Source organism: Meles meles, chromosome 4, assembly GCF_922984935.1.
Source record: "Meles meles chromosome 4, mMelMel3.1 paternal haplotype, whole genome shotgun sequence".
Lineage (NCBI taxonomy): Eukaryota > Metazoa > Chordata > Mammalia > Carnivora > Mustelidae > Meles > Meles meles.
This window is the reverse complement of record NC_060069.1, coordinates 58,345,220-58,489,398: the sequence shown is the minus strand read 5'-3', so window position 1 is coordinate 58,489,398 and position 144,179 is coordinate 58,345,220. Positions and strand designations below refer to the sequence as shown.

At 36.6% G+C, this 144,179-nt stretch overlaps 2 protein-coding genes and 1 long non-coding RNA gene across 4 annotated transcripts; 1 reads left to right on the top strand and 2 right to left on the bottom strand.

Moving 5' to 3' along the window:
- Nucleotides 1-49,591: 49,591 nt before the first annotated feature.
- Nucleotides 49,592-68,539, bottom strand: LOC123940411. The gene is made up of 3 exons (XR_006818073.1): nucleotides 68,489-68,539; nucleotides 66,026-66,117; nucleotides 49,592-49,724 (listed from the first exon to the last, which is right to left on the bottom strand). It is a non-coding gene; the product is annotated as an uncharacterized LOC123940411 (long non-coding RNA).
- A 72-nt stretch (nucleotides 68,540-68,611) lies between these two features.
- Nucleotides 68,612-79,058, top strand: TTC14 (tetratricopeptide repeat domain 14). Of its 2 annotated transcripts, XM_046003342.1 has the most exons (12): nucleotides 68,612-68,945; nucleotides 69,422-69,546; nucleotides 69,656-69,855; nucleotides 70,948-71,032; nucleotides 71,197-71,326; nucleotides 71,585-71,740; nucleotides 72,369-72,440; nucleotides 72,826-72,945; nucleotides 73,044-73,166; nucleotides 75,793-75,910; nucleotides 76,848-76,957; nucleotides 77,801-79,058. In XM_046003342.1, the coding sequence occupies exons 1-12, from the start codon at nucleotides 68,785-68,787 to the stop codon at nucleotides 78,708-78,710; spliced, it is 2,310 nt and encodes a 769-aa protein (XP_045859298.1). In that variant the 5' UTR covers nucleotides 68,612-68,784; the 3' UTR covers nucleotides 78,711-79,058. The 2 variants fall into 2 exon arrangements, 1 of the variants encoding a protein (XP_045859298.1); XR_006818078.1 differs by lacking the exon at nucleotides 77,801-79,058 and having other exon boundaries at nucleotides 75,793-76,416; nucleotides 76,848-76,962.
- A 3,131-nt stretch (nucleotides 79,059-82,189) lies between these two features.
- Nucleotides 82,190-141,081, bottom strand: CCDC39 (coiled-coil domain containing 39). The gene is made up of 20 exons (XM_046003234.1): nucleotides 140,931-141,081; nucleotides 133,963-134,082; nucleotides 132,255-132,401; nucleotides 130,623-130,781; nucleotides 129,776-129,868; nucleotides 129,526-129,654; nucleotides 126,282-126,473; nucleotides 110,245-110,348; nucleotides 109,576-109,708; nucleotides 106,990-107,184; nucleotides 105,882-106,046; nucleotides 103,132-103,269; nucleotides 100,610-100,818; nucleotides 90,844-90,967; nucleotides 85,717-85,876; nucleotides 85,190-85,296; nucleotides 84,334-84,474; nucleotides 84,024-84,203; nucleotides 83,791-83,876; nucleotides 82,190-82,412 (listed from the first exon to the last, which is right to left on the bottom strand). Exons 1-20 carry the CDS (start codon nucleotides 141,018-141,020, stop codon nucleotides 82,256-82,258), a joined length of 2,829 nt encoding a protein of 942 aa, XP_045859190.1. The 5' UTR covers nucleotides 141,021-141,081; the 3' UTR covers nucleotides 82,190-82,255.
- Between the last annotated feature and the right edge of the window lie 3,098 nt (nucleotides 141,082-144,179).

Here is a 144,179-nt window from a genome sequence, read left to right as displayed (position 1 = left end):
AAATTATTTCATAGATTTCTTCCTAATCCTCTAAATTTCCTTAAACATGGACAAACTATGCTTTGTGCAGGACAAAACAGGTTTCTTAAGTAACTCGTCAGGGTACATTTGGTACTTAAGAATTTACTTACACGTGCCTAGGTGGCTCAGTTGGGTAAGCATCTACTTTCAGCTCAGGTCGTGATCCCAGCATCCTGGATCAAGCCCCACATTGGGCTCTATGCTCAACATGGAGTCTGCTTCTCCCTCTCACTAAGCACCTCCCCCACCCTGCCTGTCCACACGTGCACTCTTTCTCTAATAAATAAAATTTTTTTAAAAAGAATGTACTTGCAAAAGAAATTACTCTGCTAAAATTATTTTTGCTTCCTTAGAAAAATGGACAAAACTAAAATGCTGAATGGATTAGGTGATAAAAAGGACAACTGTTAGCTTGCTGCCCAGAAATTTCACTCTGATAATTAAACTACAACAACAAAAACACATAATGAAATATATCAGAAATATGCAGAATCTTAAAGAAACAGATTGTTAGCTCTATTAAGAAACATAAACAATGTGTCCACTTAGAACTGAAGCAGAAATAAGTTAATGCCGTAGATATAAACATAGGTAGAAGTAAAACAAGCATTTCTCAAGGAGAAGGATGAACATCTGGTCTTCCTGGATGTATATTCCTACTGCTGAGATGCATGAATAAAGCTATTAAAATCTGATGCAATTAACAATTCAAATTCAAACTCCTTTTCCTTTTATTACAGATGCGTTACCAGGTCACAGGCTTAAAATTTGGCTTCTGAAGTAAATATCTATTTTCAGTCTGTCCCATACCCAAATCTTCTGCATAGAACACTCCACATTCCTTAATCCCTTTCTCTTTTTCAGGGAACCGCTCCTTCTCTTCTTCCAGCAATATAATTCAGTACCCACCATGCTCTTAAAAACTCAGCCCTTCGTTATAGTAGAAAACAATAGAAAACTGAGCCAATGAATGCAGAAAAACAGTCCTGATGACATCATTTGAGCCTTGGGTTCAAACTGTATTTGAAAGCCAGCCATACTTCCTAGACCTTTTAGTCACATTAGGTATTAAATTTTGTATTTTGCTTATGCCACTTGGAGTTTCATTTTTTGGAACTTGCAACCTAGAGTCCTTATACTATACACCATTATATTATGAATAGGGGATATACCCTATCTCTAACCTATCTGTGAACTTGAAGCTCTATACATGATGAGTTTCTGGCCTTATAAAAAATTAGCTGAAACATCAAAAACACAATATGAACATAAGACTTCAGTTAATAAAACAATCAAGTCTGACCCTCAATGCCATAAAAATCTATAAATAGTGACCTGAAAAGAACACACTCTTCTCAAATTATGGTCTTTTTTTTTAATTGCAAGGTAGAAGAAGTAGAGAAAATTTTTATCTTTATCATTTTCCAACTTAGAAAAAATGGAGGTTTTCTTAATTCATATAGTTTTATCTTTTATCATATAGTTTTTTATCTTAATTCATATAGTGATTACTGGAGTTTAGCTTCCATAGAAAGTCAAGAACACTGCAGCTTCCTCCCCTATGGGAGATTCCCCCTCTCTTTTTTAATTTAAGAAAATTACTCCAATGTCTCATTATTGCATTACTAAAGCATTCATAAATTCAAGTCAGAGACAGGGTAGATGATTTTCAAAAGTAGAATAAAATAAACTAAATAAAATTTAGCTTAATTATGCATTAAATGTGCTTATGAAGGCATAGTTCAAAAACAAAATGAATTATATATGAAATTGAGTTATGTTGCTGCTTTGATATCAAAGCCAAAATGTCTTACAGAGTCCACATGTACGGAGTTATTAGTAAATACAGTAAGACAAGTTTGATTATTTTTAACAATGATTGTATTTTAAAATTTATCATAATTTTATGAAAAGTTTTATCCAATGGCTAGCCACATGCAGAAAAATGAAATTGGACCACTTCCTTACACCACACACGAAAATAGACTCAAAATGGATGAAGGAACTCAATGTGAGAAAGGAATCCATCAAAATCCTTGAGGAGAACACAGGCAGCAACCTTTTTGACCTCAGCCGCAGCAACTTCTTCCTAGGAACATCGCCAAAGGCAAGGGAAGCAAGGGCAAAAATGAACTATTGGGATTTCATCAAGATCAAAAGCTTTTGCACAGCAAAGGAAACAGTTAACAAAACCAAAAGACAACTGACAGAATGGGAGAAGATATTTGCAAACGACATATCAGATAAAGGGCTAGTATCTAAAATCTATAAGGAACTTAGCAAACTCAACACCCAAAGAACAAACAATCCAATCAAGAAACGGGCAGAGGACATGAACAGACATTTCGGCAAAGAAGACATCCAGATGGCCAACAGACACATGAAAAAGTGCTCCACGTCACTCGGCATCAGGGAAATACAAATCAAAACCACAATGAGATATCACCTCACACCAGTCAGAATGGCTAAAATCAACAAGTCAGGAAATGGCAGATGCTGGCGAGGATGCAGAGAAAGGGGAACCCTCCTACACTGTTGGTGGGAATGCAAGCTGGTGCAACCACTCTGGAAAACAGCATGGAGGTTCCTCAAAATGTTGAAAATAGAACTACCCTATGACCCAGCAATTGCACTACTGGGTATTTACCCTAAAGATACAAACGTAGTGATCCAAAGGGGCACGTGCACCCACATGTTTATAGCAGCAATGTCTACAATAGCCAAACTATGGAAAGAATCTAGATGTCCATCAACAGATGAATGGATAAAGAAGATGTGGTATATATACACAATGGAATAATGTGCAGCCATCAAAAGAAATGAAATCTTGCCATTTGCGACGACGTGGATGGAACTAGAGGGTATCATGCTTAGTGAAATAAGTCAATCGGAGAAAGACAACTATCATATGATCTCCCTGATATGACGAAGTGGAGATGCAACATGGGGGGTTAGGGGGGTAGGAGAAGAATAAATGAAACAAGATGGGATTGGGAGGGAGACAAACCATAAGTGACTCTTAATCTCACAAAACTGAGGGTTGCTGGGGGGAGGGGGTTTGGGAGAAGGGGAGTGGGGCTGTGAAGTGTGTAAACCTAGCGATTCACAGACCTGTACCCCTGGGGATAAAAATACATTATATGTTTATAAAAAAATAAGAAATAAATAAAAAATTAAAAAGAAAGTTTTATCCAATGGCAAATACTTGTTTTCCCCTTTCTTACTAGGTTTGACAACTTAAATCAATGTCTATATAAATCTGATTATTTGAGATCATATATCATAATTTCAAATCAATATTCTATAAACCTTGAGTAACAGAAAGTATTTATAATCCAACACAATCTTTCACATAATAAAAAAAATAATAAATAATGACATCCTCCTCAAATATTATACCATGGAATTTGGAGAGGAGTATCCAGTAAAAATAATGTGTCTATCTAAACTTCCTTGGCCAAGGTCAGGACACATAGTATTTGAACTGTGTTATAACATATCATCAAGCAACAATAATGGGTAAATATGTTCTAAACAGAGAGAACAATGGTTCTCAATATGGAGAAGGGGGTATTCCATAAGATGATATTGGACAATGTCTGGAGACATTTTTGTTTCTCAGATTGGAGGGTGCTACTGGCATATAGTGGATAGAGGACAGTGGACCTGCTGAACATCCTATAATACATAGGATGCCCTACAAAAAGGAATTTTCTGGGCCAAAATGTCAATAGTGTCAAAGTTGACAAACCCTGAGCTAGGGAAATGGGAAAAAGAAATACATTAATGTGTTTATAATTATCTATTAATTACCTATTAGTTATCTACAAATGACTACAAATTTAGCAGTTTAAACAACATACATTTATTATCTCTATGGATTTATGTGGGTCAGAAATTTGGGGACAGATTAATTATCTGATTATTCGGGTCTCTCAGGAGGCTACAATCAAAGTGTTGGCCAGGGTTGAGGTCTCATCTGAAGGTTTGACTGGGAGGGATTTGATGCCAAGCTAAGTTATCTTATGATAACTATAAGAATTCAGTTTCTCAGATTGAGTTCTTCAGTTTCTGGTTGGCTATAAGCCGAAGGCTGCACTCAGTTCCTTGCCATATGGGTCTCTCCACAAGGAAGCTCCTAATATGGCAGCTTCTTTCATCACAGCCAGCAAGGGAAACAGTCTGTTAGCAAGACTATCTCTAACACAATGATAAAAAAAATAGGCACTCAATAATTTGTTGAATCTAGATGAAATAAACATCAGATACCTAATTGATTAAGCATCTTCTTTGTCTGAGAAACTACTAAGTACTCTGAAGTCTCTATAGATATAACTATATATAGATAGAGATTATACAGATATAGGTATAGGTATAGATATATGTATATGGCATAGGTATATGGCTAAAGGCTCTTGACAAAATAAACTATAGTTAACAAAATATTAAATACATAATCATCAATGAACTTTAGAAAAAGGCACATTAAAACCAAATCAAGGGGTGCCTGGGGGGCTCAGTGGGTTAAGACTCTGTCTTTGGCTCAGATCATGATCTCAGAGTCCTGGGATCGAATCCTGCATCAGGCTCTCTGCTTAGTGGGGAGCCTGCTCCCCCCTCTCCCTCTGCCTGCCTCTCTGCCTACCTGTGATCAATCTCTCTGTGTCAAATAAATAAATAAAATCTTAAAAAAAAATCAAAAGAACTATGAGAAAAGAGATCAAATATCCATTCAAGGACTTCTGTGTACTAAATAATTTTCAGACATTATTTTTAGCAAATGCTCATAAGACTTAAAAGAAATCTTATAACTCAACAATAAGACAAATTAACCCAATTATTAAAATGACTAAAGGATTTAAATAGAGTTTTCTCCACAGTAAATATACAAATAGAAAATAAACACATGAAAATATATTGAACATCATTAGTCATTAAATAAATACACATTAAGGCACAATGAGATATCATTTTATACTCAGTAGCTATACTAATAAAAAAATAAAGTGGAAAATAACAAGTTTTGACAAGTACTAGAGAAATTAGAACTCTCATACATTGCTGATGTGAAGGTAAAATTAAGACTCTCATATATTGTTGGTGCAGCCACTATGGAAAACAGTTTGGTACTTGCTCTAAAACTTAAATATTAAACTAGCATTTGAGCCAAGAACTTTAGTCCTAGACCCAAGAGTAATGAAAACATATGTTCACACTTGTACACATATGTTCATAGCAACGGTATTCACAATACCTATAAAGTAAAACAACCCAAATGCCTATTGAGTGTAAATAAACAAAATGTGACATATTGTATATGTGTATATGTATATATGTGGCAATCTATAATTTTATAAGGCTTATTATAAGGACAGTGAAAAGAAATAAATGGAATATTATTCAGCAATTAAATAAAATGAAGCTCTGATATGCTATAAGAATGAATCTTGAAATATAATGCTAAATGCAAGAAGCCATTTATATGAAATGACCAGAATAGGCAAATCTATGGAAAAGACAGATTAATGATGGCTGTCTAGTGTTGAGGGTTTGGGAAAAATGGGGAATGACTGCTGATGGGTACAGGGTTTCTTTCTTTCTTTTTTTTTTCTTTAAGATTTATTTATTTATTTTGGAGGGAGAGAGAGATCATATGCACACTCACAAGCCAGGGCATGGGCAGTGAGGGGGCAGAAGGGGCCGAGGAAGAGGGAGATAGAAACCTCAGCAGATGCCACACTAAATGCAGAGTCCAACTCAATGCTGGGTGTAGATCCCACTATCCCGAGATCATGACCTGAGCCAAAACCCAGAGTCGGAAGTTCAACCCACCATGCCACTCACACACCCCTAGGTACAGGGTTTCTTTTAACAGGGGTAACAAAATGTTCTAAAAGTAGATTATTGGTATGATGGAGTAACCCTGTAAAGTTGCTTAAAAAAAAAAAAAACCACTGAGTTGTACACTTTAAATTGATGAATTGTATGTAATTTTAATTATAACTTAATAAAGGCGATTTTTCAAAATAGATGGAAAGCCTCCAAAGTTTGGCTCCAAATCCCTTGCTACTATACCAGTTTGTAATCCACAAAGAATATTTTTTTTAAAGATTTATTTATTTGACAGATAGAGATTACAAGTAGGCAAGTAGGCAGAGAGGCAGGCAGAGAGGCAGGCAGAGAGAGAGAGAGAGGAGGAAGCAGGCTCCCAGCCAAGCAGAGAGCCCGATGCGGGGCTCGATCCCAGGACCCTGGGATCATGACCTGAGCCGAAGGCAGAGGCTTTAACCCGCTGAGCCACCTAGGCGCCCCAATCCACAAAGAATATTAATGTATAGTTATGTTAAAGAAAAAAAACACTTCATTAAGTAAATTCTATTCCTGAAAAATGCAAAAGGTAAATAGCTAAACAGAAAAGGATAAATTCTCAACATAATTTTGTATAAGCATTTTTTCATTTAATTTTTTAAACTGTATCCTCAGAGGAAAAAGATCAGGTCTTATCTTTATATACCCTTTACTAATTTTTTTTTAAAGATTTTATTTATTTATTTGACAGAGAGAGATCATAAGTAGGCAGAGAGGCAGACAGAGAGAGTGAGAGGGAAGCAGGCTCCCTGCTGAGCAGGGAGCCCGATGTGGGACTCGATCCCAGGACCCTGAGATCATGACCTGAGCCGAAGGCAGCAGCTTAAACCACTGAGCCACCCAGGCGCCCCCCCTTTACTAATTTTTACTTAATTATAAAAAGCTATAGTCTAATAAGCACTAAGATGTTCACTTCTTTATGCTCCCTATTAGAATTAAATTAAATTAAATTCTAGTCCATACTTTGGACTGTTCAGAACCAATATAAATTTTTCTTATTCTACATTCATTAGACCAAAATGTAAGCATGACTTTTATATTAGCATTAACCCAAAGTTAAATCCAATGAAAATAAGTTTTTGTGGAAAAAATCAATAGCAAATTAGTACTTATATTATCATTGGTCAGACATAATCCTTAAAATCTACAGATGATCATGAAAAGGAAGAACTTTTCATTATCTAAAATGGAAGGACTTTTCATTATCTAAAATGATAATGATAATGAAAAGTCCTTTCATTTTGAGCGAAAATCATTTAGCCAAAAAGCATGAGTCTCAAAGGACTCACAAAGCTTCTAGTCACCCTCAAACTGCTGTGTTGAAGCAGCCTTGAGCTCTGAGCCTTTTTCCTCTGGGCTGGCATCTGGTTGTTGCCCTCCAGAGAGACTGGAATTCATTTCCATCATCCCCATCCTCAAAATAGGCTGAGATATTTAACTTCAACTTCTTCAACTTAAATCCTACCTCTCAAAAATAAGAACCGAATTACACCCAAGTTGGTCTGTTTATATACTGGGCTGACATTGTCAACTCTCCTTGAGATCCCAGAGACAAACAGAATAAACCCTTGACATCTACGAGGTATAGGTCTTGGTATCTTGGACAATCCCCAATTTGGAATACTATGCCAGAAAATAATTCTCCCTATAACTTGCACTAATGTATAATTTTATAAGACTCACTATAAGGACAGTAATAAAAAGAAAACATAAAAAGCACATAAAGAAATAATTAATAATACCAGCTACCATTGATTAAACATTTTCTCTATGACAGGTACACTTTATCTATATTGAATTTTTTAATCTTTGCAAATACTGAATGGTATTCTAAGCTCACATACCACAGCAGTGTCCTTCTTCTCCATAGAAACCACTGACTGTGGAATTAAAATTTGTGTCTTGGAAAAACAACTATACATTATGATATTGACCTTTCAGGAGGTTCACAAATAATTAAGACCATGAATGAATACCAAAGTTGATCATACTGATAACCTCCCTCATCTTATTTATACCCTCACTTCCATCTTATACCCCTCACTTCCATCTCACAGCAGTATTCCAATAGTTCATCATTTCTTTATGACTGGCCTTAGTTCTCTTTCCACATCATGAGGAAAGGTAAGGAAAAAAGTAATAATTCTCTAATTAGAGTGTCCTCTCTCTCTTATACATATACATACATATATGTATATACATATATTTCAGAGGCATATTCAACAATAACCAGTACCAAAATTAGCTGATTATTATGCTTTGTTATTGGGAAAACCTGACCAATGCCCATTCAGGATAGCTCCCTCTTGAAGCATGAATTCCTCCCTTATTTTGCAATTTCACTTTTCCTCACTGGTCTTATAAATTAAAATGCTTTTTCTTCAAGGACAGTGGGAAGGATATTGTTTTTGTTCATCATTATTTGGAGCCTTTCTTTCCAAATGATCTTCATTTGATCAGTAAGTTGAAACCTTACTGACAGGGAATTGGAAGGAGCAGAACTCCAACCACCTGACCTCTCCACTAAGGAAACTTCATTCCAATTTTAGTATATGCGCTGCCGAAGCGAGCACTCCACTAAGGAAACTTCAGAGAGCTTTTAGCAATCATGGGTAGAGATACACTAAATTGGGAGAACAAAAGCTTGGATCAGAGATTGTAAAAGTGCAGCCCCGTGGCCAAATCTGCCTTGTAAATGTGTTTTGTCTGATTCACAGTTTTGGTTTTTGTTGTCAACATTTCAAAATTAAGATATTTTCCATTAAGTATGTGGATTACTAGCTTTTATTTAAAAATCAAATGATCAGGGGGCACCCAGGTAGCTTAGTCAGTTAAGCAGACAACTCGATTTTAGCTCACGATATTGAGCTCCACATCCAGTTCCCCACTGAGCATGGAACCTGCTTGGGATTCTCTCTCCCCCTCTCTCTCTGCCCCTCCCTAACCCCACCCCTGGTCAGAGGTACTCTCTTAAAAAAAAAAAAAAAATCAGATGATCTGGCTATACTGAGTCCCTGTTTTCACATGTAAATAATCAGCTAGATCTGTGTTTCAGTGACTCTTTCATGTAAGCTGCATGCAACACTCCCTAACACCCTCTTTCATGTTAAAATACATAACCCTAAATTGTTTCTTACCTGGCCCTGGCAGCAGTTGACTTTGTGATCACTGACCAAGCTTCTAATAAAAACTATGCTACCAATAAGCTGACTGACCTTCAGCAAGTCATTAAATCTCTTTTGGATTCAATATGTGTGCTTGACACTGGGAAGGGAAGCTTAGGGCACATGACATCCTCATCTCTAAGAGTACTTCTAACTCTAATATGTATTCTAAAATTTAGAATACACTTGACAGAAAATGGACTTCCTGTTATAACTTCTACTATCAGTGAAATCCTGTCTTGATTATCATTAAACTAAATTTAAAGTAGTCAGTTTATTAGTGTATTTAATCACAAGAAAATAATTCACTAATCAAGGATTACTGAAAAGAAATATACTTCAATATTAAAGCCGTTAGGCAAGAAAGGCTCGATCTGGAAAATTTTGACTAAATGAGCAGCCTTTCTGAACACCTGGGGACTCTGACTTCAATTAGATTACAGCTGGTATTGTTCATTGTCTATTTAAAGCCTAACAAAGAAAAGAGAAAGGAGTATAGTCAGTCTCTTCAATTAAATCTTCCACGCAACTGATTTAGAAAGTGATTTTACCCATGATTTACCCAAACTTTCTGTGTCATAATTACTTCACATTATTTAATTTGGATTTGTTTTCAATCTATTATTTCAAAAAATTAGGTCACTTAAAAAGTACTAATTTTCTTGCTAGCATCTGCCACTTTAGATACACTCAAAAGTGTATTTGCTGGATCAGACTACACACCAAGTGTATACAAAACCACTATCTTCAAGGATCATCAAAAAATCAATGTAAGATTTTCTAGGAAATATACTTAATAAGCACACTGATAAGCTGGTAAGTGTATTAATTGTTCTGTCTTCACTTCTCATTACAGAAGGTCATTTTTATTTCTCCAAGTGAGAAGAGTTTAAGGCCTTGCCACTCAAAGTGTAGTTTGTAAATAAGCAGCATCAGCATGCCCTGGGAGCCTGTTATAAAAGCAAAATCTCAAGCTCTGCCCCAGACCTGCTGCATTAGAACCCACAGTTTAGCACAATCCTCAGATGACTCATGTGCAGATTAGTTTGGAAAGTACTGGTCTGGACACAGAGGAAGAGTACTCTTGTTAGAATGGGGAGCCCTGAGTTCTAAGCCTAATACTGTCTCTCTTATTAGCTGCACTTAATTTCACCTCAGTTTTGTCATCTGTAAAGTAGGAGTAAATATTAATTATGTCAATGGATGCCCCTGATTTTATCTACTTATTACATCTGACAACCATGATACAAAGTCTATAATAAACACTTCCCAAGTCTAGCTACCATAAAAAAAATGTGTGTGCATATATATATATATATATATATATATATATATATATTATATATATATAGTCACTCCTATAAAAATTCTGACTCTACCTTGAAGTTAAAACTCAAATGTATTTTTACAAATTAACTTTTTACCATCGGGGCTCTCTGCTTGGCAGGGAGCCTGCTTCCTCCCCTCTCTGGCTGCTGCTCTGCCTACTTGTAATCTCTCTCTCTCTCTCTCTCTCAATCTGTGGGAAAAAAAAAAAAATTAAAAAAATAAAAATAAATAAAACAAATTAACTTTTTACCATGAGCTGAATCAGTTCATTTTGATTAAGATATGCAATTATTTCCTTTGATGTTTCATCTTAAAGCCTTAAATGAAGATTAAAAGAGATATGGTTTCCTTCCTCTTCCCTCTCACTTCTCCGCCAACTCATCCTTCCTCCAAATACAAATGAAGGGGAGAGGCCTAAAGAGAAAAAGACTGACTGAGCACTGCAGTGATTTTTCAGTATGTCCAAATGAACGAAATTAAATTAAACTTCAAAGCCCTACATGTAGCCCCAAAGGATCATGCTGTTAAATAGTTAAGTGATAAGATAGCAACAAAAAGCAAACTATCGGGCCACCTGGGTGGCTCAGTGGGCTAAAGCCTCTGCCTTTCGGCTCTGGTAGTGATCCCAGGGTGCTGGGATCAAGGCCCGCATCACATCATAACATCAGGCTCTCTGCTCAGCAGGGCACCTGCTTCCTCCTCTCTCTCTCTGCTGCCTCTCTGCCTACTTGTTGAACTCTGTCTGTCAAATAAACAAAATCTTAAAAAAAAAAAAAAAAAAGCAAACTTATCCACAGCACAGATGCAATGTTTGGGTAAAAGCCTTGATCTGTTCAGAGAGAAGGCAGCAAAATAATACCAGAGATTCACTAATCTAAATGAGGAAAATCAAAATAGACAAGAGTACTAAATGTAACAAAGACTAGGGTGACTGGGTGACTCATTCGGGTCAGCGTCTGCTTTCAGCTCAGGTCATGAGGATCTCACGGTCCTAGGATCGAGCCCTGTGTAGGGCTCCTTGCTCAGTGGGGGTCTGCTTCTCCTTCTCCCACATCCCTGCTTATGTTCCCCCTCTCCTTCTCTCTCTCGTCAAATAAATAAATATTTTTATAAATAAATATACAAATGTAACTAAGACACCATAACAGATACCTCTGAGTTATATGGATAACATATGGGATATAGGGGATGAACAGTCCCAGGAAGCTCCTGATAAGGACCCTTTGACCAACATGGGACCCCAACTTTTGAACTATGGGCCACACCTACAAACTGTAATATTCTATCATATTTGTAATACAAAAGAAACTTTTCTTCCAATTTTGGTTAATAATGGGTTTCTATATAGATAATGATCTTGGATTTCAAAATTTATTTTATAAAATTCATTTTAACTTGAATGACTCCCTAGTTAACATTTGCTCATGGAGCTTACACATTATTACTTTAATGTTTTTTCCCCATGCCACTAGAGTAATAGACCCCACTTGCCAAATAGCAGCCTTTCCATCCTCTGGCGTCTACAAAATTGACAAAGGTTTTTGAAATGATATGTCTAAGGTTGGCAAGGGTGGGTAAGGTAAAATAAGCATTCTCATATATTATTCATAGAATGGACTTTTTAGAGACCCATTTGGCCATTTATGGTGAGAATTTTGACACTGCTCATATCGTGTGACTCAATATTATCACTCCTAGAAATGTTTAACTCTAAATAAATAATCAAAGATAAGGACAAGTATTTATCTTCAAGAATTTCAGCATTATTTACAAAGCTAGAAAATTGACAATACCCTAATTAACCAAAAGTAGACAAATGGCTCAATCAATTATGGCTCATGCATGTGATATTACACTGACAATAAAAATCAAAGAATATTTACCACATAAATAAGTGCTACTCACATAACATTTAAAGAATGAGACATTAAAGATTACCACGATTTTATACAGGAAAACAATGTACCTTAAAATGCAAAAGGAAAGATACTAAAAATTTAAGAGTGGAACACGTCCTTGAAGAGTTTACACTTGAGTTGGTAGATATATTGAATTGGTAGATGTGTTACTTACATCTATTTAGCAATATACAAGTAATATACAATAAACAAGTAATATATCAAAGCACAGAAGCTTGACCAACTAATTATTATCTGTGTACAGGGAATATTCTTTTAGCTGAATCTGGAAGAATGAGTAGTTTTCCAGATGGAGAACTAGTAGAAAGGCATTCTTAGAGGAAGAAATAACGTATGCAAAGCCACTGAGTTGTCCATTCCTGGTATCTAGGTCAAGGACCTCAATTAATGTTTATTACATGCACGAATGAATGAGTTAAAAAGAAACATAATTTCATGTTCTCTGACTTTTTTGTCTCCTATGTTTCAGTCACTAAAAGCTTACAATAACAACATAAGGATACAAACATCCAAATTAACTAATTTTATATCAATTACATCTTAGATTACTTTTTAAAATCTTGCAATTTCTTAATTTCATCAGTAATTTATCAGTAATTTATTGAATAATTAATGTAAGAGGAGTACCCCTCAGAAATTATTTAAAGGTATTAACTCTTTACCTTATGCCTTATGGAACAGGTAACACTTAGACCAAGAGCCCTTTGTCTAGTCACCAACTATAAATCAAAAGAAGAATGTAATTGAGTTTGGACACTTTTTCTTAAAAAAAAAAAAAAAAAAAACCTACTACAAGATCTTTGATACAATTTAGGCTTCTTTTAAAAAGATTTGTTTGCTGTTGCTTATTCTTCCTAAAATAATAAAGTGATATGTTGGCAATGTAGATGGCAAAATTGATATTAAAATCCCTGTACAGTTACTAAATTTCTGAGTCATTACTTAACTTTTTCACATCCATAAAGACTGAATTCCATCATCCTTCGTCAGCAATTAGGAGATGGAAGATTTGGAGGGAAACTTGGTAATGTTTTTCTAATCTAATGACAGTTGACAGAAAAAAATGTCTATAGAAAGGAAAAGCAGAGGGATACAATCTCAACCAAGATTTAATGCATAGATGGAACTTATATCCAATTAGATATTTATTATTAAAATAATAGTAACTAAAAACCCTTTACTAGCCATTTTACTTACTAAATATCTATATTAGAGTATTATAGTATTAATATATACTATATATTATATATATTATAGTATTAGTACTAGTATTAATTAGTATTAGTACTAGCAAAATGTTATAGATAAGGCATAGTGCTCCCACAAGGTATGAAAACTAACAGAAGATCCCCACATAGGGGTGCCTGGATGACTCAGTTAATCAACCAACTCTTGATTTCAGCTCAGGTCATGATCTCAGGATTGTGAGATCAATCCCTAAGTTAAGTGTTTGCCTTCAGCTCAGGTCATGATCTCAGCATGGAGTATGCTCGGGATTCTCTCTCTCTGCCCCCCTTCAATCCCCCTCAAATAAATAAATAAAATCTTTAAAAAAAATAAGAAGATCACCACATATCACCAAGAGCTACCTTCTGAACCTCAATAAGGGTTTATAGAAACAAAGAGCCCTGGCACCAAAGAGTACCTTTTAACTGTGAAATGTACTTTTAATTGTAAAATGTCAAACTTCTATCCAAAAGAGCAATGTTGGCCACATCCACACTAAGGTATAAACCAAATGGATCACTCTTTGCTGCACAAATGGAGGTTTTGCAGTAGAGATGAATGTTGAGAAAACCAAGTGATCACATGCATATGGATAGTTATTCATGCAGACTCATGAGACTCTTCACTGTTGAAATTAGCACCATATCAATATTGCAATTCATGATTTAGAGGGGAAAAAATGTCATAGTAAATCAATGTGGTTCATTTAAATTGGTTTTATACTTTTGTTTGTATTTGATTTGCAGGTTTTTGTTTCATTGTTACATAAGTCTTGGACATTGTTACATAAGTCTTGGACATATTTTAAGGGTATTTTTTTAAAAACCTTTTTTTTTCCTTCAAAAGAGATATAGAGGGGCACCTGGTGGCTAAGTCAGTTAAGCATCTACCTTTGGCTTAGGTCATGATCCTGGTGTCCCAGGCTCAAGCCCCATGCTGAGCTCCCTGCTCGGTGGGGAGTCTGCTTCTCCCTCTCCCTTTGCCCCTCCTCCCGCTTGTGTGCTCTCTCTCTCCCATTCCTCTCTCAAATAAATAAATAAAATCTTTAAAAAAGAGAAAGAGAGAGATACACACTTTGATGGAATATAGGGTGCAGCTTTGCTAGGAACTGGCTTATCATTTCACTTCTTGTGCAGATCCACCTATAGTGTGGAACTGTCACTCTGGCTAAAGTGTGCCAGTAGCTATTTCCCATGGCAGTTATGGTGGCCATTACAAATTGTGAAAGTAGTACTCTGCCCTATGTATCAATCTCTATGAACCTGGTTGAAATAGTTCTACCCTGAGGCAGGAATCCAACTCAGATGAATTAAGTTGAACTATGTGAAACTGTCAGTTTTGTAAGTCAAAAAGAGTCAAATATCAGCATTTGCTTATCATGCAACCTAACATATGCTCAACTTCCTTTTCCTTCAAGGACAGCCTGACTTAAATCAGTATAAATGCATCAAAATAAAGACCTCTTAATGGGCAACTAACCTTCTCTGATGTAATCCTGATATTCACCAGCACCATTTGTTCAAAGTAGAATTAAAAAGTAAAGGCTTTGAGGTGCCTGGGCGGCTTAGTCCATTAAGCATTTGCCTTCAGCTCAGGTCATGACCTCAGGAGCCTGGGATGGAGCCCCACATTAAGCTCAGTCTCCATCATCAGTCTCCATGCTCAGCAGGGAGTCTGCTTCTCCCTCTGCCTTTGCTCATGCTCTCCATCTCTCTCTCAAATAAATAAATAAAATCTTAAAAAATAAATAAATAAAGGCTTCTTTGTCTCTTTCTCAGTGATGCCTGTGGAGGCGGCAGCCATTTTCTACTCAGCATCATGGCCACCCTCAGACCTCTTATGAAGCCCGAGATCACTAAAAAGAGGACCAAGAAGTTCAACAGAAACCAGCCAACCCGATATGTCAAAATTAGGCACAACTGGTGGAAACCCAGAGACAGTGACAATAGGCTACACAGAAGATTCAAGGGCCAGATCTTGATGCCAACATTGGTTAGAGGAGCAATAAGAAAACAAAGCACATGCTACCCAGTGGCTTCTAGAAGTTCATAGTCCACAACATCAAGGAGGTTGAAGTGCTCTTGATGTGCAACAAATCTTGCCATGCAGAGATTGCTCACAATGTCTCCTCCAAGAATCACAAAGCCACTGCAGAAACAGCAGCCCAGTGGGCCATCAGAGTCACAAATCCCAATGCCAGGCAGCACAGTGAAGAAAATGAATAGACAGAGAGCTTATGTGTACATTGTATTTGTGTTAATAAAACCATAAAACTATATAAAAAGGTTTTTTTATATATAAAAACATAATGGAAAAAACAGCTATTGAATATACTTTAATTCAATATAAAAAAGAAAGAAATCCAGAAGAAATATAAAATTATACATTAAAAATGGGACACTGGAGTTTTGAGAAAATTGTGGAATAGGAGGATCCTGAGCTCACCTTGTTTCACAGACACACAAAGATTAACAGCTACATCTATGCAACTAACTCTGAAAACAATCTGATGACTGCCAGAACAGACTTTCCACAGTTACCCATAGAGAAAAGGGCACATGTTAAAGGGTGGTAGGGGCAGAGACCCAGTTGGGAACCACACCACCCCCCACCACCATGTGACCAATGACAAATGGAAGGGACATCACAAGCATGGAGAAGTGCTAAGGCACCCCTGACACTGGGGACCCCTACTGGGAAGACAATCTCCATAATACCTGGTTTGAAAACCAGTGGGACTTAACTCCTAGAAAGCAGGAGGGCAATAGGAAACTGAATTCCCATCCTTAAAGAGCCAGTATACTAAATAACTTGGCCCAGACACAGCAAAGAAGCAGTAGTTTTAAAATTACGGGGGTATATGTGAAGGAGATTTCTGAATAATCATAGAACATGGGCAGAAGGGAAAGGGATCTGCAAGACATTTCTCTCTGCAAACAGAAGTGTTCACAGGTACCATTTCTCTTCTCCTTACCACCCCACTCCCCAACCTAAATGGCCGGAAACTTCTGGGAATGAGTGCTAATGCTCTCCATCTTCTTTGCTAGCACCTCATGCCCATCCTGGCATTCCCCTGAAGAGCCAACCTGTCAAATTTACCTGCTTTGGTAGGCATCTCTTTCCAAAGTGACTCCTGCTCTGCTACACCAAGCAGGCAGCCCTAGCCAGACAGAACCAGTGCCACCCAAAGGTTAAAAAAAAAAAAAAAATTAAAGCTTTTTAATATAAGATCAGGAAAAAGAAAAGGATGTCCGCTCTCAGCATTTTTATTCGACATAGTACTGGAAGTCCTAGCTGCAGTGACCAGAAAAGAGAAAAAAAGAAAAAGCATCCAAACTGGTAAGAAATAAAACCCTCTACTTCCAGATGACATGATACTGTATACAGAAAACCCAAAAGATTCAGCTAACTTTAGAAGTGATAAACGAATTCAGTAAAGTTGCAGGATACGAAATTAATATACAGAAATCTGTGGAATTTCTATAGACTAATAATGAAGTAGCAGAAATTAAAGAAAATAAGCCCATTTATAATTGCCACCAAAAAGAATAAAATATCTAAGAATATCTTATACACTAACAATGAAAACACAGAAAGGGAAATTAGAGAATCGATTCCATTTACTATAGCATCAAGAACCATAAGATACTTGGGAATAAACCTAACCAAAGAGGTAAAGGATCTGTACTCCAGGAACTACAGAACACTCATGAAAGAAATCAAAGAAGACACAAAAAGATGGAAGACTATTTCATGCTCATGGATCGGAAGAAAAAACATTGTTAAAATGTCTATACTGCCTAGAGCAATCTATACTTTTAATGCCATTCCGATCAAAATTCCACTAGTATTTTTCAAAGAGCAAACAATCCTAAAACTTGTATGGAATCAGAAAAGACCCGAATTGCTAAGGAAATGTTGAAAAAGAAAAAGAAAACTGGGGGCATCATGTTGCCTGATTTAAAGCTTTACTCCAAAGCTGTGATCACCAAGGCGCATGGTACTGGCATAAAAACAGTGGAACAGAGTAGAGAGCCCAGATATGGCCCCTCAACTCTATGGTCAAATAATCTTCAACAAAGCAGGAAATAATATACAGTGGAAAAAAGACAGCTTCTTCAATAAATGATGCTGGGAAAATTAGAAAGCTATACGTAGAAGAATAAAGCTCAATCATTCTCTTACACCATACACAAAGATAAACTCAAAATGGATAAAAGACCTCAACATGAGGCAGGAATCTATCAGAATCATAGAAGAGAACATAGGCAGTAACCTCTTCGATATTAGCCACAGCAACTTCTTTCAAGATACATCTCCAAAGGCAAAGGAAACAAAAGCAAAAATGAATTTTTGGGACTTCATCAAGATCAAAAGCTTCTGCACAGCACAGGAAATAGTCAACAAAACAAAGAGGCAACCCACGGAATGGGAGAAGATATTTGCAAATGACAGTACAGACAAAAGGCTGATATTCAGGATCTATAAAGAACTTCTCAAACTCAACACACACAAAACAGATAATTATGTCCAAAAAATGGGCAGAAGACATGAACAGACACTTCTCCAATGAAGACATACAAATGGCTATCAGACAAATGAAAAATGTTCATCATCACTAGCCATCAGGGAGATTCAAATCAAAACCGCATTGAGATATCACCTTACACCAGTTAGAATGGCCAAAATTAGCAAGACAGGAAACAACGTGTGTTGGAGAGGATGTGGAGAAAGGGGAACCCTCTTACACTGTTGGTGGGAATGCAAGTTGGTGCAGCCACTTTGGAAAATAGTGTGGATATTCCTCAACACATTAAAAATAGACCTTCCCTATGACCTTGCAATTGCGCTACTGGTATTTACGCCAAAGATACAGATGTAGTGAAAAGAAGGGCCAATGTTCATAGCAGCAATGGCCACAGTTGCCAAACTGTGGAAAGAACGAAGATGCCCTTCAACGGACGAATGGATAAGGAAGATGTGGTCCATATACACTATGGAGTATTATGCCTCCATCAGAAAGGATGAATACCCATCTTTTGTATCAACATGGATGGGACTGGAAGAGATTATGCTGAGTGAAATAAGTCACGCAGAGAAAGTCAATTATCATATGGATTCACTTATTTGTGGAGGATAAGAAATAACATGGAGGACATGGGGAGATGAAGAGGAGAAGGGAGTTGAGGGAAATTGGAGAGCTAGATGAACCATAAGAGACTATGGACTCTGAAAAACAATCTGAGGGTCCTGAAGGGGCGGGGGGTGGGAAGTTGGGTGAGCCTGGTGGTGGGTATTATGGAGGGCACATTTTGCATGGAGCACTGGGTGTGGTGTGTAAACAATGAATTGTGATACACTGAAAAGAAATTTAAAAAATTTTTTTTAAAATATCTAGGAATAAATTTTATCAAGGGAGTGAAAGACCTACACTCTAAAAATATAAAATCATAAACTCATGAAGAAACTGAACAAAAATGAAAAGATTACCATGCTCATGGACTGGAACAACAAATACCATTTAAATACCATTAAAATGACTACCTAAAGCAAGATTCAGTGAAATTCCTATCAAAATACCAACAGCATTTTTCACAAAACTAGAACAAACAATCCTAAAATTTGTATGGAACAAAAGACTCTGAATAGCCAAAGCAATCCTGAGAAAGAATAACGAAACAGGAGGCATCACATTACAGATTTTAAGACTTTAAGGGGAGTCTCCTCGGATCTGCCACTTGCAGCCTACCTGCTCCCAGAGCAGTGGCCCAACTGTGCCTTGGATGACAGTTTAAGGTAACCCCGATCTGAGACTCCCCACCTACTCTGGGAGGAGCAATGCAGTAGAAATCTGCTGGGTTTGGAGACTCCAAACAGGGCTGTGCACCAGAGATAGAAACGCTCAGTCACAGGCGAGGTGAGCACGGAGTTCAGCCAGAGACCAGGGAGATGGGAGGGATTGACTGCTTTTCTCTGAGGGCAACCTGAGGAATGGGACCCTGAGCTCTCGGCTCCTCCAGGCTGGAGGTCATTTTAACCCAAAGACACCTCCAGATTTAAAGTGAGGGGGTGGAAAACAGTTTACCATGCTAATGGACATCAAAAGAAAGCTGGGTGGCAATCCTTATATCAGATAAATTAGATTTTAAGACAAAGACTATAATAAGAGATGAGGAAGGACACTATATCCTACTCAAAGGGTCTGTCCAACAAGAAGAGCTAACAATTTAAAATATCTATACCCCTAACACGGGAGGAGTCAATTATATAAACCAATTAATAACAACTCAAGGGAACACAATGATAATAATACAATTTAACACTCCCCTCACTGATATGGACAGATCATCGAAGCAAAAGATCAACAAAGAAATAAAGGCCTTAAATGGCACACTGGACCAGATGGACATCACAGATATATTCAGAATATTCCATCCCAAACAACAGAATATATATTCTTCTCTAGTGCACATGGAACAGTCTCCCGAATAGATCATATCCTGGGTCACAAATCAGGTCTCAACTGGTACCAAAAGACTGGGACCATTCCCTGCATATTTTCAGACCACAATGCTCTAAAGCTAGAACTCAATCACAAGAGGAAAGTTGGAAAGAGCTCAAATACATGGAGGCTAAAGAGCATCCTACTAAAGAATGAATGGGTCAACCAGGAAATTAAAGAAGAATTGAAAAAATTCATAGAAACAAATGATAATGAAAACACAACTGGTTTGGGATGCGGCAAAGGCAGTCCTATGAGTAAAGTACATAGCAATATAAGCCTTTCTCAAGAAACAAGAAAGGTCTCAAGTACAAAACCTAACCCTATACCTAAAGGAGCTGGAGAAAGAAAAGCAAAGAAAGCCTAAACCCAGCAGGAGAAGAGAAATCATAAAGATCACAGCAGAAATCAAAGAAATCGAAGCCAAAAGAACAGTGGAACAGATCAACAAAACTAGGAGCTGATACTTTGAAAGAATTAATAAGATTGATAAAACCCTGGCCAGATTTATCAAAAAGAAAAGACAAAGAACCCAAATAAATAAATCATGAATGAAAGAGGAGAGGTCATGACCAACACCAAAGAAATACAGTTATAAGAACATATAATGAGCAACTATATGCCAGCAAATTTGTCAATCTGGAAGACATGGATGCATTCCTAGAGACATATAAACTACCACAACTGAACAAGGATGAAATAGAAAACCTGAACAGACCCATAACCAGTAAGGAGATTGAAGCAGTCATCAAAAAATCTCCCAACAGGGGCGCCTGGGTGGCTCAGCGGGTTAAAGCCTCTGCCTTCGGCTCGGGTCATGATCCCAGGGTCCTGGGATCGAGCCCCGCATCAGGCTCTCTGCTTGGCTGGGAGCCTGCTTCCTCCTCTCTCTCTCTCTGCCTGCCTCTCTGCCTACTTGTAATCTCTATCTGTCAAATAAATAAATCTTTAAAAAAAAAAAATCTCCCAACAAACAAGAGCCCAGGGACAGACGGCTTCCCAGGGGAATTTTACCAAGCATTGAAAGAAGAATTAATTCCTATTCTCATGAAACTGCTAAAAAAAAAAAAAAAAAGAAAGAAAGAAATGGAAGGAAAACTTCCAAACTAATTTTATGAGTCCAGCATCAAAACCAGATGAAGAACCCATCAAGAAGAATTACAGACCAATATCCTTGATGAACACAGATGCAAAAATTCTCACCAAAATACTAGCCAATAGGATCCAACAGTACATTAGAAGGATTATTCACCACGACCAAGTGGGACTTTTTCCTGGGCTGCAAGGTTGGTTCAACATCTGCAAATCAATCAGTGTGATACAATACTTTAGTAAAAGACAGAACAAGAACCAAGTGATACTCTCAATAGATGCTGAAAAAGCATTTGACAAAGTACAGCATCCTTTCTTGATCAAAACTCTTCACAGTGTAGGGATACAGGGTACATACCTCAACACCATCAAAGCCATCTAGGAAAAACCCACAGCAAATATCATTCTCAATGGGGAAAAACTGAGAGCTTTCCCCTAAGGTCAGGAACATGGCAGGGATGTCCACTATCACCACTGCTATTCAACATAGTACTAGAAGACCTGCCCTCAGCAATCAAACAACAAAAAGAAATTAAATGCATCCAAATCGGCAAAGAAGAAGTCAAACTCTCACTCTTTGCAGATGATATGATACTTTATGTGGAAAACCCAAAAGACTCCACTCCAAAACTGCTAGAACTCATACAGGAATTCAGTAAAGTGTCAGGATATAAAATCAATGCACAGAAATCAGTGGCATTTCCATACACCAACAGCAAGACAGAAGAAAGAGAAATTAAGAAGTCAATCCCATTTACAAGTACACCCAAAACCATAAGATACCTAGGAACGAATGTAACCAAAGAGGCAAAGAATCTGTACTCAGAAAACGAAAAAGTACTCATGAAAGAAATTGAGGAAGACACAAAGAAATGGAAAAACATTCCATGCTCATGGATTGGAAGAACAAATATTGTGAAAGTGTCTATGCTAGCTAGAGTTATCTACACATTGAATGTAATCCCTATCAAAATACCATCAAGTTTTTTCAAAGAAATGGGACAAATAATCCTAAAATTTATATGGAACCAGAAAACAGCCTGAATAGCCAGAAGAATGTTGAAAAAGGAGGCCAAAGTTGGTGGCATCACAATTCCAGACATCAAGCTCTATTACAAAGCTCTAATCATCAAGACACTATGGTACTGGCACAAAAACAGACACATAGATAAATGGAACAATAGAGAGCCACGAAATGGACCCTCAACTCTATGGTCAACTAATCTTCAATAAAGCAGGAAAGAATGTGAATAGAAAAAAGACAGTCTCTTCAACAAATGGTGTTGGGAAAACTGGACAGCTACATGCAAAAGAATGAAACTGGACCACTTCCTTATACTACACACAAAAATAGTCTCAAAATGGATGAAAGACCTCAATGTGAGACAGAAGTCCATCAAAATCCTTGAGGAGAACACAGGCAGCAACCTCTTCGACCTCAGCCACAGCAACATCTTCCTAGAAACACTGCCAAAGGCAAGGGAAGCAAGGGCAAAAATGAACTATTGGGATTTCATCAAGATCAAAAGCTTTTGCACAGCAAAGGAAACAGTTAACAAAACCAAAAGACAACTGACAGAATGGGAGAAGATATTTGCAAATGACATTTCAGATAAAGGGTTAGTATCCAAAATCTATAAAGAATTTGTCAAACTCAACACCCAAAGGACAAATAATCCAATCAAGAAATAGGCAGAAGACATGAACAGACATTTCTGAAAAGAATACATCCATATGGTCAATAGACACCTGAAAAGGTGTTCAAAATCACTCAGCATCAGGGAAATACAAATTAAAATCACAATGAGATACCACCTCAAACCAGTCAGAATGGCTAAAGTTAACAACTCAGGAAATATCAGATGTTGGAGAGGATGCTGAAAAAGGGGAAGCCTCCTGCACTGTTGGTGGGAATGTAAGCTGGTGGAGCCATTCTGGAAAACAGTATGGAGGTTCCTCAAAAAGTTGAAAATAGAGCTACCCTATGACCCAGCAATTGCACTACTGGATATTTACCCTAACGATACAAAGGTAGAGATCCAAAGGGGCATGTGCACCTGAATATTTACAGCAGCAATGTCCACAATAGCCAAACTATGGAAAGAATCTAGATGTCCATCAACAGATGAATGGATAACGAAGATGTGATACACACACACACACACACACACACACACACACACACACACAGGAATACTATGCAGTCATCAAAAGAAATGAAATCTTGCCATTTGCAATGATGTGGCTGGAACTAGAGGGTATTATGCTGAGCAAAGTAAGTCGATCAGAAAAAGGCAATTATCATATGATCTCTTGATATGAGGAATTCGAGAGGCAGAGCTGGGTGTTGTGGGGGGTAGGGAAATTAAAAATGAAACAAGATGAGTTCAGGAGGGTGACGAACCATAAGAGACTCTTAATCTCACAAAATAAACTGAGGGTTGCTCGGGGTGTGGGGGTAGGGAGAGGGTGGTTAGATTTTGGACATTGGAGAGAGTATGTGTTACAATGGGTGCTGTGAAATGTGTAAGCATGATGATTCACAGACCTGTACCCCTGGGGAAAATAATACATTATATGTTAATAAAAATAATTTTAGTTCCAGTTATAAAATAAATGTAAGTCATGGAGATGAAAATTACAGCACAGAGAATATAGTCAATAATATTGTATGCTGGCAATAACTGCCCCATTATGGCGAGCACTGAGTAATGTACAGAATTGTTTAATCAATATGTTCTCTATCTGAAACAAATACACCAATATATGTTAGTTATACTTTAAATTTTTTAACTAATAAATAAACAAAAGTGGGACACTGACTGAACTTCTTGGCCACTGATTAGGGAGCCCTTCTCTTTAGGTCAGAAATTAGTCAATCTTTTTTTATGTAAAGCAGTGCAGGAAAATTTCAAAACTCCCAAAAAGACATCAGTCAGTAGAGTTTTTCAAAAAAAATTCTTTTTATCTTCTAATCAAAACAAAATTAAGAAGGAGTTCATTATTACACTCAGTGTTTTCTCAACCCTTTTTCATGAGGCAACTTTTCTTTCATTGCTTCAAATTTCCTAACAGTGATGAATTCCTACCCACATCTAACTGTAGGAGAAGAGGACAAATAAAGCTTTGTCCCATTACTGCTTCATTTGAGCTGAGGTGATCTGCTTCCCTGTTTCATATCAAACATGATTGTTAGTGACAATATCCAAATGTAACTTTTCTGGTCCCATTTGGGGCACTAAATTGCATATTCCACTTTCTCCCAACAAATATTTCAAAATAGAAAGCATGACAAAATCCTATGTTATATATAGGGCAAGAGATGAAGAAATCTGAAGAACACATCAAGTCCTTGTTTCCTTTCCTGTTTAATGTTCAAAACCTATCTCTTGAGAAGGAAATACCCCAAATCTTGTGTATAGTAGCTCCATATCCATTTGGTCCCCAAATAAAGGAGTAGCCCCTTGACAAACAGCCAATAAAGCCTGGCCTCAGAAACATGATACTCTATGACTCCTCTGGCACGACACCAAAGAGCTGAGGTTAAGAAAAAGGATATGTATTCACAAAAGAAAAAAAAATGTGATATGTTGAATCTATGAAAAAGAGCTGAGTAAAATTACAATAAATGATAAAATATTCCTGAAGTTCTGAAATAGTAAAGTTACTCACCTGTTCATTCATTCAATAAATGTTTACAAGAATCTATTACATGTAAGGTACTGTATTGATACAAATAATTAACATTGCTATTTTAGGTATCACATTAGATATTTTATGTTCCATATCTCAAAATTGTTATGAATTATGTATTATTGTCATCCCAATTCTCCAGAAGAAAAATTTAAAGTTAGAAAGATTAAATAACTTGCTCAAGATCACAAGTGTCAGTGATGGGATTTGGATTTATATCTATTTTCTTTTTACTATTAGAACCACTTAAAAACATTTGAAGATTGAAGGACTATAAATATTCAGAGTACCTACCAATCCAAAAATCAATACTATGTTTAAGTAAATATGAATCATTTTGAAGTTAGCCACCTAAATTTCCTTTGGGGTCAAAAGTATAAATATTGAAATACTTTTTCTGTTGATAGTAATGTTTCCCAATCTCCTCTATAGTACTTGTCAACAGCCAACATGAAGATGAATTTTACAGTGGTAACCGAAAAATTATTATTTTGTTAGCCAGTGTGGAAATTTCCTGCTGGTTCCCCTGTAGCAGTGGAGTTGCCCTTCAAATCTAAAAAGCCTAGTCTGGGGTGCCTGGGTGGCTCAGTGGGTTAAGCCTCTGACTTCGGCTCAGGTCATGATCTCAAGGGCCCTGGGATCAAGCCCCGCATTGGGCTCTCTGCTCAGGAGGGAGCCTGCTTCCCTCTCTTTCTCTCTGCCTGCCTCTCTGCCTACTTGTGATCTCTTTCTGTCAAATACATAAATAAAATCTTTAAAAAATTTTTTCTTTAAATAAATAAATAAAATGCCTAGTCTGCAGAATGCCCCACACTGAGCTCTTCCCTATGTATTTGCCAAACAATAACCAGAAATGGCAGCTACTCAGTTCTTCTATTTTGACTTACGTTAGTGGACTATACCATGATTAATTCATAGAGAACATGTGATTATCATTTTATGTATATAATAAACTCTTACTGAGTATCTATTAATGCAATCTATATGAGAGAGATTTGTGTTCCTTTTTCTTTTTTTTTAACTAGCAAAATGGGTTTATTCAGGAATAGCAGAGAATTGAATTTGGGACATGCAAGATATGACAGAACCATAGAGAAGTTCAACAAAGGAGAAGAATATTATTTCATGAAGGAGGAAGTTCATTTCTTTTAAAATAGTCCCATATAACCAAAGAAAATGTAACCAATAATAATTTGAATATCTACCTTGAGCAAATATAGCACATTTAGGATCATTTCTAATACTCAATTTGCATACACGCTCTATGGGAGACATGTTGAAAAGAATCTGTAACTACTTCCCGGTGCTCTAAATACCTCAGATCTTATCAGAAATGATATGTGCCTTTTTCACTGTCTTTATCCCAAGCCTCATGTGTATGCTTTGCATAGCTATTTTATACTAAAATAGTAAGTTTGTTGAATAAATGAGCTCTATATCTTTTCAAATCCTCTGGCAGCATCCTTTAAAAAAATAATAGTAGCCTGTGGGTCAGAAGCTGTGGCTCTAGTCCTGACAATATGTTGAACCACCATCTGACTTAAAATGACCCATAGTAACAGACTGCTTCCATGAGACTCAGTAGAACAAAATGAGTGACTTAAGTGTTAAAGAATGGTACCAGATGCTCCTTGGTATAGCACTAATGGCTTTCAGCTCATTTCTGAAAGAATGAGCCATGTAGATGAGGCCTTCCATCAGAGAGCACATGATGAACAAGCAGCCTTTTGGAGGTGACACTGGGAAACACTAGTGAGTGGTCCAAACCCTGCAGACCTAGAAACTATGGGGAAAATGACGAACTTTGAACCCTGCTGTCAGAATGGGCTCAGGAGTTCTAGCAAGAATGGCACAGTCCAAGGACTAGATGGCCCACCTAGTGGGCCCACTAGTGTCCCCTAGTGGGTTAACTCTAGGAGATAAAACTGACACTGGGCAATAAAAAGAAATATAATCATCAAGGTGTAACAGGTATCCTGGAAAGCCAAATAGGTGGGTCTGATGGCATCTTCCAGAAGAAGTAACCAGTTTGGGCCCCCCTTATAGATAAAGCATGTTTAGAGAGAGTCTGACAGCAACCTACTTTCTGGAAGTCTGCAAGCAAGTGAAGTCTGCAGGTAGGGTTTGGGAGAAGAACCATAGAGGCAGTAACTACGAATGCCACACAAGGTCAGGGCAGGACTCACCAAGGTTGGACTAATGTTGTCTGACAGTCACAAAATTTCCCAGGGCGAGCTCTTAAAATCACTCTGCTACTCACTCCTTATATCAGTACTCAGAGTCTGTGAAACTGACAACTGCTTTATGCAGGGAAAGTCTATTTATTTAATTCTATTTTTATCGTTTCCCCCAACTCCTGAGCTACCTACAGCCAGTATTTTTCAAATGGTTCTATGGATGACTCCTTTGACTAAGACTCAATGAAGACAATTAAAAATGGGTACAAGATCACTTAGATCCTACATTATTAGGGGTCCAGTGATCATCAAAGATCCCAAGATCACTGATGTCCCTCTTCTCACTATACATGCAAAGAACTACAGTGCAAGGAGGTTGAGTGACTTTTTATTACATAGGCCAACTAGTTGGAGCATTTGGCCTAGAATCCATATCATGAACATGAACATGCCTAGGTCAGCACTTTTGTCACTGCACAATACAGGTCCTATTATAATGAACACAACATTTAGCTTTCCTGTTTACTGTTTCCTGTCTTGCACAAGACTTCATGAAGTAATATTCTTATCAGAGTATATTTCCCAAATAGCTTGCTTACTAAATCTCTCTTACTAAATATTGTATTTGTTAGACTTCTGAGTCTTGCCTTTCACTACTAAAAACAAAACAAAAAGTGTAGTGTCCAGTGGGTTTATACTTCTCTTACCATATATGACTCAAAAACTGTCAAATACAATTTATGTATGGTAACCACTGTTAATAATCAATGACAATACAAAAATCTTTAAGTGGCTTAATTGATGGGATATTAAATCTTAGAGGGCAGGAGAAACTAAGAAATTCACATTAAGGTTAAGGACAGAGATCTAAAAATGTAGTGAAAATTATCCAAGGAGGCATTCCAGCTTTGCCACTAATTAATTCTGTAACTTCAGTGAACTCATTTAACCCCAGGTTAAAAATCAAATAATTCTTGATTTTTGCTTTTCACTCCAAAACCTATCAGCAAGTCCTCTTAGGTCTGTCATTAAAACAAAGCCAGAATCTAACCATTTCTCACTACTCTACTGCTTTTCACATGATGCATCTTCATCCACATCCTCACCTGAAATATTGCAATTATCTCCTAATTGGCCTCCTTTGCTTTTACATTTACCCTTTCACAGTCTAAACTCCACATGTGAGTAATCATTTTTAAAACATGGAACAGATCACATGAGCCTTCTACTTAAAACCTTCCTATGGCTTCCCATCATATTTAGAATGAAATCTAAACTCCTTACTAAGGCCTAACTTCACATGATCTGGCCCCAACTACCTCTGCCATCTCACCTTTCCCCACCCTCCCCAATTTACTTCACTAACTTTCTGGCTGTTCCTCAAATATGCAAACTCATTCCTACCCAGACCCTATTCACTGGTATTTCCTGTTGCCTGGAATGCTCTTCCCAAAGACATTTATATAATTGGCATCTTCACGTCATTCAAATCCATGACTAACTGTATCTTCCACAAAGAGCAACTCCTGACCACCCTATCTAAAACAACTCAATGCTTCATACCCTCCTCTGCATTTCTCCTCACAGCATTTGCCATTGCCCCAATCACATTTGTAATTTAGCTGATGATAACCTTTTTGAGGGCAGAGACCTAGGGTGTCTTGTTAACTAATTTATCTTCAGTGCCTAGATAGCACCAGCTATAATAGTAAATGTGCAATAAATATTAAACCAAATGAATTATCCTCCAAGCTCCATCATTTTATGACACTGTGATACTCACAGGATCAGTAGAGTAGACTGACATGCAGATTCTGTCAGATTCTGAATAGACTGGTAACTTCACCACCCATCTATCTTTGGGCACATTGCTGCCCATAATGGCACTTTTCTTTCCAAGTGCAGGTAGATGCTCCTATATGCCCTCTATGGTGCTGCTCTTGTCCTCTATCCTCCTTTCCCCAGGATGGTCAGAGAAGATTTTCATTGCATTTTTTTTCCTTTGAGATGGGTATACTTCCTCAGGTACTTGTTAAACATTTTGCTATCTCCGTAAAACTTCCTGAAGTCTTAGAACTTCTGTGATGATGTTCTGTATTTTTTTCCTACCAAAATATAACTGTTATATATTTGCTGGATGAGAGTTAACTCATTATCATTAAAATTCCATGCCATGTGAAGATGTAGAAATGAAAGCTGCCTCCTGCTTCTGCTCTTGACAATCTCTGGCAATTTTCTAGACTGGTCTGAGAATTCTTTCTTTTTTTTTCTTCATGTGACTTGCTCAACAGTCTTTTATGCTCCAAATATTGTTTATTTATCATTACAAATGATAAGTTTCTGGCTAAGACTGATGTTTGTCAGCTCAGATGGAAATGTTGGAATAATTAATAATATCATTTATTTTTAAAAACCTATAGTTAGGTGGCATGCAGAATGTATTAAAAGGAGAAGTTGCAGGGCACCTGGGTGGCTCAGTGGGTTAAGCCTCTGCCTTCAGCTCAGGTCATGATCCCAGAGTCCTGGGATCGAGCCCCACATCGGGCTCTCTGCTCCATGGGGAGCCTGCTTCCCTTCCTCTCTCTCTCTCTCTCTCTCTGCCTACCTGTGATCTCTCTCTCTGTCAAATAAATAAATAAAATATTAAAAAAAAAAAAAGGAAAAGTTGCAGTTTCCTGGAACCTGATTTCCTCATTGTAAGAGATCAAAGAGGTCAAAGATAGCTAATACACAAAACCTGAAAAAGAAGCCCTTGTTTCTAGTGATAGTTCAAGAAAGTGTCTTAGAAGATCCCATTCACATGTCCCAAAGCGTTAATTCTCACTTAAGCATCTATGGAAGTAACAACTACCCAGTGATTTAAAAGACCATAAAATAGATACAGCCCAATTTCTTTTCATTAAATACCCCCACTGCAAATTCTACAATTTCATTTTCACATGTTCAGGAAACAATAAAACTAAAAATTTCTAAACTGGCTGATTCCTGAGTTCAACCAAAGAAGCTGAAACAAGTTAGTTCTTTCTCGATATACAAAATAATATTAAGAGCAACAATCTTTTTCTATGTGCTTACCAGAACTGTGAATTGAATTCTCTAAAAAAGATTTGAAGTTGTGCCCTCTGCAAACCTTCTACTGAGATTAGATCTACACATTTTAAATTCTATTTAGACAATAAACTAAGTTTCCGTGACTCTGTCATTAAAATAAACCCAATGTAAACTGTAATCACAATGAACCAAGGAATTAAGGTGAGTTACTTAGTAATTCATACAAAAGACAAGTTAGATTCCCTGCTGTCAGCTTCAAAGGTTATAGGTAATAAACTAAAAACTACAAGCAAATTGAGACAAAGGAAGAGAACATAACTCTTTTTTTTTTTAAGATTTTATTTATTTATTTGACAGACAGAGATCACAGGTAGGCAGAGAGGCAGCCAGAGAGAGGAAGGGAAGCAGGCTCCCTGCTGAGCAGAGAGCCCTGGGATCATGACCTGAGTCGAAGGCAGAGGCTTTAACCCACTGAGCCACCCAGGTTCCCCGAGAACATAACTCTTAAGACTGACTTAGGTCATTTGATCACTTTATCGTATCTCTCCCAGATGACAAAATAGAGACTTGAAATGTTGATATCCTAACCAGACGTAATATTAAAAATATTTTACAACAATCATGATACCAGTACTGAACAGACTCGAACTTCACAAAGAGGAATTACAGCCCTTTTGGTCTTTGAGGACCCTTTTGTGGCAGGCATCAACCATTTAGTGGCTGATTTAGGGGAAGTCTGGTGGGTTCTGTGGGAAGGTCTAGGGCCAAAGCAGTGAGGAAGATGATAGGGCCACTCAAAATGTCTGTAGTAGAAGCTCTTTACCAACCAGTAAAATAGCATTTCAGTACTTTTAACACCTGGAAGAGCCATACAATGAATCCCAAGTGAACATTACCCTTTCACTGACATGAGTTTTGAGTGACTGAGGAAAGGAGAAAGAAAGGGAAGGGAGGAGCAATGAACGTATCAGTCCCTCTATTTTTTTTTACTTTGCTATTTCTCCTCCCTTAGTGAGATCCTACTCATCCAACAGAATCCAAATGTCATTTATAAAGTCAAATTCCTCGTTACCAACACAAATTCCCCCACCCACCTTGTTTTTATTCTCCCCTCACTGTAATTTTATGTGTATATTTGTTCAATAGTTATTTGTTTAATGTCTCCTTCTCTCTTTAGCCTCTAGGTCCCAAGAGATATTAAGACTTGTTCTTTGGCTCACCATTTTCTAACAAACAGAAAAAAAATACTTGATGCACATTAAATATTTTTTGAATAAACAACAGCAATGTTTAAAATGCTATATACCATATAAGGTAAAATGAAACAGCAATTATCCATAGTTGCCTCACAGTGAGGGAGAAAATCATGCATGTAAAAAAAAAAAAAGATAATAATTACAATATCTAACATTAATCGAGTTCTTACTAAAAATATTCAGTGTACTAAGTGTTTCAAATACTACCTTATTTAATTTTCCCAAAACCCTATGAGGTAAGCACTATTTTCAATGTCCCCATTTTGTAGATGAGGAAATTAAGGCTTAGAGGAATAAGTTGTTAAAATTCCAGAGATAGTAAGTGATAGAACAAGGATCTAAAGGCAGGCCTACTGAAGCTGAATTCAGTCTCCACATATTCTGCTTCTTCATATTTAATCCATCTCACATATGCCCCCTTCCTTTGGAGTGGATGAGCTGGCAGACATTTTGTACTTCTATACAGATTGGATTAAGTATGCTTAAGAACCAAAGCAATACATTATAAGAGGAAAGATAACAAGGAAAAAAACTGCTGCAGACATATTCTGGTATCTATTCACCGAGCAGATGGTGTACTTCTGAGAAATACCGGGATATATGAAAGAAAACAGTTAGGCAACCGATGTTTATGTGGGTGTGGATTTCTGGCAACAGCAGATGCCTGTTGCTTCCTGACATCTGCCATACTCCACTCTAAGTACCAAAAAAACATACAGCTGACAAAGTTGCATAGATTGTAGCTTTGCATGTTAGTAAGTTGTACTTACTGGTCCTATAAGTCATCATCCAACCAAGAAGTCAAAGCTAAAATTGATCTCTCAGATACCATAGCACAATAGAAAAAACACAGACTTTAGAATCCAACAAGCCTGATTTTAACTCAACACCAAACCAAGAAACAAAACAACCAAAAAACAAACAATTAAAAATGGGCAGAGGACCTGAATAGATATTTTTCCAAAGAAGACATCCAGATGGCCAACAGACACATGAAAAGATGCTCAACATCGCTAATCATCAGGGAAATATAAATCAAATCCACAATGAGATGTCACTTTATGCCTGTCAGAATGGCTAGAATAAAAAGACAAGAAATAACAAGTGTTAGTGAGGACAGGGAGAAAAAAGAACATCTTGCACTGTTGGTGGAAATGTACCTTGGTGTGGTCACTATGGAAAACAATATGTTCTTCAAAAAATTAAAAAATAAAAATATCACATGATCTAGTAACCCCTCCTACTGGGTATTTGCCCAAAGAAAATGACAACAGCAATTTGAAAGGATATATGCACCCCTATGTTTATTGCAGCATTAATCACAATAGTCAAGGTAAGGAAGCAACCTAAGTGTCCACTGATACATGACTAGGTAAAGATGTTGAATGAATATTATGTTGAATGAATATTACTCAATCATAAAAAAGAATGAGATTTTTGTCATTTGCAGAAATGTGGATGGAACTAAAGGGTATTATGCTAAGTGAAATAAGTCAGACAGAGAAAAACAAATACCATATGATTGCACTTATACGTGGAACCTACAAAACAAAATAAATGAATGAACACACAAAAGCAGAAACAGACCCATAAACACAAAGAACAAACTGGAGTTGGCAGAGGGGAGGGAATGGAGGGATGGGCAAAACTGGTGAAGGGGAGTCAGAGGTTTAGTCTTATAGTTATGAATACATCATGGGACTAAAAGGTACAGCATAAGGATTATGGTCAAGGATATTGTAATAGTGTTGTATGATGACAGACAGTAGCTATACTTGTTTTGAGCATAGCATAACTTACAGAGTTGTCCAATTGCTGTACATCTGTACTGTACATCTGAAACGAATATAACATTGTGTACCAACTACACTTCAATTTAAAAATTTTTTAATTAAAAAAAATCCTGAGTTTATAATCTTGGGCCTGCCATTTACATTCTGTGTTCTCTTGAACAATGTTTTTTTAACCTCACAGAGCTTAAGTTTCTTTTTAATAAAACGATGCAGTATTGCCTAACCTGCTGGTTGCTATAGGATTCAAATAGAAATAAAGTGCCTTACAAACAGTAGCCCCTTAATAAGTGCTACCCAAATATCCCAACCAAACCAAAGTTTGGCACAGTTGATATGATGGTTACTTTAATGTGTCAATTTAGAAGGTGTTTTTGGATGAGATTAACATTTAAATGGGTCAATCTTGAGTAAACGGATTACTTAAGAGGGTGGGTCTCATGCAATTAGCTGAGGGGCAAAACAGAATAAAAAGAGCAACCATCCTGACCAAGAGAGAATTCTCTAGCACACTGCCTTCTGACTTCATCAGCACCACTGTCCTGGGTTTTCAGCTTGCTAGCCCACACTGCAAAAGCCAATTCCTTATTACACACACATACACACACACACACACACACACACACACACACACACACGGGCCTATCCTACTGGTTCTATTTCTCTGGAGAATCCTGACTAAATGTTCTTCAATTCTCACAAAACAGAACAATAAATTTTAGATCTAAATAAATATTAGATCTGGAGAGATGGAAGATAGGATTGGGCCCATGGAAAAAGCAGGTCCTGAAACTGAAGTAGAAATCCCAAGTCAAGCCTAAAATATCCATCAGCCTAAAGACAATCTCAGTTTGGGGCAATCACTTAAGAAAAGGCTCAGAGAAAGTGAATAAAAGTGTAAGGAGTGGGTCTGCCAACAGAGAAGCTAAGAAGTAAATTCTAGGAACAGGCTATGGGATAAATCTGATGATTGCCCCTCGTGTAGTATAAGAGTTCCAAAAATCAATTTGTGTTCAATTAAGGCTCAGAAGAAGAAAGGGGATGGCTGAAACAATGGCCCATTGGGTGGTAAAACCAAAGGGTTAATCTAGGACAGGGCTCTTTAATTAGCAAAATTTGGAGGTTTCCTTATAGGTCAACTCTCAGAGAAAGTCTGGGAACTCAGAGAGATCCTTACCATGCAGACTCACCTAGCCAGAGACCATAGGCCTGAGTATGTTTATGAGAAAGCAACAGGCCCCAAGTCTCCTAAATAAACAAAATCTCAGAGTAGGTTTCCTGATGTCTTGAGTAAAGTCAAAGGGAAAATTTCTAATAAAATTCAGATCACTGAGATGACACCTCTGCCAAAATCTTTGCTTCGTTCACAACCATACATTTTTGCTGAAACTGACTAATCAACAATCCATGCAGTCAAATTTGTTCCATTCGTGATTCAGCATATCAAATTTTTTTTAAGTCACTCTTACTCTGGACCAACACCAAAGTATTGGGTGTACTATGTACATTAACCCATTATTAGGCAGTTGTAAACAAGAATGTATAGTCAAGGTTTCCAGAGAAACAGAACCAATTGTGTCTGTGTGTGTGTGTGTGCATGTGTGTACGTGTGCACACATGAACGCACAGAGACAGATGGTGGGAGGAAGGGAGAAAGGATATGCTCATGTGATTATGGAGGCTGAGAAGTCCCATGATCTACCATCTGCAAGCTGGAGATCTGGGACAGCTAGAGGTTTAATTCAGTCCAAGACCAAAGGTCTAAGAACCAATGGAGCCAGTGGTATAAGTCTTAGTCCAAGGGCATGAAAGATCAATGTCCCAGCTCAAGTAATCAACACAAAGGGCATATTCTCCCTTCCTCTGCCTTTTTGTTAATTCAGGCCATTCTCAATAAACTGGGGCACCTGGGTGGCTCAGTTGGCTGGTTAAGCATCTGACTCTTGATTTCAGCTCAGGTGATGACTTCAGGGTTGTGAGATTGAGCCCTGTGTCAGGCTTTGTACTGAGTGTACCACCTGCTTAAGATTCTCTTTCTCCCGGGGCGCCTGGGTGGCTCAGTGGATTAAGCCGCTCCCTTCAGCTCAGGTCATGGTCTCAGGGTCCTGGGATCGAGCCCTGCATCGGGCTCTCTGCTCCGCAGGGAGCCTGCTTCCCTTCCTCTCTCTCTGCCTGCCTCTCTGCCTACTTGTGATCTCTCTGTCAAATGAATAAATAAAAATTTAAAAAAAAAAAAGATTCTCTTTCTCCCTTTCCCTCTGCCCACCCCCCACCCCCACTCCTGCTCATGCACATGCACTCTCTCTCTCTTAAAAAAAACAAATAAATAGGTTAGATGATGCCATCCACACTGGAGAGGGCAAACTGATTCACTCAGTGAACCATTCAAATTCTTTTTTTTTTTTTTTTTCAAATTCTAATCTCATCCAAAAACATCCCCACAAACACACCCAGAAATAATGTTTAGTCAAATGTCCTGGCATCTCATGATCCAATCTGGTTGACACATAAAATAAACCATCGGGAAGAATTTGGGTCATTATTCTGGGGATCTTATTTCTAAGTCCTGTTGAGAAAAGTTGTAAAGTTGAGGACTGGTGATGCTGCTAATAGGAGGGTCATCCAAATTGTTACAGTCTAAGCCAGGGGCTGGCAAACTACTTCTGTAAAGGGCCATATGGTAATGTTTTAGGCTTGGTACATCATAAGGTCTCAGCTACTAAATTCTGCCTTTGTAGTACAAAAGCAGTCGTGGACAACACATAAATGAAAAAGTGTAGTTGTGTCCCATTTAACTATTATGGACTCTGAAAATTGAATATTATATAACTCCCACATATCACAAAAGATTATTTTTCTGTATATTTATTTTTCAACCATTTAAGAATGTAAAAACCACCCTTAGGTCACAGGCCATACAAAAACAGGTTACAATTTGCTAACTCTCAGTCTAGGCTGATAGTTCTTAAACTGTGGCCTTTGGTACTTTGGGAGATTCCCTCCTCCTAATAGTATCTGACTCAAAATTTTGAGTTCCTTCCTTGGTTGTTATGGACTAGATAAAAGACATGAAATGCCCTAAACATATTGCTATGTACATGTAAGACTGCTAACTAGTAATCTACTAAATGATTTTTTAAGCATTACTTAATTTTAATCATTTAAAAACTAAAACTGGTCTAGTACTAGAATTTCTCCCACCTCTTAGCCTTTTTAGCTTTCACAAAGATTACACGTTATAGCCCCCAAATTACCTTGCAGACATTATATGCCATCATAACCTTAACTTTTATTCCTTACCACTTATTATTATTGTAATTAGTTTAAAATCTGTCATTCCCAGTAGACTATAAGCTCTGAAGATAAATAAATAAAATCTTTTTAAAAAAAAATTATCAGTTCAGTTTGTTGATGGTTGTTTGTTTACACTACTGTTTATAATGATTTCATGTACTTTAGGATATAATTTTGCACTGAGAGTTCTTTGAGACAGCATGAAATACGGTTCTGAGTCATTCACACTTCTATTATTAAAAGTTATACAAAATTCACTCCTGGGGTGAGGGATGAAGGATAGAAGGGGAGGTTAATGCTTTATTTTTACCTCCAAATTCTTACTTCACTGGAAAGTGGTCAAGAGGTTTAAGAACCATTGTATTTGCAAGAGATGCTTTGTGAACCCTAGAGAAATGTATCTTTTACTTGACACCCTTTGGTTTAGGGGTGATGGGCATTAAATTCATGCTTCTTCTCTACCCCAAGACTAGACTTTCATCCTGCTAAGCCTCACCTCAGCTTCACTTGGGGTGATGAAACCTGTACTAGTTGTTTTTAAGGCAAGACAGGAAAAAGAAAGAATCCTCCCAACTCAAGACAATGCTTCCAAGTCATTAGCTCTCTGTGTGTTTTGTTTTTACAAACATGCAGGTACAAAATGGAGCTCCAGGGATAATGGTGCAAACCTCCATGTCTTAAAAGCACGCTAATGTGAAAATGAGCAAAACTTCCTTTAAAAATGTCAGGACTACTGATCTGTACTGAACAGTCTCAGATATAGTTTTGGTCTAATTAACCTCAGTATTTCTAGCACTTAATCAAGAAAGAGCCAATTCCAACGGTTCTTATTTTAAACTAGTTCACTAAGGGCAACACAAAGGTAATTTCGGTAAAAACAAAAGTTAAACGAAACAAGGGAAAGGAATGTTAATTACTTTAGGGAAATGTGTAAACTCCCTCTTTATTGAATGCTCTATGGTTATTTGTTCTAATTGCCCTTTAGTGAGTATTTATTGTGCACATTCACAAGCTGCTCATTAGAACTGCTGATTTGATAAGAGGAAAACTGCAAAACTACCAATAAGTTCACCAGTTAGAGAGAATCTTGTAACCCTTTATGTTCTTAACGCCTTCAGCAACCTCTGCACAAAATTTTCAAAGAATCTAAAGACACAGTTCTGCCAAACCCCACCCTGATACTCTGATAAGTACTCAGAATTTAACCTGCGAGTTTTACACAGATTGACCCAATTTGGTAAAATTGAAAGAGGTGGCTAAATTGTTCCTGACACTGTAACAAGTCCTTGAAAAGATCATCTTGTCAAGCTGTGATGTCTAGTTATCTCAAAAAAACTTAAGGAAGCTGTTTTTGTAAGTGTGGAAGTGTTTGTAAAGGAGAGAGCTGCTTTTGCTCTTCCTTCCTTTCCTTTTTTTCTTTCTTTTGAGAAAGAATATTATAATACTGACAAAAGAAAAACTCTGTTTTGCCTTCCATCTTTGGCCTAGTTGATAGAAGTGAACATCTCCCAGAGGCGTCTTCCTCTTGTCACCATCTATCCAGATCCTACCTCATCTTTGATTCCAGCTGAAGCCCTCCCCCATCCCACTTCTGCCTGAGTCAGCTTCTAAATGCATCACCCCTTACTGATTCTAAAGCAGCATGGTCTCTGATGCTCACTCTCTCTCTCTTACTTCTTGGTTCCTTTGCTTTTATTGAACTGTTCCTCTTCTCCATAATCAAGAGGGCTAGAAGAGAACTTTATTTCCTTTCCAAGCAGGAAGAGGGGAGGTATGAGAAGCTATTCATAGGGTACTGTGAGAACACCAACACAGATGGGGGGAGTTAGGAAAGACTGCCCAGAGAAGATACCCAAAAGCAACATTCTGTCTCTCCTAGGCCACTGCTTAACCCAATGATCCAGCAAAGGCTCTGGTTCTCTTCATTTTCTTTCTGCCTATCCTTCCTTACAACTTTCTCTTTCAAAGTACATCTACTTTATACTCAGTCCTTCTGGCTCTTCTTCATTGATAAGACTTCCTTTCTTTCTTCCTTGTAGGGGCACAAAGCTGATCTAGAAACAAGTCTGCTACAGGTTTAATGGGCACTCTGATGTATTTTTATTTTTCTCATACACTTCTGTATTATGTATGCCCTAGTGCTGTTGCATATGGATAGGTTCCAGGTCACTGGTCGGTAAACCTATACTCCAGTTCTGGAGTGATATTTCACTTGCAGACTTCACTGTCTATTGAGCAACTATGTTATAAGATAACTAAATGATAATGCAGCAGACATTCTACCCAGGGACTATTGTGTTCCATAAGCAAGTGTAATAGTATACCCACTTTTTGAGTAGTGTCTGAGGATGGAGAAATTTTACGTATCTAAAAAGCATAGAAATGAACTTTCAAAAATGAACAAACTTTATCTCACAAGGGAAATCTAGATTTTAAAAAGGTACTGTTCTTACATAGTCACAGTCAGAGGCAGCATGGAGGTAAAAAATTAAACAGACATACAGGCAGAAAAGACACAATGAAAGCAGAGTATAGACATTAAAAGAGTTGAAAAGAAGAGACATGAGCCTTATTACTCAAACCACACTGACTATGAAATATCTTGCTGTCAGAATGTTCTGAAATGCTCTTTATAGGACTAAGTTTGGGGCTATGAAAAAGGCTGTATGTACATTAAGGCTTTTGCATCACTGACAATATTTTTAACTATTTAATATTTTGTTATTTTGGGGGTGCCTGGGTGGCTCAGTTGGTTAAGTGTCTGCCTGCAGCTCAGGTCGTGGTCTCAGGTTTCTGGGTCCGAACCCTGTTCAGCGAGGAGTCCGCTTCTCCGTCTCCTCATGCCCCTTCCACCTCTGCTTGTGAGCTCTCTCTCTCTCTCTCAAATAAGTAAATAAAATCTTTTAAAAAATGTTTTTAATATTTTGTTAATTTGGATTTTTATTTACTTTTTAAAAATTTTTAAAAGATTTTACTTATTTTGGGGGGGCATGAGTGGGGTGAGGAGCAAAGGGAGAAGCAGACTCCCCACTAAGCAAGGAGTCTGATGCAGGACTCCATCCCAGGACCCCGGGATCATGACCTGAGGTGAAGGCAGTTTAAGACCACCTTCCTCCCCTCATTTTTTTCTTTTGGATAAGCAAGGAGTCTGATGCAGGACTCCATCCCAGGACCCCGGGATCATGACCTGAGGTGAAGGCATTTTAAGACCACCTTCCTCCCCTCATTTTTTCTTTTGGTTCTTAGAGAGACAAGAACCACTTTATGTATTAGTTGTTTGAACCTTCTATAAGACACTTTTTGGCCACAAAGAGATTCCACAATTCTTAAAGATGTGAGACCGAAAACTTCAGGGAAATTAAGCATAAAGATCTTTGGGTTGCTCTGGATACAAGTTACTTTGGCAATTCAAATAAATTGGAATATATATATATATATATATTCGAGAGAGAGAGAGAGACACAGAGAGGGGGAAAAGGGAAAAGAATGTAACATGAAGTCATATCTGAGTTTGGGCAGGTTGGTAAAAGATGAAAATGTCCTGTTCCTGTTCCTGCCACTGACACATGACACACTATGCTTTTCCTTCAAGTTCTGCAAAACACCTTAAAGAGACAGACCATTCCCTTTGGTGCATCTCCCCATGAAAGTGTTTGCTCTTGTTTTATTATTTAAATTGGAAACATAATTCGGATGTTGTCTGCCTTAAAGGGTCAGTAACTACAGGGGTAGACTTGGCAAAAACATGTTATAATTTAGATTTCCATGTACCTAGTCTCATGTTTCTGTCCTGTGAATAGATTCCCATCTGATCATCTTTTGATGCATTTGAAATGCAGGTTACAAGTCATCAGTCCCAAAAATGCTGATTCAGTAGGTCTAAGAATTTTAGTAGGGTCTCCAGTTATTGTAATGCAGAATGTTGCTAAGATCATACTGTGAGCAAAACTGCCTTAGCGAATTTAAGAAAATGCATTCCCTTTTCTAAATTATGTGTGCATATTAATTCCTATTTTCTACTGTGGAATACACTTTTTATATGTCTATACATGGAATTTCAGATATTGTAGGTATGAGAAATATTTAGGAGCAGAGTAAATAAAAAACTATCTGGTTTATGAAGGTTACAGTGATTGAAAGAAAAGTTTTTAAATGGTGTTAAAATATGTATTTCTTCTAGAAAGCATTTTTTCACACCTTAAATAGAAAACAATTAGGGGTCAATCTTATTTGTATAGTGCTACCTCTGACTGTGCCTATATAAGAACAGTGAATTTTTTAAATCATAGTGTCCTTTGTGAGATAAAATGATACTTGTTAGCAACTAAAAAATAAAAATAAAAATACTGTGAATAAATCACTTTGGAATAATTTTCTAGGAAATGGCCATCATCACTCTCTACCCCACCCCTTGGTGTTCCGTACCCATGCCATATACACAAGTACTCTGGGTTCAGAAAGCAACAGCTGTGTGAGCAATATCCATCTGTGTGACACCAGAGACAAAAAAATGGATACGAGGGACATTACAAAGGAAGAACTGGTTATGAAAGAAGAGCCTTCAGTTCTTCCTGACTTCAAGGATAGGAAAGGCTTAGGAGAGATTTAAGAGTCCTACTTAAGGGGCGCCTGGGTGGCTCAGCGGGTTAAAGCCTCTGCCTTCAGCTCGGGTCATGGTCCCGGGGTCCTGGGATCGAGCCCCGCATCGGGCTCTCTGCTTGGCTGGGAGCCTGCTTCCTCCTCTCTCTCTCTCTCTGCCTGCCTCTCTGCCTACTTGTAATCTCTATCTGTCAAGTGAATAAATCTTTGAAAAAAAAAAAAAAAGAGTCCTACTTAAATCACAGGTTTCAAGCTGGGTAATAAGAGAATCATGATGCCACCAACAGAAACAGAAAAGAAAAGAGCTGATTTTGAAAGCAAAATGATGTGTTTCAAGAGATGATGAAATTTTCAAATTGATGACAGGATGAGATGCCCAAATAGAAATGTCTAGCAGACAACCACAGATACAATACTGCAGCTAAAAAGAAGGGACAGCCCTGGAGATAGTGATTTGATTACTTTCATTTATGCAATGGTTATGGCAATATAACGGATGAAACATCGGAAGGGAAAGAGTGAAGAAAGACAATCAGAACATATGGCTCCAGACCTTTAAGTAAGGAAAGGAACAGGAGAACAGTAATTAGAGAAGCTGGATAAGAACTTTAGTAGCTCTGAGTAGAGATCAAGTGATGAAGAGTATAAAAAAAAGGAGAATTTCAGCTGTGTGACGCACAAAAGACCAGTGAAAATGGAGACCAAGAAAAAAAATTAGGTTTATAAATTTGGAAGCTATTAATATTCTTCAGGAGAGCTAGATTTTAGGATAATGAGGAAGTCAGAAATAGTAGTGATATCTGCACTGGCCAACAGAAATATAACGTGGACCGCATATGCAACTTAAGATTTTCTAGTAGCTACATTAAAAACTAAAAACAAAACTATATTTTGTTTAACCCAAAATTTCAATTTGCTGTTTAACAGAAAAATTATTGAGAATTTTGCATTCTTTTATCTTTTGTCATCTTAGGGATATAATGTATATTTTACATTTGTAGCACATCTCAATTTGGTTGCTACATTTCAAGTGTTTATGAGCCACACATAAACAGTGGCTTCCTCACTGAACAACTCTGAAAACCGAAAGTAAACACATCCCCTGAAACATGGTAAAGACAGGAATGGGTCTTGGAAGCCAATAACCAATGTTAAAAGTGGGGGATAAAGTAAACTAAATGGATTATCTGAAGCTTGGATGAGAAATGGGAGGACAGTGGCAGATACAGGTCTTAGAAGTGACATTAGGGAGCAACTACTAGACCTCTGTTGGCAGTTCAATACACTAGGAGGAGAATGAGAAATGAGGATAAGACCACTGTAAATGGGTTAAGGGGAAGGTAGTCCTATCAGAGAGAGTCATATTTGAGTTATGTTGAAAGAAATATTTCATTATGAGTAAAAACAGTGTGGAAATAAATGAAGATCAACCAAATTAACTAGCAAAGGCTATTTATTTAGAGCTTGCTATAGCAAAGAAGTTAGCCATTATTACTCGCATTTTGGCAGACACTCAAACACAGGCAGAGGAGTGGAAAAGTTTTACAGTGGAAAAAAGGAAAGGCTTCACATATGCCTTGAAAGGAGGCTGCTGGCATGGGGAAGCCATATGATATCTAACTACGAATGGGACATCCTATGTGACTGGTTATGGGTACATATTTAGCTTCTCCAGTTGGTCATAAATTGGAAACAGGGAAAATTTAGGAAATTATTTCTTTTTTATTAACAAGTCCTGGCCATTCAGGGCAGATTGTAATAGAAGTTATTTTTGGTTTTCTTGATTGTTACCAGAAACAGCAATCTGACTTCCTACAAGTCTGATTTATAGCAAACTGGCTTTCTTGGGTGCTAATTGTAGATAATGGGTTAGTTTCCTCCATAGGTTGCTGCAAATTATGGATCAGAATTCTCTTCATATATATGGTCTGGCCATTGTCCATTTACATATCCAGTTTCTCAGTAGCTTTGCTTCTATTATTCATTGGAACACTGTCCTTTTGAATTTAGTATCGCTCAGGAAGGTCATATGTTGGAAGTCAAAAGACCTGGGTCATAATCTCTATTCTTTCATTAATTAGCAATATTCCTAAACTCATCATAAAACTTCCCTATAAAACCTCAAAGTATAGATTTTTTTGAGATTTAAAAAATATCTCATCCAAAAATGAAAAGAAATCATAGTTTTCAGAAATTATAAAAGGAAGGCAGAAAGAATCTGCACAGAAGAATCTGCTTGAAATTTTCTCTCTCTCCTTGCCCCTCCCAATTGTGTTCTCTCTTTCAAATAAATAAATCTGAAGGAAGGAAGGAAGGTAGAAAAGGAGGGAGGGAGAAGGGAAAGGAAAGGAAGGGAGGAAGAAAGGAAGAAAAGACTGAAAAAATTACATCAAAAATTAGAAAGAAAGAAAGAAAATAATGAACTGACAAAATTACATCAAAAATTAAGACAAAATTATAACGTGTCCATGTACCAACATGGGCCATAAATGAGAGTCAAAGGATAGCATCTGAATCTCATGAGCTAAACAGAAGCCTAAGAAAGGAACATTAGTACTAAGGGCATTATATTAAAAAAAAAATTATTACAATTAGTGTAAAGGTAACCACAAGAACAAAGAATATAAACCTTCTTAAATACCAAAACAATATAAAAAAAGGATAAAGAAAACATGACAAATGTGGATAACAGAGTCCAAAATTACCAATGACATTAACAAATTCAAATGGACTTAACTAACATATTAAAAGAAAAAGTTATTTCAGCTTATAGAACAAACCCCAACTCTATGCTGTATATTAGAGAAACCCTTCAAACAAAATAATCTGAAAGTTTAAATATAAACAGATGTGCAAAAGTACTCCAAAAGAATGCAAACAAACAAACAAAAAAGGAGAGTTGTGATCTTAATATCTTACAACCTAGAACTCAGTACCTTAAGCATTAAAGAAGACAATAAATGACAAGTCATTATACAAAAGACCATGGGTATATAACAGCTTTGAATATTCATGTACCAAATTTCATTTTGATCACTTTATAAAGCAAATACTATAAGAAACGCAAGGAGAAATAACCAGAAACACACAATAATATACAAGGTCAATATACATTCTCAGTCCAAGACAGGTCAAGTGGACAAAATGAAATAAAGATACAGAGGCCCTGAACAACATAACCAATAAAGTAAATTATATGAATATATATCAGATTTTATATCCCCAAAATAGAAAATACATCTTCTTTTCAAGACCAGATAAGCTTTCATGAAGACAGACCATATATTATGGTCCAAAGAAAATCTCAATGAGCTTCATAAAGTAGAAATGATACAAGATAATTCTCTCATATTAAAAGTATAGATATTAATAACAAAATCAAAACATAATTAGGCCTTTCTATCTCACGTTATCTATTAAACATGAGTCAAAGGAGAACTGAAATTTCAGAAATATTTACAAAAATAATGGAAATGAAGACACTATATGAATCAAAGTTAAAGCAGGGGTGCCTGGGTGGCTCAGTGGGTTGAGGCCTCTCCCTTCGGTTCGGGTCATGATCCCGGGGTCCTGGGACCAAGCCCCACATCGGGCTCTCTGCTTAGCGGGGAGCCTGCTTCCCCCTCTCTCTCTGCCTGCCTTTCTGCCTACTTGTGATCTCTGTCTATCAAATAAACAAATCTTTTTTGTTTTTTTTAAAGCAGTTAAAGCAAAGACCAGTGAGAAGAATCATAGCCTTATATGGTTATACACACACAAAAAATGAAAGAATTAATATAAATATCTACTTGAATTAACAGACATTCCTTGTTCTTGAATAGTATTTATTTAATATCACAACAATGTCATTTCTTGAAGAGTAATATAAACTTTAATTCCAGAGCAGTTAAAAAGAAACAGAATACAGAAAGAAGGAAATATATAAAATAATGGAAAAAATGACGAGTTTTAAACAAAAAAAGTATTATAAATACATAAAAATGCTGGTTTTCTGGAAAGAATCAGCAAAATCCAGAACCCACTAGCTAATTAATCAAGCAAAACAGAAGCAAAAATATGCAAAATAAGAAATAAGTAAATAACTGTTAAAAAAAGAAAAATCTATTAAAATCATAAGACATTGTATGGCACAACTCTGTGCACATAAACTATGAAACCTAGATGAAACATACGTTCCAACAATTGACCCTCGTAGAAACAGAATGTCAAACAAACTAAATTCCATTGAACAAATACAAATAGTTTATCAAGACACTAGCCCACAGAAAGCACAAGGCCAAAACAGTTTCACAAGGAATCCTAGCAAACTTCCAAAAATCAGATTATCCCAATGCTCCTATGTTCCAAAACATGGGTGATGTGGAGATCTGCCTATTCTCCTAAATACCTCTTTAACCTGGCCCTAAAATCTATTCTCACTACCACTGTCTGAGCACAGATTCTTAAAATCTTTTGCCTAGACTCTCCATTCCTTTTCCCTCTAATTTTTCCTACAAGCTGATGCTGGGGTGTTACTTTTTTGAAAAAGAAAATATGACCACCTATTATTGCTAAGTAAGTTATAGGTGTGAAAACTACAACTGGGAAAACTCTGCTATCATCTTAAACACATTTTGTCTAGTAAGTCTGATTATCAATTCAGATGTGGGGTTTTAGGGGACCTTTGGTACATCTAGGAAGTTTTTTTGGGAGAGATTATAGATTTAAAAGATGGCTAAGGATGGAATTACAGAAAACATATCAGAGAAAACTGAAGGGGAAACAAAGATAATTTAGCGGGGGAAAGTTAAGGGTATGAGACAGATCTTCCCAATGATTTTGTGGGGCAGTCAAATAACTAATCATTCTTATTTTGAGACCCTTCTCTCAAAACTTCTAGCCGAGGTCACTCACCTAGCACGTGATGTAGGCAGGACTAAAGCCCATATTATAGATAACCATGGCTGGCATTCTACATACACTGCCTTTTTCTTCATGTAACAGTCCTTAGTAATCCTGTCCTCTGAAATGCCATGACTTCTAATGTTGCCTCCTGTTGATAGCTCACTTTTCTAAGATTACATTATGTTCTTCATAAGAGCAGGAACCATACTTTACTGTACTCTTTAATCAATAAAGTTACCTAGCACACCAAAGCACTAATTTCTATTACTGAACACTTGTGTAATTTATCGCTATAATATATATTTTCTTAAATCTAATCAATTTCTCTGAAGACTGGCACATATTTTTTATTCTATTTTACTGTTGAAAGAGATTGAGAGGAAGTGTGCTACACACATAGCAACCTTATGGCTTACATGTATTTTTCTTAGGTCAACAGCAATTTCAAATATTTGTTGCATTATCACCATCAACAGATGATATGATTAAAAAAACAGCAATCATATTCTTATTATTAGCTTAAACTGCTGTCCAAATGTGAAAGTCATGCTTTAAGTGAAGAGCCAAGAAAATCAGATGAGGTGAAAAAGTACCTTGATTAATTTAGTAAAGTGTTCTCAACATGAAGTATAAATAATATTCTGGTTCATCTTGACTACTCAATATAGTCTATACCTTCAGGCTAATATTGAGTCACCACCTATTGTTAATCTTTTATATATGTTCAGGTAGTTCATTTTTTTAGGTACTGTATCACTAAAAATGTTTATCAGTGCTCATCATTCAGATTAATTAAAGAGAAGGCTAACTATGGTAAAAATTTGAATGATAATATTAAAATAATCTTATATAGACTAATTACATGATACTTCATTAAGTTCTTCAGAAATTACTTCAATGAATAAATTTGAAATTAGCATATTGTATCCTTCCAAGGTATATGGAAAGTTTTTAACATATATCTGCAATGTTTTTAATACTATCAACTTTCCCAGGAAACCCTTTTTATATAGATGGTACAAGAGAAATTTTTGACCAACTAATCACAGGATATAAATTCACTGAGTGTAAATGAAGTTTTACTTGTGTATAAATTGCTGCCATTTAATTTGGTGTGCATTTCTAGGTTATTTCTTTATTCATTTATTCACAGAAATTCAAGTAATCCTGTTTCTAGCACCTGGAGAGGTCAAAATGTACATTTGTGAGAGCACCGTGATGATTACACAGAGCTGCCACAGATAAGGAAGAAGGACTCTACCATGGTTGCATTAAAAGGTAGTTTCTGGAGAACAGACTGGAATGGAACCCAAAATCTAAAAATAAGTCCCAGCTAATAATATAAATACAACATACATAACTTCTCTTCACCGAAGACTTAACTGAAATTCTGTATATTGAAAAAATTTGAACTTTTGATACTCAAGCATTCACTATGAATAAATAAATATTCGAATGGCAGAACTTATGATGACTTTTAAAACTAGTACATTTCCCACTTATTTTTTTAAATTTTTAAAAATGTATTTATTTGGCAGGGAGAGAGACACAAGCTGGGCACAGAGGGGGAGGGAGAAGCAGTCTTCCCGTTGAGCAGAGAGCCTGATGCAGGGTTCAATCCCAGGACTCTGGGATCATTTTCCACTTATTTTGAAAACCAAGATAAATATCACTCAGGTCCTACCAGGAAGAGATAGGTCACTGAAACTAGATAATTGAGGAAAACTTAGTAGACTAGAAGAGCATGGGAAGTGTTATGGGAAATCAATTAGGAATAATGCTTTACCACATGGGTAGCAGTTGTGAGGAGGTCTTACTACCCTACCTCTGATGATGTGAAAGGAGGGAACAGCTGCTCAAACCTGGAAAGAGAGGGGCACTAGAGAAGATCTATAGCCTTTGTAAGAGGGACCAGACCAGCCAACCTATGATCTAACAGGGAGACCCCTACAGAATAAATGCCCTGGATTTACACTACAGGGAGATTCCCATTGGCTGAACATAACTAGAAGCCAGAGGGCAAAAGAACTCTCTAATATAGTTCAGCTAGGTCAGTACCTTAGGGCACAGACAACAAAGAGTACATGGTGAATCTGAAGGATAAATGGAAAATACCCAATGTAGTACTCTTTTGCTGCAGGTAACAGAAAATCTAACTTAAGCCTGTATAAATAAAGAAGGTAATTTGTTGATTTATGTATCTGAAAAACTGTAGGTGTAGCTCTATCTCTAGGCCCAGCTTCTTCTAACATCACAAAGGATGCGAGTGAGGCTTGGTATCTTTCCATCTCTCAGCTCTGCTCTCTTCCATGTAGACTTTATTCAGTTTCCATGTGGTGGCAAAATATCTGAGAGCAGTTTAAGATTGAAGTCCAGAAAAAATAGTAAAAGAATAATAATGAAGTAAAAAACACAAAGTTCTTAATTTTATCAGAGTTCCTGGGCTTGACCCTCACAAGCCAAGTCACTATCCATTCCTAAGCCAATCAAATTTATTAAAAGAACAAAACATGATGACTGACCTATATGAAGTCGTATGTCTATCTTTAGACTCAACAGTATAAGACACCCAAAGCCCAAAGACAGAGAATGGGGGAAGAGTGGATACTGTTACCAGAATTAAGAAAAATGGATACTAGGCAGCTAAAAGACAACAAATAACCACTAAGGCCTATGTGGCAATCGAATTTGCTTCTCAGCTCTCAATTATCATGACATTCAGAAATATATGAATCCATTAGTTTGTGCTGATAAAGTAGCATTAGAAAAATGTGGTAACAATTTCCACCTTTCTTCTCATTTCCACATTTTATGCCAAAGATGCCATGACACATTTATATATGCATATACATATATATGTTAATATCTATATAAGTATGCATATAAAACTCCCTATCATGCAATAATTTGATTTGTTTGTTGTGCTACTGAACATTTATATTAACTTTCTATAAGCACTGTACATATTCTTTTTAGAATAATTCCTGAAAAAAAGGAGCCATTTCTGTTTCAGTTGTTAGTTCAATTTCTTCCCAAACTACTGGTACACAAGGATGAATTAATAAGTCAATTTGATGTCAACAGTGATAAAATTACACTTTGAGGTATCTTTCTCTGAAAAAGTATCAGTTTTTTTTTCCCAACATAAATGGTTTTGAAACCCAAATTATCACACTGTCACAGAAATTTAAAGGTGGAAAGGCTCAAATTATTTAGAAAATGAGAATCAAAGCTTAAGCAACCTAAAACCAAATAGCATTTTAAAATCAATCTTGAAGAAATGAAAAACTATGTCCCACAGAAATTACAGTAGATAAGATAATGAACAGAACTATTATATTTTAACTAGAGACACTAAATAAACTTGCAGACCATAGTGAATTTTTTCACACAAGTGGCAAGGGACCATTAAGGCTGAGCCTAGAGGTATATCCTCCTTACATCTTTCTGTTTTGGGGAAAAAGCTTTGCCAGGTAGATACAGGATTCAGTGCTCAGATCACATTGACAAAGTAAGTGGAGAGGTTTTTTTTTTTTTTTTTTTTTATTGCAGCTGTGTATTTGCTGATAAGACAAAGCGAAGAAAGCAAGTACTTAATCACCACATCTCTAAAGTGATACCCAAGATTATTTTTAGCCGTTTACTGTACTTTTTTACCTTTCCTCTCAATAATGTACCTACATATTAGTTTTTAAATTGCTTACCTACACAAGGTTTGTTAGCTTCTCATAGGTTGGTAGGCTGGCTTCATGTTTATTCCTCTACAGAATGAGCACATCTCTAAAATTATCCAGTAATGAATCTAAAACTAGATGCTTAGGAAAGCAATTGGGGAGCAAGAAATCATTTTCTTTTAGCCTGTTTAACAAGAAACAAACAGAGACATATCAAAATGAAAACCTCAATACAGTAGTCCCCTCATGTGCAGGGACACATCCAAGACCCCCAGTGGATGTCTCAAATTGTAGATAGTACTGATCACTATATATACTATATTTCTTCCATATATATATATATATACACATACATATACATATATATAACTATGATTAAGTTTAATGTATAAATTAAGCACAGTAAGAGATTAACAATAATAACTGATAATAAAATAGAAGAATTTAATAATTTATTATTATAAAAGTTATATTAATGTGATCTGTCTTTTTTTAATGAACATATAATGTATTATTTGCCCCAGGGGTACAGGTCTGTGAATCATCAGGCTTACACATTTCACAGCACTCACCATAGTACATACCCTCCCCAATGTCCATCACCCAGCCACCCTATGCCTCCCTCCCCACTCCCCAGCAACCCTCAGTTTGATTCCCAAGATTGAGTCTCTTATGGTTTGTCTCCCTCTAGATCCCATCTTGTTTCATTTTTTCCCTTCCTCCCCTCCACAACCCTCTGTCCTGACTCTCAAATTCCTCACATCAGAGAGATTATTTGACAATTGTCTTTCTCTGATTGACTTATTTTGTTTAGCATAATACTCTCTAGTTCCATCCACATCCTCGCAAATGGCAAGATTTCATGTCTTTTGATGGTTACATAGTATTCCACTGTGTGTGTGTATATATATACATATACGTATATATACACATCTAGGTTCTTTCCATAGTTTGGCTATTGTGGACATTGCTGCTATAAACATTCGGGTGCACATGCCTCTTTGGATCACATTTGTATCTTTAGGGTAAATACCCAGTAGTGCGATTGCTGGGTCAGAGGGTAGCTCTATTTTCAACTTTTTGAGGAACCTCCATGCTGTTTTCTAGAGTGGCTGCACCAGCTTGCATTCCCACCAACAGTGTAAAAGGGTTCCCCTTTCTCCACTGCATCCTCACCAACATCTGTCATTTTCTGCTGGTCTCTTTTCTAACCACAACCAACTGGAACAAGAGAAACTCATTCATTTAAAGAGACTATCCATAATAGGAACTCACACTTAACAGCAATGCAATGCAATAGGGAAAAAACCTCATACTGATCTCATAGAAAAAGATGCATAGTGGCTTAAAGAGATACATGAAGTTTAAGCACTTCAATTGTTTTTATTATAAAATAGAGAACCTAAAAGGGTTAAATCTTAAAGTTCACTGTGTCCAACCCCTTAGTTTTAAAGGTGGAAAGAGGCTTGGGAGATTATATTAGATCTCTTCCCTGCTCCACTGAATAGAGTCCAGATATGGACCCACAACTCTATGGTCAAATAATCTTCAACAAAGCAGGAAAAAATATACAGTGGAAAAAAGACAGTCTCTTCAATAAATGGTACTGGGAAAATTGGACAGCTACGTATAGAAGAATGAAACTTGAACATTCTCTTACACCATACACAAAGATAAGCTCAAAAATGAATGAAAGACCTCAATGTGAGACAGGAATCCATCAAAATCCTAGAGGAGAATATAGGTAGTAACCTCTTTGACATCAGCCACAGCAACTTTGTTCAAGACATGTCTCCAAAGGCAAAGGAAACAAAAGCAAAAACGAAGTTTTGGGACTTCATCAAGATAAAAATCTTCTACACAGCAAAGGAAACAGTCAACAAAACAAAGAGGCAACCCATGGAATGGGAGAAGATATTCGCAAATGACAATACAGACAAAGGGCTGATATCCAAGATCTATAAAGAACTCCTCAAACTCAACACACACAAAACAGATAATCATGTCAAAAAATGGGCAGAAGACATAAACAGACACATCTCCAAAGAAGACCCACAAAGGGCTTACAGACACATGAAAAAATGTTCATTGTCATTAGCCATCAGGGAGATTCAAATCAAAACCACCTTGAGATATCACCTTACACCAGTTAGAATGGCCAAAATTAACAAGACAGTAAACAACATGTGTTGGAAAGGATGTGGAGAAAAGGGAACACTCTCACACTGTTGGTGGGAATGCAAGTTGGTGCAGCCATTTTGGAAAACAGTATGGAGATTCCTTAAGAAATTAAAAATAGAAATACCCTATGACCTGCAATTGCACCACTGGGCATTTACCCCAAAGATACAGATGTAGTGAACAGAAGGGCCATCTGTACCCCAATGTTCATAGCAGCAATGGCCACAGTCATCAAACTGTGAAAAGAGCCGAGATACCCTTCAACAGACAAATGGATAAAGATATGGTCCATATATACGATGGAGTATTACGCTTCCATCAGAAAGGATGAATACCCAACTTCTGCATCAACAAGGACGAGACTAGATGCTGAGTGAAATAAGTCAAGCAGAGAGTCAATTATCATATGGTTGCACTTATTTGTGGGGCATAAGGAATAAGATGGAGGACATTAGGAGAAGGCAAGGAAAAGTGAACTGGGGAAAATCAGTGGAGGAGATGAAGCATGAGAGGCTGTGGACTCTGAGAAACAAATTGAGAATTTTGGAGCGGAAATGGGAGGGGGGATAGGTGAGCCTGGTTGTGGGTATTAAGGAGGGAACGTATTGCATGGAACACTGGGATGGTGCATAAACAATGAATCTTGGAACACTGAAAAAAAAAAGTTTGCTCTGTTAAGGGACATCACTCCAGTGGCTAAGACAGAAGCAGGGGAATCCTCACAGAAATACTATGGGTGCCTGAGTATGCTGATGTCCCAGGAATCAGAGCAGGGAAGCCAGCTACAAAGATGGAGCCAAAGAGTGGGCTCTCAGCTCAAGGTTGCCATAAACCATGATCCTCAGCACAGTAGGGCCATTAGTCTTCAAGTAGGGACCCAATAAGTGGCAGATCCGGGGAAACTTCCCTTCTTCTCCCAGGAGGAGCAGCACAGGAACCCACCATGGGAATTTGCTGGGTTCGGAGACTCCAAATAGGGTCAGGCGCCAGAGATAGAAAAGTTCAGTCACAGGCCAGGTTAGCACAGAGTACAGCCAGAGACTAGGGAGACAGAAGTGATTGCCTGTTTTTCTCTGATGGGCACTGAGGAGTGGGGCCCTGAGCTCCAGAGATTGGGAGGCCGCCATATTCAGTCTTGTCCTCTAAAGCTGCATGGAAAGCTTTCAGGGAAAAAAAGCTACCAAGAACAAACCCAAGCAGGTTACTTAGCCTGTTCCCTGACCAGGATGGTGAATTCCACCTGGGGCAAAGACATCTGACAGTCAGTGCGACATGTCCCTCCCTCAGAATATCAGCAAGAACATCCAGCCAGGACTAAGTTTACTAATCAATGAGAACTGCAAAACTCCAGCTTTAGGGGAATATAGCACAAAGAATTTATGGCTTTTTTCCCATGATTCTTTCATCTTTGGAAGTTAATTTTTTTAATTTTCTTTCTTTTTTCTTTTTTTTTCCCTCTTTCCTTTTTCAACCAACATCTTACCAATTCCTTTTTAAAAATCTTTTTTAATTTCCATTTTTACAGTCATACTCTATCCTTCATTGTATTTAACCTTATTTTTTGTACATATATAAGTTTTTCTTTCTTTAAAATTTTGGGATACAGTTTCTTTTAACAGACCCTTTTTTTTTTAAGTATACCCTAAATCTAGTGTATGGCTTTGTTTTAGACTCCCACTGATCACATTCACTTTTTTTTAAATTTTCTTCTTTTCAACCAATTTCTTATCTTATTAATTCCCTTTTTTAAAATCTTTTTTAATTTTCATTTTTACAGTCATACTCCATCCCTTCATCATATTTACCCTAATTTTTGTGTATATATTTAAGTTTTACTTTCTTTAAAGTTTTGGTAGGCAAGTTCTTTAACAGACCAATATACACGCAAAATCTAGTGTGTGGCTCTGTTCTATTCACCAGCCTGATCGTGTTCTTTTTTCTTTTTTTTTTTTTTTCTTTTCCCCCTGGTTTCGGATCTCTTCTGATATGTTTAGCGTATATTTTTCTGGGGTCATTGTTTCCCTTTTAGCATTTTGTTCTCTTATTCATCTATTCTTCTCTGGACAAAATGACAAAACAGAAAAACTCACCTCAAAAAAAAAGAACATGAGGCAACATGGAGTGACATGGACCTAATCAATATGGGCATTAGTAAGATGTCAGAACTAGTGTTTAGAATGATGATTATAAAGGTACTAGCTGGGCTTGAAAAAAGCATAGAAGAAACTAGAGGGGCGCACCTGGGTGGCTCAGTGGGTTAAGCCTCTGCCTTCGGCTCAGGTCATGATCCCAGGACCCTGGGATCGAGCCCCACATCTGGCTCTCTGCTCAGCAAGGAGCCTGCTTCCCCCTCTCTCTCTGCCTGCCTCTCTGCCTACTAGTGATCTCTCTCTCTTTCAAATAAGTAAATAAAAATATTTAAAAAAAAAAAAGAAGATACTAGAGGATCTCCTTCTGGAGAAATAAAATCTAACCAGTTGAAATCAAAAAGGCTATTAACGAGGTGCAATCAAAAATGGAGGCTGTACAAGAATACTATATCCAGCTAGGCTATCATTGAAAATAGAAGGAGAGATAAAAAGCTTCCAGGACAAACAAAAACTGAAAGAATTTGCAAACGCCAAACCAGCTCTACAGGAAATATGGAAAGGGGTCCTCTAAGCAAAGAGAGAGCCTAAAAGTAGTAGATCAGAAAGGAACAGAGACAATATACCGTAACAGTCACCTAACAGGCAATACAATGGCACTAAATTCATATCTCTCAATAGTCACCCTGAATGTTAATGGACTAAATGCCCCAATCAAAAGACACAGGGTATCAGAATGGATAAAAAAACAAAACCCATGTATATGTTGCCTACAAGAAACTCATTTTAGACCCGAAGACACCTCCAGATTTAAAGTGAGGGGGTGGAAAACAATTTAGCATGCTAATGGGCATCAAAAGAAAGCTGGGGTGGCAATCCTTATATCAGATCAATTAGATTTTAAGCCAAAGACCATAATAAGAGATGAGGAAGGACACTATATCCTACTCAAAGGGTCTGTCCAACAAGAAGATCTAACAATTTTAAATATCTATGCCCCTAACATGGGAGCAGCCAACTATATAAATCAATTAATAACAAAATCAAAGAAACACATCAATAATAATACAATAATGGGGACTTTAACACTCCCCTCACTGAAATGGACAGATCATCCAAGCAAAAGATCAACAAGAAAATAAAGGCCTTAAATGACACACTGGACCTGATGGACATCACAGATATATTCAGAACATTTCATCCCAAAGCAACAGAATACACGTTCTTCTCTAGTGCACATGGAACATTCTCCAGAATAGATCACATCCTGGGTCCTAAATCAGGTCTCAACTGGTACAAAAGATTAGGATCATTCCCTGCATATTTTCAGACCACAATGCTGTGAAGCTAGAACTCAGTCATAAGAGGAAATTTGGAAAAAACCCAAATACATGGAGACTAAATAGCATTCTTCTAAAGAATGAATGGGTCAACCAGGAAATTAAAGAAGAATTGAAAAAATTCATGGAAACAAATGATAATGAAAACACAACGGTTCAAAATCTGTGAGACGCAGCAAAGTCAGTCCTGACAGGAAAATATATAGCGGTACAAGCCTTTCTCAAGAAACAAGAAAGGTCTCAAGTACACAACTTAACCCTACACCTAAAGGAGCTGGAGAAAGAACAAGAAAGAAACCCAAAACCCAGAAGGAGAAGAGAAATCGTAAAGATCAGAGCAGAAATCAATGAAATAGAAACCAAAAAAACACAATAGAACAAATCAACAAAACTAGGAGCTGGTTCTTTGAAAGAATTAATAAGATTGATAAACCCCTGGCCAGACTTATCAAAAAGAAAAGAGAAAGGACCCAAATAAATAAAACTATGAATGAAAGAGGAAAGATCAAAACTAACACCAAAGAAATGCAGACAATTATAAGAACATACTATGAGCAACTCTACACCAACAAATTTGACAATCTGGAAGAAATGGATGCATTCCTAGAGACATATAAACCACCACAACTGAGCCAGGAAGAAATAGAAAACCTGAACAGGTTTTCTAACCAGTAACCAGTAAGGAGATTGAAGCAATCATCAAAAGTCTCCAAACAAACAAAAGCCCAGGGCCAGACGGCTTCCCAGGGGAATTCCACCAAACATTTAAAGAAGAACTAATTCCTATTCTCCTGAAACTGTTCCAAAAAATAGAAATGGAAGGAAAACTTCCAAACTCATTTTATGAGGCAAGCATCACCTTGATCCCAAAACCGGACAAGGATCCCACCAAAAAAGAGAACTACAGACCAATATCCTTGATGAACACATATGCAAAAATTCTCACCCAAATACTAGCCAATAGGATTCAACAGTACATTAATAGGATTATTTACCACGACCAAGTGGGATTTATTCCTGGGCTGCAAGCTTGGTTCAACATCCGCAAATCTATCAATGTGATACAACACATTAATAAAAGAAAGAAAAAGAACCATATGATACTCTCAATAGATGCTGAAAAAGCATTTGACAAAGTACAGCATCCCTTCCTGATCAAAACTCTTCAAAGTATAGGGATAGAGGGCACATACCTCAATATTATCAAAGCCATCTATGAAAAACATACCGGAAATATCATTCTCAATGGAGAAAAACTGAAAGTTTTACCGCTAAGGTCAGGAACACGGCAGGGATGTCCATTATCACCACTGCTATTCAACACAGTACTAGAAGTCCTAGCCTCAGCAATCAGACAACAAAAGGAAATTAAAGGCATCCATACTGGCAAAGAAGAAGTCAAACTATCACTCTTTGCAGACGACATGATACTGTATGTGGAAAACCCAAAAGACTCCACTCCAAAGCTCTAGCAGAATGTGTACAGGAATTCAGTAAAGTGTCAGGATACAAAATCAATGCACAGAAATCAGTTGCATTTCTCTACACCAACAACAAGACAGAAGAAAGAGAACTTAAGGAGCAATCCCATTTACAATTGCACCAAAAACTATAAGATACCTAAGAATAAACCTAACCAAAGAGGCTAAGAATCTATATGCAGAAAACTATACAGTACTCATGAAAGAAATTGAGGAAGACACAAAGAAATGGAAAAACGCTCCATGCTCCTGGATTGGAAAAATAAGTATTGTGAAAATGTCTACACTACCTAAAGCAATCTACACATTTAATGCAATCCCTATCAAAATACCATCCATTTTTTTCAAAGAAATGGAACAAATAATCCTAAAATTTATATGGAACCAGAAAAGACCTCGAATAGCCAGAGGAATATTGAAAAAGAGAGCCAAAGTTGGTAGCATCACAATTCCGGACTTCAAGCTCTATTACAAAGCTGTTATCATCAAGACAGCATGGTACTGGCACAAAAACAGACACATAGATCAATGGAACAGAATAGAGAGCCCAGAAATCGACCCTCAACTCTATGGTCAACTAATCTTCGACAAAGCAGGAAAGAATGACCAGTGGAAAAAAGACAGCCTTTTCAATAAATGGTGCTGGGAAAATTGGACAACCACATGCAGAAAAATGAAATTGGAACACTTCCTTACACCACACATGAAAATAGACTCAAAATGGATGAAGGACCTCAATGTGAGACAGGAATCCATCCAAATCCTTGAGGAGAACACAGGCAGCAACCTCTTCGACCTCAGCCGCAGCAACTTCTTCCTAGGAACATTGGCAAAGGCAAGGGAAGCAAGGGCAAAAATGAACTATTGGGATTTCATCAAGATCAAAAGCTTTTGCACAGCAAAGGAAACAGTTAACAAAACCAAAAGACAACTGACAGAATGGGAGAAGATATTTGCAAATGACATATCAGATAGAAGGCTAGTATCCAAAATCTATAAAGAGCTTAGCAAATTCAACACCCAAAGGACAAATAATCCAATCGAGAAATGGGCAGAGGACATGAACAGACATTTCTGCAAGGAAGACATCCAGATGGCCAACAGACACATGAAAAAGTGCTCCACATCACTCGGCATCAGGGAAATACAAATCAAAACCACAGTGAGATATCACCTCACACCAGTCAGAATGGCTAAAATTAACAAGTCAGGAAATGACAGATGCTGGCGAGGATGCAGAGAAAGGGGAACCCTCCTCCACTGTTGGTGGGAATGCAAGCTGGTGCAACCACTCTGGAAAACAGCATGGAGGTTCCTCAAAATGTTGAAAATAGAACTACCCTATGACCCAGCAATTGCACTACTGGGTATTTACCCTAAAGATACAAATGTAGTGATCCAAAGGGGCACGTGCACCCGCATGTTTATAGCAGTAATGTCTACAATAACCAAACTATGGAAAGAACCTAGATGTCGATCAACAGATGAATGGATAAAGAAGATGTGGTATATATACACAATGGAATACTGTGCAGCCATCAAAAGAAATGAAATCTTGCCATTTGCGACGACGTGGATGGAACTAGAGGGTATCATGCTTAGTGAAATAAGTCAATCGGAGAAAGACAACTATCATATGATCTCCCTGATATGACAAAGTGGAGATGCAACATGGGGGGTTAGGGGGTTAGGAGAAGAATTAATGAAACAAGATGGGATTGGGAGGGAGACAAACCATAAGTGACTTTTAATCTCACAAAACAAACTGACGGTTGCTGGGGCGAGGGGGGGTTGGGAGAGGGGGAGGGGGGTTATGGACATTGGGGAGGGTATGTGCTATGTTGAGGCCTGTGAAGTGTGTAAGCCTGGCGATTCACAGACCTGTACCCCTGGGGATAAAAATACATTATATGTTTATAAAGAAATAAAAAATTAATAAAATATTTTTTAAAAATGGAGGCTGTAACTGCTAGAATAAATGAGGTAAAAGAGAGAATTAGTGATAAAGAAGACCAAATGACAGAGAGTAAAGAAGCTGAGAAAAAGAGAGATAAACAACTACAGGATCACCAGGGGAGATTTGAAGAGATAAGTGATACCATAAAGTGAAACAATATTAGAATAATTGGGATCCCAGAAAAAGAAGAAAGAGAGAGGGTGGCAGAAGGTATATTGATGTAAATTATAGCAGAGAATTTCCCTAATTTGGTGAAGGGTACAAGCATCAAAATCCAGGAGGCACAGAGAACCCCCTTCAAAATCAGTAAAAATGAGTCAACACCCAAACATCTAACAGTAAAACTCTCAAATCTCAGAGACAGAGAAAATCCTGAAAGGAGCTTGCGACTAGAGGTCTGTAACCAACAACAGTAGAAATATTACTCTCAGCAGACCTAGCCAGATAAGACTGGCATGATATATTCGGGGCACTAAATGAGAAAAATATGCAGCCAAGAATACTATATCCAGCTAGGCTGTCATTGAAAATAAGAGAGATAAAAAGCTTACAGGACAAAGAAACACTAAAAGAATTTGTGATCACCAAACCAGCCCTACAAGAAATATTGAAAGGGGTCCTCTAAGCAAACAGAGCCTAAAAGTAACAGACCAGAAAGGAACAGAGACAAAATACAGTAACAGTCACCTTACAGGCAATACAAAATTCATAACTTTCTATAGTTACCCTGAGTGTAAATGGGCTAAATGCTCCATTCAAAGATACAGAGTATCAGATTGGATAAAAAAACAAGACCCATCTATATACTGTCTCCAAGAGACTCACACCTCCAGATTTAATGTGAGGGGGTAGAAAACCATTTTCCATGCTAATGGACATCAAAAGAAAGTGGGGGTGGCAATCCATAGATGAGACAAATTAGATTTTTTTTTAATATTTTATTTATTCGACAGAGAGAAATCACAACTAGGCAGAGAGGCAGACAGAGAGAGAGGAGGAAGCAGGCTCCCTGCAGAGCAGAAAGCCTGATACGGGCTCGATCCCAGGACCCTGGGATCATGACCTGAGCCGAAGGCAGAGGCTTTAACCCACTGAGCCACCCAGGCACCCCAAGACAAATTAGATTTTAAACCAAACACTATGATAAGAGATGAGGAAGGGCACTGTATCATATTTAAAGGGTCTATCCAACAAAAACATCTAACAATTATAAATATTTATTCCCCTAACATGGGAACAGCCATATATAAGCCTATTATAAAAAAAATCAAAGAAACACATTGACAATAATACAATAATACTAGGGGACTTTAACACCCCCCTCACCAAAATGGACAGATCATCTAAGCAAAAGATCAACAAGGAAATAAGGGCTTTAAATGACACACATTCAAGCCCAAAGCAACAGAATACACATTCTTCTCTAATACAGATGGAACATTCTCCAGAATAGATCAGTTCTGGTCTCAACCAGTATCAAAAATTGGGATCATTTCCTGTATATTTTCAGGCCATAATTCTTTGAAACTATAACTCAGTCACAATAGAAAAGAACTCAAATACATGGAGGCTAAAGAGCATCCTACTAAAGAATGAATGGGTCAACCAATAAATTAAAAAAAAATTTTAAAAATTCAGGAAAACAAACAAAAATGAAAACACAACTGTTCAAAATTTTTGGGATACAACAAAGGCAGTCCTAAGAGTGGAGTATAATAAAGCAATACAAGACTTTCTCAAGAAACAGAAAAGGTCTCAAATCACAACCTAACCATACACCTAAAGGAGATAGAGAAAGAATAGCAAATAAAGCTTAAACACAGCAGGAAAGAGAAATAATAAAGATCAAAGCAGAAATCAATGAAATAGAAACCAAAAGAACATTAGAACAGATCAATGAAACTAGGAGCTAGTTCTTAGAAGGAATTAATAAGATTGATAAAACCCTGGCCAGACTTATCAAAAAGAAAAGAGAAAGCCCCAAATAAATAAAATCATGAATAAAAGAGAGGAGATCACAACCAATGCTAAAGAAATATACAATTATAAGAGCATATTATGAGCAGCTATATGTCAGCAAATTAGATAATCTGGAAGAAATGGGTGCATTCCTAGAGAAGTATAAACTACCAAAATTGAACCAGGATGAAACAGAAAACTGAACAGATGCAAAACCAGTAAGGAGATTGAAGCAGTCATCAAAAATCTCCAAACAAACAAGAGCCCAGGGACAGACAGCTTCCCAGGGGAATTCTACCAAACATTTAGAGAAAAGTTAATACCTATTTTCCTGAAACTGTTCCAAAAAATAGAAATGGAAGGAAAACTTTCAAACTCTTTTTATGAGGACAGCATCACCTTGATCCCAAAACAAAACAAAGACCCTACCAAACAGGAGAATAACAGACCAATATCCTTGATGAACAAAAATTCTCACCAAAATACTAGCTAATAGGATCCAACAGTGCATTAAAAGGATTATTCACCACGACCAAGTGGGATTTATTCCTGGGCTGCAAGCTTGGTTCAACATCCACAAATCAATCAATGTGATACAATACATCAATAAAAGAAAGAACAAGAACCATATGATACTCTCAATAGATGCTAAAAAAGCATTTGACAAAGTACAGCATCCTTTCCTGATCAAAACTCTGCAAAGTGTAGGGATAGAGAGTACATACCCCAAAATCATCAAAGCCATCTAGGAAAAACCCACAGCAAATATCATTCTCAATGGGGAAAAACTGAGAGCTTTCCCCTAAGGTCAGGAACATGGCAGGGATGTCCACTATCACTACTGCTATTCAACATAGTACTAGAAGTCCTAGCCTCAGCAATCAAACAACAAAAAGAAATAAAAAGCATCCAAATCAGCAAAAAAGAAGTCAAACTCTCACTCTCTGCAGATGATATGATACTTTATGTGGAAAACCCAAAAGACTCCACTCCAAAACTGCTAGAACTTGTACAGGAATTCAGTAAAGTGTCAGGATATAAAATCATTGCACAGAAATCAGTGGCATTTCCATACACCATCTGAATTGGCAGAAGAAAGATAAATTAAGGAGTCAATCCCATTTACAACTGCACCCAAAACCATGAGATACGTAGGAATAAACCTAACCAAAAAGGCAAGGAATCTGTACTCAGAAAACGATAAAGTACTTGTGAAAGAAATTGAGGAAGACACAAGGAAATGGAAAAACATTCCATGCTCATGGATTAGAAGAACAAACATTGTGAAAATGTCTATGCTACCTAGAACCATTGCACATTGAAAGCAATCCCTATCAAAATACCATCAAGTTTTTTCAAAGAAATGGGACAAATAATCCTAAAATTTATACGGAACCAGAAAATACCCTGAATAGCCAGAGGAATGTTGAAAAAGAAAGCCAAAGTTGGTGGCATCACAATTCCAGACTTCAAGCTCTATTACAAAGTTCTAATCATCAAGACACTATGGTACTGGCACAAAAACAGACACATAGATCAATTTAACAATAGACAGAGCCCCGAAATGGACCCCCAACTCTATGGTCAACTAATCTTCAATAAAACAGGAAAGAATGTGAATGGAAAAAAGACAGTCTCTTCAACAAATGATGTTGGTAAAACTGGACAGTCACATGCAGAAAAATGAAATTGGACCACTTCCTTATACTACACACAAAACCAGACTCAAAATGGATGAAAGACTTTAATGTGAGACAGGAATCCATCAAAATCGAGGAGAACACAGGCAGCAACCTCTTCGACCTCAGCTACAGTAACTTCTTCCTAGAAACATTGCCAAAGGCAAGGGAAACAAGGGCAAAAATGAACTATTGGGACCTCACCAAGATCAAAAGCTTTTGCACAGCAAGGGAAACAGTCAACAAAACCAAAAGACAACTGACAGAATGGGAGAAGATATTTGCAAATGACATATCAGATAAGGGGCTAGTATCTAAAATTTATAAAGAATTTATCAAACTCAACACCCAAAGGACAAATAATTCAATCAAGAAATGGGCAGAAGACATGAACAGACGTTTCTGCAAATACATCCAAATGGTCAATAGACACCTGAAAAGGTGCTCAACATCACTCAGCATCAGGGAAATACAAATCAAAACCACAATGAGATACTATTATCAAGCATCTCATTGTCTTTGTCTAAAGGCAAATGGCTAAAATTAACAAATCAGGATAGGACAAATATTGGCGAGGATGCAGAGATAGGGGAATCCTCCTACACTGCTGTTGAGAACGCAAGCTGGTGCAGCTACTCTGGTAAACAGTATGGAGGTTCCTCAAAAGGTTGAAAATAGAGGTATCCTAGGACCCAGCAATTGCACTACTGGGTATTTACCCCAAATATATAAAGGTAGTGATCTGAAGGGGCATATGCACTCTGATGTTTATAGCAGTAATGTCCACAATAGCGAAACTTTGGAAAGAGCCTAGATATCTATCAACAGATGAATGGATAAAAAAGAAGTGGTAAATGTATACAATGGAATATTATGCAGCCATCAAAAATGAAATCTTGCCATTTGCAACAACATGGATAGAACTAGAGGGTATTATGTTAAGCAAAATAAGTTGATATAAGAAAGACAATTATCATATGATCTCACTGATAATGTAGAATTTGAGAAACAAGGCAGAGGATCATAAATGAAGAGAAGAAAAAATGAAACAAGACAAAATCAGAGAGGGAGACAAAGCATAAGATACTCCTAATCTCAGGAAACAAACTGAGGGTTGCTTGAGTGGAGGACGGTGGGAGGGATGGGGTGGCTGGGTGATGGAGTTTGGGGAAGGTATGTGCTATGGTAAGCACTGTGAATTGCATAAGAATGATGAATCACAGACCTGCACCCCTGAAATAAATTATGTTAATAAAAAATAAATAGATAATTAAATAATTAAATAAGTAAACAAGGTGCATAGGATCAAAGTTTAATCTTTACCCAGACAAGCTCAATCTTCCAATGGATTCCATTAAGGATAGGGCAATATACTAAAACAGTAATATATTTCTCATCTTAAAATTCTCCTTTGGTGCTGCCATCAATAAAATAGAAAAGTAGTTATAATTTAAAAGTAATTTAAAATAATATATAAATAAATATAAATAAATAAAATAAATATAATTTAAAAGGCAATTACTCTTTTTCAGAGAAATGTCCAAATTGCATTAAAAATGAGTATCAAGTCAACCCAAAATGTATTGACAAAAAATATATTTATTTAGCATCAAATTGCCAATTTTTCTTGATTATAATCGTGACATGTACCCTGCTGGCATAGTATTCTGAGAAACTGCCACAAAAAGAATCTAAGAAATGTGTGTGTTTGTATCTTTTACGTTTTCTGGACAAAATACCTGGAGATAAGCACACTGACCTACTCCATGTATCATACACGTCTTTTTAACTGTTCCCCCCCCCCCGACAATCAAGATGGATTTGTTCTGAAATATCCTCATCCTATTCTGTCTTTTTTGTAAACAAAGACAAACATGGAAAAAAAAAATGGCTGGCTGAGAATAGCACTGCAGATGGCCACTGTGTATGGTCTAACATTGCACATCTCTGAGAGCACCACATACGTCATACATGGATTATGATGTAAATGCAACAACCCCCAACACCCTCATTCCAGGCTAGGGTTGTGCAATATTCACCCCTGGGTCTGTTCAGAGCTAACTGGCCTAAACTGTAAATAAAATTAGTGATTATCTTTCCTCTTAGAAAAATTCAAAATTACTGAGCTAATCAATCCTAGACCATGAGATCTGAGCTAACTTACATTAAGATAATAACCTCATCAAAACATTTACCAACAACTAAAATATGGAGAAGGTATTAGAGATATAACTATCTTAAAATGATTCTACACAGTAGGTCCCAATACCTTACCCCTGAATCTTTGTTTAATTGGCAGTAGGTTTTCTGGTAAAGGATAGAAAACTTGATACCCACAATGATCTTACAGCACCCTCATGTGGATAAATATTTGACAATGTTTTTCTTAAAGAGATGTGTTAATCTGTGATATGAAAAATAAGAAGAAAAGGTGGTATAATCATTTCAAAGACTTCTGCATGAATGAATCTTTATCAGAACAAGTCTGAATTATTTCTCTAATAATGAGGATGAATTTTTGGCTGATTAGCCATATTTTCCATTTAGTATTCCTCCTTCTTCCCTGAATTAACCCAGGGTGACTCTAAATATAACTCTGAATAGAACAAAGCTACTACCTTGTATGGAAGCAAAGCTGCCTCTTGCATTGTGTGTCTGTGAATGAAACCAAGTGACCCCATAATATGGAAAGAAAAAGCTTTAAGGCTATCTTTAGAAGTTAACATAATAATAGAAATTTTTAAAATAAAATACATTCCATACATGTATATTTACAAACTATATTCTTAAAGAGCATGGTTTCAACTGACCCTCTAGATGGTATGGCATGGTAGAAAGAGTACTAGATACCCAGTAAGATAATGCGGATTCTAAAGTTAGTTTTTGAACAAATTCTTAATCCTTCCATATCTGTTTTTTAATTTTTTAAATGGCAGTAGAAAGAGCAGAAGCTACTAGTTGGTGGCTTCCTAGTATACTCAAGATTCCTTTCATTCCAAACCACAAACTTACTCAATTTGGCTTAAGACAATTAAAAAAAGAATTTTTTTAAGAAAAAAAATTGGGGAAAAAATTGCTGAAAAGTTAAAGGGAGAATTATTAACATACCTTTATTGTCTTATCTGGGTCCACCCACACTTCCTGATACAAACACCTCATCCTTAACTCCAGGTGAGGATGAGGCTTTTTGATATTGTTTACATCAGAATTAAGAACTAGAAAAAAACCTGTCTACAGATTTTGTATGTAGTCACAGGTTATTTGTGTAAGTCCTTCCCATGTGGCAATATACAAGTTTCTGAGATCCAGATAGACTTCATCTTTTACATATTGTCTCACTAGAAGCTCTGCATGTTATTTTGGGAAACTTGGGGGATCCAAGAAAAGCTACTTTAAATATGCTGCTTTTGCCTTTGCTTTTTGTGACTACCTTGCTCTGGCTAAGTTTTTATGTTCTTTGCTATATAAGTCAGGCATTTAGTCTGTGTGTGTGTATTCTCACACAGAAGAAACAGGGGTCTCTTCCCACCAATATATAGCCTACCTAAAATGATACACATAATTAAAATGCCTGTAACTAAAATATCTTTACCTACCTGAATTTCACACTTGCTGTTTCCAGAACACATCTTTCTTTTTCACATCTCTACCTCTCTAATTATATTGCTCCCAACTCCTGCAAAGCACATACTTGCCTCCCCCTCTCCTCTCTTACCTCCATCAACTCCCAGTACTTCACCTCCCAGAAAAATAAGGGATCTAAGCAGACAACTAGTAGGTGTCCACAACAATAGTACTTACCGCATGCCCCATTTCTTCTTACGTCCAATCCTTTATTGGACTGTGCACTGCTTAAAAATCAGGAATTGTTTTCATCTTTATATCTCCAAGGCCTAGAGAGTATGTTAAAAGATATACATATGTGTTTATTTAAAAAAAATACAATTCGATACCACATTAAAATAGGCCCAGGATCAGACACCAAAGATCTGACTGTCTTGAATGCCTTACCCTCACTTCCTTCCCATACAGTCGCTTGATTATTCATACCCTTAATCTGGAAAACTAATAAAAATATATATTTAAAAGAATCTTTTAAAGGTCAGTAAACAAAAAATTAAAGAAAGAAGTGAAAGAAAAGTGTTTTCTATGTCCACCTTGAGAAATCCTGCATGTGGGACAAATTTCTCCAAAATGAAATGCAAAACTAATCCCCCTCACATCCTCTCCTCACTCCCTCCAGTCCTATGTCAACGATCCAGTGCTCAGTCCCCTCCAAAGTCAAAGGATATCTATCCCAGCAGAAAATTAGCTCAAGCCCATCCGTAACTGAAAAAGGCCTAACCCCATGCTGTGGGAGTAGTACTTGGAAAGTGAAGAATAAGGTTGTCTCTGGCACTTAACTACTGCTGGCCCCATTCAAGGCCAGCACCAACCAAAGATAGGACCCAGCTTGAGTCTTGATTATGCCTGCTTGAAATTTTGTACTTTTTTCCCCCCATCACTACTATGTACACAACAAGCATTTAATAAATTTTACTCTTGAGGAACACTGCATACCCTCTAAAAGCAGTTACTTTCTCCTGTTTCCATGCCCACACCACAGCAATTTTAGATAGTCAAGACATGGAGTGGTTGTTTACTCTGCTGTTAAAATTAGGAAAAACAATAGACAAATCCTATAGTGATAAAGGAATGTTCTACTCAAGAATGGCTTCGGGGGTGCCTGGATGGCTCAGTGAGTTAAAGCCTCTGCCTTCGACTCAGGTCATGATCCCAGGGTCCCAGGATTGAGCCCCGCATCGGGCTCTCTGCTCCGCAGGGAGCCTGCTTCCTCCTCTCTCTCTACCTGTCTCTCTGCCTAGTTGTGATTTCTCTCTGTCAAATAAATAAAATATTAAAAAAAAAAAAAAAGGAATGGCTTCACAGTTGGCCCTCTCAGGCTAAGTGCCACTGTCTGGCTTCTGGTTCTCAGATGCTGGGCTTCTCAATCCCTCCAGAGATAATTAGATCCTTAATAACAGATTAGCTCTAAAATAACATAACTTACCGGAATATCTATATAGTTCATTTTTGTGGTTGGCTTTCAATGACAGTACTGTCTTTCCTAATATCAACCATTCTCTATAGCTGTAGCTTAACACAAATCAGTCTGTACCAGTAAGTAAACTTTCCTGATGTGCTCATAGTGGCTTGAAATGTATTGTTTTTTAAACTTGCATCTTTCTTCATTGCATTTTCTCAAGACTCCGTAAACTATTTGTCTGGATTTTTCACAAAATAGTGTATTCTGTATTTTGTACAGAATACACTGTATTCTGGACTTCTATCCAGGTGATGAGACAGTGAAAACACATAGCTGGAGAGGAGGCAGAATAACTGCTACTATTTACTTTTGTTCAATATTTAAGTGGTATGGATTTTAATATAGTGAAATAAAACAAAGTCATATTATCTCAAAATCAGAGAAAGCTAGGCCTTGTATATGATAATTATCTTCTTACTCTTTCTAGCAACTGCGTCTGTGAAGATCTATTAAGACCGAAGTTGGAACCCTAACTGTAACGTTTACCAGGTGGGTGACATTGAGCAATTTATTGAGACTCTCAGGCCTGTTTCCTTAATCTCTAAAGTGAGAGTAAAATGAATTAATGTAATTAGATTCTCAAGTCAATAACGGGGGAGGGGGGAGGGGAAGAAGGGGAGGAGAGAGGGGTAGGAGTGAGAGCCTAAATCACAATTACCTTTGTAAATCACTTGAATTATCCATACAGTTTATTGACTTTAATGGATACAACACTACACTGTATATCTTATGGGCACTACGTTTTTAGAAGCCACAAACTAAAATAAAAAAGGAATGCAAATATGTATATGTCTAGACATTAAAGCCATTCTGATTTTAAGCGAACTCTAAAAATCACTACAATGAATGGAGTATGGATGGAGAACACAATTCCGGTGCTTAATAAATGTTAGTGTCCTTCCTTTCTTCTGGGCTTAGATTACCAAGAACTCTCCCACAGCAGTAATTTTTATGTGGTTAGGTTTGAGATGCAGGCAGTGACTTAACCAGCAAGTACTCTGAAGGAAGAAACTTTGTAATTCGTCTGGGGTTCTCACCCTGGCACTGGAACTTAGAAGCGCCCCAGCAGATAGGTGGATGAATTATTACTTAGCCTAAATTAAAGCCCAGGCCGTCTCAACGTAATAATAACACCACAGAAATTAAAAAAAAAAAAAAAACTTCTCATACATCACTACCTCGGTGCGGTACGCAGCCCTTAACTCAGGAAATGCTTAGCCCAGTGCTTCCGGCTTCCGTAGTCTCGCTCCATTTCGCGAGACCGAGGCGGAGCTTCTCCGCGCAGCTCCTCTGTGCCGCCGCTTGGGGCGGTCCCGGAACACTTCCGGGAGGCGACTGTGTAAGTGTCCGTGATGTGTGCTTCCGGCGGCTTGCAGCCTCATTCCTCAGCCTCCGGGACCACCAGGCTGAAGTAGTGGGTACGGAGCGGGGGTGCTAGCAGTCCACCTGTCGTCGGGTCCAACAATCTCTAACCATGGACCGGGACCTTCTGCGGCAGTCACTGAACTACCACGGGCCGTCACTGCTCTCCCTGCTCCGCAGCGAACAGCAGGACAATCCGCACTTCCGGAGCCTCCTGGGGTCGGCGGCCGAGCCTGCCCGGGGACCGGCGCTCCAGCAGCAGTTACAGGGCAGGTAATGGGACGGCGGCGCCGCTGCGAGACCGGGGAGGGGACGCAGGTCGGGGCCCCACTGCCGCAGCCGGGTGACTGAATCGAGAGCGAGCAGAGCCGGGGCCGCGAGCACGTGAGGATTTGCGGAGCTGGTGCAGAGGGCGGGTTGGAGAAGGGTCCGCTCTCTGGGTGTGAGGGAAAGGGGGGATGTGGCCTGAACTTTTTTCTTTGGTACTCCCTAGCAGAGGCGCGGAATCTTTAGCCAGAATCCCTTGGGCTTCGTTATCTGGAGCTTCGGGAGTTACTTTGTAACTTTCTTCGCCCTCCACCTACAGGCTGGCGAATGAGGGAATCCCTGATTAAACTTTTTCTTGGAGGATGTACGGTCCGGAGCTTAGGATGGACCCGATTGGGCGATGAAAACCATGAACATAAGCTTGGATGTACTGAAAAGTTTTGCCCATAAACCACTTTTCATAAATCTTGTTTCCTTTTAAGAAAAGAGAAGAGAGTTGACAACATTGAAATACAAAAATTCATTTCCAAAAAAGCGGATTTGCTTTTTGCACTTTCCTGGAAATCAAATGCACCTGCAACTTCTGAAGTCAATGAAGACAACGAAGGTGAGTTTTGTTAAAACATTTTGATTGCGGTTTGGGGTATTTCACTGCACCTGGGGTGAAGCAAAGCACAATGCTCTTGTTAGTAATTTTCCTAATTTTTTTTTTTCAGATGGTTATGCAGTCATGCCACCTTTAGAGCAGTTCATGGAGATACCTAGTATGGACCGGAGAGAGCTGTTTTTCCGAGATATTGAGCGTGGTGATATAGTGATTGGAAGAATAAGTTCCATTCGGGAATTTGGGTTTTTCATGGTGTTGATTTGTTTAGGCAGTGGCGTCGTAAGAGATATATCTCACTTAGAAATCACAGTAAGTTACTTTTCAGTTATTTGATTGCTTCTGTTTTTGGTAAGACTCCTGTCAATGCAAGAATTATGTCTTTGCATCCACTTAGGCTTGGATGTACCATGCTGACACAGTTTTGGAAAATAAATATTAATTGGAGAAAAAGTACATTTTCCTTTTTAAAAAATGATAACGATTATCTAGTTAGTTTCCTCCTCTATCTCTGGTTTTTGGAGGTTTATTTGGTTCCTTTGGTTGGCAGGGATAGTGTCCTTTTTTTTTTTTTTTTAATTCCTTTATTTGACAGAGATGACAAGTAGGCAGAGAGGCAGGCAGAGAGAGAGGGGGAAGCAGGCTCCCCGCCGAGCATGGAGCCCGATGTGGGGCTGGATCCCATAGGACCCGAGCTGAAGGCAGAGGCTTTAACCCACTGAGCCACCCAGGCGCCGATAGGGTCCTTCTTTAAATGTTCAGAGATATCAGTGGATGTGGTGAGAGTGGTTGGTATTCCAGGCTTATTTCTTCTAGCCGAACATGTTCGTTCTTATTTAGTATTTGGAAACAAATTTCTTATTTTTATATTTACAGTAGTTAAATGTAAATTATTTGTACACATACATTATAAGATACTTTGCCCAAGATGAATTGTCTTGAATTTTAAATAGTGTGTTAATTTAAAAGATTTGATAATTTGCTGTCAAGGCAGATGATACAGGAAGAAAAAGCAGGATAGACTGGATAACGGACATAAACTTTGAAGAATTCACATTTAGTTTTCATTGGAATTCTACTTTCTGGACAGTTTCACTTTTTTCTTTAACAAGTATAAAATATCCTCTTGTTTCATAATCCATATTTATATTTGGTTCCTGAAACTAATTGCAAACTTCATGAGATTTTAGTTTTTGAACTGAACCAGGAAACTTGTTTTACTGTGTTTGGTCACAGGCATTGCTTATAATTAAAATCTTTATTAAATTTAGATTTTAGAGTGCTAGTTGTTTTTTTAACATTCTTGTCAACTATTAGCTGATTATACTGAACAACTAGGATAAAAGATGATACTTCTTACCAAAGAATGGAATGTCTGGCATTTTAAAATACTTCTCATTGCAGGCTCTCTGTCCATTAAGAGATGTACCTTCTCACAGTAACCATGGGGATCCTTTATCATATTACCAAACTGGTGACATTATTCGAGGTGATCATTTTCATCATATTAATAAAAAAGTAACAGTTGTCAGATTTTTGTTTATATTAATTTTGAAAATCTGTCTAATGAGAGTAGTGTTTGGAAAGATTTATGTATTTTTATGTTAATTTGCATTTTCTTGTTAATCAGCTTAGTTTCCTTATTTTTTTAAGCTGGAATCAAAGATATTGACAGATACCATGAAAAGCTTGCAGTATCTCTATATAGCTCATCTCTTCCACCACATCTGTCTGGTATTAAATTAGGTGTAATTAGTTCTGAAGAGCTTCCTTTATACTACAGGTAACCTATCTACATTATTTAAAGAAGTTAATTACAAAACAGTTCTTGATTAAAAAATAGCACATTATGTCCAACTTCTGAAAATTAATTTCTCTTATTTCAAAATATGCTCATTTTATTTTTATAATCCTTAAGCCAAAATAATATTTCTATACCTTCATGTATAAAAATGATATGAGTATTTCTTTTATAGAAATGGGACATACTAATTATGTTTGTCATTTTTATATTTTTGTTGTGTGTGTTTTGTTTTTTTAGGAGAAGTGTTGAACTAAATAGCAATCCTTTGGAATCCTATGAAAATATCATGCAGAGTTCCTTGGGATTTGTTAATCCAGGAGTAGTTGAATTCCTTCTAGGAAAACTAGGAATAGATGAATCTAATCCACCATCTTTAATGAGAGGCTTGCAAAGGTATAGTATATTAGTTATTAAGTGGTAAGATAAATGGTGCTGAGCTCAAAATCTATATAACTCAGAGACATACTTGACTATTTTAAGCCTGATGGCAGCATTATGCCAAAGAGTGAATGAACCGGGTGATCCCAGTTTCCTTCTGGAATGGAGTCTGTTGTGATTACATGTATAGAGAAAGTCGAACAAAGTTTATAAGAATGTTTATATATTTATGTTAAAAATACTGTTAAATGATAATAGTCATTCCTGAGAATTTAAGAATATTGTTTTGTATGAGAGGGGAAGTAAACCATAAGGGACACCAATAGTAAAGAAAAACTGAGGGTTGATGGAGGGGAAGTTAGGAGGAGATGGGCTAAATGAGTGGGGTATTAAGGAGGGCTCTTGTGTTGAGTGCTGTGTATTATATGGAAGTGATGAATCATGAAATTCTACTCCTGAAACCAGTATTCCACGCTACGTTAACTAATTAAAATTTAAATAAAAATTTGAAAACAAATACTGTTTTGTGGATGGAATATAAATTTCTTGCCTGGGATTTACTTTTGCAGTGTTGAATTTTTATCTATAAAGTATTACCAAAAAAAAACAAGTGTATCGTTTGACTTTTATTTTCTTTGAATAGCAAAAACTTCTCTGAAGAAGATTTTGCTTCTGCATTAAGGAAGAAACAGTCTGCATCTTGGGCTTTAAAATGGTATGAAAACTTTGTTTTTCAACAATTGCCTTATCTAGTCTAAAAGGCAGTAATTTTTAAGTCATTATTAAGACCAAATTTGTTTATAAATGAATTGAAATGCCTTTTGAAATTAACTTTTTTATAGGTGTAAATGGTGTTATGTTATAAATTTAACAGACTTAACATTTTCCATGTTTTTCAAAAGGAATTAGTATATTGTTATATTTATTTCATAAATATTTGTCAATGAAATTATCCAAAGACAGGATACTTCCTAGGTATATTGAGAGTATTGAAGACTAAATATTAACCACATTAGATTTGTTACAAAAATTTATTCATGCTAACATTATGTTTGGATATTCTGAGAAATGTTTGTGATGCTTTACAAATATCTTTTTAGTGTGAAGATTGGAGTTGATTATTTTAAAGTTGGACGCCATGTAGATGCTATGAATGAATACAATAAGGCTTTGGAAATAGACAAACAAAATGTGGAAGCTTTGGTAGCTCGTGGAGCATTGTAAGTGAATCATGGCTTTTAAGGAATATCGATAAATGTGTACAAGATTTATGAGTAGCTCACAAGATAAATTCTCCTGATTTATTTCCTGTCTCTAGATATGCAACAAAAGGAAGTCTGAACAAAGCAATAGAAGATTTTGAGCTTGCATTGGAAAACTGTCCAACTCATAGGAATGCAAGAAAATACCTCTGCCAGACACTTGTAGAAAGAGGAGGACAGTAAGTAACAGATTTGGTTTAAAATTAATAGAGATCTAATGTTCATCCAACTACTATAAATAAAATCTTGTACTTAACATAAGGAAATAGCATCTTTAACTCACTTAATTCAGAACACCCTTAGTTTCAATTTTGGTTTAAAATGTTTTTCAAATATAGTCCTTTAAGCTTTTTAGTCTTTTTTTTCCTTATTACTGAGGTTCTTTATGATTGGAGTTTGGAGATATTTTAGTGTCTTAAGTTTATTGTTCTGAACATCTGTTCTCATTATGTAAAAATAAAAATGTAAAGGACGAGAAATTAAGTACTCTTTTTTTTTTTTTTTTTTTAAGATTTTATTTATTTGACAGACAGAGACCACAAGTAGGCAGAGAGGCAGGCAGAGAGAGAGGGGGAAGCAGGCTCCCTGTGGAGCAGAGAGCCTGATGTGGGGCTTGATCCCAGGACCCTGGGATCATGACCTGAGCTGAAGGCAGAGGCTTTAACCCACTGAGCCACCCAGGTGCCCGAAATTAAGTACTCTTTTCCTGAACATACAGAAGTTGTTTTTGTTTTAAACTGAGGGTTGCTGGAGTGGAGGGTGGGGTAGGAGGGATGGAGTGGCTGGGTGATGGACATTGGAGAGTGTATTTGCTGTGGTGAGCACTGTGAATTGTGTAGGACGATGAATCACAGACCTGTACCCCTGAAACAAATAATACATTATATGTTAAAATTAAAATTAAAAGTTTTTGTTTTAGTAGGAATTTGATTTCTAATTCATTTCTCATTCTGGTAGTATAATGCCAGAAATATGAATTGAGAGTTTTACAGTTAATTGTGAATATTTTGCTCTTATGTTTGCTGTGAATATTTGCTGTTTGTTCTGCTCTATGCAGTAAAATCCACAAATGCAGATTAAATGGAAGAGCAAATCATTAAGAACAAACCCTGCAATTTATGTTACTATTCTGATAGGCTGGCAAAATACCTGGCATAGTAGTTGAGTTATAAATATTTAATGACTAACAGGCTAGTCTAATTCCTAAAATATTGTGAAGAAACAGTATTCCAATATAAATAACTTTAGTAAGTCTGCTTTAATAGTTAAGAATTTATGGGGCGCCTGGGTGGCTCAGTGGGTTAAAGCCTCTGCCTTCGGCTCAGGTCATGATCCCAGGGTCCTGGGATCGAGCCCCACATCGGGCTCTCTGCTCCTCGGAGATCCTGCTTCCTCCTCTCTCTGCCTCCCTGCCTACCTGTGATCTGTCTCTCTCTCTGTCAAATAAATAAGTAAAATTAAAAAAAAAAAAACATAAAAAAAAAGAATTTATAACAATAGTATCTTTTTGCAACTAGTTTTTTTAAATAGAATTATCGTCTTTCTGTTTCTTGAATTTGCCTAATTATTCCAGTTTGTATGATCATTCCAGAATTCCACATTAAGGAGTTTTGCAATATTTGTTTTTAACTCAACTTTAACTTTAGACCCAAGTGACTGTAGCAGCTTTTACTTTCTCACTAGGTAGATAGATAGTTACTAAAATATGGCTATCTTATTACCCACATATTGGTTTCTTCTGGCTCAGTGGATAGCAACATGATCTGTATGTTACCCAAGCCAGAAATGTTAACAGCCTTCAGCTGATCCCTTTCTGCCCATATCCAGTCTGCTACAAAAGTGATCCTTTTGAAGCCATTGGATTTTTGTGGGGTAGGGTTTTTTGTTTTCTTTTTCCTACTGTTAAAAAACGGAAAATATTTTCCAAATTCTTTCCTGCTCTGTATATACTTCCTAATTCTGATTTTTCATAGCAGAGACATATGAGTTTCATCTAATAATTCTTTCTGCCAGCTAGTTGTGATATACATGTATGTGTTGGTATTTCCAACTTCATCAGTGAATTTTCCTGGAAAATTTTTCTGCAGAAAGGAAAATTCTTCATAAACTACTAGGAAAAACCAACCTATGTAATTCTATGCTAAATCTCAAGATTATACTAAATTTAGAGAAGACATTAGCTAATTGTGTTTTCATGTATCATACCGAAATCCCAATGCTGGACATACAATATGGCTTTAGTTACCAGTAATGAATTTCTACTTTTTTTTACATTGAGATATAATTGGCATATAACATTACATTAGATTCAGATGTACGACGATGATTTGTTGCATATATATATTGCAAAATAATTACCAAAACATTTGGTTAACATCTGTCATCACACATAATTAACAATTTTTTTTTCTTGTGAGAACTTTTAAGATATACTCTTAGCAATATTCAAATATATAATATAGTATTACTAACCAAAGTCACCATGCTATACATTACATCCCCAGGACTTATCTTTTAACTGAAAATTGTACATAGTGACCACCTTCAGACATTTTGCCAGCACCCTCCCAACCCCACACAACCAATCTGTTCTCTGTATCTGTGAGTTTAGATTTTTTGTTTTATGGGGTCTTTTTACCAAACAAATAGCAGTAAGAAGTACATGATTTAGGTACTGTTAAATTTGGAAAATGTTACTAAACATGGCTTTTCTCTAATAAGTTTCTCGTATAAGCTTCTGACCTATGTGCATATTTGAGGATTTTTTTATTTTTATGAAAACCAAAATCTTTGTTTCGAATTTAGGTTAGAAGAAGAAGACAAGTTTTTAAATGCTGAAAGTTACTATAAGAAAGCTTTGGCTTTGGATGAGACTTTTAAAGATGCAGAGGATGCTTTGCAGAAGCTTCATAAATATATGCAGGTGATTCTTTATTTTCTCTTAGAAATTTAGTGATATCTGAAATTGATACCCAAACTTAACTTTCTTGTAGGGAATACTATTTTAGATTACTTAGTCAAGGCATTATGAAAACTGTCTTTTTAGATACAACTTCTCTTACTTGGGTTTGACATTACTTCATAGTTCCTCTGTAGTTGGTACCCAAAAGTAAAAATAGCCCTAAGAGAAATTCCTACTGCCTGCATGTGGTATGTGGTTTTCAGAACTGTCCTCGTAGTGAGCTTTCTAGTGGTTACAAATTCAGTGTTGTTGCTGTAATTAAGCTAATTATAAAAATCTCTTTGAGAAATATTTTAAACTGCCTTTTCCTGTAATACTGATGATGATGTTTTCTCATGCATTTTCTTCTGAATTGGACCATTGCTGCTGTGTCTGTGACATCTGGTGCTGCTCATCCCCATCCTCAAACTGGAAAATGATTTCTTATGTAATCATGCGTCCAACTGGGCTGTGCTATTTTTTAAATGGTTTGTATTTGAACATGGTGGTTCCTCCCTCAATTCACCTTAATGGAATTTATTTGAATTTTATTTTATAAATTTGCATCCTGTCTAAATTTTTCAATTTTTTTAAAAAATACTTTTTCATGTATTTTATTTTTATTTTATTTTTTCCCTTTCTTGCACTCTGGGTCATGGGTACCAATGCAATGGCTTCCCCTTTTTTCATGGAATACCAACTGCAATATGGTCCTCAATGCTGTTCTGGCTATTCCAATGATTAATGCCAAACACTTATATGATTAATTTTTACATGTTAAAAATACTTAATGCTGGATATATGGTGATTTGGGTGTACCCCATTTGGCTTCTGGTTGGGGGGGATCTTTTGGAAACTGGGTTTTATATATTCTGCTATTTTTAACGTGTGGTTTTTTCCGATATCTGGGTTCTAAAAGAAATCTTTGGAATTAAGAGAAAAACAAGCTGAAAAGGAAGAAAAGCAGAAAACAAAGAAAATAGAAACAAGTGCAGAAAAGTTGCGTAAGCTCTTAAAAGAGGAGAAAAGGTAAACTATAATATTTAGCATTTTTTTAACTTAAAGCAGCTACTGAGTTGAACCAAAGTGCCATATGGAGGTTAAAGTAAGTAAAAAAAAAAAAGAAAAAAATGTATTGACTTATAACCAGTGATACATCGTAAGTATGTGTACCACAAATTTTTCTGTAAAAGAAAGAAAGCAAAGTGGAATCCAAAGGTAGAATTTTGCCAAAAAAAAAAAAAAAAAAAGAAAAGAAAAATCTTAAAATTAAAATATATAATAGATTTATTTTAAGTATCTGTGTTTTAGGGAGAAGTGTTTTAGAACTAGAGCAGTGGTTCTCAACTGGGGGTGCCTTTGTTCCCCCGGGGACATTTTTGGTCATCATAACTGGTGAAGTAGTATTAACATCTAGTGGGTAGAGGTCAGGGATGCTGCTAAACATCCTACAGTGATACCCCTGCCTCCACCATCACCCTGCCTTCCTAACAAAGAATTATTCAGGTGAAAACGTCAATAGTGCTGAGGTGGAGAAACTATTTATTAGAGGTAGCAGATACAAAACTTCGTTTCTCTCTTTCATACATTCAGATGGACTTAAATTTTTTTGAAAATGTTGGAAATGTGACTGTGTCTTCAGAAATAATGATCTGCTTTCAATGACAGTTGTCTACACAGTATTTTTTCCCAGAAGTCATGCCTGATAGTAAAATTGCATATTGTAGTAACTGAGATTTACAGTAATCGCTTATCTAAAGCCACAGCTTTTATGAAACCTTTAAAGAGTACAAAGTAGAACTAGAATCTTTATGGATAATTGAGAAACATTTTTGTACTTAGCATATTTGATGGGTTAACTATATTTTTTAGGCTAAAGAAGAAAAGAAGAAAATCAACTTCTTCCTCTTCAAGTGTTTCTTCTGCTGATGAATCTGATTCATCATCATCATCCTCTTCCTCTTCTGGTCACAAAAGGCATAAGAAGCATAAGAGGAACCGTTCAGAGTCTTCTCGAAGTTCCAAAAGGCATTTAGCTAAGGCCTCCTCAAGTCAGATAGATCAGAGTAGGAAAGATGAGTGCTTCCCAGTTCCAGCCAATACTTTAGCATCTTTTCTTAACCAAAAACAAGAAGTGGAAAAACTACTGGAAAAGCAGGACAGGTTACCATATCAAAAGAAACAGGTAAAAGAGAAAGATAGATGCCCTCTCTCTTCATCTTCAGTTGAAATACCGGATGATTTTGGAGGTAGGTCTGAAGATCCAAGAGATTTTTATACTCAGGCAAGTAGTAGCAAAACAGAAAAACCATATAAATCAGAAAAACATTTTTCCAGTAAAAGAGATTACTCAGATTCCTTTTATAGGAATTCAGAGGACAAAGTGAAAACTTATGGTTATAGAAGATTTGAAAAAGATACAGAGGGAAGAAAAGAGCACTATAGAAGGTGGGAGCCAGGTTCCGTGAGGCATTCCGCTTCACCAGCAAGCTCAGACTACTCTTGTAAGTCAGTTGAAAAATATAAAAAATACACATATTCTGGATCACGTGATTTCAGTAGACATGAACAAAGATATCCATTAAATAAAAATCAAGGAGAATATGAAATAGAGGGTAGTTATGAGGAGGACATTAAAACAGAGGTTCCAGAAGCAGATGGACTAAATAGGAAAGAGCAGTCAGAAAGTGGAATTAAAAAAAATTTACCTCAAAATTTACTCAATATATTTAATCAGATAGCTGCATTTGAGAAAGAAAAAGGAAATAAGCCAAAAAATTAATATGCCAGGAGATTCAGCACCCATTACACAAAGGCTGTTAATGAAAGTTTTGGGTCTTCTAGTCTAGAAGAATCTCTGCTCCTAAAGCTATTGGTAGAGACTGCAGAAAGCAAATGCTTTTTAGCTATTCTCAAAGTATATTTGTTTCAGTTGTGGGTCTCCTCACAGCTTGATTTTTTTAGGCTTTTCATGTGTATGTTTCCATATAATATTTCTTACTGTAATGATTTAAACTTCACCTAAAAATAATTCTCAAAGTATTGCTTCCTCTCTGTATTATAGTGTATGAGAATTCCTTGGGTCCACCTCATCCTGCTGCTTGAGAAAAAATTAAATTTGTTCATTGAACACTTGGATTGTTTTCTTCAAAAATTATTTCATTGTCTTTTCTGTTAAATTTTCTTTTCCCTCAGCTTTTGAAAGAGATACACAGTATTCGATTGTTCCTTAAGTACCATTTTATTATTGATCATTTATTTAAATATCAAACTTTTTGTATAACTTCTAAGATTATATACAGATTACCTGTCTTGCCTAATTGACCTCTAAAGCTTGATTTAATTAAAAATGATTTTTGTGCCAGCTTAACAAGTACTTTAGGAATAAAGCCATGAAAGTTGAATAGGGGCTCATTTTGCTTTTCTCTCACTCTTTTTAAACCTTATTGTTAGCAGTATAGCCCTAAGAAATTTCTTAACTTTAAATATTGGCAAGACTTAGGGACTGTACCAGGCAAGATTAGATCAGAATAAAAAAAGAATCCTTTCATCAAAAACAGCAGTGGCAAGAGAAACACTATAAATCTGGTTTTCCCCTAAGGGAAAGAAAATTGGGAAACTGTCCTAGTATTGCAGTGGGAAGGCACTGGGCATGTTTATAATTAGCCTATAGCTGGCTTGCATTTCCTCTTAATACCTCTTTCCTGACACTTCCCTTGATACCTCCTTTTTTAGGGTCTAGATAAATGACAGGCCAAAACCTGGTTTTACTCATATTCCAACAACTAGAGCTGAAAAAGATTATGAAAAATCCTCCCAAATTTGAAAACAGAGATTTGGAGATAGAGATAGGAGTCATGGTTGTTGATTTATAATGGTCTTTAGAATCTTTCCAACTTCAGATTCTAGTATAAGTGACAAGAGGCCTTTAATGCTACCTCTTTAAGTCATTCTGACCAGTTATGTCCTGTTTGTGGACCTCAGACTTAAGCGTTGGCAGCCTAATGGAAAAGCTAAAGTTTGTTTTACAGTGGAACAGAGAAATTGGTCAAAAACTATGGGTAATAGGGGTAGGAAAGTCATTCACTCATCTTTGTACAAGAAACTCATCTTAAAAGAGTCCCTGGTTCTTTCTGTGTATTAATAGTTCCTGTATCATTCCTACATAGTCCTACATAGATAGTGGTTTTTGTAAAGAGTGAACAGTATCTCAACATGGTCTTTGACCTTCAGGAATTACTAGTACATCTTCAGTATTTTACATACACATTTACTAAAATCTCTGAGCATAACTATCAATCAGCACTATAATTTTCTAAGGTGTCTTTGTGGCTTAATGTTACATTCATATACCAGACAACTAGGATATTACCTAATACAGGTTGCCTGAATTTAGGAATTCCATCTTCCCCAGAGTTTCTTTCCTGGAACATAACTAAATTTCAGCAGAGTGTACAAGCCAGTTTCTAAGGATGTGTTCAGGAAACCCATAACAGCAAAAGAATATGGAGGACTGACTGACCAAGAATTTTAGTAATTATCTTTAGCAGTTTTTTTCCTTATCATTATGTCTATAGTTTATACACACCCAGACTGTGTCTGGACTCCCACAAATAATTTTCTAACATAATAAGTGGATGTTAAGATAACTCCACATTTGGAGATAATGGGTTTGATCCCTGTGTCACCAAATTTAGCATTATTACGCATACAAGGTTGGAACTGTTTAAGAGAGTTAAATAGACTTGTGTGCTGGCCCAGAAGCAAAAGAACAATTTCACAAATATTGTGCTAGCCTTTGGGTGGTGACTCAGTAATAGAAGTTACTGTGCAGTTATGCCAGGATCTGTACATTTTGTATGTATTTGATCATTTCAGTAAACTTGTGTTAGGTAATTCTTACTGTCTCAGTATGACAAATAAGGAAAAAAGCATAGAGAAGCAACTTTGCCAAGGTCATAGAGCTAGTAAGACAATCCCTGCCTCCGTAAAACACAGTGCTTAATATTGAATTGCAAGTTCCAAGTAATTTACAAAGTAATACAGGGCAGAGAGAATAAGAACTTGAGCAAACACACAAAATGACCATAAAATTAATCAGTTTTTCGATCTTATAAATCTTACACATTTAGAACCATATTTTACAAAAATATTTATCTTACTCATTGGATTTGGCTATAGCATTTGCTGGCTATTTCTAAAAACAGTAAGATACTTAAATAACAATCAGGAAAAACAGGTTTACTGCAACTTCTGCCTTTCAGAAGGAACTGTAAATGATACTTCTAAACAATTAACAACTGTTGTGACAAATTCTTTTGAGGGTTGAAGGAGAAATAGTTAAGTATGTAGTTTCTAAGTATATATAGCTAAAGATTTATTTAAAAGCCAGTTTTATAATCATACTCCACACTCTCCAAGAGTTGAAAATATTGGGCTCATATTTTATAGTATATTAAATGGAGTAACATTCTAAATTTGGTGGTCTACCTCCACTGTATGGGATTCCTGTTGCAAATCAACTCACACCTAGTTCTTTGTCTACTACAAGAATGTCTTGGGGAAGAAAGGTTGAAAGTACATTCTTACTCTTTATGCTTGGCTGTATCTTAAAAACAAAATAATGTGTTTGACTTCTTTCAAGGTCAGAGTTCAGTAATTCCTAGAAATTTAAACTGCATTTTTATTAATATGCAGTGCTCTTTCCTATTAATTGTTTTTATGGGGGAGGGAATAAATGCTATTTTTGGGTTAAAAATTTTAGAATCCTACCAAAAGAAGAAACAAAAAGACTTCTCCCCCAAAAGCCAAGAAACATGTTTCTCTGACTAAAGCAAACCTAATTTTAGGATTTTCTAGGATAAATGAGAATTTTAGTATTACAAACTATTCACAGGACAGCAAATCTTCAGAAATTTCCAGAAACACTGTGTCACATTAGAACTGAAGTTGTTTCATGGCATGAAATAACTGAAATAAAGTGTTTTCTAATCTAACAAACATCAAAATAACAGTGAAAAACATCATTTTCTCTGCTTATAAAACATGTAGCCTTGTTAAAGAATCTGCGATTACTGCTTTCCTTTTCTGTGAAGAAAACAGTATGGCAAAGGCTAAGGAAATTAAGCATTTCTTTGTCTTATTTGAATCCAAATTGTTGACTTTTTTTTTTTAACTCTGTTTCACATTTTCCACTAAGTAAACTTTCATCTAGTTATTGCATATTTCTAACACAATTTCATACAAAAGCATAGGGTGGAATTCACCATCTTAAAAGTAAGATTTTTGCTTTTGTGTTTACAACTTATACAAAAGAGGTTGAAATGTTTATTTGCTGCCCTTTTTGTTTTTATCATTATTGGAGCTACTGGTTGCATTTGGTGGCCTAGAAATGTTGCCAGTCACTGAAGAGGAGGCAGGGAAGTTTAGCTCTAATACTTTAATTGAAGTCTGAGAGGCAGTACTTGTGGTACTTCTCGATGACCTACAGGAAAAGAAAAACAGCACTATTTTAAATTTAAATCAAAATCTGCATTACGAAAGGCCCCCTCACTAATGGCAAAAGATACCATAATCCCACAAGGAATTAGATCAAAAAGTATATACTAGTAATACTACTACTAAATTTTGAAAACATAACCATTAACATCAAAAAATTCAAAAGAAAAAGTAATAAGGAACATAGAGTTTCAAACTAGTTGAACAAATGTTTGTGAAAAAAATATTTTCAGCCATAATGAATTTAGAGGTGGAATCATTAAACATTAAAAAGGTTTTGTAAAAATCATTAAGCATAAAAAGGCCATGGGAATTTGGGTGCTGGCAAGAGTAACTATAATAATAGGTTATGTAATCTAAGCTAAAGATAAGAAAATGAGGCCTAATGACAGGATAAAGTGGTGGGGCCTTTGAAAAGCATAACTAGCTATATAATTCTGAAAGGCTAAGATTTAAAAATATGGAAATACAGTGATGATCAGGTGGTTGCTTACCATGTTTATATAGAGAGAGTTTTGTTCTACTTTAATACTATCTTTTAGGATACCCCTTTTATATTCTGAAAGCTCTCTGTGGACAAGTGAAAAGTAAATGGCTGCTAAACAGGAAGTTGGGAATTTTAAAATTAGGATCATCATTAATAATTCTTATTTTGTCAGCAAAGCACAAGAGTTGATTAAACATCAGTCTACCTGACAGAATTCTGGGTAAATCTAAACTGTAGAAGTAAAGAATAATTTCCTTTCTAGCAAAGCAGCAAAAATGAAATAACATTCTGACTACTGAAAAACTTCATAATGTGGTTTTAATCATAAAAATCATACTCCATATGTCTGTACATCTAAGTTGCCTTTTTATGATTTAAAAAATTCTCTCCGGAGGTGCCTGGGTGGCTCAGTCAGTTAAGCAGCTGCCTTCAGCTCAGGTCATGATCCTGGAGTCCCTAGATTGAGCCCCACATCCCACACAGGGCTCCCCACTCAGCAGGGAGTCTGCTTGTCCCTCTCTCTCTGCCCCTCACCCTGCTCATGCTCCCCTCCCCCTCTCTCAAATAAATAAATAAAATCTTAAAAAAAAAAAAAAAATTCTCCCCATACTCAGGGTTAACCATGCAAGATGTAACCTCCAAAATTTTACCCTGCTGTATCCTACTGAAATAGCCAGAAGTCACAAAACACTCCATGTTCTCATAGAAACTGTGACATCAGACAGAAACCAGAAGGAGTCTTGCTCTGCTGGCTGTTATCTGCATACATGATACAGAAAGGTGGGTAAGGGTAAGAAGAGCACTGGCAGATCCGGTGGCTGTGGCGGTTATTTGCATAGGATAGAGTTAACGAGATGATTTTTAAACTTACACTTACCTTGTTGATAACAGTGAAGTCTGTGAAGGAGATCTAGAACTCTGGCGACTGCCTTTTGGACCAGCTGCAGGTAGTTCTAAACCATTCTGGAAGAATATTCAATAGCGATCATTAGTACCACTGCATTTTCGAAAGAATATTTTTAATTAGACTTCACTTTACGACAAGTGCCATAAATTATTTATTTCATTAAATGTTTAGAAAATATTTTAGCTAGAAGGTACTATTATTACCTGTTGAAAGTATGTTTGAAGGATAATACGGATCTCAGCATTTTCTTCCATGACATCAACTAGCATTTCATCAATGATCTTGTGGAAATGTTTTACTTCACGAAGTCTGATGTCTTGTTCTTCTAGTGTTTCATCTTTTGTGTCTTTTAAAAGTCGGATTTCCTTGGTGAGTTTTGCACACTGTTGTTAGTCAATAGTAGTCAATTATTATTTAAAACTATTTCCTAGAACTTAATATTTTTTAATGGATGAAGGAGAATTTGGAACTCCAAAATATATGACAGGTTAGTTTTTAAAAAGACAGCAATACCTGTTTAGTTACTCTCTCTAATTTTGGCTTCTGCTCCTCAGTTTCTCTATTTAGTTGAGATGAATAAGCCTGCTTCTCTGATAATTTTTCTTTGACACTGTTTGTTAAATGTTCTATAACTTCTAAAGTATTTTCCATGCTCTGGAGAAAATAAAGTGTTAACATACTTATTGGTTAGAATCAATAACATACAACTTGCCATTTTTCAAGTATTCATTTAATTTTATTTTTGTATACAAATACATTATATTGGTAGATAATAAGTATAATGGTCTTTGGATTAGGTTTTATATAGAATTCCACTAGAAAGTACTTTTTTGGTACTTGGGGGAAAACAAGTCAAACAATGGCTATTAAAAGCATGCAATTTTCAAAGATTCAAAATTCATACCATTGTTTCCTTCAAATATTAGGAAAAAAAAATTTAATTTTTATATAGAGCTTGCTTACCAAGCACATTGTTTTCTCTTTCAGTGATGTAGTTTACTAACTACTTTCTACTAGACTATTTTTATCTTTCAAATTTTATTTAAGGGGCAATCTTTAAGGTAATCTTTAAGGAATTAAATGAAATAAAAGTTCATTAAATAAGTTAGTGGATATATCATAATTAGCTGGCTATGATTCATCATCTAATTAACCAGTCATTATCTGCTGTCCATCCTATGCTTAGTACTGTGATTTCAACTAATTTATTTAATACTTTGGTCACTTATTTTCTTTCTCATTTTAATTAAAATGAAACTTTTACTATCTACTTTTAAAAATTATCTTCTTTGTACATGGTAACTAGACAGTAGACATAATGATAGTTAACTTTTACTAAGGGCTTATTTCTAAAGCCTATAGAATTTACCTGGATATCTTCCTGTAGTTCCCTGATTTGTCTTTGTTTGTATCTGTATTTTTCATCAATAGCTCTTTTTTGTTCTTCTAGTTGGATTTTTTGTTCATACTCATCACCTAAAATTAGAGAATTCTTTAAATTTTTAACATGTTATATAGAAAGCAAGCTTCAGGTCTTACATATATTAAACTTATAACATCTTTGTTATAGGTTAAAATCCTTATATCTGCTTGTTGAAAAACGGTATGAGCATGTAATGTAATAGCCATTCTTTTGTCAACACACAGCAGCCAATAGGCTGTCATTTTCTTCACATTTGAAATTAATTCCCAGAGAAGGGATATGCAATACCGCTAAACTAATAATGGAAATAACAACTTAGCCCTTATTTTAAAGGGAAGGGGGAGGTGATTTTCTGACTCAATCAAACATGGTACATTTTTGTTTTCCATGTCTCACAATGTTCCTCTTTAAAAATAATTAACTACCCTTTAATTGCCACATTCATAAAAAAAATTTTAAAAACTCCTACATACTGGATGGAGTGACTTTTTTAAAAGATTGTTTGTAATTGTTGTTGCAATTTCTCAGCACTTGCAAGGTGTTTTCTAAAGCATAGATTTCTTTTTCAGCTTTGTTGATCTTAGCGTCCAAACTGTCACCTTCCCTTTGAAGTTCTTCTTTTTCTTGAGCAGCCTGTGAAATACGGAATAGAAGTGACTGCACAAAAGTATTGTGGGAGAGAATGTCTGCTTCCAGGGCAGGAAAGAGTTTACTCCCAACAATACCAATTTACCTTGGGGCCTACATGCAGCATTAAGCATTCATTTCTTGCACTTGATTTAGAGTAGAAGACTAAATCCCCAAGATCTTCAAAACAGAGTACACAGGATATGAACTGATAGAAGTATAGCAACTAACCAAAGCTTGCATTGAAACTTTCCAACAAAAATTACCAGAAAGCTAAACAGATCTAAACTTTACTGGAAGGGTTAACTGGGACATGGCTTCAAACTAGATCTATTTAATAAGGAGAATGCATGTTTCTGGCCTGAAAGAGGCTTAGAACACTTTCTCATTTTAAGTCTTAGAAATATAAGAGGTAAGCAAGGTACATGTAGGAAAGTAAATGCATATTATTTCCAACACAGTTATATTATTATTAGAACTAGGATTTCAACATTTTTGAACAGTTAAATAATATTAAAATTGGAGTACTCACTTCAGTTGCACATACTAAAATTGGAAAAAGTAAAATTGGAAAAAGGAAAAAAAAAATGTGACACCTGCACAATAATAACATGCAAATTTATGAGGCACTCTATATTTTCAAAGTAGAACACTGCATGATTCCACTTACATGAGGTGCCTATAATAGTCAAATTCACAGACGGAAAGTAGCATGATGGTTGCCTGGGGTTCAGGAGAGGGAAAAACAGGGTCTCTATTTAATGGGTAGAGTGTTTCAGTTTTGGAAGATGAAAAGGTTCTGGAGATGGAGGTTGGTATTAGTTGCACAACAGTGGGGATGTACTTCATACCACAGAACTGTACACTTAAAAATTGATAAATGGCCAATTTTATGTGTATTTTGTCACATTTTAAAAATGCTTAAAATTAGAGAAAGACAATTGACAAATGTGGCTGGGAAAAAATGCAGTCTATAAATTGTTGAAAACCAAAAATTCTCAGTAGTGGGCATACTCAGTGACTTTTTTCAGCTTAACTGTCACTGGGCTAAGCTCTCTAGAGTTGTATCAAAAAAGTTCCAAAGAACTTCTGCAATTAAATGTTGACAGGGATAACATGAATAGATATTTAAAAGTGCCAAAACCCATTTTTAATCAAAATTAAATAATTTCATTTGTTAATTTATCCAATTCCTAGGTGTGTGTATTTAATACACATCAGAATGTGGCCATTTGGACAGTTTTTTGGTAATTCTTTATCTCTTAACATTTTCACTGGTATTTATTATACTTCAAAATATATTAATACATTTTACAGTAAATAGTACATAATAAAAAGAGTTAACAAAAAAATTTCTTAGATAAATTATAATCTAATTCCAGTAAGTTTAGTCTAAAATTGACAACTTTTTCATTCAAAAACATACTGTAGTGGAAGAGACCCAGTATGAATCAAAACAGCTAGATTTTAGTTGTGGATTTCCTAACATTAAATTAATTCATTCTCCTCTAAGTTCAGTTTCTTTATTTGTCAAACAAAGGGGCTGACTTTGTACATTTATGTATATTTCTTGATCTAATTCCATGTATACCTTAAACTTCTAAAAACTCTTATGATCCTATGATCTTATGATCTGGTTCTAAATCAGATCATAAAATGTATACCTTTTTCCTAGATTTGAAAGCTTATATTAGAAACAATTTTTTATACCTTTCTGTCAGCATTTTAAAACATTTTCTAGTAATTTCATTTTCTAAAAGTTTCACTAAATTGTGGTCAGAATTGGACTGTATCCTTATGAAGACCACATAAGACACATTGAGTCTAGCTACAAATAAAGTTTCATTTTCACAAATCTGGCACATATGAAGTATTAAGAAACATTTAAGTATTAAGAAAACATTTAAATATGCTGTATATTGGGGCGCCTGGGTGGCTCAGTTGTTAGGTGTCTGCCATTGGCTCAGGTCATGATCCCAGGGTCCTGGGATGGAGCACCGAACCGGGCTCCCTGCTCAACAGGAAGTCTGCTTTTCCCTCTCCCACTCCCCCTGCTCGTGTTCCCTCTCTCACTGTGTCTCTGTTAGCTAAATAAAATATTAATAAATAAATAAATAAAGCAGTATAGAAATTAATTAATTAACAAATAAATATGCTGTATAATGTGAAATGGAATAATGTGGCAAGCTGCAGACCCTAGAAAGGATGGAAAGTGAAGAGTGGCGTTAGGAAATTGGGAAGGTAACTGATTGCCTTGATTCATCTTACATATCCCTTATGCTGACATTTATCCAGCAACTTTGCTGTGAACAGAAGAAACACACTCTTCATCATAAAATTTGTCTGTTTTCCTGAGAAGTGGATGCATCATCATCAATCATCATCATCACAGCAATAACAATAATGACAGCAAACATTTACTGAGGGCTCATATCATTCCAGACACTGTTTAAGGGTTTATGTGTATTTCTTCACATATTTACTTCTCACAACAAAAGTAATAATATCCTCATTTTGCAAGTGAGGAAACTAAGCCCCCCAAATGATTAAATAACTTGTTCAAAGTCACCTACTTGGTCAGTGATAGAACCAAGATATGGACAAAGGCACTCTAACACCAGAGTTTTTAGGTAACATCACAGACCTTGTTGAAAGAGAAACTTAAGGGGCGCCTGGGTGGCTCAGTGGGTTAAAGCCTCTGCCTTTTGCTCAGGTCATGATCCTTGGGTCCTGGGATCAAGCCCCGCATTGGGCTCTCTGCTTGGCAGGGAGCCTGCTTCCTCCTCTCTCTATGCCTGCCTCTCTCCCTACTGGTGATCTCTATCTGTCAAATAAATGAATAAAATCTTTAAAAAAAAAAAAAAGAAAAGAAAGAGAAACTTAAGTGAAATTGTAATATATATATTCTTCCCAACACTGAACAACCTAGAACCTACCCTTTACCCCTCGACCTCTAAAATCTGAGAGGAGGAAAGTCTTGTTAGTATCAGGTCGAAGCCTGAGGTACTACAGACTGATGAGTTACAAGAACGGTTTGAGAACTGGGATTCATATCTCATGTAAGTTAGGTGGAATTTTCCTGAGGCAAAGTGGCAGGCATATCACACTCAGTGTGTGTGTTGGGGCATACTCAAAGAAGGGCTAAGAAGGAAACTTAGAAGATTAAGTACAAGTCAAAGGAAAGGGAATATCTGTCTAAAAGGGCCATCCCAGGGGCGCCTGGGTGGCTCAGTGGGTTAAAGCCTCTGCTTTCGGCTCAGGTCATGATCCCAGGGTCCTGGGTTCAAGCCCTGCATCGGGCTCTCTGCTCAGTGGGGAGCCTGCTTCCCCTCCCCCTCCTCTCTCTCTGCCTGCCTCTCTGCCTACTTGTGATCTCTGTCTGTCAAATAAATAAATAAAATCTTTTAAAAAACAATAAAAAAAATAAAAGGACCATCCCCTAAGGGTGTGAATTGGGAGATCTTTCTACTCCCATCAGTGTACGATAGAGGAAAAATGAATTAAAATTTCCACTCCTTTCTGGTGTTTTAAGTTCCCAGTCTATGTAAAGGAAATTACACCTGTTCAGTTTCTACATGGGAAAAATGAGTATGGCAGTACTCAGGAGGGAAATGCACCCAGATCTTGATCACTTCTCTATTTCCCCTTATGGGTTACTAGGTAAAGATAACCATGAAATGGCAGACAAATCTCTAATACCAGAAGAGAGCAGGTTCATCACCTGACCTGTCTCTCTCCCATCTAATATGAAGACAAAGAACAGGCCTCTTCCTCTCTGGACATCTGCCATACCAGAGCTGCACTGGTAAATTAGAGAATAAGATTTCAAAGGTGGTACAGCTCCAAGTGATGATATGGTCTAGGATGTAGCCATATGAGTGGACAGCTATAGTGACATAAGGCCTTGAGCCTGAGGTGTTAAACAGGTTATCACATGAATAGTAAAGATATGAAATTGACAGCAGGTTGCAGGGCAAAACAGACTATGAATCTTGAATAAATGGGGGGAAATGATGTGACACAAATGATAGCCCCCCCCCAAAAAAGAGATCAAAGAGCAGTCCAGTCCAGACCTCTTTTTGACCTCATGGACTTGAGGTATATAAAAATAATAACTTCAGGGTGCCTGGGTGGCACAGGCAGTAAAGCATCCAATTCTTGGCTTTGGCTCAGGTCATGATCTCAGGGTTATGAGATTGAGCCCCATGTCAGGCTCTGCACTGAGCATGGAGTTGCTTGAGATTCTCTATCCCTCCCCCTCTGCCCACCCCTGTAAAGCAAAATAAATAAATCATATATATGATTTATTTATATATTTATAAATTTCTATTTATTTATATTTACATATTATATATACATAATATATATATGGCTTTAGGGAGCGCCTGAGTGGTTCAGTCAGTTAAGTCTCTGACTCTTGGTTTTGGATCAGGTCATGACCTCAGGGCTGTGAGATCAAGCCACTGTCAGCTCTGCACTCAGTAGAGTCGGCCTGAGATTCTCTCCCTCTCCCTCTGGCCCTCCCCCTACTCATGCACTGTTGAGCACACCTGCACTCTCATTCAAATAAATAAATCTTTAAAGAATAATAGTTTCAGTTAAGCCACTGCCTTTGGCTCAGGTCATGATCTCAGGGTCCTGGGATCAAGTCCCGCATCAGGCTCTCTGCTCAGCAGAGAGCCTGCTTCCCTCTCTCTCTCTCTCTCTCTCTCTCTGCCTGCCTCTCTGTCTACTCGTGATCTCTCTCTGTCAAATAAATAAATAAAATCTTAAAAAAAAAAAAGAATAATAGTTTCAGTATCTCCAGTTAACAACTAATGTTTTATGGCCCTAATCAAGTGCAATAGCTACAAAAGTTCTATGAAATTTAAAGTTGCAAGGCAAAAACAAAAACAAAAAAAAACCCAGCAAGCCATTTGGTTTACAGACTGCAGACAAAGATACTTCACAACTATGAAATCAATTAAGATTACCTTTATCACATAATAGGCCTGTGTTTTCTCCTCTTCTCCTTCAGGAGGCAGCATAACAACAGTAAGAATTTCATATCTATTCTTCAACTTATCAATTTTACTTAGCCTCTCATGAAACTCAGCACTAACATGGAAAGAAAAAGAAAAACACGGAAAAACAAATAACATATTTCTTTTAAAGGACTATTTTCTTATATAAGGTATTTTTATTAATACTGAAGTTAGACGAGCCTGGATGACTCAGTGGGCTAAAGCCTCCTGGGATCAAGCCCTGCATCGAGCCCTGCATCAGGCTCTCTGCTGGGCAGGGAGCCTGCTTCCCTTCCTCTCTCTCCGCTTGTCTCTCTGCCTATTTGTAATCTCTGTCAAATAAATAAATAAAGTCTTTCAAATAAAATAATGAAGTCAAACAGGTTACATATGTTCTCACTTTTCAATTTTCTAGTTAGTGGGAAGCATCTCAGGTTTCACCCTATTTGAAAGCTAAGAAGTCAGGCTGCCATAGTTTCATGGATGTTGGCAGAAGATACAAGATTCCTAGGTCAGAGGAAAAGGACTTTGTCATTCATGGTACACCAAGTAGCATGCGCCTCCTGCTTGCAGAGCTCCAAAGTCCCATGCAAGTGGGGAGGAGCTCAAGTGGATGTTATATACACTGAAGGTTTACAACTGAGGAACCTCAAGCTTACATAGTCCAAATATCTTATAATAGGAACTAAGCAAATACATCCAATCTTTACTCCAGCAAGAGGATACCACCTCTAACTTCTGAGGCTATTTACTATCTAAACATCTTTTAAAAGATAGTTTAATGCAAATTAAAACCACAATATGATATTACCTCACAGTCTTTGGGTAGCTAAGGAAAAAAAAACAAAAAGAAGAGAAAATAAAGGAAGTATTGGCAGGGTGCCTCGGTGACTCAGTTGTTTAAGCTGCCCACTTTTGATTTCAACTCAGGTCATGATCTCAGAGTCCTGGGGGCTCTCAATGGGGAGTCTGCTTGAGATTCCCTATTCCTCTGCCCCTCCCACCACTAGTGTACTCTTGATCTCTAAAATAAAAATATAAATAAATCTTAAAAAGTACTGACAATAATGTGGAGAAATTGGAACCCTTGTGCACTATTGGTGGAACTATAAAATGATGCAACCACTATGGAAAACAGTATTGCAGTTCCTCAAGAATTCCAAATAAAACTACCATATGATACAGCAATCCCACTTCCAGTTACAAAGCCAAAAAAATCAGAAGTAGGTACTTGAAGAAATCTCTGCACCACAGTGTTCATAGCAGCATTATTTATAATAGCCAAGAGGTGAAGCAACCCAAATATTCATGGACAGATGAATGATACACTAAACGTGGTATATACATGCAATGGAATATTATTCAGCCTTAAAAGGAAATTGCATCACCTGCTACATGGACGAATCTGAGGACATTATGCTAAGTGGAATAAATCAGTTATAAAAGACAAATACTGCATGATTCCATTTACATGAAGTATCTAAAGCAGTCAAATTCATACAGACAGAAAAAAAAATGGTAGTAACCAAGGGCTAGGGGAAGGAGGAAATGATTAATGTTTAGAAGGTATGGAGTTTCAGTTTCAGAAAATGAAAGAGTTCTGGAGATCTATTGTACTACAATGTGAATATACTTAATAACATTACTGAACTGTACACTTAAAAATGTTTAATATGGTATATTTTATGTTTTTTTACAAAAATTTTTAAAAGATAGTCCAGAACAGGAACGTTAGTACATTTCCTTGCAAGACATACAGAAATATGAGAAACCATGAAGAAGTGCCTCCCAAGATTTAGACTTTTTTTACTCTGCTGACTATTTTTTTCCTTTTATTCTGGCAGATTCATATTTTATGAACTTTTAAAAAACTTATTTGCCGGGGCGCCTGGGTGGCTCAGTGGATTAAGCCGCTGCCTTCGGCTCAGGTCATGATCTCAGGGTCCTGGGATCGAGCCCCGCGTCGGGCTCTCTGCTCTGCAGGGAGCCTGCTTCCTCCTCTCTCTCTGCCTGCCTCTCTGCCTACTTGTGATCTCTCTCTCTGTCAAATAAATAAATGAAATCTTTAAAAAAAAAAAAAAACTTATTTGCCTGCTATAACCTTATGAAAGTGTACTACCCAACTATGGTGAGAAGAAATCTTCAACCTACCAGTTTTCCTACTCCTAAAGAAAATCTCGTGGTAAAACACATTAAGAAACAGAAGTTATGGCTTTGCTTATTTTTAAGTATTACTGTTGTATCATCACAAAATATTTAGTCAACCTTTATATGATGTAAAAGACAAGACCTGTTGGCTCCCAGCTTAAGATGGTGAACTGAGCACTAGTACATCTCTTCTCCTTCCAAAAATGGAAAAGAATAAAAGGAGGAAAAAAACCTGCCATAGTTCTGGGAAAGAGAAAGACACAATTTTGTCATGAATTCATGAAAAAAATGGGAAACAAATGGGATTTGATTGATGGAGGGAGAAGAAGGATAGAGATATAAACAGAAAATTATTAATGCAGAAGTAAGAGTCATGTTTCATCAAGAAGTCTGGAGAAAATTCAAACCCAAAAATAAGAAATAAAAAGACGAAGAGTGATATCTAAGGCTATTATTAAAGTAAGTAATGAAAGGATTGTCTACAGAACATCTAGGCCACTCTCCTTAACCCCTCAAAGTTTATAGAAATGTTGGCAGGAATTCTTTATGCTCCAATGATGACCCCCCCAAATTAGCAGAGTTCTTAGCGTTGTTTGTCAGCACTGAAGGAAAAAGTAAAAAAGAGCATGATATAATTCCAGGCCCCCACAACAGTGGAGATTAATAAAAACCAAAGTTCCACCCATGAAGTAAATAGTCTTTATCACCCAAAATAAACTCCTTAAGGGACAAACTACTATGGTCATTAAGGGGCAAATTAACCCAGTGCCCATAAGCAGCCCTCCCATTTAGAGGAGAGACCAACTGGGGGAAAAGATCTATCTAATTGCAGAAGAAACCCCTACCAGCTGCTACACCAATCACCATGATTATTAATTAAACATTTTTTATTAAATATAACAGAAAGTCAAGGACTATCAGACATTTTGGAAAGTTAACAGCATGAATGAAAAGAACAAAATCAGCAAACACAGGACATACCCTAAGAGAAACAAAAATAATACATGGGATAGAAGAGAACTTCCAAAGTATTCCAGTATCTCTAAAAGATGAGAGAATATTGATTCGAAACAATCCATAAACAAGAATGGACTGCTTTAAAAAGAAAGGACCAGTGAAGGAACAAGAATTCTTGCAAATAGTTTCCCCGTCTCAACTTAACAGTAGTAAGGAAGAAAGATTAATCAATGATCTAGAGAAAGAGAGAAGGGGGGACAGAGTATGGAGAGTAGGCCGAAAGAAAGAGACTAGGGAGGGAAAGAATGAGAATATTTTAAAAAGGGGAATAAAAGAACAGAAATTTTAAAATGAGAGTAAAGTTAAGAAATCCAGAAGACAGACCAACAACCACTAAACATAAGCAACAAATGCAGAACACAGAGAGCGATGTGAGAAAAAAAATTAAAGAACTAATAGAAAAATATTTCCCTGACCTAAAGAAAAACTTGATGAAATAATTGAGAGTTCACCAAGGTTCAAACAATAAAAAATGAAAGCCAAAAACGAAAAGCAAAAAAAAAAAAAAAAAAAAAAACCCCACCCAGACACAGAGAAATTCTGAAACCCAAAGGATAAAAAAAGTGTTCCAAAGCTTTTCAGACAGAAAAAAAAAAAAAACCCAAGTTCCTTACAAAACAAAATGAATTAGTCCGAGTTAGACCTCTCATAAAAACACTGTCATCTAAAAGAATATGAAACAGTGCTTTCAAAGTCCAACTGTAATTCAAATATGAACAGAATAAGTATGCTTTAAACATGCAAGAACTCAAAAATTTCAGAAAACATCAATTCTGGAAAAATAATTCAAAACATACGCCAGAGAAATGAAATGGGAATCCAAGAAAATAAGATGATAAGGAATACACAAAACAGTATTAAGGCAAAGACAGGTAAAACATATAGCTAGGTGGAATTATTGCTGGCAATTGACTGTATAGTTTATGCAAGTTACAAGAAAGGAGTTCTTAAAAATAGAAACATAATATTAAAAACAATAAATAACAACCTAAACTATAATTGGTGGTTTCAACAACACAGGAAAGAAGGATAAAGGAAATGCAGCAGTAAAAGATGCTAGAAGTCGGGGCACCTGGGTGGCTCAGTGGGTTAAAGCCTCTGCCTTCGGCTCAGGTCATGATCCCAGGGTCCTGGGATCGAGCCCCACATCGGGCTCTCTGCTCCGCAGGGAGCCTGCTTCCTCCTCTCTCTCTGCCTAGTTGTGATTTCTCTCTGTCAAATAAATAAAATATTTTAAAAAAGGAATTTAATAGTCTTTAAAAAAAAAAGATGCTAGAAGTCTTATCTCTTTTATGAAGAAAAAAAAACGTAAGAGCTAATTAATCCTCAGTATTCACAGAGAAAAAGGAAGGTTGAAGTTTCTCTTGAATTTAAGAATAACCAACAAGGGGTGCCTGGGTGGCTCAGTGGGTTAAGCCACTGCCTTCGGCTCAGGTCATGATCTCAGGGTCCTGGGATCGAGTCTCACATCGGGCTCTCTGCTCAGCAGGGAGCCTGCTTCCCCCTCTCTCTTTGCCTACCTTTCTGCCTACTTGTGATCTCTCTTTGTCAAATAAATAAGTAAAATCTTTAAAAAAAAAGAATAACCAACAAAATAATTAAAATTAGAATGTACATATTCCAAACAATAGAAGAGGAAAGAAGGGAAAAACAAAATTAGTAAAACCAATTAAAGACAGAAAAGACAAAAAGAATACCTATCATATAATCCACTTCTAGGTATTTATCCAAGAGAAAAGAAAGCATATGCTCATACCAAGCACATATATGTTCAGAACAGCTTTTTCTGTAATAGTTAAACCCCAGAAACAATAAATGTATACACAAATTGGGGTAGATGTATGCAATGCAATATTACTACTCAGTGATACAAATCTGGGGTCAACAAATCATCCTGCCTGTTACCTGTTTTTGTACAGCCCAAGAGGAAAAAAATGCCATTTACATTTTTAAAATGTATGGTTAAAGAAAAAATCAAGAGGAACATTATATTTAATGAAAAATAAAAATTCTATGAAATTCAAATTTCAGTGTCTGTAAAGTTTTATTGGAATACAGGCATGCTCATTTATTTCCATACTGTCCAGGGCTGCTTCTGCTCTATAATGGCAGAGTTCGTTTGTTGCAACAGAGACCACATGCCCCACAAAACCTGTAATACTTACTATTTAGCCCTTTTAGAAAATTGTGTGAGACACTGCTAAACTAATGTTTAACCTTTGAAGTTTAAATTTAACTCTCACTCTCTGCAGATGATATAATACTTTATGTGGAAAACCCAAAAGACTCCACTCCAAAACTGCTAGAACTTGTACAGGAATTCAGTAAAGTGTCAGGATATAAAATCAATCCACAGAAATCAGTTGCATTTCTATACAACAACAGCAAGACAGAAGAAAGAGAAATTAAGGAGTTGATCTCATTTACAATTGCACCCAAAACCATAAGATACCTAGGAATAAACCTAACCAAAGAGGCAAAGAATCGGTACTCAGAAAACTATAAAGTTCATGAAAGAAATTGAGGAAGACACAAAGAAATGGAAAAGCATTCCATGCTCATGGACTGGAAGAACAAATATTGTGAAAATGTCTATGCTACCTAAAGCAATCTACACATTTAATGCAATCCCTATCAAAATACCATCCATTTTTTTCAAAGAAATGGAACAAATAATCCTAAAATTTATATGGAACCAGAAAAGACCTCAAATAGTGAGAAGAATGTTGAAAATGAAAGCCAAAGTTGGTGGCATCACAATTCCAGACTTCAAGCTCTATTACAAAGCTGTCGTCATTAAGACACTATGGTAATGGCACAAAAACAGACACATAGATCAATGGAACAGAATAGAGAGCCCAGAAATGGACCCTCAACTCTATAGTCAACTAATCTTCAACAAAGCAGGAAGGAAATGTCTAATGGATAAAAGAGTCTCTTCAACAAATGGTCTTGGGAAAATTGGACAGCCACATGCAGAAGAATGAAACTGGACCATTTTCTTACACCACACACAAAAATAGACTCAAATGGATGAAAGACCTCAATGTGACACAGGAATCCATCAAAATCCTTGAGGAGAATGCAAGCAGCAACCTCTTCGACCTCAGCCACAGCAACTTTTTCTTCCTAGAAATATTGCCAAAAGCAAGAGAAGCAAGGGCAAAAATGAACTATTGGGATTTCATCAAGATCAAAAGCTTTTGCACAGCAAAGGAAACAGTTAACAAAACCAAAAGACAACTGACAGAATGGGAGAAGATATTTGCAAACGACACATCAGATAAAGGGCTAGTATCCAAAATCTATAAAGAATTTATCAAGCTCAACACCCAAAGGACAAATAATCCAATCAAGAAATGGGCAGAGGACATGAACAGACATTTCGGCAAAGAAGACATCCAGATGGCCAACAGACACATGAAAAAGTGCTCCACATCACTCAGCATCAGGGAAATACAAATTAAAACCACAATGAGATACCACCTCACACCAGTCAGAATGGCTAAAGTTAACAAGTCAGGAAACAACAGATGTTGGCGAGGATGCGGAGAAAGGGGAACCCTCCTACACTGTTGGTGGGAATGCAAGCTGGTGCAGCCACTCTGGAAAACAGCGTGGAGATTCCTCAAAAAGTTGAAAATAGAGCTACCCTATGACCCAGCAATTAAACTACTGGGTATTTACCCTAAAGATACAAATGTAGTGATCCGAAGGGGCACGTGCACCTAAATGTTTCTAGCAGGAATGTCCACAATAGCCAAACTATGGAAAGAATCTAGATGCCCATCAACAGATGAATGGATAAAGAAGTGGCAAATATATGGAATGGAATACAATGCAGCCATCAAAAGAAATGAAATCTTGCCATTTGCAATGACGTGGATGGAACTAGAGGGTATTATGCTGAACAAAATAAGTCCATCAGAAAAAGACAATTATCATATGCTCTCTCTGATATAAGGAATTTGAGAGGCAGAGTGGGGGGTTTGAGGGGGTATGGAAGGAAAAAATGAAACAAGATGGGATCAGGAGGAAGACAAACCATAAGAGACCCTTAATCTCATAAAACAAACTGAGGGTTGCTGGGGGAAGGGGGTTATGGAGAGGGTGGTTGGGTTATGGACATTGGGGAGGGTATGTGATATGGTGAGTGCCCTTAAGTGTGTAAGCCTGACAATTCACAGACCTGTACCCCTGGGGCAAATAATACATTATATGTTAATAAAAATAATTAATAAAAAATTCACAAAGTTGAAATTTATAATTTACAAAGCATCTATCTCAGAAAGTTAAGCACATCAAAATAAACCCACAAAAATAGAAGGAAAATTTAATAAATGTGAGAGCAGCAAGTAATAAAACAGAAAAGTGGTGACCTGGGTGGCTCAGTCAGTTAAGCATCTAACTCTTGGTTTAAGTTTAGGTCAGGATCTCAGGGCCATGAGATCAAGCCCTGCATGAAGCTCTGGGCTTGACTTGAGGCCTATACTTGAGATTCTTTCCTCCTCCCTCTCCCTCCCTTTCTGCTCCTCCCTGACTCGTGCTTTCTCTCTCTCTCTCTAAAATAAAGAAATAGAATCTTTAAAAAAATAGTAAATAATAATAAAATAGAAAATGGATTCACAATAGAAAAAAAAATGAACAAGCATTGTTTCTTTCCAAGGAATAATAAAATTCATTAACCACTGGCAAGACTTGTCCCACCTAAAAAAGAGAAGTCACAAGTAATATCAGGAATGAAATGCTACAAACACTGCAGCTATTAAACAAATAATAAAATGATATTGTAAACAATGAAATGGCAATAACTGAAAATTTAGATGAAATGGAAATTTTTTCCTAGGGAAAAATATAATTTACTAAAACTTACTGAAGAAGAAATACAAAATCTGTGTTGTTCTATAACCAATCAATAAATTGAACCAATAGTTGAAAATCTTCAAAAAAATCCAGGCATCCAATGGCTTTACTAGTGAGATCTTTGAAAATTCAAGAAAGATATAATTCTACTCTTTTACAAACTTACCCAGACTATAGAAAAATAAAAAACACACAGAATCATTCTTTGAAAGCTGACATAACCTTAATTACCTGATAACTTGACAAGGGCAATAAGAAAGAAGAATTATAACCACAGATGTGACAACTATATACAAATATCATCAAAAAAAAATCTAGAATTATAGAAAATGTAATATGTGACAGAGAAGTTTTGTTTATTCCTGGATTGTAATGTTATTTTAACCTTGAAAAATCAATCACTATATTTAACTATATTAACAGACTGAAGGAGCTATATCATATCAATGAATAAAGAAAAAGCATATAACAAAAGTCAACATCCATTCCTGATGAAATGAACTAAAACAACCTTTTAGCAAAGAATGAAAATAGATGGGCACTCCCTTGATATTTAAAAATTATCTCAAAAAAGTCTACAACTCATATTAATGATAAAATGATTCCCCTCCAGATCAGGCCCAAGACCAGGGGACCTACAATCACCATTGCCAGCTGGCACTGACCTGGAGGTCAGACAACAAGGACAGTGAAGCAAAAGAAAGAAGAGTTATAAAGACTGAAAAGAGAGACACAAAACTGTTACTTGCAATCAATGTGAATGAAATACCTAGAAATTAGAATCTACAGATCAACTGTCAGAATTAATAAGAGTTTAAGCAAAGTTGCTGGATTCTTAATACATAGAAATCAACTGTATTTCTATAATGCTAGCAACAAACCAAAAATGAAACAATTTAAAAGGAAATAACACTTACAGACACATTTTAAAAAGTAGCATGTGGGGGTGCCTGCATGGCTCTGGCGATTGAGCACCTGATTCTTGGTTTTGGCTCAGGTCATTATCTCAGGGTCCTGAGATAGAGCCCCACATCATGCTCCACGCTGAGCATGGAGATTCTCTCTCTGCCCCCTGCCCTCCCCCCACTTGCACTTTCTCTCTCTGTATCAAATAAATAATAAATTAATTACTTAATCTAATCATATAAAAAGTAGCATGCAGTCAGGAATAAATCTTTTTTATAAAAGATATGCAAAACCTCTAGGGAAAAACTGTTTTAATAAATGCATCCATAAGGAAAAGCATGTTATTGAACTCTCACCACAAAACATACTCAAAAATCAAATAAGGAATTAGTGATCTCATTGCAAAAGGGATAATCTAGAGAATTAGAAGTTACCCGAAGGAAAGAGTGAGGAAAAACCATAGGTTTTTTTATTAAAATATGTCTAATATATTAAAAGCCTTTCCAGGGCACCTGGGTGGCTCAGGCCTGAGCCTCTGCCTTCGGCTCAGGTTATGATCTCAGGGTCATGGGATTGAGCCCTGAGTTGGGCTCTGCTGGGCGGGAAGACTGCTTCCCCCTCTCTCTCTGCCTGTCTCTCTGCCTACTGGTGATCTCTGTCTGTCAGATAAATAAATAAAATCTTTAAATAAAATAAAATAAAAGCCTTTGCAAATAAGAAAAAGATGATCATCCAGTCAGTTCTTCTGACATCACCCTTACATTTTCAAAAAACTTTAGCAGTATTTTAAAGCACGAATTACCTTATGTTCTGCCGTTCTTGATCAACATATCTTATTTGTGATGCAAGCATTGTTTTGTGAACCTTAATTTCTTCAATTCGTTCTTCCATAGCTGTGTGTAACTGCTGTTTTCTTTTTTCCAGAGAAAGTACTTCTTCTGCCTTACTGTGAAGCATTTCTCGAGTACGTTTAACTTCAAGTTTTAAAAGATTATCTTCTATCATCAAATCCTATCAACATAACAAAATTGTCAGATACTTAAATTATTACTGTTATACACAAACCAAAATGCTTTCTTTTATTGCCACAAAAGTCAAACTTGAAAATACAACTTTTTCTAATTTGACCACTGACCAAGATAACTAGGATTAAATTTAGATTGAGTGATAACTCTTGGTTTTTCTTCATTTTTAAGAAAAGGATTTATTCCAAGTCTTACTATAATTCAATTTGAAATTTAAGTTTTACTAAAAAAAAAAAAAGGAAGATTCCCAAAATCTTACAATCCAGGAAATATACATATATTCCTATGGATGAAAATTTTTATATTCTCAACTAAATCTCACAAAATAACATGTAAATAAATTTCTATTCTAAACAATTCAGTCATGGATAGAGTACTAACAGAAGAGTACACAAATAAATCAATTTTCAGAATAGAAAGCCCAGAACAAACACTCCAGAACATACAACTTTATTATTTCAATACACAGCTTTTCAGTTAGAGAAAAGATTAGATCCCTACATCTCAAATGTACTAAAAAGAAATTGCAGATTAATGAAAAATTTACTGTAAGAGATAAAACCAATGCAGTTACTGAAATATTAAACACTTGTTTGATTTTTTTTTTAAAGATTTTATTTATTTATTAGAGAGAGAGAGAGAGCACAGGCAGACAGAGTTGCAGGCAGAGGCAGAGGGCAAAGCAGGCTCCCTGCTGAGCAAGGAGCCCGATGTGGGACTCGATCCCAGGACGCTGGAATCATGACCTGAGCCGAAGGCATCCGCTCAACCAACTGAGCCACCCAGGCATCCCAACACTTGTTTGATTTTTAGTATGACAAAGAAGTTTCTAAGTATAAAAATTATTCAGGGAAAAAGTAGTTGATGTTAAAAAAAGTTTTTAATGTCAAAAATATGAATAAAAATTTAAAGATAAATGGAAAAATATTGATAATATGACAGTTAATATTTTTACATATGAAGGTCTTTTGCAAAGCAATTGAAAAATATAAACCTTCTAATGGAAATACGGGCCAAGATAATAAACTAGAAATCCAAAAAAGAAAGATCGTGGAATATAACATACATTTTTTTTTGAGAGGAAGAGAGGAAGTGTGGGGAGGAAGGGGGGCACAGAGGGAGAGGGAGAGAGAGAATCCCAAGTAGGCTCCATGCTCAGTGCAGAGTCCGCATCCCACAACTCTGAGATCATGACCTGAGCCGAAACCAAAAGTCAGACACTTAACCCACTAAGTCACTCAGCCGCACCTAAACATTTTTATTTAAACATAAATATTTTAAATTTTATGTTTAAACAGCATGTTATCACCAACTTAAAAAATATAGACTAATACAATGAAATACCATGTTTGCTCATCAAATTGACAACAATTTTATGAATTTAATATCCAGACTTACTGATGGTGAGTAAAATAGAATGCTCACACACTGCTGTGGGACTATTAGATAAACCCTCTAGAAGACAATTTGGCTTGAAAATTAGTCTGGGAGCACCTGGGTGGCTCAGTCAGTTGAGTGCCCAACTCTCGGTTTCGGCCTGGGTCATGATTTCAGGGTCATGAGATCAAGCCCTGTGTGGAGCTTCCTACTCAGTATGGGGTCTGCTTGGGAATCTCTCTCTCTCTCCCTCTGCTTCTCCCCTTGTTCATGCGTGCTCTCTCACTCTAAAATAAAACGAAGTCTTTTTTTAAAAAAATAGTTTTAAGACACTGAAAATATTCATTCTTTTTGAACCGTAATTACACAGTTAGAAATTTCTCCTAACTCATTGAATAATTATACAACGACATACATGCATAGTATATGGTAGTAATATATTTTCTTTAAGTGGGCTCCATACCCAAAGTGGGGCTCAAACTCATGACCCTGAGAACACATGCATTCCACTGACTAAACCAGCCAGGTCCACCTGATAGTACCACTTAGAATAACCACACATTGGAAATATACACATATCCAAAAAACAGGATATGGTTAAGTAAGTTATGGAAACTTGCATGCAATAAAGTGTAGGAAGACTTTAAAAATAAGTTTTAAAGAATACTTAATGTTTAATATTTAATGTTTGCCAACATACATGGAAATAGATAATATATTTAAAAAATTTTTAAATAATATATATAAAGTCAATTTTCTTCAAAAGACTAGAAGGAAATACTATAACTTTAATACTTTATCTTGTATACAGTGATTATAGTGACTTATTTTCATCTTTATAGTTTGGTATATTTTTTAAATTTTCTATAATTAGCATTAAAATGTGTTTTTTAATATTACATACACATATGATTTACTGCACCTGTTTCAAAGCTCTGGTTTTATTAAGTTCTTTCTCTGATCTGTCATTGAAAAGGTTTAGTTCATTTATTTTGGTCATGAGGAACTGTTTTTCATCACAATTTTTACTATTTGACTTCTTGATAAAATAAAGATCATTCTATAAAAAGGGAAAAGAGGTACATAAATATATATTTAAAATAACATTAAATACATAGTACTAAACATATCTTACATTACATTATGTTCCATTGAATATTTATAATAAATCGATTTTTAAATCTCACACTTCATGCTCTAATGTTCTAATGTTCTATGTGGATATTCACATAGAAACATATTCCTTTTTATCACCTATTGATTTTTTGGATTTGGTTTTGGTTCAATAATTCTGCAAAATATTATGTATAGTTCAACCCGAATTATTGGGAGATTGCCATTTATGGGGAGATATATGAAGAGGAAGCCAAGCATCAGTTCAGTATACAATTCACCTTTTGAAGTTCCTTATTTGATTCAACCCAAGTCACAGAAGGCAAAAACCTTCACAGTCTAAAAAAGCATAGGGTTTTGGTTCCCAGTACAAGTCCTAGAATCAGATGGCCTTAATTACACATTAGTTATCTGACCCTGATAGGCAACCTACTCTTCCTTAGTCTTCTCATTTCTAAAATGGAGATGACAGTACCTACCTGCCTGGGCTGCTGTGAGGATTAGAGATGTTACTGTCAAAGAGTATCTACAACAGTGTTTGACACATAGAAGTGCCATGAATTTTTATTATTACTTAATTACATGTATAGTCATGTATTGCTAGAGAGAAAAATGCTAGAAAAGGTCTAATTCCATCAGATGCATAAGTGTGTCACACATACCCATCAGATATCAGATTCCTAGTTTTATAACAGCCTACATCTCCCTACTCACCCAGACCTCGAAACAAGGTTTGTGCTCATAATCCCCTCTGGGTACCTAAAGCAAAAACTTTCTAGTTCTAAGACGTAGTTCTGTTCCTCTCTCTCCCTCTGTCTTACTCTCTCTTTCTCTCTGCCTCCCTCCTATGCCTCTCTCATGGCCTGTATTTCTCTTAGGTATGAAGAGAATTTCATTGCAACAAGACCGTAAGAAGAGGAATTTTTGTGTGTGTGATTTCATAAAATCACACATAAAAGATGTGATTTCATAAAATTGACTTTTAGAATGAAAAAAATTTTAACTTAAGGTGATTTTCAACCAGAAGGAATTAGTTTCTATTATTCAAAATATGAGATGGAATAGCATGGAAGAGGTAATGCAGAATGAATTCACAATCTCATGGTACTACTGAGAAGAGCAGACCTTCATTAGAAGGTTAACTAGCTTTAATATCTTAAAAACTTCACTTGCATTTCTTTCAATTTATTTACCTCTCTATTAAAACCGAGTTGGGAGAGGCATTAAGTACTAACTATACAGCTGTATAACGGACAGAGCCCGAGTAGTTAAAAGGCAGTACACTAGAACTATTCCTACACAGCAAAACGGATGCCATTCACACGAGTCAAGAAATGTGCTTGCATGCAAATGTCACCCTCCTATCATTCTGCAGCATTCATATTCTTATCATATTCTATGTAATTAAAACAATACCATTTATTGAATACCTCCTAAAAGCACTGTGTTAAGATACACATTGCTTCTAATTCTCCCAAATACCCTAAAATAATATCAAATATTTTCTTTCATTTAATAGATGAGTTAACTAGGGCTCTGTTAACTAGGGCTCAGAAAAGTTGAAATAGAAGTACTGATACAACTTTTGTATTCACAACCACTTGTTTCTGATTCCAAAATACATGTTCTTTTCCACAAAGTTAAGGAAACAGTTTTTAAGCATTTCATCAGGCCACAAACTACTCCAAACCAAAATTTTATCATTTAAAATTAAAAAAAAAAAAATTATTTTAAAAAGTAAGAGCTCCCTTTCACCTTTGCAGTCTTGAAGGAATTCAGGGCAATCCTTCTTATAACCACTAGAGGACACCCATCACAAGCCTTTCAAACTGTAAACGACACTCCTATCTTTTGGGGTTATTCCATTCAGGTCTGTGAGCTCCTTTACTCACTCTCAGTTAAACTTTAAAATATGATTTATACTACACAGGCTCCCCTAACATAGGCTTTATATGACTATAAACAGTAAAATACCAAAAGATGAAGAACATTTTTATCTTATTAACAAAATAGAACCATTCAAAAAATTGTAACCAAGTAAATATATGAATAACAACAATAGAGGACCCATAAAGGTCATTTCAAAGATAAAGGACAATCAAGCTATTCTGGCAAAAACATAATAGAAAAATGAAATTTATCAATATTTTAAACCATGTACTATTTAAGAGTATTTTGAAGTCCAGTGGGCTAGGCATCAAATCCTAGCACTCCATGTACTAGCTACGTACAGCTTGGTTACATGTGTAACCATGGACAAGTTACTTAATCTGTGACACGAGCATTAATATCTCCCTCACAAGACACTGATAAAGATTAAATGAGATAAAATACTAAAAGCATATAATATATTTAACATATAGTAAATGCATAATTAATGGTAATGTTATATTCTCATAGTCAGTATAGAAACATGAACATTAGTTCATATATTTGTTATATATGCAAGTAGCTTGGCAATCATCCTATCCAAACATGGTCTTAGGACCTTGTTGACTTAAAATAGAGTAACTAATGACTGGGATATTTGAAGCATCAAAAGTATTTTGACTAAATTACATGAAGTTTCTTGATCTGTGTTTCCAAAAGGCCAAACGTAGATTTTTTCTCTTCCAACATCTTTTTAAGTTCAACAATTTTTGTTTCTAGGGCTTGTTTTTCTTCTGAATTAATTTCTCCTTTTAACCGTGACATTCGGCGTTCCACTTGTTGAATGTAAAAATCCTGTTGCATTTTTTAAAAAACAGATAATGAGAAACAAACAGTTAAAACCATTTCTATAAATGTAAAAACACAATAAACACTTTCTTAAAGTTTAGTCTTAAGTGTCATCATTAAAGTCACTTTAATTCATCAGTAATTTATAGTATAAAATCCTTCTTAGCTCTAAGCGGAGAAATAGCAAACCATTCCTCAATGATCTAGTGCATGATAATGACATAAAAGTAAATAATCTTCTGAAAATATAAGAAGTCAGCTAGGAAGATATTCACCATACTACTAGGATGAAACCTCGGTAAAACCATTGGATTTATACGGACATGGATTTTTGAGGGCACATTTTCTAAGCGATACAAAAATAAGTCATAAATTGTTAGCCATGGAGGGCTCAAATATGGTGAACTTCCAATGAATTATTTTTAAAAAAATACTTTAGCATCTGTAATTGTGAGAAACTAAGACTACATTAGATGAGGAAATTGAGATGTAGAGAGGGATGATATTAAGGAAGTAACATGAGACAGAATATATAAATGGAACAAATAAGGGAAGACTTCCAAAGTGCTTTTAAACTATTGATTTATGGACAGGGGTAGGGAAGCCCATGTTTGCATGACTAAGACTCAACATACGGTTTTTCCAGGTTTCAGATATCCCACTCCATGTTTTGTTTTACTCCAGGCCCAATTGCCCCAGGTTCCTCAAAAGCATGGTTGTCTCTCACTAGAGTTGTCTATCCTCTCACCTGTTCATTTCAGATCAAGAAAAAAATAGCTTTTAAGGCTCCCTTCCCTTACTACTGACCAAACGTGATATCCCATTTCAACATTTGTCTATCCCTCCAAGAATGCTTTAAAAACCTTTGCTTTTTCAGGACACTGTGGTATCTTAACAATCACAACTATAACAAATCAATATGGAAGACATTCATAAGATTAGCATCTACCTGACTGTACATAATTTCTTGCTGCTTCAAGGTTTCAAAATCCAGTTTATGTAACTGATGGTTGAGGTGCTTTAGAGAGGAACGAGTTCCTTCGATTTCTGATACAACAGCTTTTTCTTTCATTGTCTCAGTCTGTAATTCCTGAACTTTCTTAAATAGGACCTCTTTCACTATGTTCAACTGAACTTCCACTTCCTGGTGATAAGAATAATAGTGATCAATGAAATTATAGTAGCTTAAAAGGTTTTGTTTTATGAACATTATAATTTTGGAGGTCATAAATTAACTCCCCCCAACATTTTAGCCTTTAAGAATATAAGAATGCCCTTCCCACAATTTCAACAAATCTCCAACATTTCTTATAGTCTACTCTATTCCAGTATCTTGATCTGTCATCTTAATTCTACACCATGTCACCCTGACCTTAGAACTTGGCCATTCCACTAGTTTCCTTAGAAAATAAAATATACCAGAGACACACAACTTTCAAGTTCACAGAATTTGCTGAAATTTTGAGGTTGTTACAGGAAAGAAATCATATCATGCAATCTCCCACCTTCTTCTGGGCACTATCCAGTGGTGAGCAAGTAAATGTTTATCTACCAGCTTTCCAAAGGATGGGAGGTTAGGGGGAAGAAGCTGATTTTTCATTGCATAAATATTCCCACTATGACCAATTTCAAGCCACTAACATGATTCCATTAAACGCAGAGTTGGAAAGAAATAGGCAGTAGCAAACCATTACATAGCATTTCCACTATACAGATATAATAAATGTAAGTAATCTTAAGAGCATAAATAGATAATAGTAAAATAATTTTGAAGTGATGAGTTTTGAGCACTTATTTTACTTCATTTTGAATGTTATATATTTAATTATAAGTCTATATAACTTAAATTTTAACAGTAGCTGTGTTTAGCAGCTGACTTGCAAAATTACAGGAAATTCAACTATCAATTCATTTTGAGCTGGTAAGTGCTGGCCCCAACATACCACTGGCACTACCCTTTATTCACACCTTGTCTCCAGTTGGCCTCCCTACATGTACAGCCTTCTAGGAAACAGAAACCAGTCCCCCATTCCCACTCCTCATTTCTTAAGAGGCAGATCTGTCTTGACCTCAAGGTTTCATGACCATGTGTTCTAGGCTTCAAACAGATCTTCCATGCCAAGCAAGATCTGTTGAAAGTTATCATTTTAAATGTTGAAATAATTTCCCTCTGTGTTCTTACACCCAGATAAGCATATTTCCTCTTGGCAACAAATGAGCCTCAATATGAAAAAAAAAAAAATGTGATTGGCACATTTAAATTTTGACAAATTAAGAAACAGAATGTAATCTTAAGAATGCTTTTTTATATAATAGACAATTTTCATTTGTTTTAAAGTCAGTGCTTGGTGGTATATAACACAGTAGTACACTTTCAAAACATATAGGTTAGGATTTTTCCAAACAAAAACCAACAGCTACAAAAACCAAGATTATGAATAAAATGCTGCTACACACGCTGCCATAATAAACTGTAGCACACATGCTGCCAATCCCATTTTTTCTAATTAAGCTGATTTCTTAAAAAATGTCACCAGTTTTTAATGTCATCATCAAAAGTTCTACTTTATATGGATTTCAGTCTTTATACATTTCTAATAAGTTCTAATACTGTCCTATTTCATGTGCTACAAAAAATCATGCCTTAGGGGAAAAAAACCAACTTTTTAAAAAATAATGTGATTTACACTCATATACCACTCAGGTCATGACTTCATTATTCAGGGATTTTAAACACTGAACAGCACACTGAAGAAGCTTGATTCCATCCAAATATAAGTGAAACCATACTTGATATTTAGCAAACGGAGGATATTGCCATGATCTTTAGCTGCTCCTCAGAAAAAGAGTAAAAGCAAGTAGTGTAAATAGTGTCAGATCACAGAAGTCACTTCAAAGTTTTCAAAGAGGAAATGATGAACCAGCCTTTTCCAGTTCCTCAAAAATCGGCCTACATGCTACCAAGATGCCAAAGACATTCCAACAAAGTTAACAAAGTGGAACACCTAAGAGTCCATTTACCTATCAATGGTGCCAGACTGTCAGAGATAACAAATGATAAAGAAATACAGGGAAGGAATGTAGACCATTGGGGGAAATTTGATCACAAAGAAAGAAAGAAGAAAAAAAAAAAAGAAAGAAAAACAACTGTAAAGGTAGAAATCAATTTTAAAATATGGGCATTTTTCAAGGTACCTCCACAATATAAGAGCATATATATGAATGGCAAGCAGAGACACACCAGGCGTTGGGAAGGCCCAAGATTACAGGGAGAGGGCTACTTGTGAAAGAAGACGTCCAAGTCAAATGTCAAAAGTGAAGCAAAAGGAGAAAGAGAAGCTTTAAGATAGAAGGCCAGAAACATCCTTGGAAGACACACACGAAAAGGGGTCCAACAACTCAAAATTCTGATTACAAATGTGATCACACCAGAAAGCAAAGCCTCTTAAAAGACCTCCTACTCCCTGATTGCAAGAGTCTAATTCACTATTACGAGATTCACTGTGACTGTTTAAGAACTAAAACTAAACTTTACCTTTACATTTTTTTCCTCCTCCCTTAGCATATCTTCCAAATTCGTAGCTTTCTCTTCTACAGACATTGTTTTCTCAGTTATCTGCTTTAATTTTTTTCTCACAATCTCATTATGATTTTTAATTTTCTGTAACCTAGAGAGAGTTTAGGAGGAAAGACAGAAAACATGTCTAAAAAGTAATACAAACAAGAAACAGTTTATCCTAAGATTTCTTCATATAACGTGAAGGTTTCTTTTGCCATAAACCTATTCATTACCTTTTTGTTACCTTTCTGTAAACCTTATATATTTATTAAATATATATTTAATAGGTTATAAAACTATTATTCCTAAGCCTTTACAAAGAAAAACCCAGAAAAAACTTTTTTTTCAAGTTTAATCATTTAGCAGCTATCAGTTTACAATTATTAACAAGAGCTTAAACATTTAATAATTTTTCTAGAAGTAGTCAAGAACTAGGGTGCCTGGGTAGTTCAGTCATTTAATGTCCAACTCTTGATTTCAGATCCAGATGTGATGTGAGGGTCATGAGATTGAGCCCTGCATCTTGTCCCTCTCCCTCTGCTCTTCTCTCTACTTGTTCTTTCTTTCTCTCCAACAAATAAATAAAATCTTAAAAAAATAGAAGTAGTCAAGAACTATACACATTTTAAATATCTTTTTTCTTACCTTGCTGTTTCTTCATGAATGTCCTTCTTTATTTTGGAAATATTTCTCCTTATAGCTTCTAAATCACTGGAACTTCTATTCACCGTGGCTTTTAAAGAATCCAGCTATTCATTAGTTAACAGACAGAAATTAAATTTTTATTCCACATCTTACAAATTAATTTCATTTTTGAGAAGTTCTATTCCGAACATGTTAGTTTTTAACCTACATCACAAACATAAATACAGTAGCCATGTTGCTGTAAAACATATTAACAGCTTTTCTTTTTGATTTGATATTATATTCTAAATGGCTTATTGCATGATACTGGCAAATTACAGACTCTACATAGATGTATTAAAGGTACATAGAGCAAAAGCATCACAGTATTGGATTTTGGCAGTGATTTCTTAGATATGATAGGCAACAAAAGAAAAAAAAACAAACTGGACTTCATCAAAATTAAAAACTTCTGTGCATCAAAAGACAGTATCAATACAGTTAAAAGGCAGTCCAAAAATGTAGAAAATACTTGCAAATCATACACCTGATAAGGGATTAATATCTAGAATATATAGATAATTTCTAAAACTCACCACCACTACCACCACCAAAAACAAAACAAAACAAAAACAAACCAAACTGATCCAAAAAATGAGCAAATGACTCAAATAGACTTTTCTCCAAAGAAGATATACTAATAGCCAATAAACTCATTTTAAAAAAATGCTCAACAGTATCAATCCTTAGGGAGAGGGGAGGAGTCAAGATGGCGGAGAAGTAGCAGCCTGAGACTACATCAGGTAGCAGGAGATCAGCTCGATAGCTTATCTAAACATTGCAAACACCTACAAATCCAACGGGAGAGCGAAGAGAAGAAGAACAGCAACTCTAGAAACAGAAAATCAAACACTTTCTGAAAGGTAGGACTGGCGGAGAAGTGAATCTAAAACGACGGGAAAATAGACCGCGGGGGGAGGGGCCGGCTCCCGGCAAGCGGCGGAGGAACGGAGCACAAAATCAGGACTTTTAAATGTCTGTTCCACTGAGGGACATTGCTCCAGGGGCTAAACCGGGGTGAAGCCCATGCGGGGCCAGCGTGGCCCGAGGCCCCGCAGGGTCACAGAAGGATCGGGGGTGTCGGAGTGTCGCAGAGCTCGCAGGTATTAGAACGGAGAAGCCGGCTGCAGAGACAGAGCTGAGGACTGAACTCTCAGCTCGGGGTTACCTTGAACTGGTCGCGGGCTGGGTGAGCTCGGAGCGCGGCTAGAGGCTGGGGATACGGGAGTGATTGGGTGCTGTCCTCTGGGGGCGCACTGAGGAGTGGGGCCCCAGGCTCTCGGCTCCTCCGGGCCGGAGACTGAGAGGCCGCCATTTTCATTCCCGTCCTCCGGAACTCTACGGAAAGCGTTCAGGGAACAGAAGCTCCCAAAAGCGAACCCGAGCCGATTACTTAGTCCAGCCGCCGGTAAGGGCAGTGCAATCCTGCCTCGGGCAAAGACACTTGAGAGTCACTACAACAGGCCCCTCCCCCAGAAGATCAACAAAATATTCAGCCAGGACGAAGTTCATCTATCAAGGAGAAAGCTGATTCAATTCCTAAGACAGCAGAGCAATTCCAGAGGAGGAGAAAGCAAAGCACGGAACTCATGGCTTTCTCCCCATGATTCTTTAGTCTTGCGGCTACTTCAATTTTTTTTTCTTTTTTCAATTTTTTTTCTTTTTTCTTTTTTCTTCTTCTGCTAAATTTTTTAAAACTTTTACCCTTTTCTTTTTTAACGTTTTTTGACTAGTTCATCTAAATATATATATATTTTCTTTCTTTTTTATATTTTTTTATTTGTTTTATTTTTTAAATTTTTTTCTTTTTTTTTCTTTTTTTTTTTTCTTTTTTTTTTTCTAGAACCTGTTTTTATCCCCTTTCTCCCCCCCACGACTTGGGGTCTCTTCTGATTTGGTTACAGCGCATTTTTCCGGGGTCTTTGCCACCCTTTTAGTAGTTTATTTGCTCCTTCATATCCTCTTATCTGGACAAAATGACAAGGCGGAAAAAATCACCACAAACAAAAGAACAAGAGTTCCGAAGGCTAGGGACCTAATCAACACAGACATGGTAATATGTCAGATCAAGAGTTCAGAATGATGATTCTGAACATTCTAGCCAGGCTCGAAAAAGGCATGGAAGATATTAGAGAAACCCTCTCTGGAGATATTAAAGCCCTTTCTGGAGAAATTAAAGAACTAAAATCTAACCAAGTTGAAATCAAAAAAGCTATTAATGAGGTGCAATCAAAAATGGAGGCTCTCACTGCTAGGATAAATGAGGCAGAAGAAAGAATTAGTGATATAGAAGACCAAATGACAGAGAATAAGGAAGCCAAGCAAAAGAGGGACAAACAGCTACTGGACCATGAGGGGAGAATTCGAGAGATAAGTGACACCATAAGACGAAACAACATTAGAATAATTGGGATTCCAGAAGAAGAAGAAACAGAGAGGGGAGCAGAAGGTCTATTGGAGAGAATCATTGGAGAGAATTTTCCTAATATGGCAAAGGGAACAAGCATCAAAATCCAGGAGATGCAGAGAACCCCCCTCAAAGTCAACAAGAATAGGTCGACACCCCGTCACCTAATAGTAAAATTTACAAGTCTTAGTGACAAAGAGAAAATCCTGAAAGCAGCCCGAGAAAAGAAGTCTGTAACATACAATGGTAAAAATATTAGATTGGCGGCAGACTTATCCACAGAGACCTGGCAGGCCAGAAAGAGCTGGCATGATATATTCAGAGCACTCAACGAGAAAAACATGCAGCCAAGAATACTCTATCCAGCTAGGCTATCATTGAAAATAGAAGGAGAGATCAAAAGCTTCCAGGACAAACAAAAACTGAAAGAATTTGCAAACACCAAACCAGCTCTACAGGAAATATGGAAAGGGGTCCTCTAAGCAAAGAGAGAGCCTAAAAGTAGTAGATCAGAAAGGTACAGAGACAATATACAGTAACAGTCACCTTACAGGCTAATAATGGCACTAAACTCATATCTCTCAATAGTTACCCTGAATGTTAATGGGCTAAATGCCCCAATCAAAAGACACAGGGTATCAGAATGGATAAAAAAACAAAACCCATCAGTATGTTGCCTACAAGAAACTCATTTTAGACGCGAAGACACCTCCAGATTTAAAGTGAGGGGGTGGAAAACAATTTACCATGCTAATGGGCATCAGAAGAAAGCTGGGGTGGCAATCCTTATATCAGATCAATTAGATTTTAAGCCAAAGACTATAATAAGAGATGAGGAAGGACACTATATCCTACTCAAAGGGTCTGTCCAACAAGAAGATCTAACAATTTTAAATATCTATGCCCCTAACGTGGGAGCAGCCAACTATATCAACCAATTAATAACAAAATCAAAGAAACACATCAATAATAATACAATAATAGTAGGGGACTTGAACACTCCCCTCACTGAAATGGACAGATCATCCAAGCAAAAGATCAACAAGAAAATAAAGGCCTTAAATGACACACTGGACCAGATGGACATCACAGATATATTCAGAACATTTCATCCCAAAGCAACAGAATACACATTCTTCTCTAGTGCACATGGAACATTCTCCAGAATAGATCACATCCTGGGTCACAAATCAGGTCTCAACCGGTATCAAAAGATTAGGATCATTCCCTGCATATTTTCAGACCACAATGCTCTGAAGCTAGAACTCAATCACAAGAGGAAAGCTGGAAAGAACCCAAATACATGGAGACTAAACAGCATCCTTCTAAAGAATGAATGGGTTAACCAGGAAATTAAAGAAGAATTGAAAAAATTCATGGAAACAAATGATAATGAAAACACAACAGTTCAAAATCTGTGGGACACAGCAAAGGCAGTCCTGAGAGGAAAATATATAGTGGTACAAGCCTTTCTCAAGAAACAAGAAAGGTCTCAAGTACACAACCTAACCCTACGTGTAAAGGAGCTGGAGAAAGAACAAGAAGGAAACCCTAAACCCAGCAGGAGAAGAGAAATCATAAAGATCAGAGTAGAAATCAATGAAATAGAAACCAAAAAAACAATAGAAAAAATCAATGAAACTAAGAGCTGGTTCTTTGAAAGAATCAATAAGATTGATAAACCCCTGGCCAGACTCATCAAAAAGAAAAGAGAAAGGACCCAAATCAATAAAATCATGAATGAAAGAGGAGAGATCACAACTAACACCAAAGAAATACAGACAATTATAAGAACATACTATGAGCAACTCTACGCCAACAAATTTGACAATCTGGAAGAAATGGATGCATTCCTAGATACATATAAACTACCACAACTGAACCAGGAAGAAATAGAAAACCTGAACAGGCCCATAACCAGTAAGGAGATTGAAACAGTCATCAAAAATCTCCAAACAAACAAAAGCCCAGGGCCAGACGGCTTCCCAGGGGAATTCTACCAAACATTTAAAGAAGAACTAATTCCTATTCTCCTGAAACTGTTCCAAAAAATAGAAATGGAAGGAAAACTTCCAAACTCATTTTATGAGGCCAGCATCACCTTGATCCCCAAACCAGACAAGGATCCCACCAAAAAAGAGAACTATAGACCAATATCCTTGATGAACACAGACGCAAAAATTCTCGCCAAAATACTAGCCAATAGGATTCAACAGTACATTAAAAGGATTATTCACCACGATCAAGTGGGATTTATTCCAGGGCTACAGGGTTGGTTCAACATCCACAAATCAATCAATGTGATAGAACACATTAATAAAAGAAAGAACAAGAACCATATGATACTCTCAATAGATGCTGAAAAAGCATTTGACAAAGTACAGCATCCCTTCCTGATCAAAACTCTTCAAAGTGTAGGGATAGAGGGCACATACCTCAATATTATCAAAGCCATCTATGAAAAACCCACTGCAAATATCATTCTCAATGGAGAAAAACTGAAAGCTTTTCCGTTAAGGTCAGGAACACGGCAGGGATGTCCATTATCACCACTGTTATTCAACATAGTACTAGAAGTCCTAGCCTCAGCAATCAGACAACAAAAAGAAATTAAAGGCATCCAAATTGGTAAAGAAGAAGTCAAACTATCACTCTTCGCAGATGATATGATACTATATGTGGAAAACCCAGAAGACTCCACTCCAAAACTGCTAGAACTTGTACAGGAATTCAGTAAAGTGTCAGGATATAAAATCAATGTACAGAAATCAGTTGCATTTCTGTACACCAACAACAAGACTGAAGAAAGAGAAATTAAGGAGTCAATCCCATTTACAATTGTACCCAAAACTATAAGATACCTAGGAATAAACCTAACCAAAGAGACTAAGTATCTATACACAGAAAATTATAAAGTACTCATGAAAGAAATTGAGGAAGACACAAAAAAATGGAAAAACGCTCCATGCTCCTGGATTGGAAGAATAAATATTGTGAAAATGTCTATGCTACCTAAAGCAATCTACACATTTAATGCAATCCCTATCAAAATACCATCCATTTTTTTCAAAGAAATGGAACAAATAATCCTAAAATTTATATGGAACCAGAAAAGACCTCGAATAGCCAAAGGAATATTGAAGAACAAAGCCAAAGTTGGTGGCATCACAATTCCGGACTTCAAGCTCTATTACAAAGCTGTGATCATCAAGACAGCATGGTACTGGCACAAAAACAGACACATAGATCAGTGGAACAGAATAGAGAGCCCAGAAATCGACCCTCAACTCTATGGTCAACTAATCTTCGACAAAGCAGGAAAGAATGTCCAATGGAAAAAAGACAGCCTCTTCAATAAATGGTGCTGGGAAAATTGGACAGCCACATGCAGAAAAATGAAATTGGACCACTTCCTTACACCACACACAAAAATAGACTCCAAATGGATGAAGGACCTCAATGTGAGAAAGGAATCCATCAAAATCCTTGAGGAGAATGCAGGCAGCAACCTCTTCGACCTCAGCCGTAGCAACATCTTCCTAGGAACAACGGCAAAGGCAAGGGAAGCAAGGGCAAAAATGAACTATTGGGATTTCATCAAGATCAAAAGCTTTTGCACAGCAAAGGAAACAGTTCACAAAACCAAAAGACAACTGACAGAATGGGAGAAGATATTTGCAAACGACATATCAGATAAAGGGCTAGTATCCAAAATCTATAAGGAACTTAGCAAACTCAACACCCAAAGAACAAACAATCCAATCAAGAAATGGGCAGAGGACATGAACAGACATTTCTGCAAAGAAGACATCCAGATGGCCAACAGACACATGAAAAAGTGCTCCACATCACTCGGCATCAGGGAAATACAAATCAAAACCACAATGAGATATCACCTCACACCAGTCAGAATGGCTAAAATTAACAAGTCAGGAAATGACAGATGCTGGAGAGGATGTGGAGAAAGGGGAACCCTCCTCCACTGTTGGTGGGAATGCAAGCTGGTGCAACCACTCTGGAAAACAGCATGGAGGTTCCTCAAAATGTTGAAAATAGAACTACCCTATGACCCAGCAATTGCACTACTGGGTATTTACCCTAAAGATACAAACATAGTGATCCAAAGGGGCACGTGTACCCGAATGTTTATAGCAGCAATGTCTACAATAGCCAGACTATGGAAAGAACCTAGATGTCCATCAACAGATGAATGGATAAAGAAGATGTGGTATATATACACAATGGAATACTATGCAGCCATCAAAAGAAATGAAATCTTGCCATTTGTGACGACGTGGATGGAACTAGAGCGTATCATGCTTAGTGAAATAAGTCAATGGGAGAAAGACAACTATCATATGATCTCCCTGATATGAGGACATGGAGAAGCAACATGGGGTGGTAGGGGGATAGGAGAAGAATAAATGAAACAAGATGGGATTGGGAGGGAGACAAACCATAAATGACTCTTAATCTCACAAAACAAACTGGGGGTTGCTGGGGGGAGGTGGGATTGGGAGAGGGGGAGCGGGCTATGGACACTGGGGAGGCGAGGCGAACCATAAGAGACTATGGACTCTGAAAAACAAACTGAGGGTTTTGAAGGGTCAGGGGTGGGAGGTTGGGGCAACCTGAGGGTTTTGAAGGGTCAGGGGTGGGAGGTTGGGGGAACAGGTGGTGGGTAATGGGGAGGGCACGTTTTGCATGGAGCACTGGGTGTTGTGCAAAAAGAATGAATACTGTTACGCTGAAAAAATAAATAAAATGGAAAAAAAAATCCTTAGGGAAATGCAAATCAAAACCATAATGAAATACCACCCCACACCCTTCCATGAGAATGGCTGCTACCAAAAAAAGAAAAGAACAAGTATTGGCAATAATGTGAAGAAACAAACTTTTGTGCACTCTTGGTGAAAATATAAAATGGTACAGCCACTACAAAAAATAGTATGTTGGTCCCTCAAAAAATGAAAAACATAATTACCATAATTATCATCCAGAAATTCTGAGATAATTGTACACCACGTTCATAGCAGCATTATTCACAATAAAACATGGCAGCAACCCAAGTGTCCACTGACAGATAAACAGAGAAGCAAAATGTGATATATATATATTTTATATATATATTATATATACATATAATGGAATAGTATTTAGCCTTAAAAGTAACAAAAATTTGACATCTGCAACAACATAGATAAACTTGAGAACATTATGCTAAGTGAAAAAAGTGAAAGAAGCCAGTCAAAAAGATAAATACTGTCTGATTTCGTGCATATGAAGTACTTAGAGTAGTCTCATGGAGAGAGAAAGTAGAATGATAGTTACTAGGAGCTGGGAGAAGGGGTAGAATGGGGAGTTACTGTTTAATTAGTATGTGGTTTCAGATTTGCAAGAAGAAAAGAGTTACAGATATTGATGGTGGTGATGGTTCCATAACATTAGGAATGTATTTAATCCCACTGAACTGTATGCTTGGAAATGATTAAAATGGTAAACTGTATGCTATGTGTACTTTATCTCAAAAATTTTAAAAGATTTTATTGATTTATTTGGAAGACAGAGTGAGAAAGAAAGAACATGAGCAGGCAGAAGGGCAGAGGGAGAAGCAGATTCCCCACTGAGCAGCGAGTTCAATGCAGGGCTCGATTCCAGTACTCTGGGATCATGACCTGAGCTGAAGGCAGACATTTAACCGACTGAGCCACACAGCTGCTCCCACATCATCTCAATTTTAAAATTTGGAGGAAAGAAATGAAGTACTGAGCATGCTACAATATGGATGAACCTTGAAAACATCATGTAAATAAAAGAATTTATATGAAATGTCCAAAATAGGCAAATCCATAGAGACCGAAAGAAGATTAGTAGTTGCCAGGGCTGGGCAGGAGCAGGGAAGTAGAATGATTTTTAATGGGCAAGGGTTTTTTTTTTTTTGAAAGACAAAGATAGTTTAACATTAGATAGTGGTGATGGTTGCATATTCTATGTAATATTAAAAACCAGTGAATTATATATTTTAATTTAAAAAAAAAATTTTTATAAACATAAAATATATTATTAGCCCCAAGGGTACAGGTCTGTGAGCCGCCAGGTTTACACACTTCAGAGCACTGACCATAGCACATGCCCTCCCCAAGGTCCATAACCACACCACCCTCTCCCTACTCCCCCTCCCCACTGGCCACCCTCAGTTTGTTTTGTGACATTAGGAGAATCTGATGGTTTGTCTCCCTCCCAATCCCATCTTGTTCATTTATTCTTTTCTGAAGCCCCAAAGCCCCCACGTTGCATCTCCACTTCCTCATATCAGGGAGATCATATGATAATTGTCTTTCTCTGATTGACTTATTTCGCTAAGCATAATACCCTCTGGTTCCATCCATGTCATCGAAAATGGCAAGATTTCATTTCTTTTGATGGCTGCATAGTATTCCTGTGTGTGTGTGTGTGTGTGTGTGTGTGTGTGTGTGTGTATCACATCTTCTTTATCCATTCTTCTGTTGATGGACATCTAGGTTCTTTCCATAGTTTGGCTATTGTGGACATTGCTACTATAAACATTCGGGTGCATGTGCCCCTTCGGATCACTATGTTTGTATCTTTAGGGTAAATATACAGTAGTGCAATTGCTGGGTCGTAGGGTAGTTCTATTTTCAACTTTTTGAGGAAACTCCACACTGTTTTCCAGAGTGGCTGCACCAGCTTGCATTCCCACCAACAGTGTACGAGGCTTCCCCTTTCTCCACATCCTCGCCAGCATCTGTCATTTCCTGACTTGTTAATTTTAGCCATTCTGACTGGTGTGAGGTGGTATCTCATTGTGGTTTTGATTTGAATTTCCCTGATGCCGAGTGATGTGGAGCACTTTTTCATGTGTCTGTTGGCCATCTGGATGTCTTCCTTGCAGAAATGTCTGTTCATGTCCTCTGCCCATTTCTCGATTGGATTATTTGTCCTTTGGGTGTTGAATTTGCTAAGCTCTTTATAGATTTTGGATACTAGCCTTCTATCTGATATGTCATTTGCAAATATCTTCTCCCATTCTGTTAGTTGTCTTTTGGTTTTGTTAACTGTTAACTGTTTCCTTGCTGTGCAAGACTTCATCTTGATGAAGTCCCAATAGTTCATTTTTGCCCTTGCTTCCCTTGCCTATGGCGATAATCCTAGGAAGAAGTTGCTGCGGTTGAGGTCGAAGAGGTTGCTGCCTGTGTTCTCCTCAAGGATTTGGATGGATTCCTGTCTCACATTGAGGTCTTTCATCCATTTTGAGTTGATTTTCATGTGTGGTGTAAGGAAATGGTCCAGTTTCATTCTTCTGCATGTGGTTGTCCAATTTTCCCAACACCATTTGTTGAAGAGACTGTATTTTTTCCATTCACATTCTTTCCTGTTTTGTCGAAAATTAATTGACCATAGAGTTGAGGGTCTATTCTGGGCTTTCTAGTTTGTTCCATTGATCTATGTGTCTGTTTTTGTGCCAGTACCATACTGTCTTGATGATCACAGCTTTGTAATAGAGCTTGAAGTCTGGAATTGTGATGCCACCAACTTTGGCTTTCTTTTTCAATATTCCTCTGGCCATGTGAGGTCTTTTCTGGTTCCATATAAATTTTAGGATTATTTGTTCCATTTCTTTGAAAAAAAAATGGATGGAATTTTGATAAGGATTGCAATCAATGTGTAGATTGCTTTAGGTAGCATAGACATTTTCACAATATTTGTTCTTCCAATCCATGAGCATGGAACATTTTTCCATTCTTTGTGTCTTCCTCAATTTCTTTCATGAGTACTTTATATTTTTCTGAGGACAGATTCTTTCCATCTTTGGTTAGGTTTATTCCTAGGTATCTTAGAGTTGTGGGTGCAATTGTAAATGGGATTGACTCCTTAATTTCTCTTTCTTCTGTCTTGTTGTTGGTGTACAAAAATGCAACCAATTTCTGTGCATTGATTTTATATCCTGACTCTTTACTGAATTCCTGTACAAGTTCTAGCAGATTTGGAGTGGAGTCCTTTGGGTTTTCCACATATCATATCATATCATCTGCAGAGAGTGAGAATTTTACTTCTTCTTTGCCGATTTGGATGCCTTTAACTTCTTTTTGTTGTCTGACTGCTGAGGCTAGGACTTCTAGTACAATGTTGAATAGCAGTGGTGATAGTGGACATCCCTGCCATGTTCCTGAACTTAGCAGAAAAGCTCTCAGTTTTTCTCCATTAAGAATGATATTTGTGGTGAGTTTTTCATAGATGGCTTTAATAAGATTGAGGTATGTGCCCTCTATCCCTACACTTTGAAGAGTTTTGATCAGGAAGGGATGCTGTACCTTGTCAAATGCTTTTTCAGCATCTATTGAGAGTATCATAAGGTTCTTGTTCTTTCTTTTATTAATGTGTTCTATCACATTGATTGATTTGCAGATGTTAAACCAACCTTGCAGCCCTGGAATAAATCCCACTTGGTCGTGGTGTATAATCCTTTTAATGTACTGTTGGATCCTATTGGCTAGTATTTTGGTGAGAATTTTTGCATCTGTGTTCAAGGATATTGGTCTGTAATTCTCTTTTTTGATGGGATCCTTATCTGGTTTGGGGATCAAAGTGATGCTGGCCTCATAAAATAAGTTTGGAAGTTTTCCTTCCATTTTTATTTTTTGGAACAGTTTCAGGAGAATAGGAATTAATCTTTCTTTAAATGTTTGGTAGAATTCCCCTGGGAAGCCGTCTTGCCCTGGGCTTTTGTTTGTTTGGAGATTTTTGATGACTGTTTCAATCTCCTTACTGGTTATGGGTCTGTTCAGGTTTTCTATTTCTTCCTGGTTCAGTTGTGGTAGTTTATATGTCTCTAGGAATGCATCCATTTCTTCCAGATTGTCAAATTTGTTGATATAGAGTTGCTCCAAATACGTTCTTGTAATTGTTTGTATTTCTTTGGTGTTGGTGTTGATCTCTCCCTTTCATTCATGATTCTATTTATTTGGGTCCTTTCTCTTTTCTTTTTAATAAGTCTGGCCAGGGGTTTATCAATCTTATTAATTCTTTCAAAGAACCAGCTCCTAGTTTCGTTGATTTGTTCTATTGTTTTCTTTGGTTTCTATATCATTGATTTCTGCTCTGATCTTTATACTTTCTCTTCTTCTGCTGGATTTAGGCTTTCTTTGTTGTTCTTTCTCCAGCTCCTTTAGGTGTAAGGTTAGGTTGTGTATTTGAGACCTTTCTTGCTCTTTGAGAAAGGATTGTATCACTACATATTTTCCTCTCAGGACTACCTTTGCTGTGTCCCAAAGATTATGAACTGCTGCGTTTTCATTATCATTTGTTTCCATGAAGTTCTTCAATTCTTCTTTAATTTCCTGGTTGACCCATTCATTCTTTAAAAGGATGCTGTTTAGTCTCCATGTATTTGGGTTCTTTCCAGCTTTCCTCTTGTGATTGAGTTCTAGCTTCAGAGCATTGTGGTCTGAAAATATGCAGGGAATAATCCTAATCTTTTGATACCAGTTGAGACCTGATTTAGGACCCAGGATGTGATCTATTCTGGAGAATGTTCCATGTGCACTAGAGAAGAATGTGTATTCTGTTGCTTTGGGTGGAATGTTCTGAATATATCTGTGATGTCCATCTGGCCCAGTGTGTCATTTAAGGCCTTTAATTTCTTGTTGATCTCTTGCTTGGATGATCTGTCCATTTCAGTGAGGGGAGTGTTAAAGTCCCCTACTATTACTGTATTATTGTCAATGTGTTTCTTTGATTTTGTTATTAATTGGTTTATATAGTTGGCTGCTCCCATGTTAGGGGCATAGATATTTAAAATTGTTAGATCTTCTTGTTGGACAGACCCTTTGAATAGGATATAGTGTCCTTCCTCATCTCTTATTATAGTCTTTGGCTTAAAATCTAATTGATCTGATATAACGATTGTCACCCCAGCTTTCTTTGGATGTCCATTAGCATGGTAAATTGTTTTCCACCCCCTCACTTTAAATATGGAGGTGTCTTTGGGTCTAAAATGAGTTTCTTGTAGGCAGCATATTGATGGGTTTTGGTGGCTTTTTTTTTTTTTTATCTCCATTCTGATACCCTGTGTCTTTTGATTGGGGCATTTAGTCCATTAACATTCAGGGTAACTATTGAGAGATATGAATTTAGTGCCATTGTATTGTCTATAAGGTGACTGTTACCGTATATTGTCTCTGTTCCTTTCTGATCTACTTTTAGGCTCGCTCTTTTTAGAGGAGCCCTTTCCATATTTCCTGTAGAGCTGGTTTGGTGTTTGGAAATTCTTTCAGTTTTTGTTTGTCCTAGAAGCTTTTTATCTCTCCTTCTATTTTTTTTTAAAGATTTTATTTAATTATTTGACAGACAGAGATCACAAGTAGGCCGAGAGGCAGGCAGAGAGAGAGAGGGGGGAAAGCAGGCTCCCCGCCAAGCAGAGAGCCCAATGCGGGGCTCGATCCCAGGACCCTGAGATCATGACCTGAGCCGAAGGCAGAGGCTTTAACCCACTGAGCCCCCAGGCGCCCCCTCCTTCTATTTTCAATGACAGCCTAGCTGGATATAGTATTCTTGGCTGCATGTTTTTCTCATTTAATGCTCTGAATATATGATGCCAGTTCTTTTGGCCTGTCATGTCTCTGTGGGTAAGTCCTCTGCCAATCTAATATATTTTCCATTGTATGTTACAGACTTCTTGTCCCGGGCTACTTTCAGGATTTTCTCTTGTCACTAACACTTGTAAATTTTACTATTAGATGATGGTGTGTGGACCTATTCTTACTGATTTTGAGGGAGGTTCTCTGCATCTCCTGGATTTTGATGCTCGTTCCCTTTGCCATATTAGGGAAATTCTCACAATAATTCTCTCCAATATACCTTCTGCTCCACTCTTTTTTCTCCTTCTGGAATCCCAATTATTCTAATGTTGTTTCATCTTATGGTATCACTTATCTCTCAAATTCTCCCCTCATGGTCCAGTAGTTGTTTGTCTCTCATTTGCTCAATTTCTTTATTCTCTGTCATTTGGTCTTATTTATCCTAGCAGTAAGAACCCCCCATTTTTTATTGCACTTCATTGATAGCTTTTTTTATTTCAACTTGGTTAGATTTTAGTTCTTTTATTTTTCCAGAATGGGCTTTTATTTCTCCAGACAGGGTTTATCTAATATCTTCCATGCCTTTTTTGAGCCCAGCTAGAACCTTGAGAATCGTCATTCTGAACTCTAGATCTAACATATTACCAATGTCCGTATTAATTAGGTCTCTAGCCTTCAGTACTGCCTCTTGTTCTTTTGTGTGTGTGTGTGGTGAGTTTTTCCCGCCTTGTCATTTTCTCCAAATAAGAATATATGAAGGAGCAAATAAAATACTAAACGGGTAGCAAAGAGCCCAGGGAAATGTGCTTTAACCAAATCAGAAGAGACCCCAAATCGTGGGGGGAAGAAAGGGGGTAAAGCGAAGTTCAGAAAAAAAATTTTTTTTAAGAAAACAAATAAAAGAAAAAATATAAAAAGGAATATATATATATATATATATATATATATATATATATATATATATTTTAGACTGGTGACTAGAACACGGTCACCCACTTAATTTTGGGAGTATTTTGGTCTCTTAGAAGAAACTACCTCCCAAAATTTTAAAAAATGAAAAACATATATAAGGGTAAACATAATGAGGGGATGGAATATGACTATAAAGATGAAAAAAAATTTTTTTTTTAATTTCTAAAAAGGAGTTGATAAGTTGGTTGGGAGAATAAAGAAAAAGAAAGTGGAGAGAATTGCTCAGGCTAGAGACTAGAACAAGCCCGGTGCTAGATTTAGGGTGTATTTTGATCTATTAAAAGAAGTTGTACCCCAAATTTTTTAGAAGAAGAAACCCTATGTGTATACAAAAAATAAAGTTAGATACAATGAAGGATAAAATATGACTATAATAATGAAGTTTCAAAAAAGATTTTTTTTATGAAAGGTATTGTTAAGATAAAAGGTATAGTTAAAAAACGTTTAAAGAGGAAAGGGTAAAAGTTAAAAAAAATTTAGTAGAAGAAAAAAATTTAAATAAAAAAATTAATTAACTTTGCAAGACTAAGAATCATAGGGAGAAAGCCATGAATTCCATGTTTTGCTTTCTCCTCCTCTGGAATTCTGCTGTTCTATTTGGTAAGTGAACTTGGTCTTGGATGGATTTCTTGTTGATCTTCTGGTAGAGGGGCCTATTGTAGTGATTCTCAATTGTCTTTGCCTGAGGCGGAATTGCACCGCCCTTACCAAGGGCCAGGCTAAGTAATCCGCCAGGGTTCGCTTTTGGGAGCTTTTGTTCCCTGAATGCTTTCCATACAGTTCGGGAGGACAGGAATGAAAATGGCGGACTCCCAATCTCTGGCCCTGAGGAGCTGAGGGCTCGGCCCCACTCCTCAGTGTGCCCTCAGAGAAAAGTGCTCAATCACTCCCACCTCCCTGGCCTCTGGCTGTGCTCCGAGCTCACCCAGCCTGTGACCAAGCATCTCAGTCTCTGGCACACAGCTCTGCCTGGAGTCTCTGAGTCCCGCAGATCCCTGGGCTCTTCCGGGGGGGGGGGTCTCCCCGGATCTTGTGGGGACCCCACTCACACAGATTATGGTTCAAGGTAACCCTAAATTGAAAGCTCACTCCTTGGCTCTGTCTCTGTAGCCGGCTTCCCCGCTCTAATACCTGTGAGCTTTGCGACACTCAGACAGGCTGATCCTTCTGTGACCCCGCAGGACCTGAGGCCATGCTGTCCCCGCATGGGCTTCACCCCGGTTTAGCCTCTGGAGTGATGTCCCTCAGTGGAGCATACTTTTAAAAGTTCAAAAGTTCTGATTTTGTGCTCCGTTGCTCCGCTGCTTGCCGGGAGCCAGCCCCTCCCCACTGTGGATTCACGTCTCTGCCGGTCCTACCTTTCAGAAAGTGGTCGATTTTCTGTTTCTAGAATTGCTGCTCTTCTTCTCTTTGATCTCCTGTTGGGTTTGTAGGTGTTTGGAATGGTTTGATAAGGTATCTAGATGATCTCCTGCTACCTGATGTTGTCTCAGCCTGCTACTTAGCCATCTTGACTCCTTCCCCAAATTATATACTTTAAAATGGTGAATTATTATATGTGAATTATATCTCAATAAACAAATTATGAGTGAATGAATCCCAACTTTTTTTAATACAATTGGTTTAAACTTAAAAAACTTTAAGAATGAACTATTATCAGTGACATTTAATTAAAGCAAGAAATATGCTTATTTTACTTCTTTAGGATCATATGTAATTACTCTTCTTGGACAGAAAAAAATCTTTCCTTCTTTATCAGAAATAAAAAGTGTAACAATTTATACAATGAAAGGCTCTACAATATTCCAATTTCCAATCCCTTCACACCACCTGTGATATGCCTGGCACCCCTCTTGCTTTCACCAAGCAGGGCTCAAATGCAGTACCCTAAAATTCCACAACATAAAGGGACATAAGAAAAAGGAACTAGAAGACAGTTCCTTAATCAAAAGAGAGTTTTTACACTTATTTCTATAGTAATTTTTCATAAATACACAAGCCAGTCTTTTTAGTTGACATACCTCATCTTTCAGCTGACTTCTGTTTGTTTCATGACGCTGATACTCCATTCTACATTTTAAAAGTTTACGATCAGCAACAGAAATTCTTTTCTCATATTCTGTGTTATTCCCAATCTCACTTTCCAAAAACTTGATCTTTTCTTTAACCAAATTTTCTTTTTCTCGTATTTCCTGCTTTATCCTTGTTAATGCCTAAGGTTTAAAAATATGTTAAATATATGTTTAATACAATGAACAAAACAAAAAGGAATTCAGTTTTTATTTTTCTATATTCAGTATTTTATCAAAACTTCTTAAGACAGTATTTTCTTTAAAGAGAGCCTACTTTGGGGGCACCTGGGTGGCCCAGTTAATTAAACATGCAACTCTTGATCTCAGCTCAGGTCTTGACTCCAGGATCTTGAGTTTGAGTCCTACATTATGCTCCACACTGGGCATGGAGCCTACTTTAAAAAAAAAAAAAGTCTTTTTATATGATTAAAAATAAAGTATTAATATGTTACACAGTTACACATCAGTATCTATAAGGTCATTTTTTTAAAAGATCTTGTTCTCTTAACTGGTATTTTGCTAAAGAGAAGAGAAAAATGTCAAGCTTTCATAAACAAAAGGTAATATTTTTAAAAATGTAACACTGTTGAACATTTTTACATAGAAAATTGAATTTCAATTATTTTATTATAATAATATTTCACAGGACCAGTTTTTTTTTCATCTTTTGAGAATAATATTTTAGTTATTTGTTTTAATAAGAATGTCTTCGCTGAGGGGTTTTTCTGGTCCTGGAGATACAAAATAAATAGAATATACAAGGTAGTAACTGAGATGTGGACAAAGCACCAAGATGATGAATTCTACCTAAGAGGAATTTTTTAAAGGCATTACTTAAGAAGCTTCTTTTAAGTTAGGCCTAAGAAGATAAATGGATATGCATAATGTCGTGAAAGTGTAGGGAGGGCAGGGATGGAATGGGGACGTATCAAGAAGGGGTGGGTACATATGAAAGGAATGAGGCTGGAAAGGTAGAATTAGGGTCCAATTGTGAAAAAATTCAATTTTTTAAACTGCCATGTTTAAGAGGTTCAATTTTTAAGCAATGTGGAACAAAGAAGATTTTAGAGCTGAGGAATAAAAAGCTTACATGGTTTTTACAAGTGATGTTGATGGCAACATGTTAAAGGAATTGGAGGAAGAAGGAAAATTTACCCTAAAATGTAATTCCAAAATGAGGTCCCACCCAACAGTTAATCCCAGAAAACTGGGTTGAGGGAGGGTATATGTTCTGAAATGAGTAACTTTTAGGAATGCTGCCTCTAGGGCACCGGGTGGCTCAGTCAGTTAAGCATCTGCCTTCAGCTGGGGTCATGATCCTGGGGTCCTGGGATTGGGTTATCTATAGGGCTCCCTGCTCAGTGGGGAATCTACTTCTCCCTCTCCCTCTGCTGCTGCTGCTGCTGCTGCTCTCTCTCTCTGTCAAATAACTAAATAAAATCTTTAAAAAAAAAAAAGAAATGCTGCATTAATACTATACATATTGGCATATTAAATGGATATATATGTCTGTAACGTACTACATTTTTTTAAAGATTTTATTTATTTGTGAGAAAGAGAGTATGAGCAGGGGACTGGGGTAGGGCAGAAGGGGAAGAAATAGGGAATGGGGTATGGCACTGTGGGAGTAGAATAGGGCAAAGGTCAGAGGGAAAGGGAAAAGCAGGCTCCCCACTGAGCAGGGAGCCCAACTTGGAGCTTGATCCCAGGCCCCTGAGATCATGACCTGAACTGAAGGGAGAAGCTTAACTGATTGAGCCACCCAGGTGCCCCTGAAAAGCACTACATTTAAAAAAGCACTGAGAAAGAAACTGAGGGTTTTGGAAGGGAGGGGGTGTGGGGGGATGGGTGAGCCTAGTGATGGGTATTAAGGAGGGCATGTATAGCATGAAGTACTGGGTGTGGTGCATAAACAATGAATCTTGGAACACTGAAAAAATAAAATTAAATTTAAAAAATAAAAGAAGCAACATTTAGACTGCTGAATTTTCTAGACAGCACAATCTATAAAAAATAAAAAATGTGTAATAGTGTTTAAAAAAAGGCATTGTAAATTTATTTAATCCCACATTTTCTCTGTAACAATCAACACTCTAGGGCACCTGGGTGGATCAGTGGGTTAAGCTTCTGCCTTTGGCTCAGGTCATGATCTCAGGGTCCTAGGATCGAGGCCCGCATCGGGCTCTCTACTCAGCGGGGAGCCTGCTTCCACCTCTCTCTCTTTGCCTGCCTCTCTGCCTACTTGTGATCTCTGTCAAATAAATAAATAAAATCTTAAAAAAAAAACACTCTATAATGTAGCATTATATATATATATGTGTGTGTGTATATATATATATATATATATAACTTAAATAAGTTAAATATATATATATTTAACTTACTTAAGATGTTTTGACCTGTCTTTGGTTGTATATATAGTGTTCATTCAACCAAAGACAAGTCAAAACATCTTAAGTTTATAAATGTAAAATGATCATTCTAGAACTTTCTGCCTTATATTTACTACCACTAAAAGATACTTTAATACCTACTTCAACATTCACATTTTTAACAATGTTACACAATTATAACAATTAACACTCTATAATGTAGCATTCTATATATATATACTTAAGTATAATATAATACAATATATACTTAACTTACTTAAGATGTTACCTCTGAAACTAGCAAAAGATAACAGTAAGTCTGTGTTTAATCAGTGTGGTACTCCTTCGCTTCCTAGCTTCTTCCATACTATGGCTGCCTCAGTTTCAAAAGTGAAACTTTATCACAGTCTAGGTTTCTTTCCTGACTCTCCCTTTTGTTTCTTGGCCAACCATGAGATTCATTTCTCTATACCAGTGATTACTCCAAATAGCACATATATTAAATCCAAAGCAACTCGGACAACCATGTGTGAGTCAGAGCATTGATTTTACTGCACTAAAATTATCCACTGACTTTCTCTTGTTTCACATTTCAAAGGGGCAGGATCTATTCTTCAGCATTATAATACCATAAGTAAATAATCTTCATAAAATCACATATCTAAATGGAAAGAGTCAGCTTTGAAAAACATTTACCAAAACTATTGAACCCTACTACAAAAGTGATTTTTAAATAATGTGAGTTACATTTGAAATAAATAAGTTAAATACAAAAGAGACTAACACAGTTGAACATTGCAAGGACCAAACAACTATTTTACCAAGGCACCGTTATCAATGTCTCGATCTCTCTTCTGCATGTGCTCTATTGTGTTCTCCCACTGTTTAATGAGTTCTTGTCTTTCATTATGAATCTTACGAAAATCTTGTGCCGCTTTATCCAATTCTAACTGTCAGAGAGCAAATAACATTTTTGTGAATTTAAGTGCTTTAGCATATATCCCTTCAACAATTAAGAAATAAGATATTTCTTGTCTTATTTCTTAATTTTTAATTAAGAAATTAACTAACCTGTGCGCTTAGAGTCTCTGTAAGTTCATTGTCAAGTACTTTTCTTCTCTGATGACATTCCAAAGTCAGTCTTTCTAATTGCAGGGTCAGTGCCTATAATGTAGTTGCATGTAAAAATATTCATAATTATCATTTAACTTAAAAGCTATTACTATATCTCACATTAAGTACTATTATATTATAGATACACACTTACTTGCTATCTAAAACAACTATAAAATAATACATACATTGTCTTTTCACCCCAAAGGGTGCGATGAAAACTCAATTATTTCTAAAAAGATTTTTAATACTTTTTAAAGTTAGAAAAAAATAAACAATAATTTGCCATTTTAATTATTGGAAATAATGTATTTGGTATTAAATCTATTAGAAAATAGTATGTTTCATAATATTAACATATAACACATTGAATTACAAGTAGATTTTAAGTAATGTTATAATTAAATAATATTATAGCCTCAAATCAGCAAACACTGTATATTACATTCAAATTATTATTTAGACAAAAAAAGTTATTTATACGTAATTCTAATATAAAACTTTCTTCTCTGAAATGCCTTTGAAAACTCTTCTCAGTCAGGATTCTTAAGCTGGAGTCTGTGGATCCCTAAATGGTTAGAGGATTTCAGAGGATCTATAAAACTTCCAGCAAAATTTTATGAGTATTTGAGTATAGTCACTTTTCTAAAGAGAGGATCCTTGGCTTTATGAAACTGTCAAAAGAGTCTCTGACCCAAAAAAGTTTAAGAAGTATGGCATTCAAATTACAAACCTAATTTAGGTAAAAATGTTCACATACTACAGATTTAGAGAAAACCTAAGATTACAATTTATAATTTCTCACCCTAATTTTATTATCATCTTGTTGTGCATACTTCTGAAGAGTGAGGGCATCACTATCTTTACGAGCTGATTCTTCTAACCAGGCTTCCAATGCTTGCTGGTCCCAGTTCATCTGACATTTCAAACCATCCAATTTTTGAGTAGTTTTAAATATGTTATTCTAATTTCCAAAGAAAGGGGGCAGGGAGAGGTTACAAATATTATTTACTACACAAACTAAAGTAAAACATAATATTACATATTACAGAACATATTAAAAAGGAAGAAGAAATCCTCCCTTTCCCAACTTCCAGATACACATAATGCACATCTTATTATATAACTATCATACTTGTATTTAATTCTTCAGTTGTAAAATAGAGGGGGAATGATTATACAAAATTGAGAATAGTAGTTGAGTCAAAGATGGTTTAAGAAGGCTTTAGGGAAAGTCTCCCAGAGCAATCTCTAATATTAGTCACTCGCCAAATCCACCCCATGCGGATATATGATCTTTGTAAAAATAATGTGCTTGATATGCTAACTCAAGCCCAAGTCAAGTCCCCTTCAGCTCCATTTCCAATCAGATTCTTGCCTCTAAGAGACATCTTCTATGGAAATTTTGGATACTTCTAATTGAAATAAATATAGTTAAGAAGATAAAAATATTTCTGTAAATGAATCAGTCAGTCAGAGAAAGACAAATACCATATGATTTCACTCATACATAGAATTTAAAAAACAAAACAGATGAACATAGGGGATGGGAAGGAAAAATAAAATAAGATGAAAACTGAGAACGAGGCAAACCATAAGAGACACTGAACTCTAGGAAATAAACTAAGTTTGCTGGAGGGGAGGCGGGTAGAGGGAAAGGATAATTGGGTGATGGACATTAAGCAGAGCACTTGATGCAATGAGTCCTGGGTGTTATATGCAACTGATGAATCACTAAATTCTACCTCTAAAGCTAATAAAAAAATTTCTGGAAATGCATTCACTTAACAAATCTACAGTCATAAAAGAAAATAGATCAATATGCAAATAAATACAAATTAATATAATATGTATGTATATGTGTACATATGCATACACATGTACATTTCTATATGTATATGCACATGTAAAGAGAATTGAATTTGTTTTGTTTTTTTGAGAATTGAATTTGGATAGATCTCCCAAATCAGGCAACTAAAACAAAGGAAAAGAGAAAAAGAGGTTACAGTAGTTTATTGTTAGAGTTACAGGCTAATAAATTAAAATAAAAGGTAAAAATTTTGAATGAAAAGTGAAACTCAATATTAAAAATAATTTTTAATGTGGCCTTTTAAAATATACGAATGAATTATGTCTAGTAACATATGATACTTATGAATAAATTATGCCTAGTATCACACAATAGACAGCCAGTATGGTACTCTGCACATGGTGGCTCAATGACTATTTGGTAAATGAATAGTGGGAAAATAAATATAACATTCTATCGTTTCATTCAAATGACAATGCCGCATGCCTTTCATTGTCCAAAAAACAATGTAAGTAAATGTCAGGAAACTAAAGAATGCCTTTACCATACAGAAAAAAAATCAGTGTTTGATTGGTAAGGGAAGAAAGAACAATAGCACAAAATTTTAAGTAACATTTCAATACGCACTTCCTTATCGCTTTTCTTTTCCCGTATTGAAGCCATTTCATTTTCCAGTCGTTGGATTTCATCCTTCACGCGTCCCAGTTCTCTTTCCGCAATGATCTTAAAATGCTCTTCACTTTCAATCTCATGCTCCCTAGCTTTACAAAGAGACTACAAAATAATTTGCAAGACAGAAAGACTTCTTAATTTTTAATTTTATAGAATATTTATAATAATCCATTAGCCCCCCAAAAAAGTTCACACAAAATATTTAGATTAAGTATTATTAATTCCACTTCTCTGAAACCTAAATCATGTTAGACTTTATGATTCAATGTAGTTTGTGTTGTGTACTAGTTATAAGAAAGTCAGTTCATGGAATGACCTAGGAGAAAATATTATTGTCAGCAATTTTCAGATATTATGTTGGTCTAGGGAAATCGGAGAAAACCAAAGTTTATAATGGTAAGACTTAAAAATACTTGGGAAATGAGATGTTTCCATAGACTGATTACATATTCTAACTAAGAGATAATTTATAAATGACTACGTAAACACCAATGGTTATAAATATTTCCCAGAACATATTAATAAACCATCAATGCCTTTGTGTTGTTTTACTTAACAAAATAGTTAAGTTAATTGTTGACTGTTGAGTTTGGAGTGCTTCGAAGTTATCACCATCAATTATTAGAGCTGTTAGTGTTATAGGAAGTTTATTATCTTTTGTGTCTATTATCTGATTTAATTAAGGTTTGACTATAATGAAATATACCCACAGAGAGTCTCTGACTTTCAAATCCCCAACTCAGTGATTTAACAACTTTAAGAAAAGATGTTCCAGTTTATTTACTCAATCGTATTAGGATTCAAAAATTTGAAATGTTGCTTTTAAAAGTTCATTAAATTTGTAGTTTCCTAATAAGACTTATACACAATAAAATGGTTACTTATCTGTATTAATTATAAATTGGTATTAAAAGCATACTTTGTCCAATTTAAAGAATTACATATCTTTCAAAGAAGGGTAGAATGCATTTTTTTAAAAATAGTTTGAAATGGAAGTTAGTAAACTCGTCAGTGCTGATTTGCTGAGCTGACTTGCTGGGCATCATCAGGGAATGATGTTCTGCACATGAACAGACAATCCATAAAACAGAAGCTTACTTAAGTAATCATCTTAAGTTTTAAGTTTATTATTTGTAATAATATTTCTAAAATGGATTATACTTTCTCTGGTTATCTTAAATAATACCTTAAATACAACTTATCTCTTCCATTATCGCAGAATCCTAAAATACTATGGTGCCCTAAGGGCTACTAAAGTGTGTGAACTCTTTGCGGCCACTCAAAATGGCCCAGTGGGTTCCACTGAAACAGTGAAAAGGAGGTGGAAATTCTATCACATGTTATATTAGGTCTATTTTGGCTTAAAATCACTGTTTGATCACTAAACCCTTCTCATATTATCTAGTACCTAAATATTACATTATACTGTTTGAATGATTTCTTCTTTCAAATAAATTAGTTATTCCTGAACTTGGTAGCAGCAGTGAGTTCCTCAACGCCTTTTTTTCCTACCTACTTTCAGGTTCAAGGTTATATTGACAATAGTTTAGCTATGCTAAAGTTTTCTGTTGGATCCCTAAAATAAAATCACAGGTGTAAATGCAACGTGAAATGTTCCATGACTACACATGGCACAATCAACATTATGTTGGGATAATTGTACCTGTGTAAATGAAAATTCTTGCTTAACATTTTTGAAGTGAGAAGTCATAGCATTAATTCGATCTTCATAGTCACGTAGCTGGTCTTGCAAGCTCGACCTTTCCTCTTGCAGCTTTGACAACTGTAAATAATATGTGCAGTAATTTAGAGATTACTATGGGAAAATTAGCATTATATTAAGACAATAGAAATCTCTCAGATTTCTCAGAAATCTCTCAGGGACCATTGCTAAGATGCAATTTTCACACAGCAGTACTTAAAGGAAAAAAATGAGATTTTATTCTGTGGCTCAGTGGGTTAAGCCACTGCCTTCGGCTCAGGTCATGATCTCAGGGTCCTGGGATCGAGTCCCGCATCGGGCTCTCTGCTCAGCGGGGAGCCTGCTTCCCTCTCTCTCTCTGCCTGCCTCTCTATCTACTTGTGATCTCTCTCTGTCAAGTGAATAAATTAAAAAAAAAAAAAATCTTAAAAAAAAAAAAAACCGCAAGATCTCTAGAACAAACAAAAGCAGCATAATAACAGACATAACAATAACACAAAACATGAACCATAAATTTGAAAAGTAGTGGGACACCAGGTATAATAGATCCTCCTGAACTCCTATGCAAAACCAACATATTTAGGGCAAGCCAGATAGAACAGAACAACTCTCATGTCCTTAAACCCTATTTCTTTTTTTTTTTTTTAAGATTTTATTTATTTGACAGAGAGAAAGAGAGAGATCACAAGTAGGCGGACAGAGAGAGAAGGGGAAGCAGGATCCCCACTGAGCAGAGAGCCCGATTTGGGGCTCAATCCCAGGACCCTGAGATCATGACCTAAGCCTAAGGCAGAGGCTTAACCCACTGAGCCACCCAGGTGCCCCAGACTCTATTTCTTACTGTATTTTATGTGTCATTGAATTAGAACACTGAGTAGAAACAAAACAATGCTAATGCATTACACACCAACAAAAAAAAAACTTTAGTTAATTACAAGATAAATTCTCAGGACAATTAGAACATATGAACCCTCAAAGCAATATAAAAGCTCAACAAAACAAAAATATCCTTTCCTATACTCTTGATCTGCGGTTCCCAAAGATGGGGCTACAACCCAGGAGGTATACAACAAAATCCACTAAAGTACAAATGATAATATTTGAATTTTTAAATAAGGAAGAAAGAAAATAAATACTAATATACTCTGTTATATCCTGTATTTTATTGAACATACTAAGTAATAGTAAATGTATTTTTTATTTTTTATTTCATTAATTTGTTTTACTTTTAATTCTGTTTACTTTGTTGTTGTTGTTTTTAAGATTTTATTTATTTGACAGAGATAGAGAGATCACAAGTAGGCACAGAGAGGCAGGCAGAGGGAGGGGGAAGCAGGCTCCCTGCTGAGCAGAGATGCTGGTAAGGGGCTCGATCCCAGGACCCTGAGATCATGACCTGAGCTGAAGGCAGAGGCTTAAACCACTGAGCCACCCAGGCAACCCTGTTGTTCTTTTTTAAATTTATTAAGAGCAGTCCTTAGTTTACTTACTTTTTGTCACATCAATTACTATGGACTAAAAAGTTTATGTCACCCACAACTTCATATGTTGAGGCCTTTACCCACATGTGATGGTATCTGGAGGTGGGCCTTTGAGAGGTAAATGGGTTTAAATTAGGACCTGAAGGTAGGACCCTCATGATGGAATTAATGTCCTTATAAGAAGACGAAAGACCAGAGAGCTTCCTTTCTCTCTGCCATGTGAACAAAGTGAGAAGGCAGTCATGTGCAAACCAAGAAGAGGGCTCTCTCACTAGACCCCAACCACGCTGCGATCCTGATCTCAACTTCTAGTCTTTCAGAACCTTGAAAAATAAATGTCTGTTTTTTAAGTGACTCAGTCTATGATATTTTGTTATAGCAATCCAAGCCAACTAAGGCACTGATTTAAAAATGAAGGCATTTATCGGCTCGATCCTGGGATTGAGCCCCACATCGGGCTTCCAGCTCAGTGAAGAGTCTGCTTCTCCATCTGCCTCTGTTTGCTGCTCTGCCTACTTGTGGCCCCTCTCTCTCTGTCAAATAAATAAATAAAATCTTTTTAAAAAAATAAAATAAAAATGAAGGCATTTAAGCCTATAAATTTTCTCTCAGTAAGATTTTTGCTATTTCTAATCAATATAGGTGTTAATCACTCTTTTTATTATTTTCCAAAAGTTGACATTTCCCTATCAATTTCTCTATAATAGAAGTGCTATCCAGGAATATAAATCTGAGAAATTGGCCTAATGATTTAAGATGGATGTCTTAGCCAGCTCAGGCTACCATAATAAAGTATCATAGACTGAGTGGCTTAAAGATCAGAAATTTATTTCTCACAGTTCTTACGGCTGGGAAGTCCAGGACTGAGGTAATAACTAGTCAGTTTGGTTCTGTTGAAATCTCTCTTCCTGACTTACAGACAGTACGTTCTAACTGCGTACTCAAATGGTAGAGACAGAGTGTGTTCTGGTCTCTCTTCTGCTTCATATAAAGATACTAATCGCATCATGGGAGCAACATTCTTATGACCTCATCTAAGCCTAATTACCTCCCAAAGATCCCACTCCAAATAACATTACATTGGAGATTAGGGCTTCAAAATATGAAGTGGGGAAGAATCAGTCCATAACAATGGAGGATAATTTTTAAAATTATTTATTACAAATGCTGTTGGCTTATGATTAGAGGATGTGGCCTATAAAATTCCTACCACTCAGGCACCTGGATGGCTCAGTTGGTTATGTGACTGCCTTCAGCTCAGGTCTGATCCTGGAGGCCCAAGATCAAGTCCCACATTGCACTGGGCTCCCTGCTCAGCAGGGAGTCTGCTTCTCCCTCTCACCCTCCCCCACTTATGCTCACTCTCTCATTCTCTCTCTCTCAAATAAATAAAATCTTTAAAAAAAAATTCCTGTCACTCATTCTTTAATTGTGGTAAAATACTCATAAACTACTTTTTCTCATTTTAACTGTTTTTCAGTGTGCCTTAAGAGTGGCATTAAGTACGTTCATGTGTTGTGCAATAACTGCCACCACCCACCTGAAAATTTTCATCTTCCCAAACTGAAACTCTTTGCCCATTAAACACTAACTCTTTTTCCCCTCCCCCAAGCCCTGGAAATCGTCATTCTACTTGTTATCTTTTTGAATTTGATTTACTCTAGGTATGTCACATAAGTGGAACCACATAGTATTTTACGTCCACCTTATATCACTTCGTATAATGTCTTTAAGGTTTATCATTCACTTCTAATGTATTAAGGATTTTGTCCTGGTATAGTAAATGATCTAACTTTGTAAATGTTTTACTGACATATTCTTTAAAGTATTTATTTGGGGTGCCTGGGTGGCTCAGTCATTAAGCGTCTGCCTTTAGCACAGGTCATGATCCCAGGGTCCTGGGATGGAGCCCCACATCAGGTTCCCTGCTCAACGGGAAGCCTGCTTCTCCCTCTCCCTCTTCCCCTGCTTGTGTTACCTCTCTTGCTGTGTCTCCCTCTGTCAAATAAATAAATAAATAAAATCTTTTTTAAAAAATAAAGTGCTTATTTAAGGAATATAATGCTCTCTGTTTTCATTTTTATTGTATTATTCATAACTTTATATCCTTATTTTTACCTATTAGAATTCTCCAATTCTGAGGTGGTCAATATTGAAGTATCCTACTATTTTTTTGTCAAAGTCTACTTGTATTTATAACATCTTTTACTTTTGTGTACTTAATTATTATGTTGTTTGGTGCATACAGCTTTATGACTTTTTTTTAATCAGTTTTAACTTTTATGATTGCATAATGAACCCAGAGCAAAAGCATCTGCTTTTTAAATGAAAGCATAACAATTCACTTTCCACAAGCTGATAATTCCTTCCCTACAGAATTCCCAGACAATATTTTTTGTTTTTAAATATAAAAGGTCATGCAAGGACCACCAGATATTTATTGAAAACTTATATCACATGAGGGATATCAAGATAAACACAAAGATCCCAGAGGAAACATATACTTCAAGACACAAAGAAGAATTAAACACATGCACACACACTCAGCCAAACTGCAAATGATATTGCACTTTGAAAACAAGACCACATACTACAAAAAACAACCAGTAAAAGACCTGAAAATTAAAAATATGGTTGACAGCATTGCCAAAATAAAAATTATAATGTAAAAAATGAAACAAACCCCAAAAGTTTCCAGAGATTAAAATTGTAAACTACGAAGGAATGGAAATCATTCTAATATCAGATTACTCAACCAACATCACTACTGGAAGATAACACTTTCCAAATTCGGTGCAAAAAAATATTTTTAACCTAGAATATTCTATCTGGTCAAAACCATCAAATGTGAGATTAAATAAAAAACATTTTCAGATTCAGAGTTTGCCTCCTATACACCTTTCTCAGGGACACAAAAGAAAGTATTTCATCAAAAAAAAAAAAAAAAAAAAAAAGGAAATAACCCAAGAAAGAAGATATGTGATCTAGGAAATAGAACATCAACCCAGTAAAGGAATAAAGGAAATTCTCAAGTTAACAATTGGAAAATAGGCCCGTGAAAAAATAGTCCATATTACAAAACATAGTACTTTAGAAGGAAGGAGTAGAGGGAGAAAAAAAAATCTGATACTATGATTTAAAGAATATAAACTTAAAGCAGTCAATGCAAGAAATCAACTGGCAACCAAGGATGCAAGGAATCAAAAGCACAGTACTACGGACCCTTCTTGAAACAACTATTTGAAGATAGAACCTAACCAGTCAAAAGATGAACTAAAGTGAAAAATCCATGAAGAGGTAAACTGAATAAAACTGGCTGCATCAAGGACCATCAAATCAGTTTACATATTACACTAAGACTAAACACTTGTAGTAAATTAAGGACATTGAGCAAAATAAAAAAATAAACCTTGATAATATAAAAATAATAAAACCGCTATTTTTTAATGGGGTAAAAGATCATGGAAAGACTTTTGAGAACTAATTTCTTTGTTTTAAAAATGGGAAATGAAATGAAATGGTAAATTTCTCATAAAATTCTCATTTTAAAAATGAGAAATGAATATCAGGGAGCCAACCCATACTATCAACAAATGAAGCAAAGCATTTTTTCAAACAGTAATTTAACCGTTTCATTTATTTTCTTATACAGCTTTTCCTAATGTTAAGAAAATTTTTTACCAATTACTATTTGTTGTAATCAAGTAATATTTACCCGAAATGCAACAATCCCTTTATTTTTGTCTAAGACAAGTAAAAATAAATTTTTTTATTAAACAAAAATTGTTATGTTAAAAACAGTACACATAGGATTCCATTCTTACAATACTTCTTTTTGTCTTTTCAATCCATGTATCTATAGACCACGATATCTAGAATATTTGTTTAATGCCTTAATAGTCACACTTCTATAGTCAACAGTAGGTATTTTGAAGAGGGAATACTCCATTTTTTATTTTATACACTTCTGTTATACGTGAATGGCTTAAACTTACCAGAGTTGCTTTTTTAACGCCATTGTTTATTCAGGTGAAGCAATTATGACCCTCACTCTTCTTCTATTTCTCTGTGATATTTTTAAAATAGCTAATATAATTACTGTGTATATAAAATCATATGAGACAAATATTATGGTAATAATACCAAAAACCAACATATGAAAGTTTAATGTACATTAATGTCCTTAGAACTGTATTACAATCCTGTGAAACAATTATTTATTTCCAGTTTATAGAAGAAGAAACAGGCTAGTAATTAAGGCTAGTAATTAAGATCTGAACCCATGGCTGGATACTTCTTATATTATTAGTCTTCAGTATTCAGTGCTAAGTCTGTTATATTCCCTAATGTTGTTCTTCATTAAAACAAACAAAAAAACTGCAGCCAACTAAGTTAGACATGAGTAAAAAAGAGTATTTGGAAAAAAAAATCTTCAAAAACAGTGAAGGATTTTCATTTTCATTTTTCAGAGGAAAGAAAACCTCTTCCATTCTATTAACTAACATAAACATCATCTGTTCTTCTTGGACCCTCTTCTACACCGCACATTGCCATGTAATGGAACTTTAGACTGTTAAAGGTTTTTTAAAGTTTTCTGAGCTGGCTGCAATTTTTTTTTTAAAGATTTTACTTATTTATTTGTCGGGGAGAGAGAACACACAATTAGGAGGAGTGGTAGGGAGAGAGAGAAGCAAGCTCCCCCATGAGCAGTTGAGCAAGGATCCCCATGGGGGACAAAATCCCAGGACCCGGCGGGTCATGACCTGGGCTGAAGGCAGATGCTTAATTGACTGAGCCACCCAGGTGTCCCCGGATGCAGTTTTATTTTTAACAACTATTATGCATTGGTTGTAAGCCGGCATAACATATTCCTTACAACGTAAAATATTTTATATCACTCTGTGACAACATTCTCAGTTTGAAAAGCTGCAAATTGTACATTTTACATTCTTACTAGAACGTTCCTCTTGAAAACATTTCTCCGAGTCACTTTCAACTTCCAACGTCATAGGCAGAAACTCAAAAAGAAATGTCAACCTAGAACGTGTTTTGTTTATAAACATCGGTCAACAACTGTTGCTTCAAAAACCTCAGAAGCCCTTTGCAAGGCGTGCTTAATTCTGAGGAAGGAAAAAGTGTACTTGGGGACCAGCCTTTCCTCTCCTGCCCAGGAGGCAGGAAGTGTGTACCCGGAGCAGGAGAGGAGGAGAGAGTAACGACTTAGGCGTTATAGTCCTGAGTATCAATTATTGTATCAATTTACATTTTGTAAGTTTAGCAAGTTCCGAAAAGGGCGGGCAGGTGAGAGAGAAAGATGATGATGCGGCTGAGAGTCAGGCAGTGAAGAGATGAAACTGGGAGAAAAGATGGGAGGAATAAAAGAGTTGGGGTATTCCTGCCAACCAGAAAACTTCCCCTTTTACCCTGCCTTCTTCACCTGATCCTTACCTGATCTTCCAGTATCTTGTTTTCCTCATTTGCCACCGGGATAGCAAACCCATCGTCCCAGTGCAGCTCCGCCAAGAATTCGCTACTCATGGTGGCAAACCGATAGGGTACCTCCGACAGGCTGTGGAGGAAAGATCGGTCTTCCCGTACAGCCAAGGAGCAGCACGCCAGGCGGCCACACCAGCAAAACTCCCAGGTAACCACCAAGGCAGCCCTAGCAACCGTCCCGCGCCCTTAGTTACCAAACAGGAAGTGCTCAAACCGCAAGGCAAAACTTCCGGTGGAGAGCTAGGTCCCTAGATCTTGAGCCGGTTTTTCTTTTTGAGCTCCCAGGGAAACGAAGCACCTTACTCCAGAGGTTCGCTGGGGTTGCCAGGCGCCAGTATAACTCTCCCTCCAACTGCGGCCTGAGGTCCTCCCCCCAGGCACTCCCAGAGGGTGTAAAGTCAGTGGCGCCTGCGGTCTCTAGGCTACACAGGGTAGGGGAATGGCGTTGCGCTACGCAACTGCCGGATCGCAAGCTCACAAGCAGAGGAGAGCTAAGGAAAACAATAAACCCGACTTTTTTTTTTTCTTTTTCTTTATTATTTGAGAGAGAGAATGAGAGAGTGAGAGCATGTGAGGAGAGAGGTCAGCAGGAGAAGCGGACTCCCTGTCAAGCAGTGAGCGGATGTGGGACTAGATCCCAGGACTCCAGGATCATGAGCTGAGCTGAAGGCAGACGCTTAACGACTGAGCCACCCAGGTGCCCCTTCATTTCTTCCTAATCTCGAGAAAGGAAACAGAACCCACATTATCATGAAAGCATTATTCCCCTGAAGGGGCGCCCCCATTAGACTGGCAAGCACTTCACCAATTCAGTAATTTGAATTACCAGCTTGGCACTGGTAGACATTTGAGTTTACAGCTTCTGTTCTACAGCATCTCAGAAACGGAAAGAATAAAATGATCAACTAATCCTTTCATTTTCCAGATTAAAAAAACTGAGGCTAAGGTGAAGCGATTCAAATCAGCAGGACCTAAACCAGGATGGAGATCTACTACAAACTATGCTGTCTGCAATGAGAGATGTTCTTGGCTGAAATACCTCTACTACGGCATCAGGAGCTTAAATTAATTTTGCTTATCCAATAAGTAACTGTCGCCTTTTTTGCCCTTTTGAACTTTATTTTACCATTATGTTGTTACACTTTTTATTATAAAAAGTTTAAATATAAAAAAGTAAGGGGGGGCAACGGGGGGGAAAGAGAATAGAGCAGGGTATAATGAATGCCCACATACTCTATCTTGATTTAACATATTTTGCCACATTCACTTTATCTATATATTTTTTTAAGATTTTTATTTATTTATTTGACAGACAGAGAGATCACAAGTAGGCAGAGAGGCAGGCAGAGAGAGAGGAGGAAGCAGGCTCCCTGCAGAGCAGAGAGCCCAATGCAGGACTCGATCCCAGAACCCTGAGATCATGACCTGAGCCGAAGGCAGCGGCTTAATCCACTGAGCCACCCAGGCGCCCCTTTATCTATATTTTTTGCTGAAGCATTTTAAAATCTCAAACATCATGACATTTCATTCCTAACTATGCATCATTAATGTTTAACATTCAGTGTTTTCTAACAAATACAGTATAATTATCACATCTATGAAAATTAACAATATCAAAATTCTTGAATATCATTTAATAACCATTTCGTGTTTATATTTCTTCAGTTGTCCTGAAAGTGTCTTTTTACCACTGGTTTATTACTATATTTTTGAAATCTTGTAGTTTTGTTTTTTCGTGTTTACATGGTTTTCCATATATTTAAATCTTACGGACTATTTCTCCAGTCTAAAAGACTAGAATTAGCTTTTTGTATTTTTAAAAGCATTTACCTTTTATCTTCTATCACTATAGAAACATTTTATACACGTGGCATACTTTACAGATGTATTAAAATGCAGCATATGTGGCATATAATATTTCACTGAATGACATTACTCAGATGCAATAAAATTTCATTATTCTTAGAAACAACTTTTATGTGTTTGACCATACATAGTATATTCCATGCATCAAAGTGTAACGAACACATTCTTTCACTGAAATACTGTGCTTATCTATATATACAACTATCATTTTTAGAAAGAATTTTTATATGTGTGCCTTATGGAATATATTAAATGCAGCACAGTGTGGTAAACAGCATTCACTGTAAACAACACTGTACTTACTCACATATACAACATTCTAAGAAATAGCCTCTATAGGTAGAATTAGCACCGCATTTTATTTCTCACTTCTGCAATGCCTAAATTCTCAAGGTGGTGGAAGAGAAAGGCAGCTTGTAGGGGGGATTTCAACCTGTGTGGAATAATGGAAATTTAGAGTTTAAATAACCTTATAAAAGATTATCTTTAATTTTGTAATAGTTTAGTCATCCCTACTAATGAAAATGTTAGTATTCAGCATATATTAAGATGGCATATAGTTATTTATAATGGAGATTTGTCACGGCAATAGTGCTTCCTAAAATTATTAGTTTGTTCTGTACATATGTTTTAAACATTCTTTTCTAATTCCTCATCCCCATTACTAATGTGAATACTGAGGCAGCCGCCTCAGCCTGTGCCAATCTGTTGATCCACCCCTCTCAGTGTTAGCAGGAGCTGCCAAATACATGACTGCAGCTGTCTTTGCTGTACTTCTGTGGGCCCCAAGGACATAAGAAGTCTGGCAGACAAATTCATGCAAAAAGTCCCATTTCCCCCCCTCATGGATTCTATTTCTTGAATTTCAGGATGAAAATTATACAATGTTGAATTTTGTACAAAATGTCCAAACATTCTAATTCTACATTTCTGCCTTAAAACAATATTCCTGCTTTTCTACTTCATTACCACAGCAGTCCATATCACCCAGTTCCCACTTTTATAATCCCACTATTATAACTCTACTTGATTTTATTCAGATCTAGACTTGGAAACAAAACCTAAAGTTTTACAAGCCTTGTTGCTGATTATGAAATACTCAATTTAATCCCAAAATGCTAAGATAGATGTTACCCTTTTGCTACCTCATTCCCAAGAAGATAACTTCATCCACATCAAATTTTTCAGGCCAGAATATGAGGAGATTTATGGTTTTGCAAAAATAATGTAATTATTTGTTTAAAAAAAAGAAAAATAAAAATACATGTACATTATATAAGAAATACATGTACGTTATAAAAGAAAAACTACCTTTCACCTCCACACTAATCTCAT

What these genes read in the sequence shown, in the direction of transcription:
- CCDC39 (XM_046003234.1), bottom strand. Translation starts at nt 141,020, where the DNA reads ATGAGTAGCGAATTCTTGGCGGAGCTGCACTGGGACGATGGGTTTGCT. An exon ending in CAGAGACTCTAAGCGCACAG is followed by an intron (nt 129,655 to 129,775) that starts GTTAGTTAATTT and finishes GCTCTCTGACAG; the next exon opens with TTAGAATTGGATAAAGCGGC. An exon ending in TTCAAACATACTTTCAACAG is followed by an intron (nt 83,877 to 84,023) that starts GTAATAATAGTA and finishes ATATTCTTCCAG; the next exon opens with AATGGTTTAGAACTACCTGC.
- TTC14 (XM_046003342.1), top strand. Translation starts at nt 68,785, where the DNA reads ATGGACCGGGACCTTCTGCGGCAGTCACTGAACTACCACGGGCCGTCA. An exon ending in GAGCTTCCTTTATACTACAG is followed by an intron (nt 71,327 to 71,584) that starts GTAACCTATCTA and finishes TTGTTTTTTTAG; the next exon opens with GAGAAGTGTTGAACTAAATA. An exon ending in CTCTTAAAAGAGGAGAAAAG is followed by an intron (nt 76,958 to 77,800) that starts GTAAACTATAAT and finishes TATATTTTTTAG; the next exon opens with GCTAAAGAAGAAAAGAAGAA.